Source organism: Centroberyx affinis, unplaced genomic scaffold, assembly GCF_046629955.1.
Source record: "Centroberyx affinis isolate AG114_WGS23_722 - 3 ecotype Tasmania unplaced genomic scaffold, CSIRO-AGI_Caff_v1 ptg000112l_1, whole genome shotgun sequence".
Lineage (NCBI taxonomy): Eukaryota > Metazoa > Chordata > Actinopteri > Beryciformes > Berycidae > Centroberyx > Centroberyx affinis.
Window position 1 is genome coordinate 583,671 of NW_027278814.1, and position 131,120 is coordinate 714,790.

The 131,120-nt window shown below is 42.8% G+C and overlaps 10 protein-coding genes across 15 annotated transcripts; 6 read left to right on the forward strand and 4 right to left on the reverse strand.

Annotated features, from left to right (window-relative positions):
* The first annotated feature begins 556 nt into the window (after positions 1-556).
* Positions 557-15,086, forward strand: stk11 (serine/threonine kinase 11). 2 transcript variants are annotated; one of them, XR_011695639.1, is made up of 11 exons: positions 557-816; positions 1,665-2,672; positions 5,799-5,882; positions 6,246-6,335; positions 6,704-6,836; positions 8,214-8,350; positions 8,533-8,660; positions 10,252-10,309; positions 10,700-10,893; positions 11,025-12,632; positions 12,888-12,999. XR_011695639.1 is itself a non-coding variant. In XM_071527028.1 (11 exons), the coding sequence occupies exons 2-10, from the start codon at positions 2,389-2,391 to the stop codon at positions 13,088-13,090; spliced, it is 1,311 nt and encodes a 436-aa protein (XP_071383129.1). In that variant the 5' UTR covers positions 557-816; positions 1,665-2,388; the 3' UTR covers positions 13,091-13,123; positions 14,217-15,086. The 2 variants fall into 2 exon arrangements, 1 of the variants encoding a protein (XP_071383129.1); XM_071527028.1 differs by lacking the exon at positions 11,025-12,632 and adding an exon at positions 14,217-15,086 and having other exon boundaries at positions 12,888-13,123.
* A 2,342-nt stretch (positions 15,087-17,428) lies between these two features.
* On the reverse strand, positions 17,429-22,884 carry LOC139650449 (voltage-dependent calcium channel beta subunit-associated regulatory protein). The gene is made up of 10 exons (XM_071527119.1): positions 22,861-22,884; positions 22,345-22,490; positions 22,049-22,110; positions 21,743-21,905; positions 21,449-21,629; positions 21,134-21,289; positions 20,202-20,406; positions 19,535-19,739; positions 18,491-19,436; positions 17,429-18,403 (listed from the first exon to the last, which is right to left on the reverse strand). The coding sequence occupies exons 1-10, from the start codon at positions 22,882-22,884 to the stop codon at positions 17,429-17,431; spliced, it is 3,063 nt and encodes a 1,020-aa protein (XP_071383220.1).
* Positions 22,885-32,857: 9,973 nt separating this feature from the next.
* LOC139650590 (midnolin-like) lies at positions 32,858-37,222 on the forward strand. Its single transcript, XM_071527302.1, has 7 exons — positions 32,858-33,357; positions 33,626-33,713; positions 33,848-33,910; positions 34,255-34,761; positions 34,943-35,042; positions 35,313-35,546; positions 36,414-37,222. Exons 1-7 carry the CDS (start codon positions 33,128-33,130, stop codon positions 36,731-36,733), a joined length of 1,542 nt encoding a protein of 513 aa, XP_071383403.1. The 5' UTR covers positions 32,858-33,127; the 3' UTR covers positions 36,734-37,222.
* Positions 37,223-38,326: 1,104 nt separating this feature from the next.
* LOC139650454 (zona pellucida sperm-binding protein 3-like) lies at positions 38,327-40,708 on the forward strand. The gene is made up of 8 exons (XM_071527132.1): positions 38,327-38,809; positions 38,895-39,013; positions 39,593-39,696; positions 39,836-40,013; positions 40,106-40,223; positions 40,311-40,399; positions 40,481-40,569; positions 40,656-40,708. Exons 1-8 carry the CDS (start codon positions 38,327-38,329, stop codon positions 40,706-40,708), a joined length of 1,233 nt encoding a protein of 410 aa, XP_071383233.1.
* Positions 40,709-46,246: 5,538 nt separating this feature from the next.
* LOC139650716 (cold-inducible RNA-binding protein B-like) lies at positions 46,247-51,736 on the forward strand. Of its 3 annotated transcripts, XR_011695655.1 has the most exons (8): positions 46,247-46,326; positions 47,141-47,240; positions 47,336-47,442; positions 47,905-48,055; positions 48,188-48,395; positions 48,483-48,538; positions 51,249-51,339; positions 51,468-51,736. XR_011695655.1 is itself a non-coding variant. In XM_071527458.1 (7 exons), exons 2-7 carry the CDS (start codon positions 47,141-47,143, stop codon positions 49,146-49,148), a joined length of 636 nt encoding a protein of 211 aa, XP_071383559.1. In that variant the 5' UTR covers positions 46,247-46,326; the 3' UTR covers positions 49,149-50,089. The 3 variants fall into 3 exon arrangements, 2 of the variants coding, with proteins under 2 accessions (XP_071383559.1, XP_071383570.1); XM_071527458.1 differs by lacking the exons at positions 51,249-51,339; positions 51,468-51,736 and adding an exon at positions 49,135-50,089; XM_071527469.1 differs by lacking the exons at positions 51,249-51,339; positions 51,468-51,736 and adding an exon at positions 49,135-50,089 and having other exon boundaries at positions 47,905-48,034.
* A 2,353-nt stretch (positions 51,737-54,089) lies between these two features.
* On the reverse strand, positions 54,090-56,925 carry ndufa13 (NADH:ubiquinone oxidoreductase subunit A13). Its single transcript, XM_071527201.1, has 5 exons — positions 56,803-56,925; positions 55,721-55,799; positions 55,525-55,596; positions 55,355-55,424; positions 54,090-54,333 (listed from the first exon to the last, which is right to left on the reverse strand). The coding sequence occupies exons 1-5, from the start codon at positions 56,894-56,896 to the stop codon at positions 54,214-54,216; spliced, it is 435 nt and encodes a 144-aa protein (XP_071383302.1). The 5' UTR covers positions 56,897-56,925; the 3' UTR covers positions 54,090-54,213.
* Positions 56,926-57,278: 353 nt separating this feature from the next.
* Positions 57,279-74,293, reverse strand: LOC139650341 (transcriptional repressor p66 alpha-like). Of its 2 annotated transcripts, none has more exons than XM_071526994.1 (11): positions 74,154-74,293; positions 66,554-67,080; positions 64,992-65,127; positions 64,410-64,538; positions 64,197-64,274; positions 63,995-64,114; positions 63,401-63,604; positions 61,392-61,665; positions 60,674-61,113; positions 59,095-59,356; positions 57,279-58,544 (listed from the first exon to the last, which is right to left on the reverse strand). In XM_071526994.1, the coding sequence occupies exons 2-11, from the start codon at positions 67,075-67,077 to the stop codon at positions 58,408-58,410; spliced, it is 2,304 nt and encodes a 767-aa protein (XP_071383095.1). In that variant the 5' UTR covers positions 67,078-67,080; positions 74,154-74,293; the 3' UTR covers positions 57,279-58,407. The 2 variants fall into 2 exon arrangements, with proteins under 2 accessions (XP_071383095.1, XP_071383087.1); XM_071526986.1 differs by having other exon boundaries at positions 63,401-63,607.
* Positions 74,294-78,491: 4,198 nt separating this feature from the next.
* Positions 78,492-86,133, reverse strand: LOC139650398 (MAU2 chromatid cohesion factor homolog). 2 transcript variants are annotated; one of them, XM_071527066.1, is made up of 19 exons: positions 85,797-86,133; positions 85,555-85,572; positions 85,306-85,371; positions 84,965-85,060; positions 84,773-84,867; positions 84,623-84,650; positions 84,376-84,531; positions 83,679-83,825; positions 83,421-83,511; positions 83,230-83,333; positions 82,998-83,075; positions 82,757-82,822; positions 82,329-82,412; positions 82,190-82,239; positions 82,005-82,082; positions 81,775-81,886; positions 81,575-81,665; positions 80,683-80,810; positions 78,492-80,594 (listed from the first exon to the last, which is right to left on the reverse strand). In XM_071527066.1, exons 1-19 carry the CDS (start codon positions 86,028-86,030, stop codon positions 80,520-80,522), a joined length of 1,797 nt encoding a protein of 598 aa, XP_071383167.1. In that variant the 5' UTR covers positions 86,031-86,133; the 3' UTR covers positions 78,492-80,519. The 2 variants fall into 2 exon arrangements, with proteins under 2 accessions (XP_071383167.1, XP_071383157.1); XM_071527056.1 differs by having other exon boundaries at positions 80,683-80,813.
* A 653-nt stretch (positions 86,134-86,786) lies between these two features.
* armc6 (armadillo repeat containing 6) lies at positions 86,787-90,829 on the forward strand. Its single transcript, XM_071527346.1, has 8 exons — positions 86,787-86,833; positions 87,119-87,260; positions 88,224-88,309; positions 88,421-88,997; positions 89,149-89,294; positions 89,396-89,527; positions 89,726-89,863; positions 89,971-90,829. Exons 2-8 carry the CDS (start codon positions 87,140-87,142, stop codon positions 90,181-90,183), a joined length of 1,413 nt encoding a protein of 470 aa, XP_071383447.1. The 5' UTR covers positions 86,787-86,833; positions 87,119-87,139; the 3' UTR covers positions 90,184-90,829.
* A 370-nt stretch (positions 90,830-91,199) lies between these two features.
* On the forward strand, positions 91,200-100,631 carry slc25a42 (solute carrier family 25 member 42). Its single transcript, XM_071527006.1, has 8 exons — positions 91,200-91,473; positions 93,447-93,608; positions 94,439-94,550; positions 94,852-94,877; positions 95,247-95,413; positions 95,692-95,808; positions 96,197-96,348; positions 96,470-100,631. Exons 2-8 carry the CDS (start codon positions 93,528-93,530, stop codon positions 96,793-96,795), a joined length of 981 nt encoding a protein of 326 aa, XP_071383107.1. The 5' UTR covers positions 91,200-91,473; positions 93,447-93,527; the 3' UTR covers positions 96,796-100,631.
* The last annotated feature ends 30,489 nt before the right edge of the window (positions 100,632-131,120 follow it).

Consider the following 131,120-nt stretch of genomic DNA (forward strand, 5'->3'; position numbering starts at 1 on the left):
CATCTTATTCAGTGAGTTATAGAGTTGGCCAGGCTCAGGCAGTCAGTGGTGAGGAGGGTAACAGATCTGTGAAATCAGACCTTCAGTTTGCCATTCCCCGGGGGTTTACACTGGTTAAATATAACCCCGAAATCCCAGCTAAGCAAGAGTCCCTCTGGTGTCGGCTATAGCATCAATCAATGGCCACTTCGGCCATGGTAAACCAAGGAGTTGGTTGATGGCATGGTGAAGTTGGTAGTGGGATGCTTCAAGAGAGTGGCACTTTGAGAAGTCACAGTGGGAAGGGAAGAGTTGGCAATGTAGTAACCAACCAGCTCAGTTCACACTGCCTTTCCCTGGTCCGACGGGGCTCTCACTGTTGATTTGGGTTACATCAGTGTCCATAAAAAAAAAATAGTGTTAACATAAACACCTTGAGGAAGGACTACTGCACAGTTGTCAGTTTAGCTGTGTCACCTGGGCTTCCCATTGTAAATTCGCAGTAATACTGATACGATTACACTAAAGGAATTTACTGGAACGACCGCATATTTTTTTTTATTTTCAATGTTGCCAACATTCTCGTTTTTTCAACCATCGTGAAAAAAAATACTTTGATTTGACGCATTAATGTATGACAGACTCACTGGAGGGCTGTCAGTGCGAGTTGGGGGGGAGGTAAACAAGATGGCGACAACCTGAGTGGCAAGAGTAATACGAAGAGTCTGAAAATTTAAGTAATATTTTAGACTCTAACGAAACACTTGCTACATCAAAGACAAATAAACGAAGAGCAAAATAAAAGGTGCTACGGGAACAAGATTCATAGGAATTCAGGTGAGTCCCCATTTCATTAGTTAGCTTGTTAACTAGCTAGCGTTAGCTAGCCTGCAATCTACACTGGAATCCGAGGGCTTGTAAGCTATCGTTACTCCGGTTAGCTTGCGTTAGCTGACTGTATTTGGGTAACAGTCTCAGGTGCCGGTGGCTGGTTTGAATTTTAGAGCAGAGATTGCTTTTGCTACCCCATGGACCTAATGCAACAATGTCTTAAAGAAGTGTATTTCGCTGCCCGTCCACTAAATTACAGCTGCACCCCCGGCAACTGAGGTGAAGTTGGCTAGCTAACCTTAACGTCAGCCAAAGTTGGCTAGCTAACGCAACATGACTACCGTTAGCTACACTTGTATGACGACGTTTCAGCGATCCACCCCAGTCGTCTAGTCCTTATCTACAAATAGCTGGATGTCAATTTATAGGTAGACTTGAATTAAATGCAGCATTGGTTGCTGAAGCTGTGCAAACCGAGGAGGCAGAAAGTGAGAGTTCAGGACAGTAACGTTGGTGTTAGTTCATTCAAGCAGACTTAGCTTACTAGCTAACAGTTAGCAGCCAGTTTTTGAAAAATACCATGTTTTTTAAACTGTGCGACTTGCATGCACTAATTAAGCAAACGTAACTCAAATGCCGCATTAGTTAAATAAAGCAGTGCTACCAAATCTGTACTATTACAATTTTAACCCATTCTATTTCTTAAATTAACCTCACAGTAGAAAGGAAACCCAATAACTAGTCGAGGGTTGCTGTCAGGAGAGATTGTTTATCATAGAGCGACAGCCTACTTTACTAGCCACTTAAAATGATTTTATAATTTGCATTAATGTTGTTATGACTCTTGTTTTTAGGCACCAAGGTGTAGGATCGTGGTGGCATGGAGGACACCTGAGGACGGCCAGACACATTAGATGGCTCAGTCGACCTCTAGGAGCCAAGCTGATACCAAAGATTGGAATGTTACTGCTGCATACATTTGGCTGTAAATCTGTGTTTGGAAGTCCAGCTGATGACACATATGTATCCTGGGGCAAACTATGCATTGCAGTACAGACCTTTGACAGAAATGCTGTGCTGCATGGCTCTGAAGCAGGACTGGTTGCCTCTGCCTAAGGTTGTATGGTATTAGATTCAAATGGAGATGACTTGGAGTTAAGCAGAGGAAAGTAACATTTGAGAATCGTACCTATTCAGTCTGCTCAACTGCACCTGTCACAGACATAGTACAAAATGCTCAGAGCAGCCTAAACTCTCCCAGAAGCACTAACTTGGCACTGGACCTAACAGGTCTTCAGCTGCCTACACCTCTGTAGAACTACTACAGCTCCCCTTGAGTAAAATACCCCTAATGTTTACAAATTGGGATTGACCCCCACCTCCTCCCTCAACTCTCAGGCCTGGTTACACCCCCCCTCCCACGCCCAGTATTTAAATTTTTGTAATTCACCTGTATTCCAGATTGTAGAATTAAAATACCCATCTGAAAAAGGTTACCAGTGGATTACTCTCTCCAGCAACAATCATAGCTATTTGTGAATACAGTAGGCTTAAACTGTGACTGTCGGACCATCAATCATGAGTACTGGGGAGCTGCATCATCTTGACTATCTGACTGAAAACGAACTGATGGGGATGGATACTTTCATTCACCGCATTGACTCAACAGAGGTGATCTACCAGCCAAGGAGGAAGAGGGCAAAGCTGATAGGGAAGTACCTGATGGGGGACCTGCTGGGGGAAGGATCTTATGGCAAAGTCAAAGAGATGCTGGACTCAGAGACACTTTGTCGCAGGGCTGTCAAGATACTGAAGAAGAAGAAGCTGAGGAGGATTCCCAATGGAGAAGCCAATGTGAAAAAGTGGGTGTTTTTTGGTTTGTCATCCTGCCCTATGTTTGACCTTTCCCTCTCCCTGTTCTCTCCTTGCTATTTTTCTCTAACCTCCCATGTCAGCTTACATCTCATTCCACCACAGTTTAACGCCAGTGCAACTGACTTCTCATCTGTATGCCGTGAATTATGCGTGTTCAAATGCAAGGTCTTTTCAATGAGGGACAGTCCCAGTTATCCTGAGATACAGTATCATTGGGTTGACTCACTGTAATGCTTGATCCTAATAGTTGTTAATTACTTTGAATCCCCACACTGAAAATTCAACAACACTGTCTTTTACAACAGTTAACTAGGTCCAGCATAGCTGTACCACAGTGATGACTCATGTCATCATGGTTGTCCTGTTCACTTAACCAACCATCGCTACCTTGCCTGAAGTGCACAACTTTTACACTTATTTGCATTTCGAACCCCCGTTCAAATATTTCACTTGGAATCTCCACCACCTTTCGATAATAATTGATAGGGCATTTGTCATCTTCTCTTACTTCTGAAAGAGATGTAGTTTCCTGTATTTGCCTAGGGAAAAGCAATCATACTATTACTGGATTGTTTTTCATACTAATTAATATGAATTCTAGTTTAGTTACTGCTCATTTTTGTTTTTGTAGTGTTTTTCTGTTCATACATGTTTTGTGTATTTGTGTAAAAGAAACAAAAAAAATAAAAAATAAGATTTAGAATACAATGACATGAATTGAGAACAAAACTAGTAATACCCCCCACCCCCTCATTTGTCTCAATAATATCTAGAGTACATTGACTATTCTACATAGTTATAATTCACTGTCCATGAAAAAAATATTTACAAAATATAATTAATTTTTGATACACATTTGTAAAACTTTTATGACATTATTTGATAGAATTTCTGTCAACAGTACAGGACCTAAATCAGTTATTTCAGTCATGCTTTTGAGTCTGTCATATCTCTCTCTCTCTCTCTCTCTCTCTCTCTCTCTCTCTCTCTCTCTGCATGTCATTGCCACCCTGATTTAGCTGTCATGTATGTCTATTCAACGTTTCTTCTGCTGCATCCCCCCTTGCTGATGAGTAGCAGAAGTTTTAATCACACAATAGTTTATTAAATATTACTCCAGCCTTTCGCTGCGGGCCTGTGCTAAATATAGAGGAAGCTTTAGCAAATCGTCAAATGAGTTCACACTGAGGGAATGGAGATCTGTAAAAAAGGCGTGTTGTTAGGCCGCTGTCGAGGCCGCGGTGGCAGAACAAAAAACAGCCTGTGATGATGCCTTAGTGAGAATCGTTGTTGATTTGTTCTGTTCATTTAGATCACATTAGTCTGTATTCACTCCTTTTGAAAAAGTTATTTTCTTTTAAAAGGTTGTGGTTTAGAAACAATCCTGGCTATATTTTTTTCATGGCGAGTTAGACTATGTGGTAACAAAACATTGGCAATGTTTCCTGATGTGCAAAATTGTTGTGTCCATGTTTGCTGTGCTTTTCTGCCTTTTTCTACATCTGGCAGTTGGTTGAGGCCTTATGTTTTTCAGCTTGTGGAAGTGGGATCCTCCAGCCTCAAAAGGCCAGGCTGTGTGTGGATGCCATAGTAGCCCCAGTCTCTCCATTCAGCCTCTGCTTAGCATTCCTGTCTGCCAAACACTTCCTGCTTTCAGAGGGTTGCCATGGGGACGGGCATGCTCATACTGGCACTGATTGAGCAATGCCACTCCTGTTACTAAGGCAACACCTCGAGAATGCCGTGCCCTTGTTTGGAATGACAGGAGCACACATGGACACACACTCTCACACCCCCTCCTAGGCCTGAACTCTGGACCAGCAGTGTGTAGACAAGGATTTGTCTGTAGGTGCATTTTGATCAGGGAACTGTTGTTTATGTTGCTGCTGCTGTGTGTGCAAGAGTTGCTGCCATACTGCTGAGTGTGGAAATCCTCTCAACCCTGCTACCTGCAGGCCTTGGACACACAGGATCCTCAGCTAGATATTTGAACTTGGAGATTGCAGATGGACTGCAGTAGATATTGTGATTTAGGTGGCAAGTGCTGACTCTTGTTTTCTGATTTATTTAATGGAAACAAGCAGTGATGCAGCATGGTTTGCTACATTTCAAACAAGTCAGACTTGTCCTCTGTGCTTGCTGCTTAGCTTATTTGGAGAGATGATGATATGGCTTGAAATGAGGCTATTCCTTATCTATGCTTCACCATATGCCAATCACCATAGTTCCCATTTTTATGTACTGTATGTGTGAGATGGTGTTGCCCTTTTATCAGTGCAGTGATGCAGCAATAACTGCTTGTATGTCTCTGTGTGTGCGCAAAGGAAGAGAGTGTACACTGGGAACACAATGTGCGTTTGTCAGTAGTAATATTGTGTATAAAGCAGAGGACTGAGATGGCTTGTAACTGAAGGCCAAAATAGAAGAGAAAAGCTCCACAGTGTGTCTTTTGTGTGATTGCGTGAGAGAAAGAAAGAAGGGAGGTGATGCCTCAAGACACTGTGGGCAAAATGAAGACACCGGGTTCTTCACTGAACCTCTTGTTATGACGAATACTGAGGGATGAAAGTGTGAGCAGAGAAAAAGCAAGAGAAAATCTACCCTCATATTTTCCATACAGGCCCACTCCCTTTTATAGCTTTGACCTATTATTGCATGATAAATTAAAACGCACATATTGCCAGACAGTGCCTTAATGTTGGCTGTGTGTGTGTATGGTACGTATATGGAAGTCCTTGGCCTGTACTTTGAGCTCTTCCGAGCCAGAGCCGAATTCATTAGTGTCCTCAGTCACAGCTCTCCGATGAATGTTGAGTCTCCTTGGGGATTTGCCATGGTGGTGATTTAAAACTCTTCCTCTTGGCAAAGCAAAACTGCCATCTTATATATCTTTATAATGAGATTGGTGAAACTGTACTATCGTAGATGGGGTTTTTCCTGATTGATTTTCCTGATGATGGGCTGCTGATATAGTAATCTAGACTGTCATTTAGACTGTTATTAGTGGTTATGGACCTGTCATATTTTCAAAGAATTCTAGCTAGGACTGTTGCTAATTATGTGATATTATTAATCTTTTCCTTGTTCTGTGTTTTTATGTTTCTGTCTTTCAGGGAGATTCAGCTGCTAAGAAGACTCCAACACAAAAATGTGATTCAGTTGGTGGATGTGCTCTACAATGATGAGAAGCAGAAAATATATCCTTATGTGTGTGTGTGTGTGTGTGTGTGTGTGTGTGTCTGTGAGTATTGAAATCCTGATGCGGATACGACTGAGCCACTTGCATTATCCCCTGGCCTTTACTCATTTTCTCTTCTCTGATTCCAGCTTGTTCTCTGTATAGCATATTTGTCTACTCTATACACAATTTAATTTTGCTCCAAGTGGATTTGTTAGTTGGTTAGGGTTTCTAAAAATGTATCTTAAAAGCCAAGATCAAATTTTACTGTGGGAGATATTTTATGAATGTTTGGTAGTTGTTGTTTGCTGTATAGATGGCTCACTTCATTAAAGGCTCCTACTTGTTTGATCTGGAGTATTCCCTTGACTCCCTGACTTACGTATATGGTGATGGAGTATTGCGTATGTGGAATGCAAGAAATGCTGGACAGCGTCCCAGAGAAAAGGTTTCCAGTATTTCAAGCTCACGGGTAAGTCTCTCTCCCTCACTCTCTCGCTCTCTCTCTTTCACTCTCTCTCTCTCTCGCTTTCTCGCTCCCTCTGCTATTATTAGTCTGAGGCTCTGTGCAACCACTACTCCAGGCCTAAGTTTAGATCCAAGACTGCAGGGCCTCTGCTGTTAAAATAACTGGCCATAGATTGTGGGAATGTCTGGTCACTGCTGCAAATCCACAGTTGCTATACTAGTAAGTGATGAAGAATCTTCTCACCACAGTGCTTGAATTGTTGAATAGGCTGATAATTTTTTTTACAAGCATACAGTGCTGCACACTTTCACTCCTTCCTTAATCCCATCATTAACCTCTCTCTATTTCTTTTTCCTTTGCCTTTTTCTCAGGTACTTTTGCCAACTCTTAGATGGCCTTGAATATTTGCACAGCCAGGGAATAGTTCACAAAGACATTAAACCAGGGAATCTGCTGCTGACCACAGACGGGGCGCTCAAGATCTCCGATCTGGGAGTAGCAGAGGTGAGTTCAAAGCATCATAAGGTTTACCGTCCAGAGATCTGTACCCAAGACAACCAGGGCATTTGTATCTTCTGCACAGGCTACCAGAATTCAGCATATCAGAACTCTAGCAGTACTTCTATATTGTTTCCTTTCATTTGCACACAATTTTGCTTATTCTAGTGTTGTTGTTTTTTTAAGTAATTAGCTAAGCATTTTGTATGACGCAAGCTTACTATACTCTAAATTCTGAACCTGAGAACCACTTTGCAAACACAGCCTTTGCAGCCTTCTAGAAAACTTTCTGCATAGAAATTAGCATTTTGTTAACAGGGCCAGCCCAGACACACACACATCACAAAAGTCCTAAGTAAGCTAGTGCTGTCAGGTTTGCTATTAAGATGCAAATATGCTCAAAATTCTGTCTGTTCATGTAGGCACAGTTGCTCAATTCGTGTAGCTTACTTTGAATTAATTGCCATTGATTTAATTGCATAAACCTAAATGGAGTTTCAGTGTTTCCTTTGTAGTTTTATACACTCACCGAGCACTTTATTAAGAACACCTTACTACTGCTGGGTAGGTATCAGCTTTCAGCTCAGTGTCAACCGGCTACCAAAGTGCCATCCGCCTCAAGGTTCGACATGTTGCATTCTGAGATGCTTTTCTGCTCGCCACAGTTTTAAAGAGTTGTTATCTGAGGTACTGTAGCCTTTCTGTCCGCTCCAACCAGTCTGGCCATTCACCTCTGACCTCTCTCATCAACAAGGCATTTCCGTCAGCAGAACTGCCGCTCACTGGATGTTTTTTGTTTTTCGCACCATTCTGTGTAAACTCTAGAGACTGTTGTGCGTGAAAATCAAAGGAGATCAGCAGTTTCAGAAGTACTCAAACCAGCCTGTCTGGCACCAACAATCATGCCACGGTCAAAGTCACTGAGATCACATTTTTTCATTTTTTCATACATTCCGATGCTTGATGTGAACAGTAACTGAAGCTGCTGACCTGTATCTGCATGATCTTATGCATTGCACTGCTGCCACATGATTGGCTGAATGGATAATTGCATGAATAAGCAGGTATACAGGTGTTCCTAATAAAGTGCTTGGTGAATGTATAGCAGCGGTGCTTCGAGGTCATTTTAATTTTGCTTCCATATCTGTCTTTTATCTGTTTTGGTCCCAATTGTGGTTCTAGTGCAGATTATATTTCTTAAAAATGCTTAATGCTTTGGGAAATTTGGCCAGATTATACTGTTATTGCATTTTTCAGATTTTCTTTGGCAGTGGTAGTAATTTTCTTTGTGCTAAATGAATACAGAGAAATATTGATTTTTGTACACCTATTTCCCTTGTCCATACAAACACATACAAATTTCACTCGCTCTGTCTCTCCCAGGCCCTTCACCCATTTGCAGAGGATGACACATGTCGCACCAGCCAGGGCTCTCCGGCCTTCCAGCCTCCAGAGATTGCCAACGGCCTGGACACCTTTTCAGGGTTCAAAGTGGACATCTGGTCTGCTGGAGTAACACTGTGAGTGGCTAACAGCAAAGTCTGTCTAGGTTCATATATAAACCATTTGTTTATATAAACTGATATATACTATTTGTATATATAAACCGTACATGCAAGCTGTTGTGTGGACTGTAACAGAGCTTCAGTTTATTTACTTCTACATTGATGGTATTTGACAGCTCATATTCCCTCCCATGCAGATACAACATTACAACGAGTCTGTATCCGTTTGAGGGGGACAACATCTATAAGCTATTTGAGAACATTGGAAAAGGAGACTACACTATTCCCGAGGAATGCGGACCCCTCCTGTCAGACCTGCTGCGAGGTGAGTTTGGTTCAGATCACAAAACCGTTTCAACTGCCAGCTAATGGGCAAAGTCTTGGTTTCAGACCAAGTGCTTTCTCCCCCCCCCAAGGGCTCTGGAGTGCGAAGTGCGCTTTTGTTTACTAGCAATGGACAAAAGAGTATCACTGCTACACAATGTGATTCAATACTATAAGAGGAAGCGGACTAAATTTAGATAATCATAGTGATAATCATAGTGTTGTCTAATTAATAATGCTATGTAGAATTCTGATCCAGATTTGCTGAGCAGTATTGTTTAGCAGGAAAACAGTCTCCCACACTGAAGGACAGAGCAGCACTTGGTAGAAGTATCTCTGAAATGGAGCTGGCCAGCTGTGTTGTCGGAGCAATAATAAATCACCAGAAAGTCCTTGCTAGTTGCTCTGTGGTGTTTTCTGTCTGTGTCCAGTAGGTGGTGCCGTGACATTGAGAGTCATCCTGACTCCTCAGCATCCGAGGCTTCCTCCACAATGTAGAAATCCCTCCAACTGCTGACGTAGTTTCCATTGATCTGAAGCCAGCAGCAGAATACTAAACACTTCATAGTCAAGCAGTGCTTTTCTCAGGTGGAATGCTGCAGTGCCTTTGCCCCTTTAGAAAAAAACACGCCAGACTCTGTAACAGTGAAAGGTACAACCAGCAGTATGACGTAGTAAACTTCCCCCTGTAAAACCCCAAAAGAATGCTGGGGAGATTATGTTTATACCAACTAATGAAGCCATTTAACACACGGCTGAATGGCTAACTAGTATGTTAGATTATTATCCAGCTCTGCCTTGTCCTTTGTGGAAGTCGGGCCACTATTCATTGATACGCTATCTCAGGATTTCGCTTTTGCATTTGAAATCACTTGAGGTATCAAACAAAGGCATTTTGAACAGTGAGTGGTAGTAGACAGTAGTGTTGAATCGAAAGTTTAATTCTGCATAGAGAAAAATGAGCCACGTTCTATTGCTTCTCCTCTGGCCCCCATCCCCCATTTTCTGTGAGTGTGTGTGTGTGTGTGACGTCTGTGTGTGATGACGCAGCACCTGAGAGATAGTCAGTCCATAATTACATGGTCTAAAATAAGCTCAGTGCCACAAAAGGTGTCCTTCAGCACGCACAGCACTACTATCAGCACTCTGCACGCTGCCCCTCTCTGCCTACTGGGGAAACAATTACATTATTAGGTCTGGATAGGTACTGCATCACTGTGCCTTATCATCGTGACACTCTGGTTTCTCACACATATTTAGTTTATGGAAAGCACACACTATGTTAATTAGGTAACAATATCTTTATTACATTGTTACAGCTATTAACGTTACTCATATTGATGTTTCTTACTTGTACCTCCTTGACTCCTTAAGCTTTGCAGGATGCCTTGACAAGATGAATGACATTATTACATGCGTTAATTAACATTCCTTGAATGTGTTCATCGTCTGACTCCTGTTAGCCCCTCCCTCACGTCGCTCTGGCATCCAGCCAGGTTGTAGTAAACACTCCATGTAAAGAGAATTGAGATGAGACATTGTTTCGGATTGTCGTGATTAGATTGACCTTTCCACTGTCTTATGTTTTTCAGGAATGCTTGAGTACGACCCTGTGAAGAGGTTCTCCATACAGCACATAAGGCAACACAAGTAAGTGATTTAGTTTACTTGCATATATTCACACATCTGTCCCAGGGTTGGTGTCTGTTTATGTCAATATCATTATGTCATTGTCTTGAAAAGTTGTAAAATTGCACAAATAGTTTTGAAAACTAATAGAAAATATTGTTATGCATGACAATATATTGATGTAATTGTACACCCACAGTACTGTAATTTCATATATTGTGATATTTGTTGATGGTCATATTACCCCGCTATTATCAACATATATCATATTGAACACCAACCATGATTATCAAATGCAGTGATGAACTTGCAGATGTGAAGTGCAAAATGTGCAAGAACCCGGACCTAACTGTTTAGAAATTTCTGTTAAAGACTGATGTATCCCCTTTTCTCCCCACCTGCCAATGCCAGCTGGGTGCGTAAGAAACACCCTCCCTCTGAGCCCCCGGTGCCCATCCCCGCCAGCGCGGAGAGCAGGGACCCTTGGCGTAGCATGACGGTGGTACCTTACCTGGAGGACCTGCACGGCTACACCGAGGAAGATGAGGACGAGCTCTATGACGGAGAGGACGAGATCATATACACTCAGGACTTCACAGTGCCAGGTAAGTGTGAGCACGTTGATGATCCCCCCCCTAAGACACTGGCAGCTACTCACACACACACACACACACGATGTAGTTTGTGCTTGTCCTGCGATCCTGGTGTGTTACAACGGTTGTGTTCTATGTTGTAGAACATGTGTCCAGTTTGGAGAGTAGGCCGACAGGTGAAGAGCGTGGCAGGACGGACAGGGAGAGCGATCAGTAAAGTTCACTCAGACTAAACGGAGGAGGACAAGGACTGGCAGGGAGCATGATAGTTCGCAGATCAAGTGCCTTATGTTGAATTTAAACATTTATTCTCATCTCTTTAACTGTGTTAGTTTCCAGTCTACAGTTCCTGACATTTTTGTAATGTTTGCTAACTTTTGCACTGTTTTAGGAGTTGTTTTATTTAGTTTAAACTGTGAACCCAAACTGTTCCTGTAGAGAGCAAACTGAATGAATAAAGGTTAATCGGCATTCTGCTTTTTGAAATGAGAACAAAACAATTTCAAGGGAAGAGTTGCCCCCAAAATAAAAATTGGCAATATCTACTCACCTCCATGTCAGTCAAAAATCCATTGAAGTTTGTACAACCACCAAACACACAGTCAGTTCGCCCACACCTTCCCATCTCAGTGTTCTCCCAAACAACTGAAGTAACTGGGTTCTTCAGGTTTGGTTGCAGTTTCAAAATTGGGCATAAAATCACCATCAAATTTCTCTAAACAACCTGTGCAGCATAATTTGAGTACGCTGTAGCCAAACTATTGCGCTGTGAGTCGAATTGTAAATAGCATCAGCCTATTGCCTTATTTTGGTTTCCACATTACACAAGATGTAACAATTAGCATTTCTTCTACCTAGAACACCACTACAAAATGAGGTAAATGGAGGCCTTGGGCTCACAGTTAAACCACTACAAAACACTTGGATAATGTTGCACAAGTTGTTTAGAGTAATTTAATGGTTTAATTATGCCCTTTTTGGACCTCTAACCAAACAATCCTTTTCGCTTTAGTTGTTTGGGAGAATGTGGAGATGCAACTGTGATTGCTAATTTGCTGTATATTACATATATTCAAACTTCAATCACGTTTCAACTGACATGGTGAGTAGTGAGTAGAAAATTACAGAATTTTCATTTTGGTGTGAACTGTTCCTTTAACCTTATGGTTTTTTTTTGCAGAATTCAGATGCTGTAAGATTTATCTGTTGCTTGGCAACAAGGGGCAGTATAATAAATGCAGTAGTCACTGTTGGTTATCTAGAAGTATGCCCCACATAGAACCTCATTGGATTTTCAATGGAGCTGCAGAATCTGAATGGGAGGGGAGTGAATGGATCTAAAAATAGTCCAATTGAAATGGTTTATGGTGTGGGAGTATAAATGGTTATTCTAGGTTTCACTCCCACACATGTTCACCACCATAGCTCATAGGATGTTTTATATGATAATAGTGTTCATATGGTAAATTGAACAACGTTTTGACTGGATGTTTTCTCTAGCAGTTTTGAGGTAGATAAGAGTTTCTCTCTCTCAACTACATCTAGCTTCAAATTGTCCTAATCCTGTCCCTTAACTGTAATGTTTTACCCTTCTAAGCCTCCTCTGTTAATATTCCCCTCAGCCTCATAGCTTTTGAAGTGAGGTAACTCAGACACTGCTATGTCTTCCTTTGAGAGTTTCTCACGGACCCAACCACACAAATGCAGACACACACACACCTACACTCGAAATGAGTGAGCCAAGAAGTGAGGTGAGCCTCCATTCTTCACCCGGTGGATTTCCTGTTTTTATAGGTTACTGTTTCTCACACATTTCTCGTGGTTATCTGACCTGACAGTTTTTAGAACAGCAGGTCTGAGGTAATTTCCAGAATTGTTTTTCATTCATACTGTTTGCACTGTGCACTCTTATTAATTACTGGCTCATGCTTGATCAATGAAGCAGTGATCGGGGCTTAAGTCAGCACTTGTGTGATGGAAATTTCTTGCAATGTGTGTGTCTTCAGGACAAGTAGCCGAGGAGGATCAGGGCGATGTGGACCACAGCCCAGCTGTAGCCAAGCCAGTTTGTGTGAACGGGACGGAGGGAGGGTCTCTGAACAGCAAGCCCAAAGCCGAGCGCCGTTCCTCCTCCTCCTCCAACCCCTCACGCAAAGGAGTTTCCACAGCCAGCAAGATCCGCAAGCTCTCCACCTGCAAACAGCAATGACGCCCCCCCACTCCCTCAGTAGCAACCCACCCGGTGAGTGTGTGACTGAATGTGTAGACTGTTACAACCACAACCGGTTGTAGGCTGAATTCTGATCAGAAATCGACCTACTTAGAGGACACCTTTCATACAGGAGAGAGAGAGAGAGAGAGAAAACACAAGAAATACCCTGAAAGATGTAGAGAATGAAGAGAGTAAAGGCAGATCCATATAAAGAGTTAGGAGAGATGGGATTTGTCGGTGAAATGGGGCAGAAAAAAAGGGGTTTGCATTAGAGGATGAAAGATGGTGTGAGACTATGTTATAATAGACAGAGATGCAGAGAAGAGTATCAGGCAGAAGGAGGAGGAGGAGTGGAATAGGAAATTGGGGAGGGGAGAGAGAAAATGTGTTGATATTCAGTCAGCAGTGCTCTGACTCACCGCTGCTCCCCAGGCAAACACATGGGCGGTTTCCTCCCAAAAACTAGATCTCGACTGGTCACTTTCAACGATGGAGCACTGCTCTTCTGCTCCCTATCAGGGTTAATCTAGATTATAGATATCCAGGGGGGTTTTCACAGGCCCTCATTCAGACTAAGAAGTGGGGCAGATTTATGCTGCATTATACACCACAACCGTACACACCAATTTAACAGATTGTCTTCCTCTCACTCCAGTTACCACCCACAATTTGCTCTTTCAGTCTCTCGCACATACAAACACTCACAGTGTGAGGCTGTTTTTCAAGGGTGCAGCGCAGAGGAGATGCTCTGTATTAATTTGTTCTAGCGATGACTCACCCTGGATGAGATAAAGTGGGCTGTAGGATGTTGTCGCTCTGTCTCCCTCCCTCTGTCTCTGTCTCTCTCTCTCTCTCTCTCTCGCCTGCCCTGCAGATGAGTGTCACTGTATTATCACCACCAATTAGTTCCTTGTTGTAATTCAGTGACACCATTCATCTTATCTTAAGCGACCTGTGCGTGCAGTTGCTTCTCGTTCATGGTGTGTGATGAGATTAAAACTTAAACTCGGAAATCCACCAGCTGCTCATCGTTCACCTCTCTCTCTCTCTCTCTCTCTCTCTCTCGCTCTCTCTCTCTCTCCTGTCCATCTTTATCTGCCCTCCATCTCCGCCCCCCTCTCAGGTTGATCTGTTCCCGTCCTTCTGTGTCTGGAGTCCTCGCAGTTGTGAGAGAAACCTGCTGACGTTTTGCCCCCCATACCTCCTGGACCATCGGCCTGCAGAGTCTTTTAAGGATGGCATACGAGCGACGGGGAGGAGGAGATCCTGAAATGTTCTTTTTGCTCTGAGACTTGAGGCACTGGCTGTGAAGAGGGTGTGTTTTCTTTTCTTTCTTTTTTTTTTGGTTTTGTTTTGGGTTTATTTTTCTGCTCCTTCAGCTCTGAAAGGAAGGTCATCCCTCCCTCCATCCCATCATGCTCTCAGGAGGGCGAGCATTGCACCAGACGTTAGAAGCACCGTCACCCCTTGACCCCCCTGACCCCGCCCCCTTTTGTTTCTTAGACTACCTTTTTGTTTTTACAGTACCCTAACTGCAGTTTTTAAGACGCACATTGTGATGTGTAAAAAAATAAAAACAAAAAAAAGAATGATGTTGATAACAAAGATATGAATAATTCTATATTTAAAACTATGATGAGGATAATGATGATAGTACTCTACTACCACCAACATAAAAAACTGCATGCTGTATGGAGCTGGAAGAAAGGGAAACGACTCGGTTTATGGACGGACTGACGGACTGAAGCCTTGAGATCCACCGCTGACCTGTTGGGGATTATCGTTTTTTTGATTTCCATTTAGGTTTTTGTTTTTTTTCTTTCTTTTCTTTTTTTTTTCCAATAAATATTTTTTAATTATTATTTATATAAAACATGTCCCAACCAGGCTGTTTTGTTGGGTGATCCTTTCCTTTTAATCTTGGGTTGAGCATATTGTTATTATGCAATACAAACTCGATGGTTTCTTACCTGACCTGTTTTTTTGTTTTTTGTTTAAAATTTCTCTCCTACATCAAGGTTAGACTCTGGCAGGTATACTATATTATACTATACTATACTATACTATACTATACTATGGCATTGCTCCCAGTATGTGTGGTGACAGTGAAAACCATCAATATCAATCTGATGCCTCTCCACTAAAGGCTGCCTGTGACTAGAATTACCCAATCGCCTGTTTTCCAGTGATGCTCTTTGTTGTGCCGATCACATCACCACCCGGAGCTCCGCCCCCCTCTTACACAACCAGGCCCAGCATCAGTCCCTCGCTGGGAATAGATCAGAGAGCAGGTGAGTCACAGCTCTGAGGGAGGGAGAGAGCAGCGCTTCCCACGTCAGCAAGGTCGCAGAGAGAGATCCTCCATTCAGCAAGACGTACGAGTGGCAATGCGGTGAGGAATCTGGGATGTCTGGCGTTTAAAGAGGGTGAAGCAGCTCTCAGTGGTATGACTAGGATTTGAGGAGATAAATCCGGAATATTTAAAGGACACAGATGATGCAGTCACAAGATGTGCAACTGTTCTGATGACAGTTTCATACAGCAGTTTACATCCGGCAGATTACAACAGAATACAACAATAATGTGTAGGGAGTCGGTCCTTTTTTTCCCCTTTTTTTTTTTTATTTGGAAAAATGTTCAGTCCAAAATGAATATGTGCCTTAGTTGGTCCCACAAGATCTAGCCTTATCAAGGCATTACAAAACATTTGAATTTTCTGCACTACTCGTTTTACTATAAAGCAGATGGTTCACCATAAATGTGGACAAAGACACTGGTTCCATAGGATATACACATACTGTAGCTCAAACCCAAGTCTCTGTATAAATGGATTCACAGTTTGTAAAAGAAGGGGGGGGGGCAATGCTGTTTAACAGTAAGTAGGCATACTTACTGTTACACACAGTTCTCCATGTTGCCATTCTTTTTCACACATTACAACATGCAGGGATGCACTGCAGCACATTATGTTGAAGCAATGCCATTTTACATGAATGCAGAGATGTCAGAAAGAAAAGAATAAGCCTACTTTACATCCATACTGGAAGAGTTATAGGGGGGAAGAAAGCTATTCAACCAGTCAGATCTTACACTTGGAAATCTAGATTTTTCAGTTTTTCTAGACATGTAAACAAGCAATTTGTATTTTGGGGGGGCTAGGATATCTACAGTAGCCGATAGTACTTAATTGCTTCATGTTGCTGATGTACCAGTAATGCAGCAGTATGAGTCAGTATCCCAGTCTGCAGGGATTTGGGAGCAGACAATTCCACCGCTATTCAGTTTCAACCTCCACTTTCATAGTCACAGCTCTCCTCTCTCCCCCAGCCCATCTGTCTAAAAGCTTGGACCTGAGAGGCTTCACTCTCAGTCACTTAAAGTATCATCTGTCAGTCTGCAGCGCAGGAGTGTCCCTCAGTCCGTGACACCTCTGTCGGGACTCAAGTGAAGCTCCTGGATAGCACTTCCTTAATTATGATGCATAAGCATAACAGGGACAGATGAGTAACAAAATCTTATAAAAATAGATAACATGAGTATAAAAATGCTTGATGCACATATTGGCTGTATAGCTCCCATCTGTTTCTGTTTTTACCATATGTCTACTTCAGATCCGCTGATATGGCATTAATGAGACGGCTTTCAGCACAGGAGAATCACAATGTATTTTTTTACATGATCAATGTTATTCCCATTGCCGTATACAGATACCCCAGCCTTTACATACAAATTTACCCTCATGGTGATCAAGATGAGAAGGACACTTGAGGAGGATATGGTTTGGAATGAGGGAAATGGGTGACAGAAACGCCATCATTATCTTTCTTCCCATCAAAGTGCTTTTGTTTTGTTTGTTTGTTTTTTTAAGTTAAAACTGTACAATATTCACATACACATTGTTTACACATAGCATGCTGAAAATTCATACAATTAAGTCTGAAAATATTAAATATTTATCATTTCTAAAGATGAAACCAAAATAATATGGGTCTATATTTTCTAACTCATGTGATGAGAGCATAATGGTAGAATTAGAATTATGTTACTATAAGGGGGCATCACATCACAGCGCATGGCTTCACAGTGGAAATTAAGGTCTGTATGGAAACACTGGAAGAGACGAGAGACTGGCCAACAGTAAGGTATCTGTCCTACAGAATGTATCTGTGTAATGGTGCATCAATAATCGGGCCATTTTTTATCAATTTGGGAATTTGTCCAAGTGTAACGAATGTGGAGATTGACCTGGTAGCTGAAACATGATGTTCTTTAAAGTGCTATAGAGAAATTGACTTGAAATTAAGTGTTGCTTAGGGGGCGAAGGGGGTTGACAGGCTATACAGGACTGTGGCCAGGAGAGGCAGCGTGGGACACGGTAACCACGCGCTCCGTCCCTCCCGGGCCCAGGCGCTGCTCCACGCTCCTCAGCCCGGTGTAGAGCCGCTCCTCCACTGACACGGCCAGCTTGTCCGTCAGGCTGCTCTGGGCCCGCAGGATGGGGTGCGGAGGGAGACTGGGAGGGTCTGTGGACTTTTTAGAAGCGTCCGGAAGAGTCACATGGGTACTGTGTGTGAGGGACGGACGGATGCTGGAGGAGGAAACATCTGATAGAATAGCTTGACTGCTGTTGTTGTTCCTGTTGTCGACTCTTGGGTCCATGCAGCTGGCCTGTGCGGTCGAAGAGGTCGACGACAGGCTAGCGGGTTCCCTTCCTGTGTCCTTATTTGCACTGTCATGGCCCTCACTGGTCGACTCTGCACACTTCGAACCATCTTTTGACCCGTCTGTGTCTTCAGAGGCTGATTTGGCCGCACTTTCTGTGTCCTCTCCTGCAACTCTCTCATTAGATGGATCTTTACTCTCCATGCTGTCATCGGTTGCTTCCTCACAAGCTGCTACCTCACTGGCTTCTTCATCGGCAGCACTGGCTATGCGTGACAGCGTACTGTGGTATCTGGTGTCAAGAGGGTAACCAGCGCTGTCCCCTCTGCGTAGCGGGATGAACCTCTGTCTCTCCAAAGAGGGGGAGTACCTGCCCCCAGCGCCCGACCCCGGGTCGCTGTATTGCTTGTGTCTCTGCCACTGCTTGCGGAGGTGGACTCTGGATCGGTGCCTGGAGCGCACCGGAGAGTCCTGCTGGTCGAACCGCGGATCGTGACGGAGGAACTCGTTGAACAGAGCGTCCGTCTTCTCGTCGATGCTGTAGTCACGGCGGCGGAGACGGGGTCGGTGAGGAGGAGACGGCTGTGGGAGCGGCGACAGCAGCGGTGAAGTCGGCTGGGATTGCAGCTGTCCTGACTCAAGAGGTTTCTGAGGATGAAGGGGTTTCAGGAGTTGAGATGGTTCTTGAAGGGTGAGAGACTGGCTGCCAGCTGGAGACCGCTCCTTCGTTTTCGCCTCTGTCTCGGTGCTGTCTGCTATCTCATCCTCCAGCTCCTCCTGAAACAGCTTGGCCTCAATGCTCTCACACACCGAACCTTTTCTCCCGGAGCTGGTGAAGAACAGCCTCCTCTCAGACGCCGTCTTCCCCCGGGGGCCTCCAGGGGCCCCGAACAGCCTCAGCTCCTCCGGGGCCCTGGACGGGGCTTCAATGGAGGCGTAGCCGCTGTCCATCTGGAGGAGCTTACGGCTACCCGCCTCACTCTCTCCTCCTGTCCCACTTCCCATGTCGCTGTCCCCACCCGAAGCCCCTCTCGCTCCCCCTTCTAGCGCCTCCGACTCCCCTTCTCCCTCAGGTTCATCATCCAGGTCTTGGGACAAGCAGCTGTCCAGGCCGGAGCGAGCTCCTGCGCCCCCAAGGGAGGAGATACTGTCTGCGTCGCTGCGGATGGACTCTCGATCCGTACTGCTCTGGTCTGAGGAGGCATACTGCTCCAGAGAGGCTCGCAAGCTCCAGATGTCTCTGTACAGGGAGGGAGGAGCCTCGCAGCTCTCCTGCCGAACCATGAAGGAAAGAGGCAACGCCGAGTCGGCCCTCGGCCTGGCCTCTGCTCCCAACACCACATCGTCTCCTTCATCTACCCCCATCTCCTCCTCTTTCTTCACGTCTGATGTCAGGCGGTCTGGCTTTGCCTCAGCGACCTCACTTTTCTTGAATATATTTTCAGATGTTTCCTGAATGGCAGCTTCTTCTTGTACCTCAAACAAGTCATCTTCTTCTACTTCATCATCTCCTACTTCTGCCCTCGTGACCGCCCCTAACTTTGGCTCCATCTTTGTTTCAGTTTCCTCTCCTGTCCCCTCGGCTTCCTCTTGCCTCTGGGCATAACGGTCATCTGTTGGTGAACGCTCTCTCCTTGTGCTGCTGCTACCGTCTACCTCCACCATGGCCTCTACCTCTAGCCTGAGCAGATGGAGAACCAGACAATTAATAATAAAAACGTAATCTCATATTGCATTCAAATGACAGGACTTCATGTGGGATTACGGGAAAGGATGTACCTGCTGAGGAAGGCTGAGGGTGAGGGTGGAGTGGTGGGGTGTGACAAAGAGCCTGCAGAGAGGGACTGGAGGCCGCCGGTCTGGACAGGAGAGAGTGGGAACGGCTGAATGACGTCATCTCTGAGAGGGGAAGAGTCGTCCTCCGTGTGGTCGGTAGTTTCACTAGCTGCTCTCTGTCTCTGGAATGGCCTCCTCTTAGGGGATCCTGGTAGAGAAATCAAATACACACACATACAAACACACAGACATGATGTTTATTGGCTATTCTTGACCTTTTCAGTTGTACAATATTTTAAAGCTGCTGTAGGCAAGTTCAGGAGGAAAGAGATCAAATCTACCGAAATTCACAACACAGAAGAACACAAGAAATTTCATTCTCCTCATTGGTCGGATGGGTTTCCACACATTTCACTTTGAATGAGAAAAGCAGAGGAATGGGGCTCTTGCTGTTTCTGAGAATCGGACATATTATCCTGATCGTCTTTGGTCATCAAACGTGGAGATTTATTTTTATTACTTCTCAATAAATGTCAATCCAAAAAAGTTACCTACGGCAGCTTTAATTCAAATCTCTTAATCTCTTTAATTCAAGTCTTTGTGCAAAGCAAGTTAAACATTATCAGCAAAGCAACTCTTACTTCGCCAAATTAAGACAGATATCTCTAACCTTTGGCATCCAGGCTGGCAGCCCGATGGCTGCTGTCAAACTTCCACTTCCTGAAGTAAGGTCCCGCCCCCTCCAGACTGGCATGGCGCCGCAGTTTAGAGAAGAAGTGTAGAACGGAGGCCTGGCCCGGAGCTGGAGACAACTCTCTCTCTCCTCTCATCCCCCTTTCCCTATCTGCCTCTCCCCTGTCCCCAATAGCCTCCATCTGTCAGAAGAGATAACGGAAGATGGAGGGAGAGGAGGATGGAGGGAGGTGATGAGATATTAGAGAGGGGTTGGGGCAGGAGAGGAGTGGAGGAGTGGAGATGAATCGTGACAGGCGGAGGCTAAGCCCTCAGGCGACAGAGGTTTGTCATAAGGTTGTCACTCAGTTGCAGCGTTGACTGATGTCACTGTGCATCAGTAGGTTGGAGCCTGTGGCGGTCTCCGCTCACAGCTCTTCTTATGTGTGGTACAAGTGTAACAATATACCCTCAAATAAAAAAATGATGAGCAAATGTGCATCTGTGTCTGTGCGGACGTATTTGTGACCAAACACCATGAACACAGGCTCATTGAACTTCCTATTTTACATCAGAAAAACAAAATGTGTGTTTTGTCATCCTAACGCTCATCCAAACCCAAAACTTAAGTCAAATATGACCTGGAAATATCAGGGGAAAAAATGTTAACTATTATTTTCAACCTTTCTGAGCGTGAGAGCCTGAGAGTCTGAGCCTTGAGATGTCGCAGTTTCATAGTTAAAGAAAGATAATACACAGGAGCTGCTAGTCTCCATAATGAAGATGTTGGTTTTGTCTGAGAATGAAAACCCCAATAAAAACTTTTAGGCCTGTGTTTTAGAAATTTGTTCTATGTTGAAGACTAAGAATCTGAAGGAGTTTGTTCATGTGTTTTTATGTATAATGCTGTGCATATCAGGTGAAACTCACTGTCTGGGAGCGTGTGTGCTGTGTTTTCATGGCTAATGGGGCCTGTCTGGGGCTCTGGTCCAGGACGATGGAGTGGTGTGGGTCTCCTGGCAGGCCGCCACTGAGGCTCTGGCCCATCCAGTCCAGAGGCTCAGCGGGCAAACCTCTCTCCGGGGGCTGGAAGGGGGAAGGGAGAGGCATAAAACAACTGATAAAAGAGAAATCAATGCCGTTTAGAGATGAATAAACAGCTGTTTGTAAGATGGATCGCTCCCTGTACAGACTTAAGTGTGAAGAGGTTTCTGTCTGACCTCCAGTCTGCTCCCTCTGCTTTACCTGGTAGATGGCAAGGGGCAGTTTGGGTGCTGGCATCTCATTGATGTTGATGGTGCTGCTCTCTGTTGACTCGCACTCCATGATAGTGAGGATCTTCAGGGCAGAGGGGGCTGGAGCCAGGTGAAGGTGGGTCAGCCGGGCCTTTTTCAGGTGGTGGAAGTCTCCTTCGGTCAGTGTGTACCTGAGGAGGAGGGAGGGGATTTAAACACCTGAAGATACACCTGGTTATGGTTCAGTGCACATTTGGGTGCTTAGTGTGCTTAGCACGAGAGATGTAGCTCATTTTTACTGTACCTGCGCCCTTTGTCCTGAGTCTTCCTCTCCTGTTCGTAAAGTGCAGATTCATTGAAGGAGACGCGGCGGCCGGTAGAGCCGGTGGAGACGAACCGTTCTGACTCTCCATCATGGCAGCTTGATGCAGAGAGAGCGTCTGATTCATCCAGACGGATGGTGATCTCTGAATGACAAAGAAGACAAGGAGAGAGAGAGAGAGGAGAGAAATAATGGAATGAGGGATTTCAGTGAAACAGAATATACAAGAATGGATGAACATGAAGCAAAACATACAGGAGTTTATATAAACTAGTACACAGTCCTAACCTTGAGTGGGCTGAGAATCGTCAACATAAGTGGTATTCGTCTTTTCAGGGTCATCACTCGCTCTAAAGGGGAAGAACAGAAAAATTAGTTTAATTCTTCCTGCCTCTGTCATTTACAAAAATAGAAATGCCTCCTCACATCAGAGCTTTCATTTTCATATTCATTACAGTTACGGCTTTAATCCAGTTCTGTCATAATCACTCTGGCACTACCGGGCTCTGTAATCCCCGGGCGTGTGCAGGCGAGCCGGGCCCGCCGGTCCCAGACAGTGCGTCTCTGCAGCGGGCCACACCTACCTGGAGTAGCGCCGTCCACCCATGCAGCAGCGATGGCAGAAGAGCAGCAGCAGGGAGAGCAGGACCAGCGTCCCGCCGGCAAACACACACAGCAGCACCAGCAGCAGCACATAGTTTTCCACCCGGCCCGCTGACACAGGCACGTCCTGTTGGGTCAGGAAGAAACAGTCAGGATCCTGGTCCCATTCTGATGGGTTAGGTCAGTAGTATTGTGTCAGTGCAGTAATTAAGGATAGAGCGATACTGGCCTTTTATTCATGATTGGAAACTATTTTTTCAAACTTTCTGTCATCCACTGCCAATGCGATGGAATTTTATTTTAACATTTTATGTAACCTTTTAATTGTTTGATTATGTGTTTTGTAAATGAACTCTTCCTTTAAAGATAAAGTAATTTCCCAGAGTTTCCCAGAATTTCCTCCTTGGTGAGTTGGGTCTCCCCACCTTAGGGAGCTGCTAACCCTAAAAGAATTTCACTATCCCAGTTTTAGTTTTTAGTGTCACCTGATGACCTACATGCTGTCTCAGAGGCTTTTCCATCCTGCTATGAATAACATTTAAAATTCATTCAAGACAATTCATATCAGTGAAAAATTTAATACAAAAGTATGAGTACCAGCCATCAAAAACCCCTGTCAGTCGAACCCTGGTATACACTGTATTTTGTTGTACTGTTTGAGTTGTACAATATCAAATTAATTTCCATTGCTTGTACTCGGGTGGCAGCAGTGCTTGAGTTCATAACCCACTACCTCAGAAGATATAATACCACAACAAGGCAGAAGGCTACATATCTCTATTGTCATGTTTGCTGTTGTGACAGAGGATGAAATCCCCTGTGCAAGCCAGGGCATCTTGACTGCATTAGTCCTGCTGGGACAGTAATTGATTCTTCTCCCTTTGAAGTTAGGCGCAATGAGAAATCTCTTTGTCGCATTACACTGTCAGCTAAGCGCTGTAATATTTAATAAGGAGTGGAATTAACACAGAACGACACTCTAAGCCCCTGCCTCCTCACGGTGATTCTCATGCACACACACGCATGCGGACACACACATATGCATAGCGCCCGCCCGAGCACTCACACATAACTCACACATACACACACACACAACACAACTGCTCTCCTCTCTCTGATTAATACTCTCAGTCTTGGCTAAGTGAGCTTGGGGATGCTAATCGAAACGTCAATGAGACCCTTAATTCAATTTCCCTGCTCTTCTCAATGAGGGGGAAATGAGGCCTCCGCAGGCTAAAAATGGAAATCGGAGGAGGAGGCGAGAGGAAAAAGATAAGGGGGGTTGGGGGGGGCAGTGACGCAATGAGGATGCAGACGTACATAAGCAATCCCCAAACCAGACTTTTCTGGCTCTTTTCCGACGCCAGTTTAAACTGAGCAAGAATTGTCAAAAAATGTAGTTAGATAGAAAACTCACCAATTACGACACATTTTGCATTACATAACGTATGAAAATGTGAAAGGATAGTTGGCTGAGAGTGCCTTTGGAGGAAAAGCTCCTTGCAGAGAGACAGACAGACCTTTAGAATAACAATGACCTTAACTGAAGCAGCAGCAAGGTCATTACAGTAAACCCATTGCACTGCTAACTGAACACAGAGAGACGCATGGGAGGAGGAGGGAAAACAGAAATATCAGAAAGACAGATGGAAAAGGTAGGGGTATTAGAAAAGAGAGAAAGTGAGTGTGTGTGTGTGAGAGAGAGCGAGAGAGAGAGAAAGAACAGTGCACAAAGCAGAAAACAGCGAAATTTTTAGCCACTGTGCTTTCCCTGTAAATGGTAGAGGTAGGTCCAAAGACCCATAACACACAACATCAATCAAACTCTCAACTCCGATCACAAGCACAATCTAACAACAACGTGTTAGATTGTGCTGCGCTGGGCAGAAAAGAGAGTGCTTGTTGCTATATGACTCTATTCAATACGCCATTCAAAGGATGAACCATTGAAAACTGTCATTATGCTAAGCTTACAAAACCAGGGGAGGACAACAGCTGCAATACAAAAGCCCAGTGGCCTTGGAAAAAGTGAACATATCTGTGAGAGCTGTTTTTCATTCAGCCTCCAACCTGCTTCAGGCCACAGTGACGTTTAAATGAGTAACCTATCACACACATTCATATTCATTAGATGCTGTGGTGACCTACATTCAGCTGCAGCCTTCAGGGACATATATAATGTTCTAGGCTATATGTAGCTAGGCAAGCTCTAAGGAGTCACGATTCTGTGTGTGTGTGTGTGTGTGTGTGTTGTACAGCTCACCAGGTAACAGTACCAGCTCCACAGTGAATCACTACATGCAACACAAACAAAATAGCAACATGCACACCTTCATAGGCACACAGTTACACGTGTATGTACACACACACACACACACATACACACACATTGTTTGCCGCGTGTCAGAGCGTCTGTAGCTTAATGAAATCTGCTGTTTTTACAAGCTCAGCCAAACAGTAAGAACAACACAATCAATCAGCTGGAGCAGCAAAGCCGCTTGCCAGTCTTTAGGCCATGTTACCAACACACAGTGGAGGCAGCCCCAGTCTGTTCTGCCTCCACCAGACAGCTTTAACTGTCCCCTAATCACTGCTGCTGGGTCACATATTTGTCCGTCCCCAGAGGCTCAGCAGCTAGGGGCTACACGGAAGACAAAGCCAGCACTTTCAGTCCTCTGGTGGGTCAGATCCTCTTTGGATACCCATACAGATCAGGCTCTCTTGCAGGATTGTCTTACTTCATTGTTCAGCCTGGAGTGCAGTGTCTGTTACTCAGACACTTTGGTGATAGCTCAGTGTGTTTTTGGCCACCCAGTGATTCCTGCTTTGGGTGAGGTCCAGATTGATCTGTGAAGTGCTGCGGAACAGCATCAGCATGGGCTGCCAAGCAAGGTGAAGTCATCAGGAACCAGCAGCTAAGGACTAATGTAAAGGTGTGGACAGTGTGTGTGTTTATGGTCCTGGAGAGAGCGAGAAAGAGAGGGAGGGTGAGAGAGAGAGAGAGAGAGAGAGAGAGAGAGAGAGGCAGATGCAGTAATACTCACAGTGGAGTTCTCAGTCAGACTTGTCAGAACAGGCAAGTCATTGCTCATGGTCCAGGTCAGCGTGAGTGAACCCTGTGGAGGATGGAGAGAGGGAAAGGAGTCAGACAGAACCTGCTGTTTTCCAAGACCATTTCTGTTTTCATGCAGAAAACTCAAACTGCAGAAGGACAAGGCGACTCCGGGTTAATTGCACCGTGACCCTTTTTTATGTAGCAGCTTTCAGATACAAATTACAAGCATCGAGATCGACACATTCGCGCCCAGAGCCATAACTAATCTGCAACTGTAGAGAAACACATTAACACAACTTAGCACTAACCTGACTGGTGTGCAGACCGAGTGTTATTTTATCTGTTTAGGCCTCTACAGAAGCCATGTGAGCAAAGCTTATTTATGTGTCTTTGGGTCGATGCATTAAACCCTGATTTGTCTGTGGACGCATTCACCTCTCCTGCTGATGAACTGTATTACAGTACAGCGATCGCTTCTCTATAATGAACTCTCATCATAGAGTGTAGACTACTGTATAATCGCTGCAAAAACGCCTTTTTTGTGTGTGTGTGTGTGTGTGTGTGTGTGTGCATGCATGTGTGCAAGACAGCGGGAGGAAGAGGAGAGGTGGTACGAGACAGGGAGAAAGACAGAAAAGCTGACAATTTTTTTTTTTCACAGCACACAGCTTGTATAACATCTATCCATGATTGCATTCCTTACACATGCTCATAATAGTAACTCACATTCCCACACCATGTGAGAGTCCTATTTTATGTAATATCTCATACATACCAACAGCTCAGTGTAACTGTGAGGATAAAGCCATCGTCAACACACACACACACACACACACACTCACACACATAAACTCCATGCATTACACCCTTGTTCTGCTCAACTTTTAATGATTTTCTGTGATGCTTAACACATGCTCAGTGTCAATAGGTCATTTTGTCTTCATGGATGACAGGGGCAGCAGTATGTGTGTGTGTGTGTGTGTGTGTGTGTGTGTGTGTGTGTGTGTCCTGAGGATTTCTCAGACCTTGCAGTTCCAAGAGGGACAGCAGAGTGATGCTTGGTTTTAATCACGCACAATAAAATACTGTGAGAAGAGGTTTAGCATGCTCTCAAAAAGCCGTAGCCCACACGAGACGCTGCATGATGTCCTGCTTTGTTCTGACAGTAATATCACAGTCTCCCTCGGGACAAAGTAATCTAGTGAGTACAGCTGTCTCCTCCACACTGATTGAATAACAAACCCTGAAATGGTCAAAATGATCCTGTGAAAGCATGAAATGACACAGTGTTATCCTGAACTTACATTCTGCTTTTGCTTTATTATTTCAGTCTGACAATGTCACTCTTGGAGAAGAAGTACTTTTAAAAGATGTCAAAACAGTCAGAATCTCAGCCATTTTCCATTTGACAACCTTGTAATTTCTTCTTTTTTTTTCCATCACCAAACCCGGACAGACAATTAAGACCCAATCCAATACCGTTATTTTTTTTATCAAGCCAATTCACTGCTAACCTGCTGCATCCATGTCACAGCAATGATTCCTACCAGTAGTATAAGTCACACTGGTTTGTTCAATACAATATTTGTTACAGGAAGGATGATAAGCAGGGATGTAGTGGAGGGTACACCTTTAATATTAATAGTAGTAGTGTAGTAGTAGTAGTAGTAGTAGTAGTATACCTTTATTTGGTTAACTGAGAGTATTTTATTCTGCTCATCTTTTAAAGCTGACTTAAATCTTTATGAGGTAAATTACAATAAATAGTAACAGAATTATGTAATATAATTATGTAATATAAATATGGCCTTTTCATGAAAAAGCTGATGTTAACGTTATGTCCAGCTGAAGTTAGTTAGCGTTGTGTTTACCAGTGCATCACTGAGGATAACAGCAGAATATCACTGACTGGAAACACAGAGCCTGACTGGCAGAGGAAAACCTTCAAAGTGCGCGTGAATTTCGCGGGTCTGTGGTCTATTTCTAGTACACTCTGACTCAATCACATTTTATCCATGCCGTTCAACTCCTGCTTTGACTAGACCGTCTCAGTCGCGGAGACGCGCATTAACAGCATACTTTGGCTTCTAGTTCATTCCATATGTGGCCTCTGATGCTGATGGTGTTTATAAGAGGAGAGGAGGGGGGGCGCATAGCACAGCCTGATGTGTGGCTGAATTATTATTACCAGATATATCTTACGGTCTATATTCCTGGTCTTATAGAGGCTCCAGCCTTCCTCCGCTGTGCAGACAGGATGCTGACTACAGCGACTTGCTGCAGCTGGCGGCGCTCAGCAGCAGCAGCAGCAGCATCCTTTCCCCGGTAACCCGCCGATCAGGACTGTCCCACATTTCAGCATCATCCGCTATCAGCCTACGGGGAATAAATCACGATTAGTCATACAGGCTCCTTCTGCTGCCGGGCTGTGTTTCCATGTTACGGGTCGCTCCGGTGTGTCCGCGCGCCCTCCTGCGCGCATCCCGCTATCAATTCAATCAACGCTCAGTAAACCAGATGCCGCGATTATCAAGCATACCGCGACTCTGTATGTTAGGCTATATCCCACACCTTAAATAATTAAATGATCACATATAATGAGCAAGCCGGTAGGTCCGCCGGTCCTTGTGAGCGAGACAAACAGCAGACTCACCCGGTAGTCGACTCTGTCTGAAGCAGTCCATACGCAACCGCGCCAGCCTGCCCCGTCTGCATAGTTTGATTTGGGCTTCAAATAAAGACTGTAGTTATGAATGAAACCACACGCGATTAGACACACCCACTGCCCGCTCCCGACACACCACGTGACCAGCAGCGATGATGATGTTAGATGGATGTTGTGTACGCGCATAGCCGGAGAAAACCCCTCCTCATTCGTTTTTTAGCTTATGAATGGCACGCCATGCAGTTGATGCTCATCAGTAGTAGGCTATGCGGTACTCTATTAATATCAATGCAGACACTCTAATCATATGCGTATCTAAATATGTGTCAAATGCTATATTTGAGTCTGCCGAATGATCCTCATTTAGAAATATAATCCTCTGTCAGCAGCATGGGGACAGATGCATGAATGAATGTTGCAGATCTTTATGTAACTCACACTTTTCACCACACGGTGGGAGCGTTGCACCGTTGTTTGCTTTCTATTGCCGCTTAATAGAAAAATATAGTTCTCAGTGTGGATGTTGAGCAGGAGTGCTCAAAGTCAGGTCCCTGCATCCAGGACCCTTGAGGGTCCTTGGGGATCCCCCAAGGGTGTTCCAGGAAGTACCCCAGCTATAAGGAATAGGCCTAGTTTTATTTAACTCTAGAAAAGTATAGAAAGTATCCCAATTATATAATGTAGGCCTGTAGAATGACTTTTAATCACAGGTTTCACTTTCTGTTACCACATAGGTTACTTTACTGTCTTATCAAATGTGGGTTCATGGCCTAATGCGTTTGTATTAACATAAAAATGATTGAGAACAATTGTAATTCAGGAGTTCTTATAAGCTGTAGTAAGTTATCAGGGGAGGATGATCCTCCAAACCAATCCTCCACAGTACAGTACAGTTAATAGCCACACATGTTGACACACTGATTTGAGTCACCACCCTCGGCTGATGAATATATATTCATATTTGCATCAAGTAACTTTTGTTTCAGGCTGACAAACATGATTTGAGGAAACTGTGGGCTGCAAGCTGTCAAGTTTGATACTAGAATGGAGGGTGTTGCACAAATAGAAAACGGATGCCTTATCAACCAAGTGGCAGGAGGCCTAATCTCTGCTTGCATGACACCAGAATGTGGGTGGACAGCGAGTCTGAAGCAGCAAAGTTAGACTTCCGGAGCACCTGATCTGCTCAGAAATTTGCCCCAACAATTTAGCAAATTGGACAGCTGAATAATTAGAATGTAAATAGTGGTGTCCAGTCTGCTCATCAGAGTGATTGACAGAATTAACACACATGACCAGCAGTTGCTTTAATTTCAGAGCAAACCCAATGACCTCTTACTTACCTCTTACTTAGTTATCTGACATTATACAGTATGGTCCATAGGAGGACAGAAGCATCACCGTTTTCGTACTGTCTCGTAGCACTGTCTCGTAGCACCTATGTCCTGTTGGACCAGAACTTAGCTCTATAGCACTTACTCTCGTTGTTCTCTCCTATCTAGAAACTTGCTTGTGTTGTATGCAAATCTCATGTGTAAGTCGCTTTGGATAAAAGCGTCTGCCAAATGTGAAATTGTAAATTGTAAATTGTTTTAAAGGAGTACAGAAATGATGCAACAGACTCAGGAATGAGGTCATTTGTCTCTGTCTATGTTATGGGTTCAGCAGGGCTTTTATGGCCATAAATGACTTTTCTTAAAATAACCTTGCCACAAATCATACATTTCTGGACATTTTGAGACATTTGAAACCTTTTTCGGGAATTTTCACTTGCTTAAGAGCATCATGAAGTCCAGAAAATATGTTGTATTTTTTCTACAAGCAAAAAGCCTGTAAAACCTCTTCAAACATAAATAAACACAAGGTTTTCTAGGGCTGGGGCAAAATGTAATTCACAGTTTCATGCTCTGTGTATTTAATATACACTTCAGAGAATGTATAAGATTGTTAACAAACAAATGCACACAGACACACACACTTCAGACCCCATTGAAAATGTTCTGGGCCTTGTATATGGGGCACAGAAAAGAGCACAGAAAAGAAATCTGTTGCACCCACGATGCTAAACCTGTTACACATAAAGCTGTAGTTTCTTCATGTTTATTAGGTGTAATAAATATATCAGGTGTAATAAATTAGACAGACATCAAAAAGTGGACTTTTCTCTACAGAACCCAAACAAAACATCCTCATTATCCAAATGAGATCAGCAGTTTTTTGAAGCTAGTCATCCCATGATACTGCATACAAAGGGAATGGGGCAAAATAGACACCTCATACTAATTAAAGTGGTCAAATGTTAATCAGAAACTTTCATAATCCAGAGTGTGAGACATTTTTTTTTAAATTAAAGTATTTGATAAGAGCCTCACCCCCAAGATGTGACCTTGAGCACAGTGATCACATTTCATTTCCTGTTGTTGACCAGTGCTGCATGCATTCTTGAAATAAACACACATTCAGTTACAAGAAGTCTTCGGTCAAATCATTCATAGAGAGTGTGTGTGTGTGTGTGTGTGTGTGTGTGAGCTAAAAAAGAATGATTAGAAATTCTTCTGAAGCGAAAAATTTAGATTTTCATCCCAATTTAGAACAGAAATTAATACATTTAAGAGCCATAAATGCCTTTTCATCTGATGGATTAATATGATGTCAGAAGGGTTGACAATAATGTGGGCCATTTGCTAATTTTCTCAGTCTATCAACAAGATTCATGCTGAAAGATTAAGATCACACTCCTGCAGCCCGGCTCCCCACATACAATCAGTTTTATCTCCTTGAAATTCCAGGGACTGAGGTGTAACATACCAGAGGGGTGAAACAGCTGGGAAATTATGCCAGGAGAGGCCGTGAAGGGGTGTGAGGAATGTGCGGGTGCAGAGATTCGTGGAGGAGAGGAGGAACATAGTGTGAGTGTTCCTGGCCTCTTGACGTCAGAGCCGCGTCCCTGCATGCTCTGGAGAGCAGGACATCCTGTGGAACGACTCTCGGCGAGGCCCTGAGAATGTAAAGCGGCAGCCCCTCCCTTCTCCTTTGTCTCGATCAAACTTTTGGAGCGATGTGCTGCGTGGAAATGCCAGGGAGGAGCCAAGGGGGGGGGGGGCAAGCTCATGGTGGACTGGAGCTGCATGAAACTCTCACTGGGGTTCAGTTCATCCCAAAAGGAGAACAGAGGGAGGAAGAATCCCAAAGATTAGCATGGGGTTAGGGTTGTGAGTTCACTAGGCTATATATATATCATTGTAATCCTAACTCCTAGGTCACATCTTGTATTTCTTATGGGTGTTGGCTCATGTTTCAGCCGGCCATCTGTCAGCCATGTTACTACCAAAGCCATAAAAAAGGTGGCAGGCAAGAAACAAACAGAGAAGGAAATGCTCAACCAAACAAAGCCACATAGAGAGACAGAGACAGATACTCAGAGGGAGAGAGGGAGAGAGAAAACGACAGACTGTTGACATGCGTGCCAGCTCATGTTAAGCAATGGGGAAAGGAGAGGAAGATGGACACTGAGCGTTTGTGTTTGCTATTCTTCTCACATGCTGCTCGGGGCTGCTGTTTTCAGAAAAAGAGAAATGGAGTGATGAGACAAAGAGGAGAAGATGGGACGTGAGTGCGTGCACGCGGGGTGTGCTTTGTGTGTGTGTGTCTAGAGAGAGATGGAGGGGTATGGAGAGAGATGGAGTGGGTGGGTGAGGAGAGTAAGGGAGGTGGGTGGGATGGGAATGGAGTGACGCAGTCTGGATGAAGTGGGGGTGTAGTGGGCGTTGCTATTTTTAGCCCCCGTTAGGAGACACAATCTAGCTGCATTTCTCTGCCCCGGCTTCCTACGTCACTTACTCCAGGCTGGTCCTTCTCTGCATCATGTGACAGGTGCAGCCCGTAATCCTGCTGTGGACCAGAGGTGGGACAGGAATACTAAACAGCTGAGGAGGAGAGAGGCTGCGGAGTACAAGAGTAGACTAGAAAAGACTGAGGAAAACAATGACTAATACTAGACTAGAGTAGACTAGAATAGGATCGGAGACTCTAAATCCCCCATGGGCGTGAATGTGAGTGTGAATGATTGTGTCAGGCCTGTGATGGACTGATGATTTGTGTTTCCCAATGTATGCTGGGATAGGCTCATACCCCTGTGACCCTAAAAAAGGAAAAAGCAGGTCCAGAAAATGAATAATTATGAATGTATGGGAAGAATCCCTTACCCTGATGCAGATTTAAAATGGACAAATTGTTACATTTCAAATGGCCATAACAAAAAAGAACTGTAGTGATCATATAATACATTTTAGAAGGCTATTATACAAGTATCATACATCTCTATAATGTTGTAGGACTATTGTAGTGATGCCATGGGAGATAAAATCTACCATAAAGCAGAAACGTGCTATAGGAATATTATAGGAATATTATAGTTATTTGTCACTAGGGAAGCTTCAAATGAAGTGCACACATTACCATGCACTTAAAATCATATGATTATAATATAATCTATCTCATTTCATTGAGACAGCTATGCTCTTTTGACTTTATTCATCGACGATAGCTTGTACAAAATGCAGAACTGCTGTCCAGATTGCATCATTTACTTTATGAATGGTGAGTGAGGCACAGAACGGGGTGGAGCCATGTGTTGAAACATGGCTGCTGATTGGACAGTGCCGGCAGACTGTACTTGCGGCTCTCGCGGATTGGCTGTTATGCGAGATGGGAGGACTTCGCCGTGCTAAAGTAGGGGTGTTTTACACACGGTTGAGTAGTGCGGCGTCTATTACAGCCAGAGGGAAAGAGGAGAAACGAACCGCAGAGGCACTGTGTTGCAGTCTGTTGTGGTTTATCCGCCCTCAACCAGCTACTTAGCTTTATTTTTAACGTTTAAAGAGAATATATGGCTCACACATTCCACTGAGGAATGAAGACCGAGGCTAAAAAGAGCAGTATTATCGCATTACGCATCAAGTGACCCTGGCAGTCAGTACTCTTATTCTTATTTTCCATTGGACCTTTCATCCTCGCTCTTTTACCCTGAAGCCCAGTCGTCTGGATGGAGCAGCAGCAGCAGCAGCGCCCCTGCAGCCTCACGCCGGGCCGGGCTGCAGCCTGCGGGGCGGTGCTCTCCGGTCAGCCCGCCATGCGGCTGTCCGTCACCTCCACCACCGGCAGCGAGGCTGAGCTCTCCGTCCCCCGAGCAGAGACGGTGGAGGGGCTGAAGACACGCCTCTCCCAGAAGCTCAGACTGCCAACAGACAGGATGGTCCTCCTGCATAAGGACAGGTGAGTTGTCAGTGACATTTTGAGTTGTTCAATAAGCCTGACTGTTTCTTACATTGCATGCTATTGGCCAGTTCCGCACCTTGTAGCATAATCTACTACACAACACACGACATACATTTTAGTCTCACCTCCCTAAATGCTTTCAGGACATTTTGATAAAAATGTTAATTTAACACACAATGGAGGCTATTTAGTGTATAGCTGACCAGGTAGCCTATCACATGAATTGATCATCACTCTTTCTATCCTGCCTGGTTCATCATTGCAGGCAGTTGGATGCAGGGAAGCTGCTGGACCTGGGTGTAGCAGATGAGAGCAAGCTGACATTGGTCCCTACCATCGAAGCTGGTTTAACAGTAAGTAAGCTAATGCACAATGCCAATTCCTTTAGTGAAAAGATAGGAAACCTTCAAAAAGAGTATTTGCACACCTGATGGAAAGAACTGCTGCAGTTACATGCTCATGTTTCGTTATATTTTTACTTGCATAGTGCCAGACTACCAGAACAGACAGACCAATGATGCAAGCTTTGGAAAGTTTAACAGAAGCTCAGGTAAGACTTTAATGTGTTGTCACTAACTGCATGCCATAAATAGACAATAGTTGAATGAATGCCTGAATGAGGTTTTTCACGAGTGTAACACCTCATTGGAGAGTAAAAAATAATTGCTGATACACACAGGTGTTCTCAGGACTTCCTCTGACTTTACGCTGTCTGTGTGTTTCAGTGGTTATATGAAAATGCCATGTGTACATGGTTGAGCTGGAAGAACAAACATTTTCAAGAAATGCCCACACATTCTCATTTTGATGGTTTTGGGACAAACCCATATGCACACATGCATGCATGTCCATTTAACTGTGAAGCATTTCTTTCCGTCTCTACCTATCCTGCAGATCAGTGACTTCCTGTCTGGGCGCTCACCTTTGACCGTTACTCTGGGAATTGGCACCCACATGATGTACGTCGAACTCCAGCTGGCTGCCCAGAATGCAGTGGGACAGCAGCAACACAGAGCCGGCCTGTCCGAAACCATCAGTATGACCCATCCTGGTTCTGCCTCGACCCGTTCCCCCACCAACACCTCGCCCCCCTCACAAACCTTGGCCCCGGCCCCCCACTCCCCTATCCAGCTCAGCACCCAAAGGCCCAGGACTTCCTTTAACTTGACTGCTCCCACCTCCCACTTGTCCAACAGGATCCCTGTGATCTGCCATCAACAGCGCTCATCTCCTGCTCACTCTATCCACACATCTTCCCCTGTTCTTTCAACCCATTCTTTGCCTTCTGGCTGTCCGCTTCCCGGTTCTCCACATCACCCCGCTGCCCCCGTCTCTTCACCCCGTCCCACCTGCTCCAGCCCTGGACCCCACAGTCCAGCCCCAGCCTCCACCTTCCCAGAGGTTAGCCATACATATTCTACTGAAAAAGTACATCTAAAATACATCGCTTTGTCATGATTACACTGCAATATAACCTGTTATTAGCAGTTATGTTTTTCTCATCATGCTCATCTCATATGGAATGGTGAAAAAGAACATTTTGAGAGATTAGTGAAAGAGCCTTTTCCTCCTTGTTTTACAGAGTAATGGCCAGTCTTTGCCCACTGACAAACAGCAGCCAGGAGCAGTCATAGAAAGTTTTGTGAACCACTCTCCGGGGGTTTTCTCTGGAACCTTCTCTGGTAAGTCTAACTTGGTATGGGAGCACAGGCTTGAAGGCAACAACATGACAGTGAAAAACAACAGAGTGTGATCAACCTAGCTAACAGCAGTTCAATCAGTTTATGTCGTCTGTCTTTCTCCTTGCTTCCTCCTCTTTTTCATCCACCCTTCCCACTTTCTCATCCATCATATCCACCTCACCCCTCTCTTATCCCAATACACACTCTTCTACTTCCTGATCCTTTACTCTCCCTGTCTCCCTCTCCCCTGTCTGTTCCCCATCCCCTCAGGCACTCTGGCTCCTGTCAGTCAGACTAGCATCAGCCACCCGCGCCGTGGCATCACCATCATTCTCCAGATCCTCAACGACCTTCTCAGAGCCACATGTCACCACCAGGGGGCTCCACCCACCCTTCCCCAACCCTCCTGCTCTGCTCCAGGCCTCCCAGTCAGCCCGCTGCTCACTACAGAGGAGCAACTGGTGACCCAGAGGACAGAGTCCCTGCGCTTCACTAAAGATACAGGTCAGCTATTACAAAAATGATGAGAATATAACATCATCAGGGAGATCTGACTTGTATTGTAAACTGCGGTAATGATTTAGTTACTTTCCATCGGTAACAGCAACACATCTATCATACTTAATATTTTAGAAAAGTAAACATATACATATTTCTTGACATTTTTCATGAGGGACAAGGGAAGAAGGGAGATTATATACCCAGACAGCTTGCAATAAAAACATTTGTACCACATTTGTAGCGGATGATTATAGCTTTCACTCTCCATATTAAGGTTGTAGGAGTATACTCACTTTGACTTGCAGCACAGTTTCTGCCAGTGGATTCCAGTATGCCAGCATCATGTTTGGAAGCCAGCCCAACCTTCCCAGGCCAGAAACAAAATGACTGAGGCTGCCTTGGCTCAAAATAGCATGCTATTAGACTAACTTGAATCACAATGACCAGCAGTGTTTAGCTGCTGTGCAGAAAGGTCATATGTAGTCACACACAGCTGGGTAGAGCGAGAAGGTGTCCACTGGGAAAGAGGAAACTCTGTCTCCATTCATGAACATTGCTGACATTGGCTACGACAAGAGTTGTTTTGGATCACACTGGTATTCATTTCAGAACCAGGATCATTTTATTCACCAAGTACAGTAAATGTATTGGAATTTGGTCTTGGAAGCATTGTTGCATCGATGCACTCAGGCAGCATTCACTTTCCCTGACATTGCCTCTGACATTTCTCCCTTTATTCTTCTACCTAAAAACATAAATATATGACTATATTGCAATTATTCATGACAGAACACATCAGACACACCAAGTCAGTAATTTTCTTTTTATGGAGTGTGAGTAACTGACTCTTTTTGTTTCCTTCTCCTTCAGGGGTGGAGGGTTTCCCCCAGCAGTCATCCACAGAGGAGAATCAGACGTTGCGCTGTAAGCTGGAGCAGCTCCAGGTTCTGATGCACCAGAGGCGTCTCCGCAGGCGGACTCGCAGTGGCACGGACCCCTCACAAACTTCTCACCCATACCAGCATCATCACCATCACCCCTGGTCCCCCGGACGACGGAGGACCGCCCACCGCCACAGTAACGGCAGCTTGCCCATCAGCGAGGGCGGCTCTCCAGACGACCTGAAGCTGCAGGTTGCTGAGGAGCCGCCGTGGAAACCGGAGCTGACCTCTGACCTCGTTGTGGTGTAGGTGAGAGCAGCAGAGAGGAATCTGGGTCATGAAAGACTTCTGAGAGAGGAAGCAGCTTGGAGGAACTGCTGTGTTTGTAGTCTAGTATTTTTTAAATGGATTATGAGTGAGATATAAGCTTAAAAGACCAAAAGAAAAAGTCTGGTTCCTCCAGGAGTTACTGTGCTATTGCATCTGAGTCCATTCTTTAATGACATTGGCTGTCATTGCTAGAATTATGTAGCATATCTCACACAAGGTTCAAATGTACATTTGTATGTTACACGTCTTTGTGCTTTGTACAGCTGCTCTGTCTGAAGACTTATTGTAAATGTTTGTGTTTATGTATTCCAATGCCTTAACCGTGCATGTCTTGAATGTAATCAAATTGTTCATACATGAGTTTTGTTTTTTGTAGAGAACGTTCTACAAAAATGTTTTTCATATGCAATATTAGAATGTGAATGGCGAGAGGAGGAGAAAAGCCTTCTCATGGAATAAAGGGAAATTGCAAACAACTCTCTGCACATATTTGTGGTCGAACAATCTTGGTTCGATAAAGACGACTGACAGAGAAAAATGGAACTAACCACTTGTACCTAGTGGCGCCATTTATTTACCACTGATCAAAGCATCTTGTTGCCTTGGAAAGAAAATAGCACCTGCAAGTGATCCAGAAACCCCTGCTGAATTTTATCATTGGCATATTAACTGGCCTTCAAGATTAACTGAAATTTATCTGAATTCCATAACATGCCAAACCATTCACAAGGTAAAGTTTCCAACCTTATATGTCACCAGCATAACATGTCACTGCTCAGGGTTTTTGCAACAGAGCTGTTAAATGGTTTGCTAGACTCACTATTTCATCTCATGTACCTTTTAGTTGGCCCTGTAGACAAAGGAGCATATTGAGCAGCAGATCTGTAGCTACAATTATTTATTCAGGGAAAGTTGAGTGAGCATGTTTGCACTTTTCCAGTAGTGCCTTGCTTCACACAAAACATTCATACAAAAGCTGCCCAGTACAAAGTAAACACAGCCCTTCACTGTTGGCCAGTGAGCAGCTTCACTGGACCAGTTGGGGTTTAAGTGCCTTGCTCAAGGGAACATCACCAGTAGTTGTTGAGGGATGGGACAGGGAGAGCGTTACTCATTCACTCCCTCCACCAATATTTTGCCAGCCTTCTGTCTGGGGGGTTCAACCTGGGGATTCTCTAACCTTTACTGGTCGGTTTAATTACTTTGGCTTGCCCTACTTACACCATTCAACACTCAACAATAGTTTGTGGCTGCACATTATTCAGTGAAAACTCTACCCGCTCACCCTTTTCCATTACAAGTTAGCAACTAATGAATGAATGACTAAACAAAATGAGTTGTCAGCGGTGCAAAGCCAAACTCTTCCAGAATGTTTTCAGCTGCTTTGTGAGACTGAACAGTAATCACCCAGCTCCCACCATTCCCAGCTCTTGTCATTACCACTGATTTATTTCCAGCCCTGCAATCAGCAACACAAGCCGCAGCACCTGTGACATGGTCACTATCAGTTTCAGAGATTATAAAACAGCCTTTCAGACACTCTGAAAATAGTTGTTCCTGTCTATGGCAATCATGGCATCTGGCGACATCTCTACACGGCTTCTGATCATCATTACAATAGAATGTGTTTACGGTGCTTGGAGTAACTATAATTTGAATAGCCAACATGTGAACACAGGTAACATCCAGGCACCAGCCAGGTTTGGCCCTCAGAAGCCTCTGCCTCTGAGACAGGAGCCCAGAAAGACATCCCACCAACTGGTGAAGTCTCAGTCAAAGCAGACCTTGGAGGCACCGCTGGCCTGGAGGTTTCCTGTCATGTCCGAAGCCAAGCCAGAGGCCAAGTTTGAGCAGTGGGAGCCTGTGCCGGCTGAGAGTGTGACGGCTCAGTGCGGGGAGAGTGGGGTCCATGTGGAGGTGAGACAGGATCTCCTGGGCAACAGCCAGCCCATCCAGTCTGCAGACCTCACTCTGGGAGGCTGTGCGGCCACAGGTGTGGACAGCCAGCTCATCATCTATGAATCTGACCTCCAATCATGTGGCAGCCAGGTTATGGTGAGGAAATCCTCTTGATACTGTGATGCTAAACTTTTGTTTTTCAAAAGCTAAAACTATCACTGATTGGCTGTCTCGTTCTTAGATGACAGAAGACTCCCTCATCTATACCTTCACTCTAAGCTATGAACCTTCAGCCCTTGGTAACACCCCCATATTGAAGACCAATGCAGCTATGGTTGATATTCAGTGCCACTACATGAGGTAAAGATTGTAAGACCACCTATGCCCTTATATTGACCTTATTCCTATGGGAAACACTACCTGGAAGACCAGCACATAAATAAAACTAACATTATTTCAATACATAAGTGAGGACTTCAGACAGAGGGTTAAGCGTCGAGTATGAGCGTTGAGTATTTGGAAAAGCGCTATACAAATTTTTATTATCAAATTGGCAAGCAATTTGAGAAACGACTACAACAGCTGCTTGGATTTAGCAGGGAAGTTGGTTAGCATATTATCTTGTTAGCTTCCTATCTAGGCTGAATTCCAGTAGCATAGTGGGCCAAATACATTACCTTAAAATGTGAACCTATATCCCTCTGAATTATTGATCCATTTGTTTAATGCCTGTTTCAGTGGGTAATTTGTTAGATTCTCGACATTTATGTTGTAAAACATCTTTGTGTGACACACAGTAGGATGTAGCTGGGCTGTATTTGCTCTTCAAATAGATTCCTACCCAATGTAAATTCAAAATGGCTGCCATGTTTGATAAGGTCCATTATCCTCAACCTGAAACCGGAGTGTTTGTTCTCCTGAATGTTTCTGTAACCCCAGGAAGCACAATGTGAGCAGCAGTGACTTGAAGCCCACCTGGACACCTTACACTTCCACCAAGGTGGCAGAGGAACTGTTCTACTTTACCATCAGGCTGATGACTGGTGAGGATTATCGCACTTGGATTTGTCTTTTTAGACTGTTTAGAGGGCATGCTGGACATTGGTCCCAATTTAACACTTAATGTTAAGCAAGTATTACCAGAATTTACATAATTTACTTGGTTCAATGTGTTTTCACCAGATGACTGGCACTCGGAGAGACCATCCAATCAGTACTTCCTGGGAAACATCATAAATATTGAAGTGGCTGTCATGCAGTACAACCACATGCCCCTCCGGGTCTTTGTTGATCACTGTGTCGCAACACTGGAGCCTGATATGAACGCTGAGCCCAGATATTCCTTCATCCAAAACTTGGGGCAAGTTTAAACAAACTTTGTTTGTTTTTTTTAAATGTGTTTTTTGAGTCTTGCACAAACACCACTAAATTTTCACATTGCTTTGCACTCAGATGTCTGGTTGACGCTAAGCTCACAGGCTCCAGCTCGCGATTCCTTCCTCGATCCGAGGATAACAAGCTACAGATTCAGCTGGAGGCTTTCAGGTTCCAACAACAGAGCAGTGACTCAGTGAGTTAAAACAAAGTGTTGTAATTTGCCTCATTCTTGAAGCGAACAGACTGAATTTTTGTCTATTTCCCATTCCAACCTCAACAGACCTACATAACCTGCCATTTGCGAGCAGAACCAGCCTCTTCCTTCGGCGTCTCTTCTGGTAACCACAAGGCCTGCTCTTTCATAAATGGGTATGTTTTATCCATCAAACTATTTAAAAAATAATGGAAAACACAACTCCACTGCAGCTTTAATGTTGGATGCTGTTTTAGGTGGAGATCTGCAGATGGGGATGATCAAGTGTGTCACTGTTGTGAAACCAGCTGCAGCATACGGAAGGCCAGAGGTTTGACCACTGTTGGTAAGTGTCTAAAATACTGAGAATGCCTATATATATATATTTTTTTTTTTTCCAAAATCCTAACATGTCTTCTGTTTGTACTATAGATCCAGTGTGGGAAGGGGACACCATGCTGGGGCCCATCAAGATCAAGACGTGATGTCAACAAGTTCAAAAACTTGAATAAATGTCTTTAATGAATTTCTCTTGTCTCTTCAACCTAATATACAGGAGAAGGAACTACCAGACACTAATATCAACATTTTGTATTTCAATTAATCTGCACACTGTGCTGACTTGGAGGAAGGGGGATTCAGATCGGTGAAGTGTGTAGAGGAATGTTTAAAGGTGGTGTGGGAGAAGATCGTACTCCTACCATAGACCATATTCACCAGTGCTGAGAGGACAGGGCAGACGGTGGACAGACGATGTCATCTGGCTGGGCGCTGGGCCTCCTACACAGATGTACCTTGCCCTCTCCTCACCTCCCACACATGCATTCAAACACACTTCACCGCTTGCAAATGCATCTACAGACGCTTCCACCTCCCACACATCCAAATCGGACATGGGGCCTACTTCAGTCCCCACACACTTCACCAGCTCTTGCCGTACTGACTCACACAAACTGCCACATACAAACAAAGCACTTGAGGCATGCAAAACAAACACCGTTTTTTATTAAATTTCAATTTTTTGACGAGCGGAGGGTCAGTCAGCTAGATAGACCACTGACACGGCTTAAACTGCAGGACATGCATGATACCTTTTTGTTCTGAGATGTTAAACCATGATTGAATTCATCTGACTATACCAAAATGACTTTATCAAGGAAGTGTTTTTCTAAAAGAACATTAAAACACCTGTAAGGAATTGCAATGGAACGAAGCCAGTAAGTGAAAGATCCCTACTAGACTTACTGTGCTGAGGAAAACCATAGTCTGCTCCAACATGACCCAAGGCTGGTCATCTTACATTTTTACAGCCAGTTAATGATGCGTGAAGTCCCACCGTATCACCAGGACTTATTTAGCCAATGACCTTTCATTGAAATCCTGCTATTAGATTGCTTTGGCACATGGACAGCATGAGGCTTTGGCGCCTCTTTCTGCAGCATAAACGATGACAAAGTGGTGAAATTACTTTGAATCACAAGAACTAGTCATGCACAAAGCAAAGCTGTGTTTCATCATCTCTGCTGCTATTTATGGTGGACCAGACCAGTGCTAGTGTCAATCAGACACTGTAACAAGGACAACACTGTGTAATAATTAGTGTGCTACTGACAGTTTGTCTTTAAGGTCTGCAAATCACGGGGCATATTTACCTGTGTGTTCTCTAAAAATAAAACTGGTACTTCTGTTCATTTGAGGGAAACATCAAATGACTCTTCAATGTTATTAAAGACAGAAACAATTAACTGTTTCATACTGAACAGTACAGTAAGTGTATGTTTCAGTATAGTGTCATCCAAAGGACAGTTTGGTATCAAATAAAGACCAAATATGAACAAAAACTAAAGCAAAAATCTACAGTGAAGGTTCTAAAGTGTTTGGCACTCAAATGACAGCAGTTTCTAAATGAAATATGTAATCCTCACTCAGATGACTAAGGACAGAAATCGACATAAAACTGCTAGTGGAAGGTACAGATGGATCCCACACATGAAATTTGTCACTATGGCAACCTGTCACCTGTGAAACATGCTTTCTACGTCATAGTGATATTTAACTTCAAAATATATAACGCTGCTTTATGTTTTTTTTTCCTGATTTAAAGCAGAGAGGAGCAACTGAAACTTGAAATCTGAACATGTCTGAAAAAGAAAATCTCCATGCTGGAAATAATTCCCTCAAAATTTGTTGACATTTTCCACTTAATTTCTCCATTTATTTAGTCCATTTATTTTCAATCATGAAATGGCAGATTGGGGAGTTTATCTGCAGACTTTAGTGGTGGCAGAGAGGAAGGGTCACATTCTCCAAGAACTGGAATCATTTTGGAGGAAAAGGAAAGATATTTTTAAGGTCAGATGAGACATTCGCTTGTTCATGGTTGTTTGTTATAGTCTGTGTTTATAATGGAACACTTTTGGTAGCAAACTTGGGCATCAACATGGCAGTGTCATGGCAGGACATATATTTTCGTGTTAACCACATTGGTATTGTTAGTGTGTGTTGGAGTAGGTGAGAGGACCAAGAGACTGGACACTCAGCAGACTGTCTGACAGTCAGGACGGCGTGCTGAGATGTACAGACGGAGGTGGTTATCAAGCGAGAATGGAAGAGGGTGTCCTCTAGCAGCCTTTGTCTGAAAAATCTGTCCACTTTTTACGCCCTCATTTTGGTGTCCTGTAGCTGTCTTTCTATCTCACAGAGACAAAGATAAAGTGCCCAAGTCCTACCCTCCATGTAAAGTAGCGGTTCCTACTCATTTTCATGCTACTTAGCACCATATGAGGTCATTTTGTCCCAGGAACCACCACTTTTTACTGCCTAAATATCTTTATTGTCATTCTAAAACATTTTCTCTTTGCTCTAAATTCTAGTATTGGAATGAGGGTTACATTCTTTCTGGTTTCTAGAGACCTGTAGAAGACAGAAAACTAGTTATATAGCTAGGAGGTGGAATAACTAGGTTTAGGTTTCTGTGTGAGAATAACTCCTTATTCATGTGAACTGCATTTCTACCAGAGTGCACTATGCCATGGTTGACTGGGCATATGACTACCTGGAATTTCGATGTACTTGAATAAACACATTTACAAAGTATTTAGATCATTAGATGAAGTAGTAGATTAAAAACTGGGCTGCAGGGAGTTCCTTTGGGTATTGGTCCAAAAACATTTGCTTTAATTTTGACGCCAATAATAAGATTGAAGATACAACAATGCTGCCCCCTAGCTGACGGAGTAGATATGAATGTGGCATTATGTCCCTTGAATTGAAACAAATGAGTTGGACCTAACACTAGATTATAGTAGAAGTAAAGTATTTCAAAATACGACTACTACCTACTACTCAGTAAATATATTTTCTTTAAAACTTAAAAAAGTATTTCAATAATCCTACTACTGAGTAAATAAAGTGTTAAAGGAGGTAATCTGGATCTCTACTGTTGGATTACAGTCTTAGAGCTAGTTCACTTTGATTTTAAGTTGTTTTTTTTCCCTCTCATTCACTTAAAAATAACTAGCCAGATGTTTTTATTGTGAGTCTCACTCCAATAAATAAATAAATCATACATAAAATTTACCACATTGCAGCTTGTTGAAGTCCTGCCCAGTCATTCAGTCAAATTAAAGCTGCTGTTGACTTCATGGTCATTTCCATTCCAACAATCAGCATTTTACTGTGAATAGCAGAGTGATCGTCCTCCTGATTTACATTGTATTCAGTGTGGTGGGGGTTGGCCCAAATCTCTGGGAAACACTTTACATTGTCACCTGCATGAAAAACTGCTCCACAGACTTACGTGTTGAAAAAAGTATTTTCACACTTATTCTCACTTCCTTTATCTCTCAACAAAAAAATACATTGAGGAGAAAGAGGAAAATGCTTTTTTTATGAGGTTGATGTATCCAAGTAAACCTACATCTACGTATATTCAAATTGACAGGAGGCTTGTGATCATTTCAAATTTCTTGATGGAACATATAATCAAATGCCAATAACTTCACTAATGTTAGCTTAGCTTAACACTAGCTATTGTCCCACTATAAAAAAAAAAACATGGCTGTCCCCTGATAAAGTGGGACAGTTCAAGAAAGACTGAATTACAACATTCAAACATAGTATTGACAACTGTTTTTTTTCTGATGCACCACTGGGTGCTATGCACTTTCATGACAACATTTGGCACAGTGTAATATACAGGAGTTTCATAGCCTCAACTTAAAAACAAAAATGTTATGTCACAGATCCCTCTTTGTGCTCTGGAGGGCCAGCTTCCTTTCTCAAGTCTGCTCCACCCCCCTCAATAATGTCACATCAAAGATATCATGTGATTGTGCTCACATGGTTTTACTGCTATTGGTTGGAAATATATGCAAAAAAGCTTGAGGTGTCCCACTTTATATGACGTCCCACTTTTGCTTGAGCGTGAACTGCATTACTGACATATGACTTCCTGGTATTTCAAAGTGCTTGAATAAACACATTTACAAAGTATAAGATAGATAGATAGATAGATAGATAGATAGATAGATAGATAGATAGATAGATAGATAGATAGAAAAATCAGTCCAGCCATGGAATTATTTACTATAATTTAATTACAGCAGCCCCGCAGGTCTAAAAATATACTTTCATTTTAACACCAATAATAAGATTGAGGTCACAACAGTGATGCCCCCTACAGGTAGAAATTGATATTAATCCGGCATTATGTGGCTTGAATTGAAACAAGAATTGGGCCTACAAACTGTTAGAAGAAAAGACTTTAAAACCTACAAAAAGTATTTAAAAATCCTACTACTGAGTAAATATATTTTCTTTAAAACCTACAAAAAGTATTTATGGAGTCCTAGTAGTCAGTAAATAAAGTTGGTCTCTATGGATCTATATGGTCTCTACAGTCTTTGAGTTACTTCACTTTGATTTAAAGGTCTTTTTTTTTTTTTTTTTAGATTTCTCATGCATTTTAAATCTGTTTTTGTTGTGAGTCCCCCCTCAAAATAAACAAATAAATCACACTGCAGCTTGATCGAGAGTTGGGATTATAGATCCAGCTTTTCAAAAACACCCTGCAGTCATTCAGTCAAATTAAAGCTGCTGCTGACTTCATGGTCATTTCCATTCCAACAATGAACATTTTACTGTGAATAGCTGAGTGATCCCCCTAAAGATTTACATATTTACATTGTGTACAGTGTGATGGGGGTTGGCCCAAATCTCTGGGAAAAACTTTAGGCTACATTGTCACTTGCATGATAATGAAAAGCTGCTCCACGGACTAGCCAAGTGTTGAAAAACGTATTTTCACACTTGGCATTACTTTTCCTCCCTCTTCCCCTTTCTTTAAACCAAAATACACTGACGAGAAGAAAAAACTTTTGATGAGGATGTTGTATCCAACTAAATCCATATTGTGCGCACTAAAAAATAAAAGGTCACCTTTTCCACATTGCTGACCTAGCCTACATTGTTCACATCGAAAAGAAAAACCATCAGTGTTTACTGCGTATTATTATCTTAAACACTCAGAGAAGAACATCGTTTTGAAGAAAATATAGCCTCAGCTGATACTCACAAAAATGCACGAATTGTAATTGTGCAGGATAAAATAAAATAAACAATACAATTAGGCTTTAGTGCTAGGCTAGGTTTGGCATTTTAACACGTGATAATCTTCATTTTTAATTTTCCTGATGGCATTTACATTAATCTCAGTCTTTCCTAATACAGCCAAGGACAGTTTTTCGGTGACTGACTATACAGTATATATTTTTTTATTCCTGACCAGATAGTAGTCTAATCCAGCACAATGAATCAGATAAATTAGAGTTATTTTGGTATTTTGTTGGGGTCGCAAACGGCAACATCCTTTTAAAATCAGTAATTTGTGTATGGTTTTTACAGGTTACAAGTTTACTAAGTTTCAGTTGAACTGCAGAAGATTTTGGCGTGGAAATTAAACATGAACCACATAAACCCAGCCCCTTTACATGCTCATTTAAATACTCGCGTCCAGTGAAAAGCAGCGCGCGGCCGCTTTCCGCTCCCACTTCGTCCATCTGCTGCTCCGTTCATCATCATTGTCTTCAGTCTCCAACCGAAGGTAGCCGCTATTTCATTCTTTTCTTCTATTTTACACGGATTCTGTTTCCATTATTCGCCTAGACTATTTATAATTACTTAATTTATCTTCAGACCATGGCTAGCGTTCTTGTGGATGTCCTAATTATAACTGTTTTGCAGCTTTTCAGAATATAACGTAAATCTCCGGGTACCGTTAGCATCCATCCATTTGCTAAAATGGTCGATGTTATCTAACTTGTTTAACAGATAACAAGCGTAATGTTGGGTGAAATGATTGTGTTTTGCAATAACTCTGTTTTCGGTTGATCCTGTTAACCCAGTAAAAACATGGTAGCACAGGCTAACTAAGCGAGCTAAACAAAAGTGAAGACCAGGAACGTGGTGTAAAATGGCGCTGAAACGCGTTAGCTAGCTAATCCGCTAACCATACCGCGTTTACGGGCCTGAGAGCCTGAGGGCCTAACTGTATTTAGTAGCGCCAACATTATATAAACTCGATTAACCTTCTAATTTGTTATACTTTCGTATTTACTATCGTTTTATCTTACGGTAGGCTTAACTCATCGTTAACGTTAGAAAACAACCTTTGTTCCAATAAAACCCGTTTGATACGGCCTAGATAACTGCCCCACGCGTGCACCCACGATGACCTACTTTAGGGACAAGCTATTTGCCGATGTGTTTTTTACACGGTCAAATTGTTTGGCAAACTGTGTGTGTGTAACTAATATATACAGAATTAATATGTAACGTGTATTGTGCGTAGGTGATTTAGTATTTTGTGTTATTGCTCCAGGGGATATTAATTCTTGTGATCTGTTTCTACACAAAAGATGTCCGACGAAGGTAAACTTTTCATTGGGGGACTGAGCTTCGACACCACCGAAGACTCGCTGGCCGCAGCTTTTTCCAAGTATGGAAACATCGCAAAAGGTAAGAATATTTGACCCGTTACTTAAGATTTATGTTGATAGTACCCATTGGAAATAATTCTAATCCAACTAATTTTAATATCTTTGTCTTTCAAGTTGATGTGATCAGAGACAAAGAGACAGGAAAATCTCGCGGTTTCGGCTTTGTGAAGTATGATAACGCAGACGATGCAAAAGATGCATTGGACGGAATGAACGGCAAGGTAAGTAGAATGTCACTGTTTTTTTTTTTAATCTTCCAAATCGACTACAAAGTAGGACAATCATGCTAAAAATTTGCATTTAGCCCCCCCAACAAATACAGCCAACTCTTTAATCTCATCCACTGGGGTGGCTTGTGTGTAAGCATGGCTCTATAACCTAGACAAGAACGACTTGGGCTTATAGGATATCAACTATATTACAAGCTTCACTCATCACAGGGCTATATGGTGTAGACCAGCTGCAATCTCACACTTAATTTTAGCGGTTAATTTTCCACTTTTCCCAATGTATTAGCACAATGGACATCCAAAGCATCCACTATTTATTCCTGGGAGTGTATGTTAGATCTTTTTTGGGAAACTGCATCAACGAGAGCCACTGGCTTTCATGACGCGTGAATGAATCCAAAACGTAAGAAGGGATGAATTGGGGTGCTCCAATGACTGGCTCTATTTTTGCAGACTTTGGACGGCAGGTCCATCCGTGTGGATGAAGCAGGAAAGGGTGGCGGACGGCCTTCAGGTGGCGGCTTCAGAGGAGGTTCTCGTGGTGGATACGGAGGAGGAAGCTACAGCGGAGGCAGAGGGAGAGGTGGGCGAGGTTACTCACGAGGTAAGGGCTGGCAATCTGCATAATGGTTTGTTCTGCACTCCGTTTGCTTTTGGTCATGCCCTCCTTGTTTAGTAAATTTCATGGTCAGTGGTTTGTGTTGAGCTCATGGGGTTTTTTTGGTCCTGTTTTTAGGAGGCGGAGGATATGGTGGCGATAGAAGCTATGGAGACAGGAGCTATGGCGGCGGAGAAAGAAGTTATGGTGGTGGTGGTGACAGAAGTTACGGCAGTGGAGAAAGGAGTTATGGAGGCGGTGGATACAGGAGCGGTGGTGGTGGTGGAGGATATTCATCTGGTGGTGGATATTCATCTGGTGGTGGTGGTGGATACAGGGATAGTAGGTAAGGAAGAAGTCTGAAACTTTATTTGTTACAGGCTGAATCTGTTGTTATGCAGTGATCTAATCAAATTGATCTCCTAATTTTTAGGGGTAGCTATGGTGACCGCTCTGGGGGATCCTACAGAGATGGATACGACAGCTATGGTAAGTATAACTAGTGTGCATGTGTATAAGTGAACTGTGTTGGGGCTGTCACTTTTGAGTTTTGATATCACTATCAGATTTAACATGAACAGTACTGACTACCTCAGAGCCACTTGCTGAATTTAATTGCATGATATCATGTGGTGGTAGACATCTTGCACTTTCTAGCAAAGCCAACTGTTTTTCAAAATCATACTTGTTAAGAAACAGTAAGGCTACGAGTTTTAATACCTCTAATTCAGGCATGGTTAAACGGTGACACTGTTAGCAAGAGTTCAAAACCAACAAAAAAAACCTAATGAGTTTCACTTGGAGGGGGCAGCCCCAAGTGTGAAATTTTGTAGCAATTTCCCCTCAGTTTGTTACTCATGTTACCCAGCTTGATGCCACTGTATATATAGCCTCCCGCAATTTGAAACTCATTAATTATGTGGAATGTTACTCTGGATCTTATTTTGATCACTTCAATATCGCTCACATCTCAGCCGATGGAGGGAGGGTTTTTTGGTCTGTCTGGTGGGTTGAGTGGGATTTTGTCAAACTCCAATGTTTGAACTTTCAGTGTCTTTACCTGTGTGCCCACTTCTTATCCTCAGCTGCACACGAGTAAAAATCTCCCTGATTCAAGATCATCACTTGGCTGGCTGTATTTAAAAGATGCGCTCCTCAAGAAAAATGTCCACGTGTTGTTGACCTTATTTTTGTAGTCCTATTCTGTTGTAGTAGCTCAAGCATCTTAAAATGTAGCCATGAGTTTTGGCCCTTTATTGACAAACCATGTTTAAACAGAAGTTACAGAAGATGTTTTCCTTGCTCTTGAGGGACCATCTTAATTGCTCTTAAGGCATTTAGTTTTCTTATCTGCTACCTTGCTATAAGTACAATGTCTGATTTGATTGGTACTGTGAACTGCAAATTGGTGGATTTCAAATAACTCTCCACATGGCTTTTTGTTTGATCAGCCACTATCTCAACACTCTTAGCTCTGTTCCCACTGCACTGTTAAGTGTCTCTTCATTTTGATGCCCTGGTTTTTATTGGGGCATCTGATAGGGCTTGTTTTCCTTTGTTTTTCCTTCAGTTAGTTGATTGACTGACCTACCTCCTGCCAGGTTTTAAACTGAGCGAGAATAAGAGATCCATTTAGAACCTTAAAAAGGCTTTTTTGGGATTTTATACTACATTCCTTTTAGTGTTAAATACTTAGGTTAGCCGAGGGTCCTGTATGTTCCATTTCCCAAAAGAGTGAATTCCTTTCAGACTGGTGAACTACACACCTGAAGTGGCCGGCTGTTCATGAAGTTGCAAATTGCAGCATGCTACAGTCTGTCCAAGGTATTTTTTTTTTTTTGCTCTGCTCAACGTCTGCATTTTTAAATGTGCTGTAAAATGGACTAATCTTGTATAAGTGATCAACGTCAAATGTAACTGGTCTCCCCAAAGTAATATCTCAGCCGGGAACAATTTTGTACTTTATGTTCTTTGTATCAACATTTTTTTTTCTTGTCAATTTGGCTTCATGGAGCCTATTAAACAATTTGTGGAAAATAATCTGATTCTTGTGCCTTTCAAAAATACCTCATGGGGGAGTTATGCTGATTAGAGCTGTAAACTCTAATCTATCTACTATTAGTGCAACGCTGCGTGAGTTGCTTGCTTAAAGTGCTGAAATTAAACCTGGGATTCTTTGTAACATCTAAAATTTACTTCTGTCTTCCAAGACAGTGGAATGGCAAATTTCTTAATGAGGGGGATAAACTGTAATTGGGTGAATTTTTCTAGATTATATATCCACTTCATTGATGCCTTTAGCCTCCTGTCTGGGTTCTTACAACTAAAAACTAGACTTACCAAACTAAATTGATCATGGTGATTTTGGCCCAGTGAATCTTGAACATGTCTCAAAACCTTCCATCAGCCTAGTGCAGTGTTTTGGCAGGCAACAATTTTACCAGCAGGTAGAATCAGGAGTATACTAGGCCAAACCTCTAGTGAGGTACATTAATATGCCCCCAAAGTGGCACATGGAAATGCTGGGAAAACATCAGCTGGTGTCTGGTCATGTTAATGCTTCATTACGTTCAAGAGCTCAGCTACTCCAAAACCTACAAGTCCTTGGAGAGTGAAGTGTTGCGCCTACCAACAAGTGCTCGTCAGAGATGAAAGCTGCTCTTGCCTAGTTCATATGTGGAGAAACAGTAGGCCAGTTCACGTGAGGTAAAAACTCCTTTTGCTTTGCTCACATCCTTCAAACTCAGTTCTCATTTTGTTTCCATGAATACCTTCAAGTTAGCCGCTGTTCTATTCCCCTACTTCAGATGTCGCCATCTAGAAATGTTCCTTGGCCTCTTCCCGATTTTGACTCAAACGTCCAATGAGAAATAAAAGACCCTTCTAGATTGTGGTGCTCCAGCTTCTCTGAATCCACCAAAAAGCATTGGCCCCTCAGTCATGGTATTGTCCTCAGTCCGACTTCTGTCCACTTGCAGTAGTTTTCAAATTTGCTCCACTAACCTTCCACAGCAGTCTCAATTGACCTGTCAGGCATCTAGACTGTATTCAGTTGATTTGTTTGTTCTTATTCACTTACATATGAATAAGCGGTGAGTGTCAGTCATGAATACTGTTGCATGCATTTTATGGTGGCTTGTCATTGTGATGTGGCAAAGGTCAGTGACCTGGCCTGATATTTTAAATTTCTTTTGTTTAGGATGAACTGACTGTTGGAGGTTTCCCTGGATCTCCTTGTACCTGAAATGACTGGCCTTGACGGCAGTGATGGCTGTGGATACGGTCGCCAGGTAAATCCTTGTTTTATTTTGAACCATTGCTGCCCTAATGATGGGACCACTAAGTTTGTGATGACTGTTGTCAGAGATGAACTTGCCAAGCTTACACAATTGCTTGTTTTCTTATTGCCTTGTTTCAGGTTCAGCTTACGGCAGCAGTGGGGCGGCTGTAAGCAGCGGCTACATGAGGAATCAGTGATGATGCCGCCAATCTGAGTTGGCGAAATATTTTGCACATCAACCTGCACTAGAAACAAGTTTTTGAGAAATCCAAAAAGTTCTAGTTGCTCTGAAAAATATTTTCAAACGTAGACACAAGTTTAATGTTGCAGATATTGTAATATTGTCTCTTGAATTGTTTGCAAAAAGAACAAATGGCTGGTGCATGTCCCATCTATTTCTGTTGTAGAGTTCTAATAAAGGATGATAAAAAAAAAACTAACTTGGCATCTTTTCATAATAGTGACTCCAGATATTGGTGAAATTAAAAGTAGTAGTAAATATTCTTTGAAATGTAATATTTTCAATAGACATCACATTAAAACAAGACTGAAAGAGCAAGTTACACTTCAAGAAGTTTGAATATTCACCATTTTCTATGCATACAAGTGTATATATATACACACACACATATATAAATAAATCTAATGCCACAGGGTGGAATATTATTGATTTCACATGGTAGGGTTTCTTATCCTGGCTCCACCAGATGGTCTTTGCCAGGAATCTGGTTGAATTTACACCTTTGGATGTCAGAGTCGGGCGTTACACCAGATTGTAGTTTTTACTGGAGCCATCCACACCTTTAGGTGCCATGAGGGTTACAAGCACTGCAGGGTTCAAAACATCCATCATTCATCATCCTTCCAGCCTGAAAATTATATTCACACTGCTCCTGGTGAGCTGCTACTCAACAGGCTTGTGTAGGCAAACGATGAGTAATGATGATTTAATTGAAATGTGGTTGATGCATCTAGGTAGGTAAGATGTAGGGAAGCACGGGAGCAGCTGGGATGTCAAGACTGGCTATGGGGATGCAGAGCAGAAAGCTGCTGAAACGCTCTTCCACAGCGAGAGATTAGACTGCTGCAGATGGCATCAACCACCAGGTTCTGTGCATCATGTACCAGCTGCACTTGCAAAACAGAATGGTTGTAATAAGCTTGAGGTAACTACAGAAACTTATCATTCATTGACTAACCTCTGTTGGGAGATAGCAGAGGAAAAGTACTCATAAAGAAAGGATGGAGGAGAAGAGGGGGAATACAATGAGGAGATGAAGATTGTGTTCAATGAAAATAATGAACAGATAAGCACAGCACAAGGTGAGAGGGAGAGGATGTGGCAGGTGGCAGCAAGATAAACATGCATTATAGTTTGTTAACTCTTGTAGTCTGCCTGCCAGTCTAGCAGCATGACTGCATGAGATTTAGATGTAAGGAGCTAACCTTTGTAAATACATCCTGCTCTCGAGCCTTTACACAGCATGACACACACAGTATTGTCAGTGGGTGTGGGGGATTTGTGGATTTGTGATAATCTAAAGGTCTCTACTGTCCCTGGAGGTGAAGGTGACCGCACTACCTTGCTTTTAAGGTCGTTGATCAAAAGTCCTGTAAAGTCAGCAAAACAAAATTCAAATCATACCTTTCATTGACTCAAAACAGCAGGTTGCACCCAAAACCAGGTGGAGGTTTAGGCCTCCCCAGGCTAAGGAGACACATACATTACATATATAATGTTGCACTGTGGGCTAGTCAACAGCAAGAAAACACAGTTAAACAAAACACAGGGTTGACTCAGTTCAACATTTTGAAAAACTGCCAGATGACGTCAGAGGAACTTAGTTTAATGTGGATCTCAAATTCAGGTCTGTGATGTCAAACCAACCTCAAAATCCACACTCCCACAAGATTGGTCCAACATAAGCAGTTTACTTCTCTTTCTCCAGCAAATACAGCAGTAAAAGCAATCGTACATTACCAAGGAGCATGTAAGCAAGAGGCTGGTTAACATACAACATACTCAAATGACAATGTGATTTCAGACTTTCTCCTTACTTCTGACACATGCTCACAACTCAACCTTGGTGGTAAGGTATGACTTTAAATAATAACATACTGGCCTCCCTGAGACAGGCCACAGTGTTCAATCAAAATGGATGAAATTACCTTCAAGTTCACCCTCAGTCCATGTGACAAGTGTGACAATACTGGGACAAAACAAAATAGTTGTCCAATCCTTTTGGAGTTCACTGTACGTTATTACAAGTCCTCTATAATCAGATATTCTGATGCAGTAAAATTTGAGATCATGTGATAGGATAGGCAACATACATCCTGATCTAGTGGAAGCCACATGGAGTGAATTGGATACACAATATGGCGACCATTTCCAAAAATCCAGTTTATAATTCTAGATTTACAAGGGAACCTGTCTCCTGGCTATTCTCTACTCAAAGTTCTCATTCTGGATTTGCTGTATGTACACAATGTAGTCCATTTTTCATGTCAGCCTAAGAAGGATGCTGAGAATAGGACTTGGAGAACCAGGATTTAAAATGTTGTGAAATTCTTGGTTGAAAAGATGAAAGAGCGCAGTGGCTCAAAATTGAGGAATAACCATCTTGTCTGCCCCATCCAACTATGTGCTAACTGCTGCAGGTCATAGCTTCCTCTTCATATGCTCTTTAACATTAACAATATAGGCATTCTCCACCGTGAAATGAAACCAAAATATAATAAAAGACAGGTAAACCAGGATGAGGTACAGAAAAAGATACTTTAATATTGAACATTTACAAGCTGTGTTGAGCGTGGGCTCAGGTCCACGCGGTGTGAGCGGTGGAAGGAGGCGGAGGTCGGGACGCGGCCCGTCTTGGCGGCACTACACGTACCACAAGAAGCCGAAGCGCTTGTGCAAAAGCTCTTCACGAGGTCGGAGGTTGAACAGCTCCTCGGAGAGAGGCGTGACCCAGCGCTGAGTGTGGAAGACGCTCTCGCCGACCTGCAGGGCAGCGTTAGGACACAGAGATACAAACGCTTAAGAGGGGGAATATCACAAAAACTTTTTAACCACCACTAAAGGGGAAGATTTTTAGCAAGAAAGTTGCTGTAAAACGTCTTATAAATGCCCGTCTCAAATAATAGCCTGTGTCTTCTCGTGGCCTGAGAGGTATACGTGAATATGTGCAGATATGAATACAATATTTTACCAAATGGTTGTTTAATGTATTTATCTGTGGCATCTCTTAAATACCAGTCTATCCTAAGTAAGAGTACTGTAACTTTTTTGCAGTATGTAGAGTAGGTAGTAAGTAGAAGTAAAATTACTGGTGTAGAAATCTCTGGTGTAAAAGCAGCTCACTTAAAATGTACTCAGAATAAAAGTTAGGGAGTCACTTCAAAAACAGACAGTCACATATGATCTTCCCTATGCAAAGCAAAAAGTTCACAAAAAAACTACTCAGTTACAATAACAACAGGCAAATGATTTTGTTACTTCCACCCTGCATGTGCATCTCAGCATGGCAGTCAACCATGCATCACATTTTAGAATTCGAGTTGCACTCATGAGGACAAAATTAAATCTACGCCTCCCTCATTGACAAAAATAAGTGCCACGACTGGGAAATTATTTCTATTTTAAACTGGAACATCTGCAATGATATACAACTAGCAACAGAAAGCTTGTGAAAAAACCCTCTTTTCATTTTCAAGTATCGCTTTACTTTCTGTTATTTCGCCTCCTTAGAGAATTTAAGGAAGGCAAATGCCTGTGAGAAAATCTGTGAATCTTCAACTTCCAGAATAATTAGGAAGGTATAACTGCTATTTGCTTGTGATACTACTTTAAGTTTTCCGTTTTCAGAATACAATCCATTAGCCTGCTGAATGGATAGTCCTATTGCAATAGCATTAATCAACAGGATATTTTTGTCATTACTTTTATGGGATCATCATCTTCCTATCAGTGTGCAATGCCAAGTATTTCATTGTGACCCTCAACAAGGAAAGCCTTTCTTTACCTTCCAGCCGGGAACGTCCTTCATGAGGACAGCCTCCTCCTCCAGATTCTCCCTCAGCATCTGTAATGTCCTGCCAAGCGGGAAATTTAAATGTTAAAGAATCATTGTAACAGCAAATTTGGAAGTTATGCATGTATGAGTGTGAGAGGGAGAAAGTGTTTTGCTGTCACCTTCGGTCGTGTTCAGCCTGCAGCAGGGGCAGAAGAGCTATCCTGGCCTCCATCTCCTCTATCTGCAGACGCCTGCGATGCACAAACACATCACAACTCCATCATGCTGCTTTCAGAACGACTGTGAACATCACACTGAGTTTGGCTGTAAACAATGTAATTTAAACCAGAAGCACAATTACGTGACTGATCTTACCTCCTTTCTCTGTTCCATTTGAAAAGCCTCCAATAACCGAACACCATAAGACCGATTCCAATGCCGAACATGCTATAACCTGCAGATCAAAGAATTAAGTGGGGTTTTTTTTTTATCACAGATCATTTCAGAGTTAGGCCTAGGGTTTCATCCTGATCACATTCCCAGTTGTTGTTACAGACACAAAATGGCCCTATTTGAACACCTACATTATGATATAACCATCTTGTATTTGTGTTGGAAAACACATAGACACAGAAACAACGTATGAGTAAGTTCCCTAATTTGTGCTTTCTCCAGTTTTCATTCTTCCATGTCACATAGATGGAATTAATGAATTTCTACAATATAGGCCAATGTTGTCCCAGGCAGACTATAGAAAGCCCTAACAGCTGCATAGCCATCTGAAAATCATTTTATTTACAATGCCAGAACCCACTGGACCCATGGACATGAGTGCATCAATTGTATGTGCGTGCCAAATCTAGCCCCAGTTTAGCCTGTGTGCTCAAGATTATAGGGTGTCCCTTAATAAACATGATTTGTCAATCAGTCCAGAAGTACAGTTTAACTCATTTGTTACCTGGTTTGTTGCCTCCACACAGTAACAAAACATAATGAAACAAGCTGTTATACACTTATATTTTATGTTATATACTGTTCTACACTGTGTAGAATACACTTCATACAATAAAACCTGACACATGTTTTCCACCTAGAATAACTCCTGCACACAGCATTGCTTGAAATCTAATGCTTTCCTGCAAAAATGCTAGCGTTAGCTCGTTAGCAAGCTTACAGTGAACATTGACATTGATGATCACAGACAAGTGTTGTTCACCCATTTAGACAACATTAGACACTTGAGATTATGCAGTTAACACATGTTGACGTTGTTTCATGATATGATATGACTGACATCAGTTTAACAATCACCAACTGCTGACTATGTTAGATTAGCTGCTGTGTCTGCTAGCTGGAAAGCGTTAGCCGCTGTTTGCCTCCCAGTGTCAGAGCAGCAGAGAACTCATTCAGGGATTAATGTTCATATATTCAGCTGAATAAGTGTGTGATGTCTGTACCCGAGAGTCCTCGTTTCGGTAGATTTCTCTTATAATCAAAGGGACCATAGCCTCCCGGAGGAGGCATGTCCTGCTTCACCTTGGACGCCGCCATCTTCCAGCACCCTTCCCCACAACAGGGCGATGACGTCAGTGAAGTGACACTTCTTCTTCTGCAGACAGAAAAGCATTAAAGGGGCTCTACCGCCCCTATCTGTCTGGCTGAGTGCATACCGTAGCCTATGGTCCATACTGAGATGACGACACCCTCTCAGAAATACCACTCAAATATACGTATAATATAAAATAAAACCTCCTTGCTGACCGGTCATGACGCAATGCTGAATGCCCCGTTTGCATGAGAAAATGAATCCATTTAAGATGTGATCAAGCCGATTTAAGCCGTCTCTAAATGGAGGCTTTATGATATTTTCACAATATCTTTGCAAAACAGATGACACAAAGTGGTTTAAAATTATTTATATTTTATTATTTCTTTAGGAGCTAGGAAAAAAGTAAACCAAATAAACTGTAACATAAGTTTGTACACGCAATAAAGATTGGGAAGCAGAGAAATTATGCAATACAGTGAGGGGTACAAGATACAAGATGGTCTTGTGTAGTCCAGGGACTTGGAAGCTGGGAGGAGTTGCCCCTAAAAACGGATTCAGGGCAAGGCGTATGCCGCATATACTGCAGGGATTATGGTTGAACAAATCGGATGCAAGATCTCTGGTTCCAGTGTGTCAGATTCAGCTCCTGCAGGGTTCGCATTTTTCTCAGCGGTGGCTTGACACTCAAAATCATCTTACAATGTTGACATTAATAGAAAATAAGCAAGATACAGATGGTAATTACAGATGAAGAAAGAAATAAGACCATGCTCCTTCAGCTAAGGTGCACAATGAACAGACAGATTAAGGGTAGGCATGCTCTGTTAAACAGACAGGAGAAAACAATGAAGCTATAATAAACTGTTCATTTGTGGAAACCACAATATAGTGACAGTGATTTTTAACATCAGTCAAAGAAACCAAATAACTTACAGTAAATACAAAGAAATTCCAAACCTTTAACTACAGGGGTTATGTACTGAACATTTTACATCTCAGTTTTGTTTTTAACTTATAATGAATGTGGATTTTGTTGAATATGAACTCTTTAACATGAAGTCAACAATTCAAGTGTCATAAGCTAAGTTGAGTCATTTTGACCCACATCATGGGAGGGAGGGCCTATACACTTTAGACTGAGCTCTTCCTTCATCAAGGTGAAGAGATTACTCAACATAGACATAACCTCTTAGTACAGCAACACTTTCAAGCCATCATTTACTCATTTGTGGAGGACAAAAGTAACCAGGGGGAAGCCCTTGATGTATCTGTTTTCTCTTTGCCCCAATCAAATCAAATGGTTTATGCACAATGATCAAAGAACAGTGATCCTCAAAATGAACAACAGACTTGAAAATAAGAAAACTAAAACAAAAATCTTAAAAAGGTCAAGAGGGAACGTTTCTTCTCTTTGAGAGATTGTATTTGCCTAACGGTCCTCCGGGGGGTGCAGCTTGACCATATCATCGGAGCTGAGGAAATCTGACAAAAACTTAGTATGATACTGTTTCAATCATTTCCATGTGTTTGCCGTCTGGGAGATAGAGCGAGAGGGGATCATGTCCAGGAGGTACTCCCTCTGACGGGCGTCGACGGTGGACGAGGTCTTGTGACCGGACAGACTGGGGTTCACATAGGCCATGGTCACTCCTGCACACACAGGGGACAGAAACACAAGTCAGGCTGCGGACACAACTACACTAGTGTGGTATGAGTTTGATGCTTTTTGAGTTGAGATTGGTAAAAACAGTAAGATTAATCATAATAATACCTGCACACAAATCCACACGTGTACACACACACACACACACACACACACACACAGGAAAAGTGACAGAATAGAAACTACCAGTAGTTCTACTCTAAGGTAGAGTTGTGAAGCCCAGGAAGAGAATACACCACCAAACAGAGGGACTAAAGTAGGAAGATAAAGATCAGTGGCAGCGGGGGGATTGAGGAGTGGGATTGCCTTGTCCGAAAACAACTTTTAACATTTCCTCCTGCATGTGTCATAACAGTATTTCCTATGCACTCCAATGTGGGGGCTTACACTATATTGCACCTATTGCATATATTTCTTAACACTCCTAAAATTTGGTCTCGGGAAGGTAAAGGATTGCTTTTGGACCAGACAAGAGTTTGACAGGTAAGAGAGTAGATGTCAGGGGCCAGTGTTGGGCTGGTATTAGTGTGAGTCTACCTGTGTTGCTGTTGCTCTGCTTCTTCCATGCAGTGGCTGAGGCACTACCCCCGCTGATATTCCTGCTGCCGCCGATTCCACTGCTGCTCACCTTTGAACTCTGGGCAGAGGGGCGGGAAACATGGGCATGCTTACCTGGCCGGTTGACCAAGGCTGCGGCCGCCACTGCGCTCTGCAGCTGAGAGGAAGAGGAGAAGGAGTGGGGGACACCCCTCACCCCCATGGATGAGACACTTCCACGGGACAGATGGCCCTGGGAGCTCTGAGGGCACAAGGGGGGGTGGGGGTTGGGATGGATTCAAAAAGAAGAGAGGGAGAGTTGAGGAGACAGAATAAGAGAAGGAGACAATATGAGCCTGTGCTTTACATTACAGACATAATAAGGGATTAGCGATGTTAATGATTAATCGACGATCGATTAATCACCGTTAATAATTTGATCGATCAAGCATGTATTAATCGATAATGTACGTTATGTGCTACTTCTCATTTTTTTCAGAAATGATTTACCAGCACAAGGGAGCAATTTAACTTTCACCGTCTATACAGAGGAAGGAGAAAGCCAAGCAAGCGGGTGGAAGCATTACACCCGAAAAGACAACAGTGTTCATTGTAAACATTGTAATACAAAGTTGAAATACAGCACCTCTACAAGCACAATGAAAGAGAATGCATTCCCCCGGCTGGCGAAGTTGGCGCGACACTATTTGTGCCTCCCAACCCGGGACAGCTGTTCCCCCGGAGCGTGTGTTTCAGCGGATGGACTGACTGTCTCCAGGCTGCACTGGACTCATCCCTGACCACGTAGATAAGCTCTTATTCTTAAATAAACCAGTAGATTGTTGTGCCATTGTTTCCAGTACACAAACTGTGGCAGCGCCACAATATCGGCACGGCCGGCACAATATAGTTAATCAATGTATAGAAATGGATCTAAATCGCTCTGTAATGAGTCTAATGTGCGCATCACGTCATGTCTGTCATTTGGCGATGCAGTAGCTCTGTACTCAACCTGACAGTCCGTCTCCCGTTCTGAAAATTCCACAATTTCTCCGAACTCGCACGTGTTGTAACAGTAAAGAGTAACTTGATAATTTTCAATCGGACAATTGTAACACTGCTCAACACTCAGAAAGTTAACATGAGTGCAGTGCAGAGACTTCATTGCATATTCCGCCAGTTGGGTTCTGTTGGACACAAAGTAAAGACAATTTAAAGTAATGAACCCTAAAGAAAGTACATTTTCAGCCTGTGGGAAACACTGACGTCCGTTGTCGGGGGTCCCGACTCTTTTGAATTATGCTTGGTTGAGTAACTTGTTGAGTAAGCCTAAAGACAGGTGTAAAAACACGCATTTTGTATTTTCTATGTCAAAAGCTGTTTTTTACATAATGATTAATTGATTAATTGGTCATTAACGTGACCGACAATCAATTAAGGAAATTTCAGAAAATTTGCATCCCTATAAGGGATTACATCCAAATAACTGACGGTGATGGAGGGTATGGCAGCTGAATAGAGAGGGTTTCTAGTTACAGTGGAATAAAAGTGTTTCCCTTAAAGAAAAGGTGATGCCTACCTGCTTGATGCTTGAGTGATGGTGAACCAGGTTCTGTCCTCTGCTGTGCTGGTGCTGGTGATGGTGCTGGAGCGAGGACGCTCTGGCTTGAGCCTGCTTCAGCTGCTGAGACACCAGCTGTTCTACCTTCATCGATGAAGAGGTGGATGAGGAGGACGAAGAGCAGGAGGTGGCGTGGGACACTGGCGAGGCAGCCTGCTGGAGAATGCGCTGCTCTATTTCCTGCTCCTGCTGCAGCGCTTTGACGAACGCAGCTTTCAGCCTACTGGTGTGCTCGGCTTTCAAAGCCTTTTTCTGATTGGATGACATACAGTCCTCACAGAGGATTGTACCGCCTTTAGCCTTGTCCTGCCTCCAGCGGCAGGTGAAGTCAGTGCTGCACTGGGTGCAGGTGAAGGGGTCTTTGGCAGTAGACTTGGACACTGCCACACCTGTCTTTCCTGGAGTGGACAGAAAGGGGAAACCCAGAGGCAATGAGTTAAAACGAACAGAGGGACTTCTGTAGCCTCAAAGATTAGATTAATTACAAAGAACAAGAGACAGAAAAGCAGACAGGTTATCAATTCCTGGGTGAAACTGGGGATTACATGTATCACTCCCTGACTGCACGCTCAAAATTTGATAGCCTCAATAAAAGTGGGCAGGCCAACAGCTAACATTTGTCTGAAATAGGCCACACATCTACACAACTGCCAAAACTACAGACGATTCAACATACCTCTGTGGATAGTATCTAGTAGATTCTGTACCACTTCCTCCAGTCCCACTAGGTAGATGAACTCATTATTGGCTGCTGAGGGCAGGAAGTTGAACTCTGGGGCGGGGGGCTTTGGTGGGGGGATCTCCAGGAGGGTCTTCTCCAGTTGTTTACGCAGGGCCAGCTTGGCCGCAGCCTGGCGGCTGGCCGGGGAGTCGTTCACATTGACTACAGATACACTGCTGCCTCCTGACTGGGAGGTCATGGAGGAGCCCTTCAGGCTGGCTGGGGAGGCCTTTTAAAAAGAAGGAAAGAGGGGAAGAAAGAAGACAAACAGTTGTAAACATACACTCAAAATCTAAATATCTTTCACTTGTTTTGACGATTTAAAAGTTACATTACAGGTAAAGAAACAAGGAAGTATGTAAGTTGCAGCATCTAATTCAATAGTCTTCAGCTCAGACTGCTGTAAAATACCAGATAAACATGAATCCGACATGAAACAGTTAATTTTAAATTAATATGCTTATGCAACAGAAAAACATATCTTATACTGGGACCAGAACTATACTGCATGGCAGAAATACAAGATTTAATGAGTATTATTGAATTATTATCGATTAAATAGCTAAATTTAATGAACAGTTATGGCCCTTTTTTCATACAATGGTTTGTTACCTCGGCGTCGATTTTAAAAGCAGCCTCCGCTTCGCGCTGTGCCTAACGCCTATGATCTAAAATCACTGTAAACCACGGTCTCCCATTGTTTAAGACTATTGCTTAAAATTAATACTATGTTAGTAAACTAGTATCAATTAAAATCTGAATGACATCAGCAAATACGCTGGAGATGGCGAGGAACAGTGCGATGTGTCAAGCAACCTAGCATCACTGCCTAGTCACCTGAACACGGACGATGGTCAACTTTAGCTAAAGAACCTGCAAGTCACCGCGTTAGCAAACTGACGTTAGCCAAGTCAAATCTGACTTTACCATTTCATTTCACATAGCTTACCTTCACTTTTTGGCCATCAGTTCTCCGAAAAAAGTTGGTTATGGGTAATTGTGCCATTTTCACCAAAGGTCAAGTGTAGACAAATGTTAACATCATACACAAACAGTCGCTAACCTCTAACTTTTCAAGGCGAGTTGAAATGTGAACAAAAAATCAAGTGCTCCGCCTCCAGTATGTTGTATGCAGTGTATGCAGTATGCATCCACAGTTAGTAACAATAAAGATTTAAAAATCCAGCTAATCCATGGTCTCCTGTTTCATTCCCTTTCTTTTAAATTTGAAATAAGTTGAAACTGAGTATGGAATATAAGAAAAAATGCTGGCAAGATAATGCTGTTTGCCAAATCTGCTGGCTCTCTTTACACAGTTGTTGACTGTCAAACAGAAATTACACCCCAAACACAAGATTTTTCAAAGGATAAATTACATACATTTGTGCAAAATGGTAAATAAGGGTGGAAGTAACTAATTACTCTTGTTATTTTAATTACTCCTATAATTAAGTAGCTTTTTGTGTAATTCTATTTTGAGTATTTTTTTTTTTACATCAGTAATTTTACTTTTACTTTAGTATAATTTGACTGTATTGCCCTTAACATTTTAAATCACATTCATTACAGAGTACAAATTTTGTAAGCTCTCCATGAGCATTGCATGAGAAACTGGCCAGCCGTAAATTGGCCAAATGTGGATCCATTCGCACTGAACAGTAAATCAGTCAAGAAGTAATCTGGCTTTACTTTAAGTTAAGTTTTCTTTTTTTTCCTATTAAAATAATCTAGTTTCTCTCACTCCTCTGTCCTCTCTGTCATTTAGAATTGCATGGAAAAGATCACATATTACACTGTTCTTTCACTGCTACAAGTTATCTGTTTGAAGGCCAAGTACGTAGCTAGGTTCTTGTTTGTTTCACAGTATAAATTAAACTGTACTTCTCTATGAGGCGTGCAGCCTACTTGTTAGACATGCTCTGACTTTGTATGCTCATGTTCCTTCTTTTTAAACTTGGATGTACCTGGGAGATATTGACCAGCAGGCTAGCATTGCCGACGCTGCCGACTCTGATGAGGCCCGACTGGACCATGCCTCTCTGGCCCTGGATCCCAGGTGCCGAGGCTCTGGGGGCCAGCAGCAGAGGAGGGGGGCCCGAACCCGAGCCCCCGGAAGCAGCCAACTGCTGCTGCTGCTGCTGCTGCTGCTGCTGGCGGAGAGCCTGGATCTGCTGTGGAGACACAGAGATGGGCTAACCGGGACCATGAGAGGGGACACAGGGAGCGTCAAGGAGGGACACCACAAACGAGGGGAATGGAGGGTCAAGGGAGGAACATTACCAGCACCAAAAGGGGCAGACACAAAGAGAGAGAGGTGCAGAGAAAGACAATTAGTCCTGAGCTTCAGCTAATTTATTGCCAAGTAGTTTGTCTTAGAGTGTGAAAAGCAGCAGTAAGACTGAGTACACCGAGCTATCAGTGCCTTGGCCAAGCCTCTCAAAATGAGAATATCCAACAAATTCAAATGCTCAGACAAAGGTTTAAATGAATCAAAGATAGCTTAATGTCTTGGGCTGGTAATAACATTGATAACAGCATGTATCCCAGTTGTGGCTCACCTGTGCCCCTCTGACCAGAGGTGGCATGATGATCTGGGCGCCCTGTTTGGATGAGACCTGCTGCCCTCCTCGCACCAGCGGAGGAGGGATGACCGTGCCTGAGCTCCTGCCCGTCACAATCTGACCAGAAAAACACCATCAGGAGCTGTATGAAGGTGCCATTACGTTTATGGTTGTGCCTGTGTGACATTTCACCACTAACCTGCTGAGAGCCTTTGTTGCCTACAATGGTTCCCCGAATTAGAGGAGGAGGAGCTGCAGAGCCAGACAGACTTGAAGGCTGAGAGAGAAACAGAGAAAGATGTAAAACAATGTAAAACAACAAACAGAATGTTCAAAGTGCCAGATTGCACTGCGTGGATGTGCAATTCTTTGTGTGACCCTGTGCTGACGTAGGTAGTAAGTGTTTGTTTACCTTCTGGAGAGTGTCCTTCTGTATCTGGCTCTGTCTGAGCTTCTTCAGCAGCACCAGCTTGGCCTCCTCCAGTCTCAGCTCCTCCTTCAGCTGCTTAATGATGCGCTCCCTCTCCACCGGGCTGCTCTTCTACACCCAGGAGATCATCACAGCACTTTCAGTCACATTTCAACAGACAAAAAGCCCGCCCCATAACTGACAGGTTACACATTCGAGCCTCACAACAGTCAGCGTGTGTCCATCAACCGTCATGCATTCTGTCAAAATGTTCTTCAGTGGGAAACTTGTAAGTTGCTCTGAATAAGAGCATCAGCTAAAGAAAACAAAATAATAAGACCAGGCTGTTTGTGTGTTTCTGTATGTTTGCCTTCCAAAGAAATAAGGACAAAAATCCTACTCACACCACGTCCCATCTGCACCAATTTATTGTGTCAACGCTTTAAAAAACTAAATCTGACTGTGAGTGCAGAACATTAATCTAAATCTATTTTATGATTTGAACTTGGGGTTCAGACTGCATCCAGCACCATTCTTAGGAGTAAAGCATAGCGACATGCGTGATTTTGTGTGTGTTGTTCTCACCATAAGCAGGTCTGTGTCCAGCTCCTTAAAGTGGCTCAAGCCATTCATCGGGGGGCTGGGGGAGTCGTTATCCGACAAGATGATGACATCATCGTCATCATCGTCAGCGGACGGCGGGCGCTTCTCTCTCTTTATTCTGTTGGACACAGGGGGGACATTGGCATCCAAATTTATATTCTAATGAATTTAATTACTTTTCCAATTGTGCACTGACCAGAGGCAGAATCGAATGAAATAAAATGTTAGAAGGTACGATTTTTTTTTTTAAATGCTTCCACTAGGCGATAAGGTTGTTGAACACATTTTAAATACTTGAAAAATGATGAGGACTATTTGGGTAACCGCCAGTTGGCACTGTGTGCTCACTATCACCAGACCCAGATGTAGAAAACAGCTACAGCCACAGTGAGACTACCGTAATCCTTTATAGGACCAATTATGAAATGCATACCATATGAAGCACACCAGTCATACTGATTAAAGCGAGGGGGAAGTCTTAGGGACATTTTGGATCAACCCTCACTTCTGTCTTCAACATCACACGTCACCACATATCACTACATTCCTATCTCTGCTGACACAAGGCAGTTGGAGAATGTGACAGTACACGTGACATACATATGGAAATACGTGCGTGGTTCTCATGGAAAGCGACCAGTTCACCTGCAGGCTACATGCTAGTTTTGGTACAGCGGATCACCAAAATCTTCACCACTCATCAATCTTTAAGGATCGATGAGTGGTGACTGAAGTTCCTCTGAAAATAAGGGCAAGCCCCTCATGATTACTCAGATGATCAATTTATATCAGCATAAGAAGCAGCCGTTAAAATGAACGCATGACAAAGCGAGGCCTCTCTCTCCCAGCCGTCCTCCTTGTGTCTGTATGCGTGTGTGTGTGTGTGTATTAGTCTCTCCTCAGGGCTTAGCGCCATCATCACTTCCTGTGGATTAATCACTACTCTTCCAAAGAGGTCACATGACCTCAAAGTCATCGTCACGTGACACACTCAGTTTACCACCCCCCCCACACACACACACTCCCCCCCCCCCCTCCCCCCCCCTCCCCTCACTGTTCCTTCCACTGTGGAAACCATGGCAACAACCGGCTGGAACCGGTTTGTGACACACGGGCTTCATTTTGTGTGAGGGGAGTTTTTAGGGTTCAGGTGGTGAGCGGGGGGAAAATGGAGGTGGATAAAGTTTTAGGTCCCCACCCGCCCACAGAGTAGACACTCTAGTAGGAAGTTCTACTGATGTTTAAAGAAACGTCTTGATTATTAAAAGAAACTTTGCATATATTTAGCCTATTTAGATTCAAGTAAAGTGTCATTCATCTGGAGGTATATTTCCCCCAAGTAAGTTTTTAAACAAACAACAAAAATCTAGATTCCTGCATTCTTTCAGAGGAATCGCAGAACTTCGCTGCAGATGAGGTTTCCTGCTGGATCACAGGAGTTCACATTCACAGCATTATGTTTTGACAGTTACTTCAAGTGGTTGTCACATACTCGAGTTTGGCATCTACTGCTGAAGACAAATGATTCAAATAGTGTTTCTCACCCTCTAGAGGTGCTCATGTCCACCGGCTGCTCTCCTGTCTGAACTTCCACTTTAATGGTGGCCTTCACCTCTCCTGCAGCCAGCATGCCACTGGACACCTTGGGCTCTGACGATCGGACCCGGCTCCTCGTGTCCACAACTGGCTCCGTCCTCGCCTTACTGGCCCTGTCATTACGGTCAGTCTTATTGTCTGAGCTGGGTTCGGCCGTCTCCTGTGTCTGGGTCTTCTCCCGGTCATCCTTCACCGGCTGGGAGGCCAAAGGTAACGCTAAAGGTAACGGCAGCCGGCTCTGCTCTTGCTCCTGCTCACTCTCGTCCTCGGATCCATTCCTAGTCCGGCTCTGGCCGTCCTGTGCCAGTGTGGGGTCAGGTGTAGGTTGCGTCTCGGTTGTGGTTTCGGACTGGTCCATTTTAGGCTTCTTGCTTTCACTGTCAGCAGCGGAGGGTTCTGTGGAAGAGGGAGGAGCCTCCCTCTCCAGCGCCCTCTTCTGGCTGCGTGTCTGGCGGACAGCCTCCTCAGACATCCCCTAAGGAGGAAGGAAGAAATAATAGTGTCATCATCTCAATATTCACACTGGATTTAAGTTACAGGTGGAATTTCACAAGTCACAGAGATTCATTATCTAAGCCTTGTCCCATATCAAGGTAATGTGGTCTAGGTGACTGAGCAGTCATGACCAGTGACATCTAGTCATGGCAACCAGGCATCTAACCCAAAGTACAGTTGGCAAAAAAAAAGGGGGGAAAATGAGCAATTTCTATTTTAATACAGTTCCGCTGTAGAAAACATAGATTGCAGAAATAATTGACATTCAATCAAGTGACTTTTGTTCCCACTGCTAGCAGGTTGTACAATGTTATAGCCAAATCAGACCGCTCCAGAAAGATAAAATGGATTCTTAGATAGCATGCGTGTTCTTTATGATAAATGTTTCATTTACTTTTGTGTGTGCAGAGGCCTAAGCATCAAATCATGGGATTGTAGTGTTCTGAATTTGATGCACAAAACTGGTACACCTGAACAGAAAACCTATAGTTCGTGGCACATGATGGGTCACACAATTTCTGGTGGGTCCACTGGGTGTCAAGAGCTGGCAAAGTTTGGACAATTTCAGACACAGGCCAAAAAGGTTTAATAACCTCTAATCTATAACATACAGTATCAGAAAGACACTCTAACTGGGACCAACCATGCTTCCATATTGCAAGCAACATGATCAACAAATCACCGGAAGTCCATTCATTTCCTACAGAGCTGAGCGACCAAGGAAAGTCAGCCGATGTGTAGATGTTCAGTTTGTTTGTTGGCCGAGAAGTTTGGCCAAGGCCGAACTTTCTGCGGTCAGCGGCGGTCAACAGTCAATCAGACTTCCGTACTTTCTTGTTTCCCTCAATTTAATTTTGTTTCATGAACAATAGTTCAGCCTGGCAAGTGAAAAATGGACGAGAAGTTGACTACAGCCATTCAAAACCTCCCGGTTTGTTATGTTTATTTGAAACACTACAGCAATAACATCTCAAAAATGATGCCTGGACAATGGTTGCATCTATCATTGGGCTCGATGGTAAGCTCTGATTGGAAGTGAAATATTATAATTTATTTACATAATGTTAACACGGCCTGTCAAACTTGGCTAGAGACCTATTACCCAATAAGGGAATCAAGTTAACTGTTCTACAAAAACAAAAACACGAAATCAATGAGACTATTAAAATGTATAAATACATAGCTTATTTTTGTTGGTCATAACTTTGGAACTGAGATCACAATAAAGCTGTGATTGAAGACTTGTGCCAAGACATCCACGGATTCACATTCAGTCTAAACCAAAACCACAATGGGGTTTTGGCGATGGAGTGAAGACAGTACAGACAGACATCATTAACTGCAATACAAAAATCAAACCAAACACTTTGTTTCACATAAATGACTGTTCCCACCACTGAACTGCTGTTTGACATTTTTGTGCAAGTGTAACACTTTTTTACTAAAGTTGGAAACTAAAGTTGGCAAAAAATAATATTATTGTGATGGAAAAGCCGGCTCTGAAAGACTAACTTGCATATAACCTTTTTCCCCAAATTCAGGCACAGACTAGAAGCATGACCGTCTGCTATCCTGTGTACGACAAATTCAATCCCACCAGATGTTGACATGCTAACAATAGTGGAGATGGAGACATACAGCGGCTCACTCAGTCAGATGGCTGTGGGACTGACATGAGATAAGGGGTTACAGCGTGTGCACACACGCACTCACACACACACATGCACTCGTACATGCACACACACATTCACCTTGTTGTCAGCTATCCCTATACCGGCTGGTCTTAATCCCTGTGTCTTCCATCCACACACATACACACACACACACACAAACACAGGTCAAAGACAGAGAGAGGGAAAACAGGGAGATGAAAAACGTTGTAACAAGGTTTTATAGGAAGAGACAGCACAAGTGGAGAGTGACAGTCAATGAGACTGACGCTCAGTCCCATCCCTATTAAAACTGGATGACCACAAAGAGGAGACAGTCTGTACACATTGCGATTGTGTCTTGCATCATATTCAGACACGCTTCAGACCGGGGACCCAATCCTGCCCTCCATAAGGAAAGACAGCAACCACTAGTTTGCTGAGGCCCTCAGTCTGCCCAGCGACGCACTACAGGAAGCTATGGTTTTGGAAAAAAAAAAAAGGACCACGATTAACCCTTTCAACCTGGGCTACTTCTCAGTGACACACACCGTACACACACACTCTTGCCCCCTCCCCTTCTTTTTCTCAGAATGGTTACGTTGGCAGCCATACAGCACACTCATTGTATCCATATTGTACCTATACAACACACACACACACCAAGTCAGAACGCAGCACACCGACCAATCATCTGATAACAGAGAGCTGACTAAGTTTTTTTTTTCTCAAATGCTCTGACATCACTGAGACACACATGACATGACCCTTCCCAGGATTCAGTGGGACACACAAAGCACTTTTCCCGAGAACCGGTTTAAACCGGTTGGCTAGTGTGTGCGTGTGTGTGCATCTGTGAGTGTGTGTGTGTGTGTGTGTGTGAGTGAGAGAGAAGCTGAAGCAGGTTTTAACCCTTTAGGTTCAGGAGCAGATGCAGGGCTTCTACAGTGACGGCCATTACACAGTCCAAACAAATTCAACAGTATGGAGGGGGGGTAATGGGGGGGGGGGGCATTGGGGATGGAAGTAACGGAGCCTGAGAGACAATCTTAAGCCTGTGATGGGTAGTTGGTGGAGGGGGGGGGGTCACTACAGTACACATATAGATAATTCTGATGCTGATACTCCTAAATTCACAAAGTCATCCATGTGCTTTTGGCAGACGTTTCCCTTTGGGCTCTTAGATGATACTCAACTGTCTATACACTACTGCACATTTAACTGTCTATACACTACACATACAGTATACTGTATAAGCCTTCAAGGCCTGTGCTGTCCATAGGCCGTTATTCTATTTTTTTTTTTAAGTCTATTTAAATGTTATTATTATTAAAGGTTATTACTATTCTGTGAAAAAAAGACAGGAAAGATGGGACAGTGAAAGAGAGGAGATGACATGCAGCATGGGCATTAGGGCTGCACAATTAATTGTAGATAATCGTATATCAGAGTTTTATGTTTCCACAATTATCCTAATAATAGTGTAATTCTGCAATATTGAAGTGTTTGTTATATTTTCAATTCCCCTAACAGTCCCGGTGTGGTATATAAAGCACTTCCTTTACACATGACCAATCACAATCTCTCACTGTGCAATGTGTACAAAATGACATCAAAACGAAAGTGAAGATGGAGAAGTAGGCAGGAGCAGTGGGAAAGTAAGAGACAAAACCAAACAGAAACCATCTTTTGAAAAAACGTAGCAATGAGCAAAGTGGAAAAAGCATGGAGTGACCCAACGTTAGAGAGGAAAATCCTCTCCGAGTCCGAACGTGAAAACATAGTTTTAGTTCCTAAAAGTGGATCATCGTCTGTCATTTGGAAATATTTTGGTTTTAATCCAGATGATGATAAACAGTACAGTAGAGATTCTGTGCAAAGTTTGCCTTAGGGTTATAGCTGCGGGCCACAAGAATAAAGTAGTAATTATTTATTATTTGAATTTTGTAAATAAGGACCACAATAAGAGTAAGCAACAAGACTGTTTAGCTGCTGCTACTAATTTTGTGTCTGTGCACATATTCAGCACCCAGACTACATTAAAACAAAATGACTGCAAGGTTGGTCCTATATCACTTATTTGCTGAGGAAAGTTTGAGCATGAGCATAAATACTTGGACAATACTGTACGAGTACTAATATGAAATAGTTATCTTGACATTGATTGTAGCAAACTCATTTCATAGGGAATTATGAGGAAGGGGGATTATCATTGTAGAGTCTGTTTTAAGACTTTTTTTTAAGTGTTTATCTAATCAAACTCTGTCCTCCCATTCACATTTCTCATGTAATTAAATAGCCAATGAACACATCAGCATCATCAAATAACACGGTGCAAGTATTTGGCTCTTAGTGTCTGTGGCTTCCACCAATACCAAGAATGAGTACTTTAATCTGGTGTCAGGTTGCTACCATCACCAGGGTGCCACTCGTCAGAACATACAGCCTACCTGCACCTGTCTTGTTGTCTGCTGCGTGTCTTTCCTTCCTGTCCTGAGGTGGTTATTTATCTAATCACTCATGGATCGTGTCAGGCATCATTCACTCAACCATCATTCATTCAGACTGGCAGACTCCTCACCATCACCGATGTCTGGGTTAGGGTTATGTGTTCAGCATTTTATTTGCTCACTGACAACCTTTACCCTGTGAAAACATATTTCTACACTGCGCAGGGTTCTCCCCAAACTGCGCAGCACACAGCCGCACTACCTTGTGAATCTGCTGCACCAGCAGAACTTTTCCTATCAATTGATCTGGTTGCTTCTATCAGCATAACATTTGATATCATTGACGGTACCCGAGCACTAGCTTGTCACAAAACCTTCGGAAAACCTCTGCTGCAGGATCACAATGAGCGAAATTAATCTGAGTCAACATCATTGATGGCTTGGGTGCTGGTGCTAGTCCTAACCTTTGTCTAAGCCTCCTTTTGTGGGTCAGCGAGTTGCTCGGTTACATCGCTTCAGCTTTGAACATGTCAGTGCTGTATCCAGTAACTATCACCATGTCTACACAAAATAGGCAAAAAAGGCAATCCGACCCTAAACTGTAGCCTATGTATTTGATGAAGTCATGTACGGTCGACCAAGCTGCTGCCCTGTGACCCCTGCAGTCATGTGCAGCAGATTACAATGTGGCCGACCGATGACCCTTTCCAGAACAGTGGCTTATTACACAACTACTCTAGATTGGTCTTGTATATAAGTGTTGGAACAATCTTTCCTGGAAAACAACAGGGTTGAAACTTTTGAGCATTTTGTGACTCACTCAGTTGTATAACTAGGAATATAGTCACTCTGGGCTGGGAGGAACTACCAGTACATCAGATTCAACGTGCTGTGGACTTCAGTGCTGTCGATAGATAACTCAGTGCTTCCAGTGTCAAAGCATGGCATTCTCCTCTGTGCTTTATTTTGACCAATTTTAATCCAAGGCATTGATGACAACCTCTTAACTAAAGACAACCTGTGCTGTATTATGTTCACAGTGATAGTTAATCAACAATGCAACCATGCGCCCCATTGTTATCATGCAAATAATGCTTTCTAAGGCCATTGTTCAGATGAACAACTGACTGTTCATTCCAGATCTCCACAAAAAAGCAATAATTGTAAAGTCTCCTTACAGCAGATCATCTTACCACAACACATCCCCAGACTTGATTTCAGGTCGCTGTGTTGCAGGCCTGGCTGCAGCCTACTGACTAATTAACTAATCCTTCCCTGAAAGAAGGTTGAAAATGTTTGCCAAAGGAATAATCTCTCAAATCATGTATTGAATATAATGAATCATTACATACTACAATAAATATGTCCTCCACACTCATATAATAGCCATCCATTTACACTTAAACCATTCATTTACACTGCATTGACACTTACAAGTCCAAGCCAAGCTTGTAAACTATGAATCATCTGCACAGCCAGCTCCATCATCATTATCATCATCATCATTATTATAGTAAGAGAACAAGCAATGGCTATAAGTTTAACCATGACAAACGGCACAGACATGACACTACATAAATAAAAGACCTTTGTGAATTTCAATCAAAAGCAACATTTCATTAAGAGTGCAATAAAGCATAGCTTTCAGATTTAAAGTGTTAAACTATAATGGATTAAATTGGTAGCAGTAGCCAGTCTACATGAAAAGTAGCCTATTTTGTTTTCCCAGCAACATCAAAACAATAGCTTCCGTCAAATTTGATCATTAAATAACATATGATTTGATCATTAAAAAATCAATCAGATTAAGTGTGTGTCAAGATAAATATGGTTAAAATAAAATAGAAAAATTCGGGTCAATTCGCGTAATGCAAAGAGCCTCAGCCACAGCTTTGTCCCGAAGCGCTGGAAACTCGTATCGCTGTAGTGGGGAAATGTGTGTGTGCGTCTGGGTGAGAGGAAGAGAGAGAGAGAAGTGTGTGTGTGTGTGTGTGCGTCTGTGTGTGTGTGTGTGTGTGTGTGTTCAGCTTTAAGAGGAGGAAGACTACGGTTGTCACAGAGAAGTAGGAAGATTAGCTACCAGATAGCAGAACCAACAGTGGTGCCACGGGGCTTAAACCAGGCAGCAGCGTCCACCATTACACCATCTATCTGTCCGTCTAAACTCACCCCTTTAAAAACTAAACCCAGCCCACAGTACATGTGCAACCAGCCGGCTTTTTTTTATTATTGACACCGCCTCATAGGAGGTGAGCGTGTTATTAGTTAGCGAGCTAACATTAGCTAGGTCGCACAAACAAAAACACGAACCCAGTTTAGCTAAGAAACAAGCAGGTTTATCATCTGACTGTTACTGGTTGCCACTGACTTAAGTCAAACTAACAAAGTCTTCCAGCACAGCAGCCCTCCAAGTGTCTGACCCGCACAACCAGAACCGAGCCCGAATCGCTGACCTGCATCCCAATGCGGGAGAATCGACAGCAAAAGAGGACAAACTTTCATCATACTGTCCCAAAGTCTAAGGTCTTCGGTTAACTGAGGATGTTTACCTGGGTGTCCCCTCCCAAGGAAAAACCTTCGAGTCGGAACTCATAAATTTCAACTACCGGCCCACGGACTGAGCCTACCGACGATGAACCGTTGGCGATCTAACGTTATAATCCTCACCCCGTTAAACGACTTGTACGATAGAAAATCAAGTCCAAAGATCACAGTTACAAAGTGGCACACATAAGCAAACATAAAATAAAATGAATTTGGCTGAGCAAGCTCCCCCCCCCTCCCCAGTGCTCAACCTTTGGCTCTGCGGAGAAGTGTTACTTTTCAACAGCCCATCAGCTTCTTTATCGTCACAGATAGGTGGAGGAAAACCTGGCTCCTCTCGACGAGTCCGAATAAAAGGCTCTCCTCAATCCACTTACTAAAAAACTTCGGCTACACCTTGGTCAACTTACTCGGTCGCTTTGTCACCCGTTCTTCACCGATGGTCGACCAAGGAATGTTTAATCTGCAATTAACCTCGATAAATCGTTGCTTTTTTTGAAATCCAGGGGATATCCTCTTTTTTTCGGCCCTCCCCGCTGCCGCGTCTGTTGCCAAATAATGCGCCTCAACACACATGGAGCCGCTGCGTCCTCTTAGTGGGCATGCGCACCTCAGCATACCAGGACGACCAGAGCACATCATGTAACCACTGACCACCAAGGGCCAAGGGAGGACGACTATGCCAGGGGCCCTTGGCTCCTCGGGCTGCCTCATGTCTGTACCAGCAGTAACATCACCCACCCCCCACCCATCTCACAATAAAGACCTATAAAGGCATTTCCAGCATCACATTTCTCCTCACCAACTCACAATAAGGACCTACACCAGCAACTCCAGAATCACATTTCTCCACCAACACACAAAAAGGAACTATACCAGCAACTCCAACATCACATTCCCCCCTTAATTCACAGTAAGGACCCATACCAACAATTCCAACATCATATTCCCCCCCCCATCTCACAATGACTAAGAGGGGGGGTCACAGTAAGGACTGAACCCTGTCCATTTGCATGCCAGTCAGCCAGTGTTGCACTTACTGTCAGATCCATGCATGCAAGTCCAAAACACACACAGCAGGTTTATTCAGAAGTTGCAGAATCATGTCCAACAGCTCCAACTGGCTGCCTTTTTCATAGCAAGACCCGTATCTCTTCAAAGCATCCATGTGAACTGAACTAAAAGCCTTCTCATCCACAAACAACCACGCACATACACACACATGCACACACACACACACACACACACACACACAAACACACACACCTGTTTGAAATATATCCAAGTAAGAGAAAGTGGTAGAATGAAGTGGGCTGGGGCTGCTATTCTCTAACAGGTGGGGTGGGGGGGAGGGATGAACGTGAAAGTTTGAATGCTTTGTCAGCTTCATCCTGCCGTTCTTTAAATGGCACAAAGGGTCTCTGGATGATGCTGTGTCATCGGGTCTGATTGTTCCCTCCTCTCGTCCCACCACTGCATCTCCTGAGGCTACCTGCCACACATTGTGTCATCTAAATCCAGTCAAAATAGGACCAAGAGGGCGTCTTCTCATCCTCTGCTTCACAGGGCAAGAATGAAATTAAGAGGGGAGGGGGGGGGGGGCACTGAAGTTGTATTTGTATAATGTAGGCTACAGTATTATGATGAATCTCTATTCAATCTCTATTTCTCTATATCTGTACATATTGTTAATGTTTCTTGACAATTAAAGCTTGTCTTTTAAGTGTATTTCAGAACGATTTTGTTTACTCTTTTATTGTTTGTAAACATTACAAATAAACCTCTAGACCCACATTGCAATATGATGAAAAAGGACAGAGGTGAGTCTTTTTTTTTTCTATGCAAGTCTTATTACAGGCAAATAAGTCCTATATTGCTATGTTCAATGAGAAGGTAGTGAGAAAATTAAGGTTACACCCTGAACCTGAAAGGTGACGATCTGAATCTGATCTGTAGCCTACGTATTAAATTGATCTGGTGGACAGGGTCAATCAGCTGGTATTGAGCAGGTGAAGGTTGGGTTTCTCCCTTCCCGTTCACAGCCAAGCAGGCTGGGGTCTGCTCACACCCAGGCTTCCCTTTTCTTTCTCTCTCTGCATGGAGTAATGGCCGCCCGTAACAACATGACAGCTTCAACTTAATCCTCATTAAGTACTGTAACAATGCAGGAAGTAGCTGCTGCAGTCACGATTAGACGGGCTCACTATTTGGCAGGAAATGACTCCCTTCAGCTGCGTCCAAGACACCTAGTGCGTCCCAAAACTTTTTACTTCTCACTCATCTCCCCTGTTTTTTTCTCAGTTCGCCTCCTGGCTGGAGGTGGCATTGAGGGAAGGAGGGAAGAAGGAAGAAACAGGAGAAATGGAAGAGACTTGACTGTCTGTCTCAGAACAGATGAGACGGCAATTGAAGGGTCTCCTTTCCATATCGACATTATAGGCTATATAAATATGTTCTTTATATTAATTGCTCAATACCTGTAAAAACACAGACGATTACATCTTCTAATGCTGGTACTATTTGCAATGTAAGGTGTGATTGCTAATAACTTCACTAATATTCAGTTGTGAGTTTTACCTTCATGTCAGCAATAATTTCGTCAGATTCGATGTCACATTTTCAAATGGTGGATATTTCATTTTGGAATTCAACTTTTCAATTGATGCTGATCTAAAGTCGATAAAAACTGATCCTAGAAGAGCATTTTATTCAATTTTCAACACCAAACAATTTTCATCGGCTTTCAAGTCACTGAATCTTACCAGGCTATGTTTGATCTTCTGCATGAGGCATCCTCTGATTGACCGCTGAAAACCAAAAGAAACACAGCAATTCTCAGTTATCCAACATGTATCTAATCCATTTTATATCACTTGGTGCCCGTTTTAAGAAATATAATCCTTTGGAATACTCAGATTCAGCAAAGCAATTTGACCACTTTCACGTTTGAATTGCTTTACCTCCAAAATCGTATATGCAATTAAGACGATTTATTTTAATATGAAGATAGTTTTAATAGTGCTATTATAAAGACTTAATGTAAATGTTTCTGCGCAAACCAAGAAATGCTCAACCTTCGTCTTAAAATATCTGCAAAGTGATTACTACATAGTAAATGTAACGGATTACAGTTGAGTTGTGTAATCAGATTACTGCAATCCCATTATATGTAATCCGTTACCTTCCAACCTTGCAAAAATGGTACAGTCCATGAAGCCTCTGCCTTCAGGGGCCACCGCTGCTCTGTCTCCCTCTGTGGCAGCAGTTTGTATGATGATCTGCCACAGAACAACAGCTACTGTACTTCTATAAGCATCACGCACATCCACTTCACTGGTAGACATCAGATTCTCAAAACAATTGCTCTACAAAACTGTATCACAGACAGGCCAATGTTTCACCCTGAATGAACTGTAACACTGTTTGTTGGCAGCAACGTTTGTGGAGCAGAAATACTATGTGCAGGCCTACAATGACTGTCCAAAAAAATATGAAGTGTATTACTGCCTGGGGATGAAAATTGTCCTGTCTGAGACCTGGTGAGCCAAAATATACAGTATGCCGTAGTCTGACGTTTTTTCCTTTGTTCAAACAGTAAATGTCTGTTTTTCCATGTGGGATACTGAGGTTTGAGTGTGTTCTGCTCCCTTCCAGAGACATTTTCCATCCAACATTTGCTGCCCTCTGAATTTTTCTCTGCATTTCATAGACTCAAATAATAGCAGACTGGGCCTGAGTTTTACAACATGGGAAAGTCCTCTCAGACAAAATGTGATCAGATCCATTAATACTCTGGGAGGAGAGGCTGACTCTGAGTCAGCACATATGATCTTAAAATGCTTCAGGCCTATCAGTGACCTTTTTCTAAATAAATGACCTGCTCCTCCTCTGCCTCACATGTCCTAATGGCCTTTGCCTTACACAGATTCTTTGCCACGGTCTCTACAGTTTACTGTGTTGTTCCTCACAGATCAGTCCCCATGTGCCTTAGTGGAAACCACATCTCCGTTCCTACTTTTAGACCTGTAAAGGTCTAAAGGTAGATGTGGAGGCTCTTATATTAAGCTGAAAAGTCACAATCAATTTCCTCTCATAAGAATAAGACTGAAGTTGTCCTGGTTAAATAATCAACTGCTGTCACTCACTGTCAGTGTTACATCAGTTGACAGGGATAAGGTGGTTAAAGTGCAAACACATCACAGAGCGGGGGCTGTGGGTTAAATACTATAAATATCATAGCACTGATAAATACTCAATGTAGGGTTGGGGTTAGGGTGATCACAGCATAGCAGCAGTGTCAATAGAGGACCCCTGAAGTATACAAGTTTGTTGAAAAGATCTGTTCAATTAAATGTTTTCCTTCAACAGTTCAGTGTCAGACTGCCTGGACCTCACATAATGCTTAGAATAGTGTTAAAAACACAAGATACAAAACCATTCATCTAATTCACCTCCTTTGATTCTCTTTCCCAACACTCTCTCTCATTTGAGGTGTGCTGTCAGTTATATGTGTGATGAGCCCTGTATTATTTTACATGCATAGTGTCTACTGGTAGTACCAGCATGTATAAAGACACACACTATATACTGTATATATTCTGTATGATAAACTAGTTTCCATTGCCTATAGCCTCACTCTCCTTACATTAGGTATAACGCACCTTGTGTAAACCAAATTGTGTAGGCTTATTCAATAAACACAATAAATCACTTTGCTTTTAAAGTTTTATTTCTGAAAAAAAGTCAGATGTGTTGAAGCTAAACAGTTAAAATAACAAGAGGGAAAAAACATTGAACAAATTAAGTTTCATAGTAGACCATACTGTAAACTGCCAAAAAAATAAATGGTAAATGGCAGCCATAGCTCTTTAGTTCTGTATTTACTTTGCAAATGGCCAAACTCAGTAGTTTATTTGAAAATGATTAACAATATCTGTACAAAGCAAACAAAAAAAAAGAAATCCTGTCATGGTATCCAAATAGTTAAACTTTACAAAATATAATAAAACTCTTGGCTAGGTTAAATTAAAAACAGAACTATCCCTTAACACAAAAGCATCACTACTTTGTTTTATGGCTCCCAGAATGAGTCTTGACAGAAAATACCATTTCAATACATTAAAAATGAATGAATATCATGGGAAAAAACAGATCCATCCAATATAATGTAAAAGCAATACAAAAAAGCCCCAAAATAAAACATGAAAAATAGTATGGCAAGCAGTTTTTTCAACTACATCAATGGGCTGTTTAAAAACAGATTTACACCGCCATCATCTGGAAGAAATTAGCAAAACACCCCAGAATACTTTGCTTTGATGCCCAAAATACTGATTTGTTCAAAGCCTGTTTTAAGAAGGAGCATTTATAGAAAGAAAAATAATTATTCCAAACTGGTTATATGGAACAAGGTTTAAAAAAGTGAGTTTCATCATATGAAACAGAATATGTGCAAACATTCAACCATCCCTATTTAGTAGAAATATTGATTACTGGTTCCCTTGAATCCAGGTGAAATGTGCACAGCATTGAGAGTTAAAATGGGTCGGGGAAGTAAAATCAGACGATAAAATGAATGGTTGAACTTAAGTCTCAACAAAAATGCAAAGACCTTCTTGATGCATCACAGTGTCAAATTTTTTTTTTTTTTCAAAGTATACTTTTCATATACTTTCAAAACATTAAATACTATTGGATATCAAGCAAGCCAATGACTGCATATAGAGGAAAAGATGGACAGTCGTGAGGTCCAATTAATCCATTACACTGTTTGGGAATCGTCTCAACACAGCTGCCTGTGCTTGAAATGAACTGACATGGATGCCTTCCTCCTCCATTATCTCTCTGTCTCAGTGACAGGAGTCTCACTTGTTCCTCTTCAGTGAATAAACAAAATGCTTTTCAGCACTTCCAAGCAGCCTGCCACTCACCCACCAAGTACATCTCAAAACAATATGTTAATATCATTAAAATTGCAGTCTTAATGTGTATTCTCACTAATACTGTGTATAAGGATTGGCCAGCCAGTGCTAAAAAAGAGACAGGTACAGACTCCATGAAGATCAGCAGGCTGCGCCCCATTTAACTGTTCAGCCAATGCCATGGATGCTTTGGACTCAATGCTAATTTAATCTTGAAACTTAAGACTTCTTTTAGCATTTCCATTTTACTTTCTGTAAAATTAAATAATTTTACTTTTTCATTTTACTTTGTTTTTTTTTGTTTTTTTTAAAAGCTCAGTATTTCAGCTCAGTGCCAAGAGGAAAGTCTAGCAAGTCATTTCTTCATGAGAAATATAACAGGCTGAGGCTGATCCTGGAGGCTTAAAGAAAGAAATATGGGACACAGAGGACCAACGGTGGAGGGAGAGATGGTGAAGGGAGGGGAGAAACCAACTGAATGTAACTGTTCACTAGTGCTTGAACTAGTAGGAGAAACTGTTGCACGCACTTCAAAGTTAGAGTAGCAAAAATGTGGCATTGACAATGTGCTGTCCAGAAAAATCTGCTCCACTCACTTTAATCTAGTCATGATGCTCCGGTGCCCCGAATGGGTTTAGGAATGCACCCATTATATCTGTTGAATAAACTTGGATGAATGGAAGTCTGCCCAATGACACAGTGCCGTCCACTCTCAGTCTCTAATTCCACTACCCTGCCTCCTCTTCTTCTTACCCCGTTATCAGTTGCTTCTCCTTTTATTCCCTTCATCCTTTTTATAATATCTTTCCTCGGTGTTGCTCTTCTGCCTCTCCTGTCTCTGTCAGGGTTTTGTTCTCAGAGCAGGCTGGCCAGGCTGGTCGTGGGTCCGTTCTGAGGCTGAAACTGCACAGGGGGAAGGCCGTCTGTCCACTGAAACACAACACAGTAATAAAAATAACCATATTGTTTGATGGACTGACGGGTTACAGGTTGACTGACTGAGATTAGTTGTGCTTACACTGATGAGGTTGTGTTCAGGGAGGCTGCAGGCGGCGATGTGGTCCTGCAGGAGCTGCTGGGAGAAGTTCTGGTGCATCTGGGCTGCTTCGTGCGCATCCATGGTGTTCCCACATGCCTTGTTCAGATCTGCTGGGAACAGAACATTATGAGTACTGAGGAACACACTTGTTAAAATCCACCCTACTCTATACTTCTATGTATGATCAGTCTGTGATGTTCAAAGCGTTCCAGGAGTTATTTTGTGATAAAGTGTTGTAATTTACTTTTTTGTTGAACCCACGTTCCCTCAACCTGCCTTGTCTACTTCTATTTCAGTTAGTGATTTCCAACATTTCCCACATTACAATGCCTTTCGACAACTCACACATATTGGGTGTGAACTTGTATTCAGCTGTGGGAGTTTTTCCAGTTAAGAAAAAGCAAGAGTTGCACCCCTTACTCAAAATGCAAAGTATTATGCAGTATTAAGTATTATGGTCTATTGCTGCTGGTTAGGGTTAGCTGCTGTCAGTGGTGGAGACACCAGTATCTCTTCTTCCTTTAAGATGGATTTTTCCCTGTATGACTGTTGAACGTCGGTGCAAAACGGTGAATCTAGCAAGAAGCCCTTGTTCTTTGATTCTGAGGGACTGAGGCCAAAACCAGACGTTTACCATTGATGTTTTAGATAGCTGAAAATCAAACTCTGCTGTGCTGGAAAATATCTGGACTTCACATCATGTTGTCTACATTTCGCCAGTTATCCAGGGGAATAACCAAAATGCACCACCAAACAAGAGGAAGGACCCAGAAAACAATAGCAGTGTTAACAGTGTTTTAGGTTGGATTTTTCCTTTAAGATAACATGGCTCTCAGTGTCAGGCAAGGCAGAGTGGCAGCTGTAGCCTCACCTTTGAGAAGTGCAGAGGACCAGAGCTGGACAGACATATCTGGGATCTTGCTGGCCAGCTGCATGGCAGGAACCACCATGTTGTTACTTTCCTGGAGGAAATGTGGAACCAGAACACAGGTGAAGATCACATCTACACACAGAGTCCTGAGATACTAATGTGGTCTGATGGATGTGACAGCTGGTGTTTTGTGTACTTACCCTGTGGTTGCCCAGGACAAAGAAGATATGGCCCAGTAGGACTAGAGAGCAGGCGGTCAGCCTATTTAGATCCTCAGCATTAGACATCTTCAGCGTCTCCCTAAGAAATCTTCTGTTGATGCAGATTTGCACATGTTTAGTGTTCACATTCTGAACACAAAGACAGGACATCAATACTTGGTGAAGGTTTTGCTGTAACAATGTTTAAAATAAATGGTAGCTGTTCTTACTTGGCCTCATTGTAACGTCCCTGGAAGAAAGAAAGGAGCCCTCTGATGTAAAACGCTGCGGCTCGCAGGCAATGAGAGCTGAGGAAGTCCAAATTATATTCTTAAGAAAAAACTTGTACAAAACATGGAATAAACTGATGATGGAAATGTGGTTTGTGATTTTGTCTATAGGGATAAACACTTACCTGACAGGAAAGTTGTGATCAGGGTTAATCCTCTCTAGAAGGCTATACAGCTGTTGGTAGAAAAGGTCAGTTAGAACCAAAGTAAAGAAACCACATAAACACTGATCCATATCCTTCAGGTATGAAGTGGCTCTCTGACCTCTTGCTGTCTGGTGCCTTCCCGGATGTAAACACTGGCCAGGTTGGTCACAATGAATGTCCACAGCTCCTGGTGTGTTGTCATCTAAGAGAGAGAGAGAGAGAAACCACTGAGTCACCCAACCATCACATGACCAGTACTTTTATACCCATTAACTATTCACTTTTGAATAGTCCTAAATGTTAGATTTGTTGCCAACAGGTGAATCTCCAAAATGTCAACTTTTCAGGAACTAAGCTAACAGCTTTGTTTTTAGATTGTTGACAATGCATCTTTGATGTTATTCTATGGGGTTTGATGAGGCCAAGAGGTCAGAATTTTCCCAACCCACAGAGGACCATGTAATCCACCAATTGAAATGAAAACATGAAAATCACCAAAACTGGAGATACAAAGTTTTCACCCGACAATGATGATATGTGACTCACTTGTAGAGCAGCAGTGAACTGAGCCTCAGCATTATCCATGCAGTTCACTGAGATGCAGTAGAGACCCTGACACAGAAAGAGTAAACAGATGTAAATGTTTCATATTATAATCTGGGACAGATGTGTCTTGTCCCATTGCTTCTTATTCCATGCATGCCTATGCTTGCATTACTGTATGTGTGTGTGTTTGTGGTATACATGTATGCGTTGTAGGGGGTGGTGGTGGCTTTTCCAGACTTACGAGTAGTGTGTGAAGCTGGGCAGCATGATTCGTAAACAACCTGGGAGACTGTTGGCAAAGCTGACACACCTGGGAGATCTGAACACAGACAGGAATCATCACCATCATGAGCTCTATATCAAAGAGCTCAGACAACCGCTAGAGCAGACTGCCGTTCCGCAATCTATTCCTTTCTTTATAATCAGCAACTGGCCAGCGACACACAGATGATTCTCTGCAGCTGGTTACCCACCTCTTGTAAGGCGGTGGCCTTGTGTCCGGTGACCAGCCGGCACATGATGATATGCTCCAGCAGAATGACTTGGAATGTGGACAGAATGGGACTGCTGTCGAGCACTTTAAGACACACATACAGATCAGAGTCAGCTCAAATCACTGTCACCATGGGGGAAATGAGCAGCAAGAGTATTCAAACAAACTTACTCTTCAGCTTCTCCAGCTGCATGAGAGCTTTGTCTGTGTACTTCTGTGCCTTCTCCAAGTAGCCCGCCTGCATGGAGTGCATCACAGTCACCTAATGGATAAAAAAAACAAACAAAACAAGATGCATTATATCATATTCCAGCTGCATATCTCAGATGTTGTGTTCATTCAGCTTTTATAACCATTTCCATCTTTTTTTAGTCACACAAACAATTTGACCACTGTGTGTGTGTGTGTGTGTGTGTGGCAAAACCTCACCAGGTACACCAGCACACACATGTGCTCCTTGGGCAGCCAGTGGAAGAGATCGGCTGGATTGGTGGGTAGGATCTCGTCATCGTGGAGAGTGGAGATGGTCTGGATGCACTGCTGCAGCTGCTTCAGACACGGCTTCACGCTCTTTACCTGACCAACACATTTTCAGTGTGGCATTAGTAAACCTCACATGTATGAAAAAGGAGAATCGGACTTTGCCACTTTGAGCAATGCATCTCATCGAGAAGGTTAGTCAATTCATGAAATAAACACAAAACTGACTATTAGATCAGCATTTTAACTGTTGGTTATCATTACTATGGACAGCCATTCTTGTCCACAGAGTATGGATAAACAGACACTAGTATTTCAAGTACTAAACTTAAGGGATCGGCAGACACCAATTTATGATCCAATCAATTAATTTACTGTACAATATAGGCCTTGACCATTAGTTTGGGATTACAGGGCAGAAATCATCGATATAATCCATTTTTCTTTATCAAAGTTATCAAACCTTCATTGTGTGAAAAATGCAGAGCTTCAAGTTTTGCTTTACTTTGATTCTGACATTTTACATGCAGCTCTTAACATTTTAACACTGGGAAGATTCCTCAATTCCAAAACCCCATTTGAGCCTGGCATTGGCCTGATACTGGATACCAGTAGTGGGACGTCCCCAGTATGGATTCAGCTGTACCTGTCCAGCATCCAGGTAGTGTGTAACCTGCAGCACCAGGAAGAAAACCCTGAGCGACTCTTTCTGGATGGGGTTCCCCTGCCAGTTCTCCACGATGGTCCCACACAGCGTCAACAGAGGGTGAACCTCGCTCAGCTTCCGCTCCATCAGCAGCAGCTGCAGAAATAACAGATACAATTAATAAAGTGACAAAACAACACAGTAATATGCAGCGTGACTCGAATAGCAGTGAGTGATTTAAGCTTACCATTCCTTTACTTAATAGGAACAGAGCTCTGCAGGAAAGGAAAAAAACACAACAACAAACTTTATTTGTGAGAGGATGAGCACTAAAAAGTATGTAATCCTTCAGGGAGTTCTAACATAAAACATAAAAAATAACATAAAAATCTGTTACCTTGTGTATTCTGAGCCCACGACTCTTGCATACTCCGCTCCTACGCCCAGCAGGTCACATGCCGACACCAAATCCTTCTCTAGTGTGTGTAGTTGCTGAGGGAGAACACATTCCACGCATGAAACATGTTTTAAATCAAGTTGCCACAAGAATTGGAGACACAGATCAGTTTGTGACACCATTTCCTCTTACCGCCAGTTGAAACAGTAGTCTGCAGTGCCAGTAGGGAGTTTGCTGAGAGATCTGGATGGCTTTCCGCAACAGTGGCTTTGCTGAGTCCACCAAGTTCTTCAAACAAGGGCAAAAGATCAGTTAACTAAACTACGGCAGAGCAAAACAACCAGGCAGCATTTACTAAGGAAAGTACAGGGTGTAATTCCACTCTCCTGCTGAGGGAATAGTAAATATTATGTTATTATAACCTGAAGCGAAAGAAGAAAAAAAAAGTTTCCCATTGAAATGTGAATCTTTCACTTTAACCACTACTTTTCACATGACTAAAATAGGCTGCCTGGACCCAAGAGATCACCTACCTGTTGACAATAGAACTCTGATAGAAGACTGGCTGCTTCAAATTTGACATCTTCAAATTGAGGGATCTGATATAATTCATTAAGAAATTTGATTGCTCCATTTTAGCAAGGTTATTGACAAGAAAAATACTGAACTCCTCTCCAAATCATTGATAAGACATATTGATTTTAAAGACATGCATTGATGGGCACAGATGCACACACACATCAGTTTGCCTGTAATCTGGCATGTCATACAGAAAAGGATACTTGTTGAGAGATGAACCACTGTGAGGAAAAATCAAATCAAATATTAGTTTCTGCATCACACTGAACATGAATATTGACAGAACATACACGATGCTAGCAGCTAGCTTCACAGAGTGAAACCAATCAGAGTTGGCGCAGTGAAAGAAAAGTAGAAATAACATGTTTCTTATATTCGTCATTATCAGTGATTCATCCACAGCCCCGGCCTTCCTCTCCTCTCCTCTCCTCCAGTGTTTGCTCACCGCTTTCTCCAGGTGAGTCCGGGCTAGCTCGCTGTTCTTGGTGTGGTGGTAGAGCACCGAGCCCAGCTGCAGGTGGGTCCGAGCCTCGACCCTCTGAGGCGGCTTGAACTGAAACACAGCCTTCAGACAATGGACGCACAGACGGATCTTCGGCGGACTTGACGTGCGGAAATGTTCTGCAAAGCCGAGCAGGGCCAGGTACCAGGACTCCGGGGCTTCTGTGCTCGCTGCCATCTTAGCCGCCCGACCACGAAAACAACGAAAACAGTCGGGAACCAGCTAGGATGTCCGCCGACTTCGTCCTCAGCTGATTTGGTCGTGAATGTTTTCTAGCCCAGTCATTTGTATGAGTCTGGGCACAAGTGTCAAGCACGCAAGAATAAACAAGTCGCACTTCCGGTCAGACTTTTCATAATAAAACTAAAATTGACGTACATATGTTGTTCGGTACAATGTATCAGAGTGAAAATGCGGCAAATATTTAATATAAAATATGTATTAAATTAAAATATAAAACATTTTTCCAAAATGGTCTTTCACATCATATATTCATTGCCAAACGTGATAAAATGCCGCCTTTATTTCGAAGGAAAAATCGCCTATTTTCCGGTCCGGCATGTCCGTTCAAAATAAAAGCACATGTTTACGTCACAGAGAGAATAAGAATAAAAAAATTTTGGGAATTGTAGTTCTTGTTGAATTTGATTTATATTCCGTGTTCTTGTTGATATGAAGCACGTTGCCCAATGCGTAGCCTTATATACTTATTTCACAACATAACCCAATGATAAAAAAAAAAAAAAGATATCATTTTTTGCAGCTGGCACATTTATTCTGCGGAACTAGGCTACTGTTTCGTATCCGACCGAGCACATTTATGAGTAGGACTCTTTTACGGAATTTGCTATTCAGTAAAATTGATCGGCAAAGTGCAGGCTCTCACAACAAACGAGGTACGAAAAGTGCGTAAATCGACAGTTGCTGGTCTGTTCATTCACAACAGCAGAGCAGGCTCCTGTCACTGGGCGGTGGTAACAGTTAAGTGATATGACTTGACTAATTTATTTTGTGATGTTGCTTCTTCTTAAGTGATAACAGTTTGACTTGACGGTATAACTTTAACCAACGCTAGCTAGCAACAGGAGCAGAAAACATTCAATTTACCATCAGCTTTAGCTAAAGTTAGCGGTTTGGCTAAGATTAGCTAACGTTGATGTTGCTCAGTCAGGCTAAGGTAACGTTAAAATAGAGAGATGCAGGATTAATGAACGTTAATACATTTTGTTAGCTTCTGACATCACGACCATCAAATTGCATTTCAGAGTGGAGATAAACGTGACGAAATGGCGAGACGTAGGATCACACAGGAAACCTTTGATGCTGCTGTCAAGGAAAACATCGAGGAATTTGAGATGGATGCTGATGAGGCTTTGAGGGAAGCTGTGGAGCAGTTTGAGTCTCAAGGTAACGGAGCGAACAAGGACATAATACAATGTTATTGTTCCCAAGCATACCTGTAAGGCCATCCAATCCGTTAGCCTGTTCTTGTTGAGCTCGGATATTATTGGGGTGAAGCCAAGCCAGCCACGAGCTATCTATAAGCCTATGGGAGTAGACAAAATAAATGTGAAGTAACTAAACCACAAATACAATGTTACAAATTACAAGGGTGACAGTTACAACAGAGTTCCAAAGAGGCCAAATAGTTGGTGCCCGAATTGCAGGTTCATCAATCACCAAAACTGAAAAATTATTTAAGGCAAGGGGAAGAGTCTCAAAAATCAAGACAGCAAAAATTTGCTAAAAATGGACAAACTGGGCAGTCAAAGCTCATTGACAGGAATAGATGGACATTTAACAGGATAGATGCAAAACACTTCAAAACTTGGGCCTCAGAAATTTCCACAGAATTACAGAAAAAAGAGCACATATTTATGAAACAATTCAGAAATTATTAATATTCAAGGCCCATGCACAAACATGCATAACTGTTAAATATGTTGGTGGATGTGTAATCTATGAACAGTGATCTCATTGGAGTCAGTAGATCTGATGATTGATATGCATGCTTACATAACTGTCAGGAAATGTGAGGCTATTTTACATGATCAGGCACCCTATGGGTCAAACAATGTTCTCTCATGATGTTCCCATATTCCAAGACACTGCTAATCACATTCAAGAGTGGTTTCATGAACACCAGGATTAATTCAACCCCTCCAAAAAAGAGAAATAAAGCTATGTTTCAACATAGGCACTCACCCTAAATCGTACGAGGGTTAGTTACATCACATTACCATGAGTTGGCAAATAGGACTAAGTTATTCACCTATGAAAATTATGTGTATCTTGAACCTTTCAATGAATACATAATAATCTGCTGTGTGTTAGACTGTTAATCCTAATGTTATGTCTATGTGGATGCAGGTGTGGACCTCAGTTGTATAGTAAAAGCTGTGCCCACTATATCATCTGATGAAAAGCAAGATGAGCAAACACATGAGGTTTTGCAGGTGGGTCTTGAATTTTCGTGAAGATGGATTGCTTAGTGCGATAGTGCCAGTTGTCAAAATCTATTTATCTCATATTGTTTAATGTCTTTTTTAATGTCTGTCCACCTGCAGGCCTTGGATTCCCTTCAAATCGGAAAAGACTCCGCCAGCCCTACAGAGATGAATATGACGGCAGACCTGAAACGCTTCACTCAGCAGTGCTCCCTTGGATTTGCCCAGAGGTACCTGGCCGCCCAAAAAGACGCCTATCCCATCATCCTCTCCTACTGCAAAAAGAGCGTGGAGGAGCGGGAAGACCTGCTGGCCTCTCTGTCTGCCCTGGCTGCACTGACCAATGGACAGCCGGACTTGTTGGACCCGGAGGGACGGCACCTCCTTTTGGTCGTCCTCAGGAAGTACCAGGCCGATCCCGCTGTGATGTGCGTCGGCATGTGCACAGTGCGCCACTGCTGTTTGAAGCATGAACAGAACAGGCAGGATCTGGTGAAAGCTGGAGTCCTGCCACTGCTGACTGCTGCCATTACACAGCACACTGGATGTGCTGAGCTGGTGAAGGAGGCCTGTATAGCTCTCAGGGTCATGACCTTTGATGATGATGTCCGAGTTACGTTTGGGCATGCTCACGAACATGCCAAGATGATTGTTCTCGAACACAGTGGACTGAAGGTCTTAGTTGAGGCTGCCAAAGGTAAGATTAACTGAAATTTGGTGTATTTGAGGGTTTATTGTAATAGCCTCAGCTGCTGTGTTTTGGACTGACTCAAATTCTGATTACCCACCATGCATTTTGCATTTCACTAATATATTTTCTTTATTTTGTGTTTGTTCCTCTCTTGCAGCTCACCATGATAACACTTCTGTTCTTAGCGAGCTGTGTGCGACTTTGTCTCGTCTGGCTGTAAGGAACGAGTTCTGTCAGGACATCTGTGACCTGGGAGGATTAAAATTCATGATGACGCTCCTCGCAGACAGCTATGAGACAGCGGTAGCTAACACACACGAGGGATTGTGATGGAAAAAGATGCAAGTTTGAATCTACGTGTTGTTCAATCAGTTTGTTTAATGAATCGTCCTTTTCCCTTGCAGGATTTGGTTCGGCAGGTACTGAGCGCCATACGGGCCGTAGCAGGAAACGATGATGTCAAAGATGCGGTTGTTAATGCGGGTGGAGTCCAGCTCATTGTCATCGCCATGAACAGACACATGAGCAACACTTTAGTGAGTTGAGCTTCATGCCTACATGCTTGATGACCTTTAATGACTTTGCTCTTGTATTTACCAGTGATTCAGTATAGAAATGTTATTTTAGACAAGCTGTTGTTGGGAAAAAAGAAATTATATATAATTATATAAATTATATATACAGTATATATTCTGCAAATGTCTTAAGATATTTGTGTCCACATCCTCCTGTAGGTGTGTGAGCAGGGCTGTGCTTGTCTCTGTGTCCTTGCTTTGCGCAAACCCAACAACTGCAAAGTCATCATGGAGAACGGAGGCGCTCTGGCTGCTGTGCAGGCTATGAAGGCACATACTAATTCGGTCAATGTGCAGGTAATATAAGGTCATGCATAATTAATCATTCCCCTTTAGGAAACTGAGGCCCTTTGACGGTCTGCCAACTCTACAGGAATGATTTTGTTTTCTCGCTTTATAAACAGAAACAGGCGTGTATGCTGTTGAGAAACCTGGTGGCGCGGATGCAGAACTTCAGCCAGCCAATCCTGGAGATGGGAGCGGAGGCCCTGATAGCCCAGGCGCTGCAAACCCATCAAGACTGTGGTGATGTGGGCAGAGCGGCCCTCAGAGACCTGGGCTGCCAAGTGGAACTACGAGAGCTGTGGACTGGCAAGCATGGCAGCCTCACCAACTGAAAGTGGAGGATAGTAGTGCTGAAGAATATACACACCATTACCTTTAGTCTAGCAACAGGCAGGACGAAACATCTTAAATATTCTATTAGTAATTTATGATGTTGGTATGCATTTAGTTGAAGCAGAAGTACACATGTTGATCTAGACATACTCGTATTTGTAAAGAAGTGATGCAGACAGGGCTTGTGATCACTGACCTCCACCCATGCAAATGATTAAGCCACCAATCTCACTCAACACCTTTGACAGTTTTGATACATTTTCTGGTCAATTGTCTGGTCTTATTTTGACAAGTTCAAAAGAGGTAATTTTAGCCCTGTTTGACACAAGATGTTTTATTTGCTGTTAATATTTTGTATTCAATTTTTGTGACAGAATTATTTGATATTTGTAACACCTTTCTGTTACTGAGATCCTAAATGCCAACATGTGGGTTTTAATTCCTCCTCCTGTCTTGGCAGAGACAATTTCATATGTTTGTTTTATGTTATGCCTTACTTTGAATGTACTAGAGCTTATCATTCCCTATTGTGCTTTTTTATATTCTGTTTACCATATTGCACGTCGTTAAACTGGAACCTCTGATACTTACCCCTCACTACATTATGGTCGGCATGATGAAGATGGTGATAAATGAGTTTTGGTGCCTCTCCGTAATCTTTGTGCGTGTGTTTGGTTTGTAGCCTACTATATGACACAGTTGTATCTGGTGAGAGTGAGAAGCTGAAAGAAGGAATGTGCACAAAGTGCTTGGAAAAACCCAGAACCTCAAGAGAAACGTCAGTGCTCATCGTCAAGTTTGTCTCGTGCTCACGCCCCTCTCACCGACCTATCCAAGCATGCTCCACCTCACAGACACTACATTTCCCACAATCCCGCTGTGCTCGCCCTTGTCAAGCCTGCGATCAGGCTAACCGCTCTGCTGTCGGTCGGTGACAGGAGGGGTAACAGCAGATATATAACAGCATGGACGATGCTAGTCACTCAAAGTCACTGTGGGGTTAATGAATCAGAAGTATGTGAGAGACAGTGCCTTGAGAGGATCAGGAGGAATCTTTAACAAGACTCAAGTTTACTCTTAACATTTTCGGAATCACAGCGCTATCGACGAGACTAACATTAATGTTAGCTAATATATTAGCTAGCTAACGTTAGCTAACCTACTACTTAGCCAAGTGTGCAGAACCTGCTAGGCAGCTTGCTAACGATTAGAAATAACACACCCAAGGAGGGTGACTGGCTCCACCAAAGCAAGAAAAGTCTCCGTGGTGGGTGTCAGAAATTTGTAAGGTAAGAGATCAAGTGTTTGCGTAACCATTGACAACTAGCCAGCTAGCTGGGTACCAAGGGTGGTAGTTCTGTGTTGTTACACAAGTTGTGGCTAAACAAGGCTAGTAAGTGTACTAGCTAGTGAGGCAAGAGAGGGAGCATGGTGATTTCATGAAAATGTCAGCGGACAGTTGCCCTGAAAATGATTAGCTTACCCCAGCTTTTCTCTTGTTGTAAACACCATGACCCAAACCCTCTCTCTGGGTTATGCAATTCCCCTGCTCGCGTGCTGTGTGAATAATAAGAAAATGTCACATGCCAATGAAAATATTAGCCTATGTTATGCATTGGCTAGCCACTTTTTTAAAGAATTGGTACACAAATTTCAAAACTGGGTTTGCCTAGAAAACAATTGGAAAAATATCTTCACACAGTAAGCACTTGAAGCAAGTCATGCTTTCACTCAGTTATAGCTTAGTGGATTTTCCCACTAGTTTTATGACCATGCAGATAACCCTTAAAGGCAAGGCCATCCTCTCTAGTTAGTTACTGTTCTTTATTAATCACAATTAATTCAAATTCACATGTCCATCTTTCAAGTGCTGTGTGAAAAGCATGGGAATGGGATATTGTGGAATAGATGGCAAGTGCAAAAATCTTCACTGCAGCCAAGCTTGAGGGACACCAAACAGGCGTACCGGTCAGGAACAAGAGCTGTAAAACGATATGCATGGGGAAAGAGGTCGGGAGGGGTGAGGGAGAGCTGAGAGTGAGGAGACAGGCTGAGGTGAGAAGGGAGGGGTTGAGGGTTGGGGTGTAAAGTGCTTGTCCCAGGATCTGGCTCGAGGCCCGGTTGTAGAGATGCCAGTATGTTGCCCCTGGCTACCCAGCTTTTCAACAGCCCCTCTATTTGCTCTCTTGTCTCATGGCTTTCTCGAGCCGTCTTGTTTTCCCTGATTCTCCTCACTCTTGCTAAAAGGTACTTTGACCTAGCTTTCAAGAATGGGTGATTGAGGAGTATAATGATTAGCTCATTGAAAAACATGCAGACATCCTTGTTTATAATGGTGTGATTGTGCCTTATAAAGTCACACTCATCTCATATTACTCTTTATTGGTTAGGTAGGAAGAATGTCTGTACAAAGAAGTGGTAAAGAGTGGTGTGATGAGGTGTGTGTGTGTGAAAGAGAGAGGGTGCTCTTGTTCTTTCAGCTTTACTTGGACAGAAACCTTTCACCCACAAGTCACCAACTTTGTCCTTCTAGGGATATTTTTGCGTGTAACATAGCCCTACTTTGCTCAGTGTCTTTTTATAGCCTTGAAGGGTGCGCCAGTTGGTCAAGGCTGACTGGTTTATCCTCCTTATAGCTATTTGCTAGAGGTGTGTATTGTATTGTACAGTATCTAATAACCACCCATTGTCAGTCACATGCTAACATGGGACTGCTTTAGTCACCAAGGAGGATGCAATGAAAATGCCAAACTACAACAAGCTTTTCTGGTTAATGGTGAACACAGGGCTGGACTCTAGCAGTTTTGTACTGAATACCAAGTGATGGGGCATAGTTATTTCTGAATGCAAAGCCTAGTGATCTTAATTAGTAGACAGTGCTTACATGACAATTAGCCATCGAGTTGTAGCTCTGAATTCATGTCACTTGATCCTGACCCTGTTCTGCTCTGACAAATAGCTGATCAGGCAGACTGAGATAAGGAATACAGTTTTACAATTTTACAAGATGACATCCGCAGTAAGATTTTCAGCCCCTTCCTTAATATTCTTTTTTTTTTCCAAAAAAGATTAAAGTCTACAACTATGCAAGATTCATCTGGTGATTCTCAGAGTAACAGAGTAGAGGTGTGGCCACCTAAACTTGCTTTTAAAACTTGCTTGTTTTATATTTAGGCTGCAAATTTAACTGAAGCTAACTCAATCTAAAAACTGACCTCTCCTATTCTCTCTCTCTGTTTCCCTCTCTCTCCTCTCAATTTAGTTCACAGCAGCTGGCGTTGGCGCCCCCTGGTGGCTGGAGTACATGAGAGCGGACAGTGACAGCTGTGTGTAGCACTCTGGGATGGGGAGTGGAGTCCAGGAACAACGGCCAGCACTCACACAGGGAGAAGTGCTGCCGCTGGCCTCCTCCACCCAAGCAGAAGTGAGCTATTTGGTCAAATCTTACTGACATGATCATCCCTCCCTCACTTAATAGATCTGATAATCGTAGCATAGTTGTCCTGTGTTTATGTGATGATTGCCTAGCCCAGGAATTCACATAGCTCAATTAATAAACTAGGGAGTATATACCAAGGGAAGTTGTTTTCCCTCTGAAAAATTACCCAAGACTTTGCGCAGTGAGTATATTTTTGTCTTTCCTCCAGTAGAATGCGATGACTTGTCTCTCACTATCTGGTAATCCCAAAAGTCTGACATCAGCGTCTCTGCTGTGTCATGATAATGCCCCGTTCCTATGGCTTGTCCTTGCAATGTCTCCATGCAAAGGCTTTTCAATTTAGCCAGCAAAGTATTTGTGCTTCCCTCTGTTAGTTGCTGTGCTGTGTGTGTGTGTGTGTGTGTGTGTGTGTGTGTGTGTGTGTGAGAGAGAGAGATGAACCGAGCTGAATTAGCCAGCTGTATGTAAGGAAGTCTGGGCGCATTTGTAAGATGTTCTGCCTGAGCTGGTTAGGCAGATGTCATCTATTATCCTTATGTAAGCCTAGTTTAATGATCTACAGCAACTCAAACACAACTTGGTTCAGCTTAAGGGACCAGTGAGAAATTCCAGTCTACAAGGGCAGTGTTTCATCTTGATTTCTTTTTTTTAATAGTGGATAGGGGTTTATTATGATTTTGGGTTCACCCTGGTCAGTCCAGTACCTCTGAAGGTTTTCTGCTGGCTCTTATTTAGATCCAGGTAATACATTCATTGCAACATTTACTCTTATTGGTGATGTTAACACTAAGTGGGGTTCCTCCGTCTCTGTGCAGGGCCTGAAGCAGACGCAGTCTGTGCTCAACTCACTCCTCTCAGGGGCTTTAGCAGGAGCTGTGGCCAAGACAGCTGTCGCCCCATTGGACAGAACCAAAATCATCTTCCAAGGCAAGTTGGGTGTCCCATATACTTATTGACCTAGAAGAGGAACCTAGTCTTAGGTTATAAAGTAATAAGCCATATATGACCCACAAGGACGACATGGGATCATATCTAGACTTCAAGTTCAGTTTAAACTGCAGACATTCTCAGTGTAGCCAGTGCAACCTGAATATTGATTGTAATACTGAAAAGGGACTTAATTTTTGGACTTAATAATTGGATTCGTGAGCAGCACATTGCACAAACTCACGTTTTAGCCCATTGTTGTCATTAATCTTTTATATACTGTATGTATTTTTTGTTGCAGTGTCCTCAGCAAGATTCTCTGCCAAGGTAAGTTTGGTCTGAAAAGCATCACTCATTTCACAAAAATCATTTCATGATACAATGTACTGCTTTTCATTGAGAAGTAAAAGGGTAATTCACATCCACTGCAGTTACATAAGCCAACTGTTTAAAAGGAGTTTTCATTTTTATAAGTTAAATCCACCGTGAAAAAGACACACTTAGATCTATGCAGTTTACATCTACTAAGCTAAGCTTTCAGTCTACAAGATTGTCATCAGAGCATACATCACATGAGCAGGTGTAAACAGGTCTAGGTATTTCTACATGACAAATTCTATTCAGCAGAGTCTTGAGGCAGATGGCTTATCATCAATCCAAACGTGTGTGTGTGTGTGTGTGCACAACTCATTACAGGAGGCCTACAGGTTGATCTACCATACCTACCTGAAGGATGGCTTCTTCAGCTTGTGGAGGGGGAACTCTGCCACCATGGTGCGAGTCATCCCATATGCTGCCATCCAGTTCTGCGCCCACGAGCAGTACAAGGGGCTGCTGGGAGGCTACTACGGCTTCCAGGGGAAGTGAGTGACAATTTCTTCTCTGAACTTACTGGTGGTAAGAATTACCACTCTAGACCTAACACTCAGGTCCTTGGGTTCATTCACAAACATTTGGAAGGCAGACGTTCCTTCAAGAGCTGCACACCAGGTGGCTTTTCAGTTTTTCCTTTCCTTGATGATTGTGTTGATTTTGAGGTTTAGTCCAATACAGCTCACTTAAAATCCTGTAGATGTCTCATTAATGAACTGATTCAAAAACTTGTAAGGCTGATCTGTTTGTTTTTGCCTCTGCGTCCCAGAGCCCTGCCTCCATTTCCAAGGTTACTGGCTGGCTCTATGGCTGGTACTACTGCAGCCATGCTGACTTATCCTCTGGACATGGTACGAGCCAGGATGGCTGTCACCCCAAAGGAGATGTAAGTTGATTTTCTGTTGTTAATACACAGTCATCAATGGGTATTAGTCCCAAATTAGGACATAGTCATGACTAAGAAAATACATTTTCAGGAAGACCAGCTCCTGAAATATTTATTGGAGCATTTTGGGTGAATTGAAATGGGTTTTTTTTTATCTTTTAAACACACAATCTAACCTCAGAGGAAGGATTATTTCCGTTCTTTGGAAATCAAAGTTGCATACCTTCATTATTCTAAATTAAGGGCAAGCAAATTTCTTGAGTTACTCAGTGGTTAGCCTCCATGGCTGGAGGGGTTCAAGAAATGATCAGGTTGCAGATTTATCTGCAATGATGCTGTTGTTGGCGCTGTTACAGGAAATCTTTTTTCTTGTCCCTCCTGTGTTTAGGTACAGTAACATCCTGCATGTGTTTGTGCGGATCTCTCGAGAAGAGGGCATGAAGACGCTCTATCGAGGTTTTACCCCCACCATCCTGGGTGTTGTGCCCTATGCTGGGCTCAGCTTTTTTACCTACGAGACACTGAAAAAGTTACATGGAGGTACTGCACTAGCGTGCACACACACACACACACACCTACCCTCAGCCTTCATATTGCATGTGTAAGTACAGCATACTTGTGACTGAATTACACTTCCATACATTCTTCTTCTCCCATTTAGAGCGAAGTGGGCGCTCTCAGCCGTACTCGTATGAGCGTCTGGCCTTTGGAGCCTGCGCTGGCCTCATTGGCCAGTCGGCGTCTTACCCTCTGGATGTGGTGCGGCGGCGCATGCAGACCGCCGGGGTCACGGGTCACACGTACGGCAGCGTCATCGGCACCATGCGGGAGATCATGGCCGAGGAGGGCGTGATCCGCGGACTTTACAAAGGTCTGAGCATGAACTGGGTCAAAGGGCCCATCGCAGTGGGGATCAGCTTCACCACCTTTGACCTCACTCAGATCCTACTGAGGAAGCTGCACCAGATGGGCTACACGGAACGATAATGGAGACAGAGGGCGGAAAACGGGGAGAGCAGGAAGAGGAGACCGCCGTACGCCCTCTGAGAAGGCAAGGAGAGAGGTGAAAAGAGCCCGCGGGAGTGTGTACCACTGGGTGGACGCAAACATACACACACTGGCTCAGGATGAGTGGGCAGTGTTGATATATTTTCCAGCTTTACGTGCGCGGGGGTGATCAGTCCCTGTGAGCGTGAGGTGTGGCGGACGGTACCGATTACCCTGTACACGCTGTCGTCATGTACATCTAAGTGCAATATGCTCAGTGATTTTATGTGTGTGTATGTGTGTACACATAAGTGGTAATGATCCTGCCCCTGTGGACCCCCAGGCCCGGGAGTGTGTTCGGAGAGTTTGGAGGTTCACACACCCTGAGGTCTCCCCCTTGCCTTGTGCGTCTGCCTAAAACTAAAACTGACACCTTCCAATGCAATGTAGACTGACACTCTCCTTTCTCGTTGACTTCTGAGATGCTTTTGATTTGATTCTTCAGACTAAAATATGCCCCCTTGAGATTTTAGTTTAGCTGTGTTTGAGTTTGTTTTAAGGAATTATACCAAAGGATATATAGGGATGTGTAATTGTAAAGATGGCTTTAGAATAGATTATGTTACTCGTATTAGTATTGTTTTGTTTTTTCCGTTCTCAGAGTAATGACATCAAAGCAAAAATCCACCCCAACACAGAATTCATGTTACTTCTACTATCTTAGAAAGGTCAATTTTTGCTTGAGTTCAACATAATTGAAATCAATATTTGAGCATAATATCTTGACCTCTTTCCCAAAGCTGGAAATCAAAGAACCAAGGTTCTTATTTGTAGTGTAATCAAGAGAAACCTATAGCTACTGCAGTGAGAGTTGGACTCTCTTTGTAGACATGTACAGATCAGCTACATTTCATGCCAGTGCCAACAGTTATGAAGTATAAAGAGTGCCCATATACCTATAAAATCACCTTTGTTACCGGCAATTTGTCCACACGTCGTCTTCCATTTGCTGCCACTATAGCAGCTGCGGCGTCTGTCTTTTGATGACTTCATTGTCATTCATACCTGTTTTATTAATAGCTTTGCAAGAGACTTATTCTTGTTCAGACTGACAGTTCAAGATCATAAATATAACTTATTTTGACATCTGGTTAGGGTGGCTTTTCTCTTTATAATACACATATTAAAGAGCTGTAGCAGGTATTAGGTTTTTGCTAATGGACTAACCTGAATGAAACTGTGCACTCATGTAGTGTAGTAACCATGTGGGTACTCGTCATGCTGTTATAGGCATAATTTATCGTACTTTACCTCTGCACATAAAACGCTCATAAAATTCTCACATTGATATCAATGTGCGGTATGGAGCAGTGTCAAAACATGGCGACAAGATCCTCAGTTCGCCTTTGGCAGTATGTCAGACAGTGTCACATGTCCGCAGTGTTGATGCAGGCTACAGGCGTTGGAGCGCGTCCATAGTGTCTATATTTAGACTATATATGCACAGGCGGGATGGTGGATGCCTGCACTTTATCAGCACTCACTCCACAGGTTGAACAGAGTGAGCAGCTGGGGTGCAGAGCCAAAGTGGAATAGGGGGCAGGAAAGGGTTAAAACTACCATCTTTAATCTTTGGCCTTCTATAGAATGAGTCTCCTTTTTAAAACTGGGGTGTGAGAATCCCAAATAGGGCTGGGCGATAATTCAATATTATCGTGTATTGTCTTTCAGTGGAATCATATGGTGATGATATGACACTCAATTCTGCTGTCTAAATTAATGATCACGTAATGTACAGCAAATGTAAGGTAAACGTAATTATAAGTATGAAACATTTTAAGGAATAGTATTTGAAAATTTCAGTTTTGTTGACATCACACCTAACATTACCATTTGGTTTAATCGGCTGAACATTGATTTGATTATTTAACATGTGATTTTGCTTACGTGAGCCATATTGTGATATATATATCGATGTTGAAAAAAATTCCTTATGATTATTGTGATATTGATTTCAACCATATTTCCCATCCCTAATCCCAAATGTAACATAGAAAAACAAGTATGCCATGTGGTATTTTGTCATTTTTTTAAACACTCTACCCCTATTCAATAAGCTAATAACTTTCCCCCCTAACCTGCCTCTGTAAATCCATCTGCTCTCATCCACCTCGTCTTTTTGTTCAGAGATGTTGTGACTGTACTCCTGCATCGTCCAGTGAACCAGGATAAATGTAGTGTTCTGATAAGCACACCTGATCGTGTTCAGGCCGTTATTCGTATCCGCACAAGGAGAAGAACTGTGATGCTCTTGGCTCCACAGCACCCCGGGGAGGCGAGGACTGGGACAGCCTAGTGACACAGTGTGGGATGAACCATTTTCAGTCTCACGGGGAGAGCCATCTGCCTCCCCCTTGTTGCTTTGCAGAGTGTTTCGTCTTGTGATGCTCTTCTCCTCCTACCAGTCCACAGTCTCCTTTGTATGCATGCTTGTATCTTCTTCAGGTAGACACAGGTTTCCCTGCTCTAGTATCAGTTTGTCAGCTTTACCTCTTGCCTTTATTAGCAGGAGGGAAGTGTGTATAACTGATATTGGATCAGTGATAACTTGGCCCTAAACCTGGATAGGTTGTTGTGTTGAGCGTTGTCGGAGTGCTGCTCGGTGTTTAATATAACTGGAGCCTGATTGAAGGTTTCGCTACTGACTTAAGTGCCTAGTGAGGAATAGTAATGCTTTTACTATGACTTGATCTACTTTCACTAACCTTTTTGAAGGTTGCTTCCATTTTGTAGCCTTGCTTCTGTCGTTTGATGTTTCAGATACAGTATACTCGAGGGCAACAAATGGGTGGTTTGAAGTTTGCGGATGGTTAGACTCCTGTGATTGAATGTATTACTTCAGGTCCTGTTTTTGTATCTGAATTTTGTAACCTTTCCTTATAAACTGCCTTTGCAGGTTGTCGCTGTCTAGGGAGAGATACACGACTCGACCGATCCATTCCAACCCCCTCTAGGATTACTTTGAGGAAGCTAGGAAGGATGCACAGTTGTAGGCATTTATTAAAGCACAGCGTGTGATGATGCCCTGAAGTCAACAGGAGGAACGTGAAGAACATCGCCCAGTTCAAAATGGTCTCTTAAAAAATACCTTGTTCTTTACCTGTTGACTTCCCCTCATAGATCAGAGATGGATAGGTACAAGATAAACTCTAACATGATATCTGTTTTAGTTTAGTGGAGGGAGAGTCTATAATATCTCAGATTAGGCGAAGGACATTGATATTGATATTAAACTGGGGCCACAAAGTGCACTAAGGTTTCTTTTCAGGAAGGCACCTCTAATACAGCTGTTTAGAACAAATCCCCTAAGAACCAGAAAAGCCCCAGACAATCATGAAATGCCAAAGCGCAATTGTATGTTTGTTTTTTTAAAGATTTTTTTTTTTTTAGAAGAAAAGTAAAATTTTTCTTTAGAACCTGAAAGTGGCCTAATAAGAAAGAATACTAAATAATACTAAATACTGATTTTATTTGCCCACATAGCCTAAAATGTAGTCAATGCAAATTTAAAAGCAAACATAATCGTTTTTTAACCCTATTTCTGGGTAATCCCACATATACCTGCAGACATTAAGTGTTAATGTATTGGCATGTTACAACCGAATAACCCATATTTTGCTGTTGTTTCAATGCATCAATGATATAAAGACTGTTTTGTAAATTCTAGTGATTTGTGCCAACCGAATGTATTCACACTAATACCATGTTCTGTGTACAGTCTTTAGTGATGATGGTGTATCTTTAGGAAAGTTTTGAAATCTCAGATTCTCTAATAAAGCTGGATATTGAGATTAGTTGCATCACTTGTTTGTTATTTCACTTTTCTGGGTGTCGCTGAATGATATCTATGTACCTGCTTGTGTTGCTACTTCTGCTGTTGGGATACAACTTTAGAGACCAGGTAGGGATGGTGTCTCTTTAACATTAAATCATTTAGAAATCTAAAGAATGGATCATTATCCTTGGGCAGTTTGTTGTCCTTTTGTTAGTGTAGGTTATATATTTTTGTGTGTTTGTGTCCAAGTGTATATGTGGATCTGTTTATGTATGACATGAATGTGAATCTAAATAATGAATGTATGTTGGGTGGTTTTACTATAAGCCCTTAGGGTTGTTTTTTTTATACCACCTGTGTATTTAATATTGTATATATTTGTTCATATTTTTTCTTTTCCAAATTGCCCAAATAAACCTTTGAAGAGTAAATCAACACTAAAGGCTAAGGCTTAGAATTGCTGTTGCAGTGCAAAATACCTTCTTTGACATCACTGATTGGGGCGTAGCCACAAATGCAACATGCCTGAAATTGTCAACCCATAGAGAGCTGTGCAACAACAAGTTTCTTCCTTATGTGATTTAGTGTTGATTTGCTCTTTAAAAGATGCCTTTGGACTGGAATCACAACTGCCAAAAGAAGGGAACGTACATCAAACAGCCACAAGAGGGCGCTCCACCACCAAGAATGAGTCAAGTCCCCCTTCCTCAGCCTGCAGTGTCACAGCCGGCCGGCAGGTGGCGGTGCAGCACGGCGCTGGGAGCAGGCTGCAGCTGAGCTGTGTCCAGTTGGCTCTCTGGCTGATGGCCATGCAGTGAGTTTGAACTTGACCTTGACATCACAGCAACATCCACTGAACATAATGAGGTGCAGCAGCCGTTGAGCACAGCAGAGTAAAGTGCGTCTCGGGACTATTATACATATAATATAGGCTAATATTTATCAGGAATTACAGCCGTCTGGGCTTTTTGTCAACAGCTAAACGCCCTGAGCCTCTCCATCACTGCCATTAGATTTACATGCATCAAGACTTTCTCGTTTCTGATGAAATCTCGGTCAATAAATCCCTCCATCTTTGCTATAGGGATGCAACTGAGTGGCATTGTTCACTGAGCGGCTGTTTAAAACTAGGTGAAATATCCCTTTTTCATAGGGAAACGGTGTGGGCTTGCGCTTGAACTTGATGGAGAGGAGCGGGCCACATTGTGCTCCGACCAAACTCTTTGTCCACCGGTGTCTTGGAAACTGGAAGAAGAGGGAAAGGGCAGATGAAGAGAGGAGGGAGGGAAGATAGAGAACTAATTAGAGACTGACCGAGGGACGGATGGTGCAAGACAAAGCGTCAGAAAATGTGGTTGCTATAGATACTTGGCACCGTGCCAGGTGGAGGGAGAGCCCATTTGCATTTATTCAGATAGCTGCTCACTCTCTCTCTCTCTCTCTCTCTCTCTCTCTCTCTCTCTCTCTCTCTCTCTCACACACACACACACACACACACATACACACACAGCTTGATGCTGCCATAAACTATAACGCACAGTATCAACTCTTCACAGAGCCAGTTGGTTTAAGAGCTGATACTTCATATAAGCTCTACAGCGTCAGATGAAACGAAGAGGCGAGAACAATTATCCGTGATTTCTTTTATTTTAATTCAATTCTTAATAATTCCCTTTCCTTTCTACCACGCAGAACAAGTTTTTATTTTATATGACGCGCTTTTAAAAAGATAATATTGCTGTATAGCCTACTTACGCTTGATGAAAAATACATACGCTATTCAGGTGAATATCGTCAATGTAGGGCTACTTACACCTGATAGTGTCAGAGAGCTAAATGAAGCTACATTGTTTTATAAAATGAAGAGGCTTTGGGGCGTCTTGGTGATCATTCATTTGGTTTTGGTAGAGCCTAAGGCTTTGAACGGCTTTGGGAAAGATAGAAAGAGTTGGAAGCTGTTAAAACGGACAGTGATTTTCTGGTGTATACCAACATTACCACAACCTTAGTTTCTAAAATTACATCTACTGACCAGCTGGCTTTTCTTTTCTCATCGAAAATGCAAAGAAACATATCAGTAGGCTAAAAGTCTATAGGATCAGTTTGACCTAAATTTGTTCTTCAGTCCTGGCATCGACAAGAAAATGCAACATTTGGTGTAGATGAACCTTTCACGTCAAAAACGTGAAAAGAGTAAAGCAAACTACAATAAAAAAAAGAGTTTAGCCTTTTACAGCCGTTTTGCCCTAACATCCAGCATAGGCTATAGTCCAATAAAAGACGACTGTAATTGCATTATTTTTTACATTAATTACCCTCCTTTGAAGAGCCGGTTTGTGTGTGAATACACTTTAGCACGCAGGCTGTTTGGCTGGCGTCAGGCCTACGGGCTATTACAGTAAGACAACTATTCTGCTGGTTTTTATTATATTTTCGATTTTTGTATGTTGTTTCCTTCAGTTATAAAATCATTATTATTCTTTGGGAATATATATATAAAAAAAAAACTTAATCACCAAATTGGCCATAACATCTCCAGGGCCTGAAGCCTGAAACACATTTTAACATTTTAAAGATGATGGTTCCTAGAAGTCTATTTATTCTTGCTGGCCGGTAAATAAATGCGTAGAAATATTTATTTTTTTTGGTGATAAATAAATTACACACAATAAAATGATTCATTTGTCTGTCTTTCATGGTTTTCTGTTATGGCAGCTAAATCATTTTAATGGAAATAATTGATGTGGAAATGTTCAGAAGGATTAATAAACCATGGATGTAGGTCATATTTTAGAAATGCCAGCACACACAGCATCAGGTCAAAGTTTAGATTTTGCTGAAAACTTTATAGTAAAATGTGATGTGAGTACAGGTGAATAAACTCACTGAGGAATAAGGTCAAAGTCAATGTCGTCTTTATTCATATAAAAAAACAAAAACAAGTTGTACATCCCAGTTTCTATTTTGCTGTAAACTCAAATAAGACACACACACACACACACACACACACACACACACACACACACACACACACACACACACACACACACACACACACACACACACACACACACACACACACACACAGATTTGGTGTAAAAAGACTTCAGGCTAAGATCAGTTGACTCAACTTTGACAATTTAGAGTCTGACTGTTAATTAACAAATGAAAACTCTAACATTGATTCTGAAAGCAAACTGCTTGTCTGTCTCTGTCATTATGGAGTTCAGTACTAACACACAACAGGATTACTAATACAGCAATAATACATACTGTACATAATAATACAGCAGTAAAACCTGTATGGCTGCACAGAGGATGTATACTGCAATCAGTGTCAAAATATTACTTTACATCAATGAACAACAATAGTTGTTACATTTAGATCAATAAAATATAACATTCCTTTCATTTATTGTATATTTTAATGCATTCATTTTTAACCTATCATTATTATGTGTGTTTACTGACAGTAAAAACACTGGTTAAGGCAAGAATGGTGAAAAAAATAATGAGTAAACAAAATAAAAACACAGATTTAAATCCATATATGATTCTCTCTCTCTCTCTCTCTCTGTGTTTCTTTCTCTTGGTCTTGGTCCAGATTTAGATTTCCTCTACAGTCCATGTGTCACTTCCACCTGAACATGTGTTTGTGTGTCAGTTCACAGGTACAGTAGTTTCTGTTAATAGCATGTTGATGTCAAGAGGCTTCAACTGTCCAGTGGAAACCAACAGAAACGCTGCAGTCACATGGTGCTGCTGGGCTGCTCCTGTACAGTCCAGTCCAGTCCAGTCCAGTCCAGCAGAGTCCAGGCAGAAATCATTTTCATAATAGTTGTGCTGCCAATCAGAGGTCTCCATGCCATTGATCTGCAAAGAGAAACGGGAAATCAGTGAGAGGGTCGGGACACAGACGCAGAATGCGCAGATAGAGCAGAAACGGCATTATTTTGATATTATTATTATTTTTATAGTCAGAATCATCAAGGCTAGTGAGATTGGCTTCAAATATACCTGAGCTTTCATCATGGACAAGTGTGTGTATGTGTGTGTGTATGTGTGTGTGTGTGTGTGTGTGTGTGTGTCACATCACAGGACTGACACAGCAGTTTTGTGCTGAAATAGCAGAGAGAGGGGGGGTTGAGATAGAGAAGGGGCTTCCTCGTCATGACTACCAATGTCTGTCTGTGTTTGAGTCTACACTCCTCCACCTCTGACCCCTAAGTCTGGAGTGGGAACCCCAAAATTATACCAGAGGGAGAACACACACACACACACACACACACACACATGCACACACACAATCCCAGACACACTTCTGCTGTCTGGTTTTGCACCGTCACGGCTGATCAAGATAAGGATCTGACTAGAAGAGATAAGGAAGGTAATCCTAATTTGTCTGGCCTTTAATCATAAATGGCTGCTGATTCAAAAGATTCAAAATGCAATTCTTTACTTCCATGTCAATAAAGCTGATAGGAAATTGTGTCAAAATAACACAGAGGCAGAAAAATACTATGTTACTGTTATTGACCTTAGGAATGTGTTTTGGCAATACTGTACTGTATGGTCATGACAATAAAGCCTCATTGAATTGAATTGAATTGAATTGAAAAATATAGTCACATGTCAAATGCAAGTTTGATGACAAGGGACTGCACCCTTGTATTAGTTATGTTTTGTTCGTTTTTCATTGTAATCATTGAATGAAAACATTTTTTTTAACCAAAAATAAAATTTCTCATTTATTTTAAACTTAATACAACAATACAGACTGATGGACAGTGAAAGTCAAGGTGTGTGTGTGTGTGTGTGTGTGTGTGTGTGTTGATGGAGGGGATCAGAGTTAGACTAGAGTCCCTGGACAGACGCAGTGTTTCAGACATTGGGCAATTATGAGGGGCCTTCCCGAGCCTCTAGGGCTCTCTGGGGCTCTGCTGCTGCCCACGCTGGCTACAGCGTTGGCTAATGTATTCAGAGGGGGCCTACAATCCTGTCTCCACTCCACACACACACACACACACACACACACACACACACACACACACACACACACACACACACACACACACACACACACCTTTAGTAGATAGTCCAGAGCAACTTGCAATGAATGCAACCGTAGAATAAGTTTCAATTCCTATATCACCAAAATTACATTCAACCGGGAGTAAGGAGTGTAAAGGAGTGTAAGGTTAGAGCCATATGGCCTGACAATATTACTGTTACCCTAGAATGATGTCACAGCTAAATACTAGGGGTAAAAAAAACGAAGAAAAAAAGAGCTATTGACACACAACATGAGCAGGTTGGTAGGGATGGATCACTTCACTTCTACCCAAGACTTTTGTAGCATTCCCTCTCTCTTTTCTCTCTTTCCTGCCTCTCTCCACTGTACACTAGCAAATAATCTTTAAAAAATATAAATAAATAATGGACATCTTTGCGGATCAAGTCTCTTCCACCCAAAACATATGCCGACGCTGTCTTTCTAACTTTTTCAACGCATTGGAACACAATGCACACAAAATCGTTCCTCTCCTCCGCTGGACGAGGCCGGCCTCAGATGATATTCTCATGGTAACGAGGAAAATCTTTTTCCTACGGCTCAAGAAGGCAAGACGGAGAGAGAGTGCATGAGAGAGAGAGAGAGAGAGTGAGAGAGAGAGAGGGGGGAAAGTAAGAGAGGCGCAAATACACACAGAAAAGACTTCGACTGCATTCACACCCGTTAGGGGGGTCTAGCCTGCTCTCTCCTCTCACTCCACTTCCCTTCCTCTAATACCCCCCCCCCACCCGTCTCTGTACCCCCCCTCCTCCCAACACACACACTCACACACCCTGACATTGTGTCCGTCCAACAAAGACGTCCCCGCAGCCCCCTCATTATAAATACATGTCATTGGATCACAGCTCGTCTGAATCCCTGAGTCTGCTGTGCTCTAAGTGGCCGTGACTGAGCCCTGAATGGGTGGCCGAGTGACAGCTATACCAATAGAGCGAGCAGTGCGTGTGTGTGTGTGTATGTGTGTGTGTGTGTGTGTGTGTGTGCGTGCGTAGAGAGACGACCACAGCCCCCGGCCTATGGGAATGAAAGCTTCACAGCAGGACAAGGTCAGAGGTCGGGCTGTCTGTTAGCTACAAACACACACACACGTGTATATGCACACACACACACAAACACACACTCTTTACTGGATAATTGCTGTATTGAAGTGATGCAACAAAACAATAAAATGAAAATATGATTCAAATAGAGTTGTTGAATTCAGGCATGTTAACAGTTAACAGCTGCATGTGCGAGGTGGTTCTGCTTTAAATCTGGGGCACTAAGTTTTCTGCTGCCTCAACAACAAAGACCTATGAATCTAGTCCTGACTCACTTAGAAGGAGGTGTGTGTGTGTGTGTGTGTGTGTGTGCATGTGTGTGTGCATGTGTTAAAAGAGCTCATCCTATCTCATTTTGCAGGGGAAATGCGAAAGTGTCTCTATCCCCCTGGAACCTCAAACCAGGCCACAGTATTGTACTCTCATTCCTCCTTCTCTGTCAGCCTCTCTTTCGCTCTCTCTCTCTCTCTCTCTCTCTCAATATCAAGGGTGCTATTTCTGAGTCAAGGCTTCCCATTTCTCCCTGGGTATAACAAAGTTTTCTTCACTCTACTCTACTTTCACTCAAAGTTTTTAACCCCAGAGATGTGACCCGGACTAGACTACAAATCTATATGCTGCTCTGTGAGAACGGAGTAATTCATTAATAATGAATCATCAGCGGAGTACACTAAATATCCACACTAAGCTCTAAATTTCTACTGAACAGTTATTTCTCACTTTGTCTTGTCTTGCCAAAATAACTGTATAATGCCCATGAAAAAGTGTTTTTTTCCCCATTCTATCACACAAGCAAATGACAAGCACTAAACTGGTGAGCAATCTGAATAAAAGGGTGAACTTGACCTTTATCTTGAGACAGAAAGAGGAGAATAATGGCTGGAGGCACAAGATGGAAGTGATCCATACTGTAGATTGCATGGCTATGTACATCAATGTGTTGTGTGCTAGTACTGTGTGTGTCTGGATGACTAGTATGCTTATTCTACGCATGAAGTGTTTATGTGTGTGTGTGTGTGTGTGTGTGTGTGTGTGTGTGTGTGTGTGTGCATATGTGTGTATGACGTCTCACAAGCTGTGTGTGTGTTCTTCAGACTGTCTGATGCATACTGGGCTCATTAATGCAGCATTGCAACAATGAGCAGAGGCAGAGATGGCGGCCGGCCATGCTAATCATCTCTGCTAGCCCCGCCACCTTTGACTATACGTGTCTCCTCCCCCTCACCACACCAGGACCCCATATAGCTGTCCGCAGACAGCGCCTGATGGGAAATCGAGGTGCCATGGCATGGTTTTCGAGGGGTGTTGGTCGGGGGACTCCCTTCTTCTCCTCTGCTGCTCTGTGTTTCTGTATTCTCAGTCAAATCTTGTCAAGTTTATTTACAGAGGGCTTTTAACCAACAGCTTTGTCACAAAGTGTTTTACAGAAGAAAAATTTTATTCTTGATTATCTATCGCATCAAAATGGTATTGTACTTATAGGAGAATCACTTTTGGTGTAATTTAGACCCATCCCACTGAGCAAAAGACGTGATTTCAATGGCCCGTCTATGCTTTAGCTCTCATATAGCCCAGGATCATTACGGCTATGTATAGACCTATTTTAGACCAAGCAGTAAATACATTATTACAATAAATAAACATCTGTAAATACCAAAAATATGCACCAGAGAAGTCCTGTAGACTAGCCTACAAGATAATTATCTGAGCACAAGAAGTAATTTCAACATTGCGTCTATGCGTAGCTCTCATATAGCCTAGGATAATTTTGTCTATGTATAGACATCTAATAAACTTTCACTTTTCAACCCCATTTAAACTTAATTTAGCCTAGACGGCTATGGGCCATTTAGACGTGTTTTAAACGTCTAATCAACGTAAAATTGCTCAGTGGGATTCCTCACATGTATCACAGTATCATCACAGAACCCCTCATTTTAAAATATTGATTCATGTCAAAACCATCAAATATTATTTAGATAATATGGCTGAAGCTCAACTGTAAATTACAGCACAGTTTGAATCTAGGAAATCAATGGCTAATTGACTGACAAGGTAGATGCTTGGGCCACTTCTCCAGTGTATGTTGTGAACTCAGTTGGTCTATTAAACAATGAAAGACCCACTGAGTAATCACAGCAAATACAATAAAAATCAGTGGCTCTCATGTAACCAATGATATTTTCAAAATAGTGGCGAAACTCAATATTTAGGCTAAAGTGATTCTTCAAATACATATGATTCTATAAGGGAATTTGATGATCCATGTTTTTTAGAGTCTAGGCTTTACACAGATTAATAATCTTTCATTTGGAGCATTGTCAGAAAATTGAATACAAAGGAATTAAAGCACAGGAACACCAGGCAAATACATCGAAAAAACAAAATCTGTTGCAAAGTACAAAAAGTCCTTCATAGCATATGGTCCTGTACTGAATGTCCAGTTCTGTAAAAGATCTGAGACAGAGAGAAAGAAAGAGACTGAAAGAGAAATACAATGAGAGAAATGGCGAAATGGAGAATAATGGAAAGTATGTGAGGGAAAAGGAGAGAATGAGGGACAAAGAGAGTGCGAGAGAGATGTGAGTCTCAAAAAAGTGTCAATGCTAGGCTTCCTTTAGGCATGAGTGAGAAACTATGAGGCCTGGTGGCGTGTGAATGGTTTGGGAACACACATACAAACACGCGCACAAACACACACACTCTCACGCACGCACACACAAAGACATACACACACACACACCCTCCCCACCGAGCCAGAGCCTGTGCCAGTGAGACAGGTCTATGGGTCTATTGAGGGGACGGTGAGGGAGCTGTCCCTTTCTGCAGAGCTAATGAAGCCTACACCCACAAGCATAAAGGAGTGGAGAGAGTTAGAGCTGCACTCCTTCACCCATTCACTCACTTCCTTCCTTTACACAGCTCCTGATGAGGTAATGCTTTCTCTCTTAAAGGGACACCATGAGTGATCGTGCACCTTTACGCATACGCCGCTTTACAACCGACGGACACGTCTAAAATAAATCCATCGCACGTATTATCTATCTAAACTGGATACGATCCTATGAGAGGACGCAAGCACAGCTGGCTCCAACGGTGTGAAAATGTCGAAATTGGAATTACACATAATGTTGTTTAATACGGTGAAGATGACATAGAGATTTCAAAGTTTTGACGGAAACTGTTAATGAGATTTTTTTCAAAAATCACAGCGGCTTTAAAGCTGTAAATCTAGCTTCTGAGCATATGCTGTAAATCCAGCTTTACCAGTATAACTCTAACGATTTTCTCCATCGTGGTAATGTAGAGTCGTGGTACAAAGCTGCCATCAATCTGGAGAGAAACAAAGACAGGCACCACACTGGAGAGCCTGAGACCAATGTGTCATTCAGAGAAGAAATGTCACAGAAAGCAGAGATGTGGGGAGAAAAGGCTTCCAGGCAACACAATCACACTTTCAGCAGGGGAGGTCTGACTTTAGGCGGCCTGTCTATCTGCCTGTCTGCGACTCTGCTGTGACTGCAGATGATGAAGGAGCTCTTGTCCAAGTCTACACCCAGTCTAGTCCTCTCTGAACAACCGGTCTCAACTCCCAGAGCAAACAATAGACAGCGCTGCTTATCAAACGGCCTGGCAACTTCATTAGCATCCCGCAAGACCCAGACAGCCCAAGTGGCCCTACACACACACACACACACACACACACACACACACACAGACAGGCCAGCCAACCCCCTCGCTGGCCTTGACCCATGAACTCTAGGGTCCTCTTTCACCTGCTGCAGCAGCATTCATGCCGGCTGGGCTGTCTAGCCAGCGGCCGACTGTTCTGCATATGTTCTCCCAACATTCCCACGCTCCGAGCCCAGACCTCTAGCACAGGAGACGATCACACTCTCCACACAGCAGTATTCATATATAAGACATTATGGAGATCTGCATTGTGTCTATATGTCTGGCTGTCTGACTTTTTCTGCCCTTGTGACGACGGCCAACCCCCTCCCCAACTTTATTCCCTTTCAGTAGAGGGGGGACTGTCTTTCCTCTATTTCCCATCAAAACCATTTGCATGATATACTTAACGATCTGTGAATATTGTGTGATTTGTCTTACCCTATCAATCTAAATTTGTGAAGAAAGTATATATGGCAACATCGTAACAACTGCCCTATTTCTTACTAGGAGACAAAGAAAATGTAATGTAGTCTTCGTTTTTGAGGACTAAGCCGTTCGGCTCTTATAGAAATGAATAAAACTGGTGGTTTATTGTCCTATTTTCTCAATAGCAAAAACATGCGCCTCCATGTTAGAGTCAGAAAGCCATGCCCGCTTCAATATGGAATAACGCTCTCTCCTGTCACCAGCACCCGTCCCTCCCCTCTCCCTCTCCTCTGCTTTCCTCTCTTCCACCGCTCGCTCGCTGTCGAAGCTTGTGGTGTTGTTGATTCTCTTCTCCCCGGCACATCAAGGGTAAACTCACGACTCCCCTCATCTTTCCTTCCTCTTCCTGATTCTTTACCTATTCTCATTGGCTGACGGCGGCTTCATATCTCCCCATTGGACGGTGTAATGCAGAGAAACAATGATGTGTTCAACATGAGGCTTCGGAATCGTAGGAGCGCTGAACTGTTGTTGTGAGAAATGGGGCAGAGCGTGTTCTTGTTCTCTGATAGATATGGTGACTGTCCCTCTTCAAATGTGGACCGGTGATTTTTCAATTTGTTCAGTTGATGCGAGACCTGGAGAGGCGTGCGAAAAAGCCTGGGACAGAATTTGCCCCGTCGCACAGCATATGGGCACCCTCATCGCACTAACTATGCAAATGGCCAAGACGCACACACATGTTCACAAATGCGAACACAGACAAACTGCACCCCCCCCCCCCCCCCCCCCCCCCCCAACCCAGACCCTCATTAATGGTTTCTGTTCAAACCAGACGCCCCCCTACCCCAAATAATAACCCCTCCACTAACACCCCCATCCCATCTTTCCCTCCCCACAACGACCCCCACCCCACAGTCTAGACCCCACAACCCTCTCTCTCAAACCAGACACCCCAAAATCCCACCCACCCCTCCTCCCCGCTCCCCTCTCCTCACTCCCACGACCGGCAGACAGACCCTATGATTCGCGTGACCGCCATTTTGCTGCCCACAGTAGACCTAACTGTACAGCACTGCAGCTGCCTTGATGGGCGAATGCAAATACGCACGCTGCATTGTTACTCAGCTGCTCAGACGATTCACATCGCATGAATTACCGCCCCGAAACGAGACCTGCTCCATCAAATCCGACCACGAAACGATGCACTGCCAAAATTTGGAAACAGAATGTGAGATATGCATTTCTACAGCCCCTTAATCCTCCGACTACAAAACAGCCCCCGACACTATTATGCCAAGTTATGAGATCAGACATAGTGAACCTTTTTCAGGCTATGCAAGTTGTTACTCAAAGGCTCAAATATTGGAGAAGTAATTCAGTTTCCATTTTCCCCTAACTGGTGTGCGCTTAGAAAATAGTGTTGATATGACACTTCAAAGCTACAACCCCGTGTGTTCTTCTAACAGCAATTTTTATGATACTGCCTATTTATATGTTTCATGTGCAACCCCTTGGTAGCAAAATCAGTCACCCCACAATTTGTTCAGTGCCATGGTAACCAGACAACCCATGTGCATGAAAATGAGACTATTATGGTCTGTCTGTCTGGAGTTCGTTGGGCCTATGAATCCCTACTTAATTAGAGTCTGCGTGCGTGTCTGTGCTCCTCTGTTTGCTTAATGTTTTCATTGGTGCATTATGTATGTCCGTGCCTATGTAAAAAAGTATGTGTGTGTGCATGCATGACAGAGGGGCGTTTGATTAAAAAGCCCCGGCTTAATCTTTTGTACAGTGTCAAATTTGCATGCGAGGGAATAAACCCCACACGCGAACACACACCCCATATGGCACAGTAGGACCAGACTCTTGATCTCACACACACTACACACCTATCAGACACATTTCAGGGGGCGAATACCCACACCTCTTGAGAAAAACAAACGGCACCGAACACGCATAAAACCATTAACACACTCATGTTTGCTCACCTCTGTGCCACGTTTATAGGAGCAATTAGCTGTATCAGCACATGCCAACAACATGAAGTGGTTATGCAAATGCAATTAGCCTAGATTTGCATTCGACAACAGCTAGCGGACGCACAGATGGCAGACAACAGAGATGCGCCCGCCATCTTTGGCAGAGGGGAAGACTGGCGGCCATTTTGTCTGAAGCTGTGCCCATCTGGATGTAAACAACCACACTGCATTACTGTGACGACGGCAGCAGTTTGGCACTGGAGCTCTAGTGCAGGCTGCTGCTACTAGCTGGCAAGCACTTTCAAAACCAAGCATATATGCCATTCACACACACAAACACACACACACGCAAGGATATCTGCTGTGGGTAATGTATAGAGAGGGTGCCCACCCCACATGATGCACAGTGTTCAGATTTTAGTGTAATGTTCTAATTGAATAGGTATTACAATAATGCTTTAATTCAGTAAACTTATCACAGAGAGAGAGAATTCAGTAAAATCAGACCTTCCCTTCTGTGCCAAACAGGGTGCCGAGGTGCACGTCATACTTGATGCTACATTAGATAATGAGACCGTAATCAGTGTTGGTCATACAGTGAACAAGGCGGAGTGCAAAAAGAGAGATACTTGCCATGTTACCATCTCCATTAGAGGCAGCGTTCTGCTCCAACATTATTTCAGCGGATCTGCTTCTGCCCTCTCTGTTGCTCAGTCAGGTTTAAACAATTTGGAGTTGAATAACAGAAATCATGGAAAAAAAGATGTTCATACTGCATGTGCCAGTGTTTCTGGTTTGAACAGACACATGTCTGTGGCTCACCATGATAAGAGCAAACCAGTGCGGTAGAGAAAATAAAGATCATACTGTCTCTTTGTCAAATGTAAAAACTGGTTGGGGAATAAACAACGGACGAGTTTGAGGATGGAGAATGAGTCAAAAGCAGAACTCCCAAACTGGTTTTTAAACAGCCAGAGGCAGAAGGTGGGGGGTATGTCAATCTTATGAAGGAAAAAAAATCAAGAGAAAGGGATATCCCTCTTGGCGGTGTTTCAACATTCTGGGCATTGGGTATTGTTTGGGGAGCGATCCCCTTCAGCAGAACCACACACAGCCAGTGGAGGTAGGGACCAGGGTCCAGTCTGAGGAGCCGGGGCTGCAGCTGAGAGGGGCAAGCGGGGCCTGTCCTTTGGAGGTCTGCAGACCCCTAGGCCACAGACTAACATGGGAAACCCCACTCATATTGATTTCTCCTGCATGCCGGTAGCTCCAGAGGTGCTTCTAGCCATCAGGGAGCTTCTTCATCCTTCCCAGCCCACTCACTCGTTCCCAGCTCGGGCTTCACTGGCTCTGCAGGACCCCCGGATGGAGGTACAGTAGGGGCCACAGGAGGAGAGGAGGAAGACAAGAGCCCATGGCAATGATGATGAGCTGCACCAGGTCTCTGAGTTCAGTCATCTACCAGCCTTTATCCATCCTTCCAACCACCCACCCTTGTTTCCATCTGAAAAAGGGAAAATAGAGTGTTTTTCAAAATCTCACCTTTGGCATTCAACATCCCTCTGCTCAATGCAAATGCAAATGTAAACACTAACACTTTGATTAAAAATATGTGGGAAGAAAACGCCAACTTGCTCTTTTGTAACCTGCCCCAAGGCACTCACTGCTATTCAGAAACAAATAAAAATGCTCAGCATACTGTATGAAACACAGACACCTCCATCTCTGCTCACATTTCAAATTATGTACTGTTTGCTAAATGATAAAAACCATTCAGGGCAACACCATTACATATAACCTACACAATTAGCAAATATTATGGACATGCTTTGGCTTTCGTTCTTGACCATGCTTTGCTACTGTATGAAGCAACATTTAAATAAAATCATCAGCATCATAACTGTTCTTCTGATACTACACAAATAATTTGCGTACATAATATGTGACTCTTCCTGCTTCAGTCAGTTGAAGTATTCTGAAGGTATTCTGAGTCCTGTTATCATGTTAATAGAAGATAGTCCTTTATGTGTCCCTTTGTTCTTTTCTAAACTATGAAGGAAAGGGATCGCAGGGGCCTCCTTCAGTAACCATACACCCACTGGCCCCCATTTCTGTCAAAACCAGGGGCCAAGACAAGATTCAGCTCGGCGCTGTCTGGTTGAGGATTGGTAAGATACAGCTTCAGAAGGGAAATGACAGGTTTAAAATGTTTGAGGTGAGGTCTGTTGTGGCTGAGAGTTCCCCCTGTTTGTGGATTTGAGTTTGTGGTTATGTGCATGTTTTCACCATATAATAGGAGAGCAAGCGGGCGGGGTGTGTGAGCACCGGCAGCAGCCCCATAGCTTGGCCTATGCAGGGGAGTGACGTGGGGTGAGATGGGGTGAGCTGGAGGAAGATTCAGACACAATGCCCCCATTGAGAGGGTTCAGACATGGGTGTTAACTCCCCATTCCTCCACACACAATAGGGCCCCCCACTAGAGCCGGCGTAGGGGACAATGTTGGTTCAGGGCAGCCCTCCACCCAGCAAGAAAGAAAAGAGCTGCATTATAAAGATGGGGGGACGAGGGAAGGATGGAGGGGAGGCCAGGAGGAGAGAGGGAGATAGAGGGATATGTTTGTGTATGAGGAGGGAAGGAGGGAGGGGTGCAGAGACCAAGGGGAGAGCAGCCCAGTGACCCTTGGCTTTGGACTTGGAGGAGGAAAACAGAGAGATGTAGACAAACAGACACACAGGACTCCTAAGGCCTTACTGAGTGTGAGGAGAATATATGTAGAGGGTTCATAAGGCCGTTCAATACTGATAATGTATGCCTGTATCATTATTCTTACTTCTAATTAGACATTCATTATCAGTAGCCATGGAGATGGCTAATGGCACATCCAGATTTACCCTAACCAATTAAAATACCTGTCATACATTGTGCCGTTGGTTATAATAATCGTGTCGAGATGGAAGGGGGGGGGGGGAAATTTCATCATTTGCCCACTGATAAAGAGAGACATGGCATAGTAGCGACAATTTATAAATGTAACATTATCTTACTTGTAATGAGGAATAACTTTTTCTCTCGAAGATGAAGTACTTTTGGATAGTTAAGTTCACCCACCCTGAAGTGAAATACCGAAATGCATCGGTGCTTTTTATGCCTTAAGGGTTTCAATGGAATACAGAGGCGGGTTGTAAATATGATATATGTATATATAATATCAGGTTGGGGAGTTTATCTGCAGACTTAACTGGTGTCAGTGATGTTGGTGGCACAGAGGAAGGGTCAAATCCTCCAAGGACTTTAGTATTTTTTTAAAAATATCTTTCCTGTTTGCTTGTTCATGGTTGCTTGTTGTATAGTCTGTGGTTATAATGGAAAACAGTTTTGGGAGTCAATATGGCAGCATCACTGCAAGTCATCGGTAGTGTTGTATAAGCTTTTAAACCTTACACCTTACTTTACAGATAGGTAAAATGTCTGGGAAGTGAAGGGGTTTCTGCTCAAACATTATAAAGGAAACAGTCAGTTTGGCTGTTAGAGGTCTGGCCCTGAGACAGGATCGGTGGTGATGGGGGGAACGGGGGTAGCTAGCTGGTAAATGTTTATGGAGACCCTCTGTCTCACTGGGAGCCTAATAGAATCCTGTGGCTGGAGTGAAAGCACATTGTCCCGGTGTAAGGGATTACACTGGTAAACTGGTAAAACAGGGGAACGAGCCCAAACACTCCGTACCTCCTATGGAGAGGCAACGAACCATCGAACAATGAGAGGGGAGAGTGTACTGCAAGCTGACTCGCTTCATCAACGGAAAACCCAGAGACAGAAGGAAAGTAGTGGAGAAGCCACAAGAGCAGGAAGATAGGGAAATAGATTGGGGAATATATATATATATATATATACATATATATACATATATATATATATATACATGCATGTGCACAGGCATGTGCACAGGCACAAAAACACCAGGAAATAGAGTGAAAGATAGAAAGAGAGAGGAGAGGGAGAGGAGAGAGAGAGAGGGGGCTGCATGCTAGACAATTTCAGTAGTAGTAGGTAATATGGGCAAATGATGTCTGTCTTGCTTGTCTGTCTGCATCCTGAGTGACAGTTTACAATCTCTGAGGCAGCAGGCAGGCCCAGCAGGTTGGCTCTTTGGCTCCATACAATCCCCCATTTCCCAACATATTTTTTTTCCCTCTCCTCTCTTCTCTTCACCTCCAGCTCTCATCTGTTTCCAGCCATCTCTAATCTCCCTCATTTCTCCTCTAACCCTCTCCTCTCCATTTTGTCTACCCTTTACCATCTTTTTTCCCCTCACTGTTCACGGTTGATCACCAATCATTTAACCATCGTCCTGACTATCATGAATGTAGGCCATAAGAAGATTGTTTGCCTCTGTCCACATTTCTTCATGTAAAACTGGAAGAAAAGACATTTTTGTGTAGCATATTAGCATATTCTGGAAAACAGACTTTGTTTCTAATTTCATTTTTACTTACATATACCAAAAAGTTTAGCAGTTTTTAAGGGGAAAAGGAAATTCTGTTACAAGTATTGGATTTCCCAGTTGCGTCTGAGCAATCACCGACATTTACTTCGCAGAGTGATGATTTCTGACAGGCCCTCTCTCTTTTAACTTCACTTGACAGCGAGTTTGTTTCCACTCTTTTTTGCCTCCTTACTCATAACCATAAGTAATAAATGAAACCTTGGCTCTCTCTGCAACAGCCCTGAAAAAACAGAGTTAGCTGGGTTTCCCAAAAGCATCTTAGCACTAGGATCACCTTTCCTCCATTGTAAGCCAGTGGAACAAGCAGACGAATTTAGAGCTAAGATGCCTTTGAAACCAGCATTTCTCTCCCATTTCTCTCCCTGCTTTACCAGCTGTAGAGCCTGAATCCACAGAAGGGAGGATTAGCGTAGTCACCGTACATTTTTCGAGGCAGTGAAAATCCCTAACTTGTGATGAGCACGATGACCCCAGTATATTTCCCACACTTGTCACGGAAAACACGCCGTAAAGCATTATTCTCCTCTCATCTACTGTTCAAATAGAAACCACACTGGGCATAATGCATCATCTGCATTCTGTAACCTGCCATGCTGAAAGACGCCTCTCTCCTACTCACTCTCTTCATCTCTGTTCCTTCAAAGGCGGCCGAGGGTGTATTCAAACAGCAGGATATACACTCAGCTAACAAACCTCATTAAGGGCCCATACATACTTTTGTCAATGCTAACACTAGCTGTCACACATCCCCTCTCAATGTGCACACTGGTGGCCACACTGGCCGCCACAAAGCATCTTTACAGAGCTAATTAGAAGGGTCCCCCTCTCTATTCGAAACTCATCTGAATAGGAGGGAAGATGAGAACGAGGAGGGGAGAAAAAGATAGAGAGGGAAGGAGAAGGGAGGGAATAGGAAGAAAGAAGGGATGGCAAAAAAAGGAGTCAAAAAGAGAGAGGGAGAAACGGATGGGGAGGGAGAAGGATTGGGAGTGGGCGAGGGACAGGATAGGACGCTTGCTAATGTACTAGAGCGAGCAGGCAAGCCTTTCATATTGTGGAATTAAAGCGAGGAGCTAAAGCAGGCAGGGGGAACTGAATTAGTGTGACACAGCTCGGTGCAGCTCGGACGCAGCTACGGAGGGGGAGCGGGGAGGGAATTGAGTGCAACACATCTTTCGACTGGTGTACCGGTATCCAGAAAGGAGAAGGGGGGAAAGAATGGGTGTGACATCAGCTTGGGTGAGGCGGTGAAAGAGCGGGTGCTGACACAGACAGCATTTCTGATAGCCTCATGAGAAGCTCCGCTCCGAAACATGAATAAGCGATAAAATAAATTGAGACTGCCCATGGAGCAAAATACACATGCAATCTAAATGAATTGTGGATTCCAGTTGAACACCAGACTTTTAGTGAATAAACTCAATAAAGGCCCGACACTCGTCTTTCTTTCTTTTTGTTTTTACTGTGGTTATTGTTGCAGAGCTCAGCGAAGCAATCAGATTCTCTTATGAATCAGATTGTGATTTGTATTCTTTCTCTAAAACGTCACCTTTCTCTTTCAGCTCCCTGCACCCTATATTTGGAGAGGGAGTGAAGGTCATACTGAGAGTTCAACTGCAAAACATTCCTCTATAGTTGCCATATCTTCCTCCACCCCCAACTCACCCACCCCCTTTCTTGTTTAAATTTGTTTTCTTTTGTGTCTCCCTGAAGCAGACTGTGTGCGTGTGTGTGTGTGTGTGTGGGTGGGTGGGTGGGTGGGTGGACACAGGCAAGTTGACAGTTAGAGTCTCAGATCAAGCAAGGCCAAGTTTGTCTCCAGAGAATGAAAGAACGGACAGCAGTTGCAAAAGTGAAAAATGGCAAAGCAACATTATCCTACTACCACCTTGTATTTCTACAAAATGCCATTCTCATGTCATAGTTGAAAAAACAAACAAAAAACAATATCTATCTATCTATCTATCTATCTATCTATCTATCTATATACATATATGTATATGTACACTTTAAATATTACTGCATATAACTTGGAAAATTATTTTTTAAACAACAGCATGGAGCATGTATGTAAACTATTTAAAGATGTAAAAGCTGCATCCAGGGTCTTTTTAATTCACAGCAGAATTTTAAGTTCAAGTTGAAGTTATGACCTAATTGTTGTCCCATTAAACCCAGTGGCCCCTGATGAGAGCGCAAAGCATTCTGGGAGAATAGCAGGTGTCCCCATGTCACAGAGCTTCCCAGACAGCTCGTTAATTTGCACAACTTTTACACACACATTTCTCTCTCTATGCGTGTGTGTGTGTGTGTGTGTGTGTGCGTGTGTGCGTATGTATGTGTGTATATATTAGCGATGGGACTTGACCCTAGTGGGCTGTGGCAGTGTTTTGCGTCTTGCCGGGCGTGGGAAAAAGACGAGACCCTTTTTCACAGCTGCTTTGGCCGATGGCTGGACTGCTGGGGGCCCCTGTACCCCCCTGTACCCCCCCGAACCCCCCAGTCCCCCTTGTCCGACTCCCCCCTCCTCCCTCTATCCTATTCAGGCTCCGGCCTACTGGCTTTCAAAAGCGGGACCCCCTTCCCACCCCTTCATAAATACATCTCATTATTCAAGCCCTAGTTTGCATAGGGATTCCAAAGAGATCTCTGCTCGCTCGTGGGGCCTGCAGCCCCTCAGCCTTTTGGACCGCACAAGTGCAAATTTCGACTTAGTAATCTCCCTGTGTTAATATTTGTTTTAAAATGATAGCGTACACGCATGCAAAACTATTTTACTAATTTTATAATTTTTTTCAAATTCCTTAAAATGCCTTTCTTTCTTAAAATGTCAATTTTTTAAAAATCTAAACATTTAGCAGAAGACTTTGGAGAAAATAAAACCAATGAAAAGAGGCTTTATCACGGCCATTAGCAAGTCTGTATTCCATCTGCCACCGGCTATGGTACAGTACCTCATAGCTACTCACACACACACACACACACACACACACACACACACACACACACACACACTTCAGCCCCCCCTCCCACCCCCCACTCCACCCCCATTCGCTGCAATGCATTACTGCAGAGATTTATCTCCTATCAGGCTGTATAATACTGAGGTTATAATTTACATCCACTTTAGAAAACAGCAGCACAGGCCAGTCCTTGCATATGCTAATATAAAGCTTGGGAAAATCTGTGCGACTCAAAGAACTTCTTACCAAATTTGAATAACTGAGCTTCCTATTGAGCTTCAAGGTTGCAGAACGATGAAGATTTGACCTTGCTAACAATCTGTACTTATTGTTTAATTCCTAATGTTGAACTCTTTAAGGTGAAGTGGGGCTGAATATACTGACAACCTTGAAACTAGAAATATTACCTTCCAAATCTTGCTGAAATAATGCCTATGGACTATGGATTTCTTATAAGCCGTAAAATTCACAATTTTAATTTCAGGGTGACACCCACAAGCTCTCAGATCTTTATGTGTGAAGCTGTACGTGGGTTTACAAGTGCGTGGATGGAGTGTGTGTTGATCGTCTCACAAAAGGCCTCACTTGCGATTTACGGTATATTCAAATGTTTTAACTTAATGCTGCCACCGCTGAATTATGCATGCGCTACACCTTCATGCAAATCAATACTACCCTTACAATAATCGGGACGAGGGGAGGGTGGCGAGGAATCGAGGAATTAGAGGCAAAAAGGACAGAGCCACCCAAACATTCTTTCCACATGAGCAGGTCCAAACCCCGGGTGAGCCCCGTCCCTCCGCTCGCCTAACGGGATAAAGAACCACAGCAAAGATTACACAGCCACCTCCCCTGCACCTACCACACACTCTACCTGACAAATAGGATCACAGTGTTTAAAGGGATAAAAAGCTGCATGTATGAGAGATTCGGAGTGAAAGAGAGAAGGGGAGGGGAGGGGGGAGCAGGTTACAGAATGTAAAAAATGCTAATACTTCAAAGGAGAAAGGAATGATGGAATTCAACATGGAGGTCTTATTTCACTCGCTCAAATCTTACCGTTTACATTGCTGTGGGCTACAGTCTATTGCTGCTCTATACTGTATGTATATTCTGAGATATACATGAATAATATGAAATTGACATTTCCGCTGTGCATAAATAAAAATGGGACTAAATGTCCCTCTTGATGCCCCTTTTCATTTGAATAAGAAGGCGAGAGCGACTACAATGCCACAGATGCAAAATACAAAAATCCTCAGCATCTCAAAAATCACTCTCACTCTCTCACTCCCTCCCTCTCTCTCTTTCACACACACACACACACACACACACACACACACAAACACACAACTAACTCCCTCCTCACAGCTCTACAAAACGTGTTGTACAACAATTAACAACCACCAATGCTTCGTCGTCTACTCAGCTCATGACACTTTATAAGCAAAACTATGTGCAAGCCTCCAGCATCTGAAGGTTTGAATGTAGCTTTCATCTGTTACTTTGCACCAAGAACTTACTGTAATACCAAGAATGTAAGACAGAAGATGAACTTGGCAGCATCACGGGTTGCTGTCTGGTTTTCTTTGGTGTTCATATGAAAAATAACAGGTGAAATACGTCTGCATATGCACACACTTGTGTTCTTGACTTTTTACCTGCAGACTGCTGTTCCTCATCCTGTCTGCCAGCAGCTTGGCTTCATGGTGAGCTGGTGCAAACTTTAGGTCTGATGATGGAGGCATTTTCCTTTAAAGACAAAAGAAGAAAGGATCAGCGTGTGCAAACCACAGCCATAGATTCCCATTTCAACTCTATTAAAACAATGTAGTTCAGGAATAAATAAGTGGCTTAGCGGGACAGTGGAGGGAAATATAAAACAAAGGCAGGTGTACATCATATATTACAGGTAACAGGAATGCACTTCACTTATTCTACTGTCTTTGTGATTCTGTTTTCTCCCTTGCTCTTATTATTTGGATTCTTGCAAGGTGTGAAACATGAAGTGAGGCTTATTCTACTGTTGCACTTACTGTAAGTCACACTTGATAACAGCATTTGTAAAATTTTTAAAATGTAAAATGTCATGTACGAGCCACATTAAACGGTGTTAGTGATGAACTATACCACACTAAAAGCACTGGTATAGAGCAGACTTCATCTGGGAAGTATCCCAGTTGCTAAGCTACTAAAATGATTGAACAGGAAAAAATCTTCTATATGTCCAATACAAAATAAAAACAGAGTTGAATTTCAAAAGGAAGAACACTGTGATCTGCGGAATCAAACAGAAGGACTGAGATGACATAATGATGTTTTAATCCCTGATTTTTTTTCTGGCTTGCATCACTCCAAGATGGAGGATGTGTAGGTCAAATCGTATATCTGCTCTCATATGCAGATGCCAGTAACACACACACACACATGCACAGACACATGCGCGCACACACACACACACACACACACACACACACACACACACACACACCATTCAAGTTCTGGTTAAACAGTGCACATCATATATTGCCAGTCACGGTCCAAATAGTTCATGCTGTGACTTAAGGGATAGGGAACAATATTCAGTCATTGCCAAGGCTTGCTGATTCTGTTCTAAGAATAGATCAAGCTCTGAGTCGTCTATTTTGTTCTTATCTAGCAAGGCTGAAGAAAAAAATAATCCATCCGGCAAAATCCAAATTCAACAGTATTTTCCACATCTATCTCAGATACAGCTTGAATGATTTGGGTGATGAAAGCATCTTCAGAATAGACTTGGGATGTCATGTAGGCCAACTTCTCTGTAGCTACAGCAGATAACTAATGCAATATGTTCATGCTGTATCAGACGTATAGATTATTAATGGGCAGCCAAGAACCTAAATCAAACAACCCACACTGTCTCATAACTACTTCTCCAGCTACAATCAAGGGGTGAAATAACATTGCTTCTGTGCATCTTCTCCATGCCTGCATGTAGCAGACAGGAGGCCAATCTTAGTCTGTGGTGTGACTACTAAAGCTATGTATTGCACCAAATGATATAGATGTGCATCCAACCATACATCCTACTACTTCGTTACAAGCAGGGCTAAGACTCAGTTTATACCAAACATATTGGAAATACACAATCTGGGAGGCAGGCTACAGTCTGTGACAACACACCCACTGCACTTGCAGTGGACGCAGCTCTATATATAATTGCTATTGTATAATTATTGGCTCACATTATGGATACTCCAACTTCTTCAACACACTATAGCCTAAATATATCGCCATAACCACCATCTGAGATCTTAAGAAGCGATATGATGCTGCTGCTCCCAGCATCGTCACGTGAGTCCTCGACTGACCAATCGCGCCGGAATTTGGTCCTTTAACTATTTCTGTCTTTCCCCCCAATCCAGATCTGACTGTTATAACACCCACACAGTTATAACTACCTACACAACAACATGCGTGTGTGTTTTTTCTTTCTACGGGCATCACTTGCGTCCCGATGCCCCATAAAGTTGAACGAAACGTCCAATTTATTGATCCTCCACAGGCCCCAGCAGCATCACCGCGATGCTCAAACCGCTGAATCCTAAAGAGCAGCAACATTTGCAGCCTCAAGACGCAGGTGGCTCCTTCACATGCCATATCGCAACACCTATCCGGGAGATGTGAATGTGAAAGATGAAATAATGTTGGTGTTGTGTTCTGGTTCAGCGGAATCCCCTCGTCGGCGTGCGCACAGCGTCTCTCAGCATCCAGTCCCTCCGTCCCTCCTGCTCCCCGCCCCGGCTTCTCCTCCATACCGAAGCCCCTGGCTCCGAAGTCCTCGGCATTAGTTCGTACTTTCGGTTCTCTAGCTTTATGAAATTAAAACTCATACAGCTAGATAACCAAAGACACAAACTAACCCGTCGTCTCTTAAAGGGGCCGCTTCCGTGAGAGAGTGTGTGTGTGAGAGAGAGAAAGAGAGAGAGAGAGCGCGCACACACTGCTTGTGGTCACATTGAGAGCCCTCACAGAGAGAGAGAGGGAGAGAGAGAGAGAGAGAGAGAGAGAGAGAGAGAGAGAGAGAGAGAGAGAGACTCTGAAGAACAGCAATAATGCTGCTCAACATGCACACCATTTTATTTAAGATGTGTATATGTTTATGTACTAGGTGGGATGAAGTTTAGGCAGTGGCTCTTTCTGTGATGAGTTTATGGTACACACACACACACACACACACACACACACACACACACACACACACACAAACACACACACACACACACGTTCAATGACTTACTATAGGCACAGTCAAGTAGGCTATTACCAAAACTAGTTTTCTGTTAAAGCAACACTTCTTCCTTTATTTTTTGTAACACAGCATTACCCCTGAACTAGCCTATAGCCTACCATGTATGTAGACAACCATACAGGCCCGACCCACTGACTCTTCAATTTGACAATACTGCAGGCTTATACCACTGGTTTTGAACTACTATTCTACATTATTAGACTTGACACACCAGCAAAGTTCCTATTAAACAGCATTCAGTTTGGTTTGGCTATAATGTGACTGCCATAGCCTAAATTGCTGGACCCACGACACAAAAAAGCTGACGCCAAGTCCACAGCGACTGCAATATGTGATGAAAATGTAACAGTATAAACCGGCCAATACTTCTATTAATATATTACCAAACAAGTTTTTACCAGCCATAACAAGCTTGCATTCCACTTACTTGTATATTAGGCTAACTCCTTTGACTAGTCAATATCCTCCTGAAATTGCAGTTCTGCTTGATTTGTCCCATGCAATATTAGTTGTGTCTGCTCGTTGGTCCAGTGAGAAAATAAATAACAGAATTCTTATTATTATAATTAAGGTATCTTATCTCTCCACTGACTTGCAGGCACAAAACACGGTGTCCTCTCCTTCCCATATGCAAGCTGCGACTGACAAGTGTAGAGAGAGTCCACAATAAGCTCAGTGGTTAACTCCGCCTCGACCGAGAGAGAGAGAGAGAGAGAGAGAGAGAGAGAGAGAGAGAGAGAGAGAGAGAGAGAGAGAGAGAGAGAGAGAGAGAGAGAGAGAGAGAGAGAGAGAGAGAGAGAGAGAGAGAGAGAGAGAGAGAGAGAGAGAGAGAGAGAGAGAGAGAGAGGCGGGAATATGAAATTAAAACACTAAATGAGCCGGTCCACATTCCGCCATATAATACCAGGCTTGTGTTCCTCGCGAGTTTTTTTTTTAATTTCATTGTCACTTTCCAATATTATCATCACACTTATTCCTGCAGAACATGGACCCACATAGACTTCAAAATACCTCAAAAAGAAAATTAAATATTTCATTGGGACTGGTGGGAAAGGAGCTGGGTCAAACCTGCTATTTTGAGAGCCTGGCTCCTTTGGAAGATTTAATTAGGCATTTAACTTCTCTTAATTTATTTTGGGGATTTGAAAAAAAAGAAAGCTTATTTCAGTTCTGTGAGGCTCCTTTTCTGTCGAAATTAGAGAAGCTTTTTATAGGCTTTATAATCCTGTACAGGCAGTGTAAGAGGAGTACAAACTTCATAAGGTCAAACCCTCATAATCCTGAAAATATCCTGCGACATTGTGAGGGACATTTGGAGGAAAAATCTTCTGTGAATATAAACTTTAGAGCTGAAACGTTATTAAAATTTAAAACCATATAAACTACAATTTATGTTCGTTTATATCAGAATGAAAATCGTCAGTATATCCCACCAAAAATACACAAACGGGTTTTTTTTTAGCATTAAAAAGACGAAATGAAGCTCATAAGTTATAATGCAGAACTATATCTCAAATATTCCAGTCTGTCCTGCCTCATCTCTTCTGTTGCGTTGTTCACATGCTATAAAAGGCTAAACATCTAATCACATGCATTTCATACAAGCTGCAGCGAAATTAGGTCAACTAGCTGGCCTACATTCTCCTTTAGTTCATATCATCTGTTTATGGCTGCCTGCATGGTGCTAATTTTTTCCGTCATTATTATCAGAATTATCACTGTTTGTCCATGCTTGGCTACAGTATAACCTTGTCGGACGATTTAGCTAGATATGTATCTTCAGATCAATATTTAGTCCAGTATCCAGGGAGTAGAAGAAGGAGGGAAAATACTGCAATAGCCTTTTTTTTTAATATTATACCATAAAAAAAACTCACTATAGCTCTGAGCAGAGGAATCCACACAAGGTTGCTGTCCGTGGTGCAGAAAAGGCCCACGCCTATATGGCCAAATCCTGATAGCATATTCAGGCTGTATGCATCGTTATCGGGTATGATATTATGATCTGACTGATATCTTGGCCGAGAAGATGAGATAGTGCGCGCGATAACAATCACCTCCTTTGATAAAGAAGCCAGTGGCGGAGACAAGACCCGAATAGCAACTTCCAATATCTCTCAAAGTTTGAAAGGATATTTAAAAGATGCTGAAACGTGTCTTTTGTGTGTGTGGTGTGTGTGTGTGTGTGTGTGTGTGTGTGTGTGTGTGTGTGTGTGTGTGTGTGTATGTGTGTGTGTGTGTGTGTGTGTGTGTGTGTGTGTGTGTGTGTGTGTGTGCGCGCAGGTAAACCAATATAGGAGAGGGGAGAGGTAGCCTAGGTTTCCAAACGAAGCTTGCATCAGATAGCAGTACATATCTGATTATTGCGCATGGGCAATCTGTTAGTATCCTGGAGGTGCAGCTTGCCTGTCAGGCTGCAGCACAGGTCCGGGCCTACTGTATGTTTCCCATTCAACACAATATCATTTATAAGCAGATCTAATCAGCCTGGCCTCTGCTGCTGTCATCCTGTAATTGAACTTACAGTCCTTGTGCTGTAGACTCGGTTAAAAGAAAAAGAAGGTAGGCCTACACAGTCAAAATTTCATTATATGCTACATTAGCATGAGAGCGAGATTCATTTTTGATTGGATGAACAAGCCTCGAAGCCGCTGAGCATGCGCGGTCAGGACGTTAGTACACATGGCATCTTTATTGCGTTTGCTTGTAAACTATATTCATTGTATTCATTGCCTTAATAAGGGGACAGTAAATGATCTTGGCCTGCAGAGCATCACACCCATATTTAACAATGTTATAAAAAACAGTTTTAATAAAATATAAAACATTGTCTAAGCCAATTGCATTGGGCCATGCTTTAACCTTGCATGTCAGGGGGATACACTGACAGTCTGGCTCCGAGTTTAGTCTGCAAGTCACTGACTAGTTGTCTCCTAAAAAAATATGTATTAATTTATTTATTTATTTATTTTTACCAATAAAAGAATATATCACAGCTTTACACATCAAAAGTTACAGCCTACAACAAGAAATGGGACATACAATTAAACTATAACTTGGAATAGGCCTATAGCCACTTTTTATAGTCACTGTTTTGCTCTTTTACATTATTTAGGCTACATAGTAGATAATTAAATGTTTAATCCACTGCAAATTTTGCATTGAACCCCTGACCTAAATAACATTCAACTCACTGCAATAAAGCCTAGAAGATTTGCTGTGTTGAGAGTTTTAAATTTATTATTTTTCCCTAGACATATTCCACACACACGCAAACACACACACACACACACACACACACACACACACACACACACACACACACACACACACACGCCTCCCATCCCTCGCCCTGCAGACCTCCAGTATATTTTCCCACAAACAAGTGACCGGGAAAAAAAAAATTACCCCCACCCCTCCTCCCCAGCACACACACACACACACACACACACACACACACACACACACACACACACACACACACTCACACACACACACACACACACACACACACACACACACACACACACACACACACACACACACACACACACACACACCCCAAAAAAGAAAGAAGTCAACATCAAGTTCAACAACGTGCAGCAGAGCATTTGCATGACAATACGGTCTGGGATCCCCGAGGTCCCGTGAACAACAGAGTCTGGCGTCAGCCCCGCTACACTTTCCCAGGCTCACAACAATATCCTGCTGAACTCTGCACTGCAGACCGGGCCTCTTCAACAATATGAATACTTCTCACATGAGCACATGGCAGCACAGGCCTCATAAAATATTCTGCATTTTTGTCCACTACATGCACCTAAATGTAGACTTATTCCTCCCTTACAGGCTACGAAAACCACTTCAGTGTTGTTATATAGTATTTCTATAGGGACTTAAAGTGTGTCTGTGGTGCTCAATGATAAGTTTATATTGTACCTTATGGTATTTTTCCTCCTGTGGCATTACTATGTTATTCTTATAATATTCCTATGGGGTCTTACAGTTTTGCTCTGATATTTTCGTTATTATAGCTAGTAATATAGAGCTATTAAGCCCCATATTTCAGACAAGGCTTTGTCAAAAAATATGGCAATCCATTTCGTTCTCTTATTTAAAAGATCAAATAACAAGGAAAATGTAAAATAAGAAAAGCAACAACAACTCAAGCCTTAAGTAAAGCACAAACACCATGCTGCATCATCAGTGTCAAAAAGCATACTTACAAATCACTTCAGATAAATCCAAAATAGTTCCAGATAGATCCTCTGGCTTTGAAATTTTTTTTTTTTTACTGAATTATCATTTTTGTCCCAGAAATGCCTCCCTCTTCTCTCTGAACTCCATCCAAATAAATTGGGCTTGATGTGTAGTTAGAGAGAGAGAGAGTGAGAGAGAGAGAGAGAGAGAGAGAGAGAGAGAGAGAGAGAGAGAGAGAGATGCCGCGTGGCAAAGGTGAACTGCAACTCCTGTCGTTAAAAGGCTTTTGTTCCTATTTTATTAGCCGTATTTACAGATAGCTGCCTATCATATGATGTAAAAAAACAAAAAGAAAAAGAAAAATCCCCTCTTACCAGATAAAGCGAGTCAGACAGACGGGACTGAGAGAGAGAGCTGCGGCTGCAGACAGGCAGAGAGGCGAGATGAGGATGGAGAGGGGAGGGGAGGGTGGATGATGATGAGGAGGAGGGAATAGCCGACGCAGGGCCTATCAAATTTGTCAAACAGGCCTGGGATATTTGGGGGGGAATAAACGAGAAGATAAAATAGCCTGAAAGTAGGTTGCCGCTGGTTCTGTTTTGAAATAGAAATCAGAACAAGCTTACAACAAGGCAGACAGCCACATCGGCGAAATCGTCCTGCTACATATAGTGACCACTGGTTAGAGCCGAATCTCCTATATGCAGTGATGTGGTGCTGAATAAGGTAAACTATAACCTCCAAACAACCACCAATATAAACAAATGTAGGCTATAATTCTATTTTCAGTAAAGCATTAATTTGTGTTATTTTCTTGAAAACACCCTCATGCAAATATCCTCATAAAACTCAAATTAGTCTGCTTACTTAGTCAGATTACTTACCATAATATACACTATGAATTTACCTGATAAAGATTTATGTAGGAGCCTGTAAATGTGGGGGAAACTCTCTTCCATAAATTACACTGAGTTTACGTGGTTTTACCCTGCTCTACACCCCTGGTCCTATATGCTTAGCTATTTTATGTAGCTTAACCGCCCCATAGCTCATTCCACAAGTCGATGCAATCTTAGTATGGATGCAACCTTTCTGGTCAAACTGAACATAACAGACTATAGCTGCCTTGTTGCAGCGTTCAGATATGTGGTGCAGATGCTGTACATATCCCCCAAAAATTCAAGGTATTATGCTTTACCTTGCATGCATGCTAAGCCTACATTATTTACAGGCTGTGTATAGTTGACCTGTGTGTGACAGAGAGACTTGTAACTCTGCATAAAACCAAACGACAGGCTATAAACTGAGGCCTGGTTCACATTTTGAACACATCAGTCCAGTGTGTAAATTGAAGAAATATTACAATGCAGCCTAAACCTGCAGCCACTACAGGCTGAAACAGCGACACTCTTTGGTGAGAAGGGACAGGATCGACTCGTCAAAACTGTACAACATGCAGCCTGCAGGAAACACTGCCCGAAGTGTGTTAAAAATGTATTTATTCATAATCGCAGAAAGCTTGCATGGTTTTGTGAGGGGAAAAAGGGAATTAGACAAAAAGAAAAAAAAGGGAGTGACAAACCTGAAAGTTATTTTCTTGTGAAGGCAGATTCTCTAAGATTAAATGAAAACCGTAGAATAATATATTTAAGTCTCTATATCCTCTCCCTTCATGGAATTGGAATTAATCTATATCAATTTAACACACAAAAGAGAGTAGGTCTAATAGTAGGTTAAGGCCATGCTGGAAACAGTGACGTTCAAAGACATTCAGATTATCCTCACAAACCAATTTCGATGTATTTATTCTGAAATATGACAGAATGGCATTAGAGAAGTTGAATACTAAAAACCTACTGTTAATATTAGTTCATATATTAGAAACATTGAAGTTCACCTGCTGGACTGAAACTACTGCAAACTACTGCACAGCTACAAGAGCTACAGGTGAAGAATATGATCAGGTTGAAATAATTTGCACTTTAAATTTCCAGCTGAAATGTGTATTATTATTATTATCATTATTATTATTATTATTATTATTATTATTATTAAGCAATTTAAACTAGTAAAGCAGTTTAAATTTAAAAGTAATTTAAACTAGTTTCCTACAGACACTTTTTAACATACTGCACACAGCAATACAATTATCATTTTTCCTTATTGTACTATACACTATTCATAAAAATGTAGATGATCCAATAAAAACCTGTAATAGATCATATGAACTAATTTCAAACTGATACAGTATTACATTTCACTTGCTCTCTCAACACCTGTGAGGCTGATATAGTGCTTAAATAATATTATTTTAGATTCAATACATTGTTCTTT

Excerpts from the sequence above, each read along its gene's own strand:
- LOC139650590 (XM_071527302.1), top strand. The coding sequence starts at position 33,128 with ATGGAGCAGCAGCAGCAGCAGCGCCCCTGCAGCCTCACGCCGGGCCGG. Across the intron at positions 33,358-33,625 it reads GTCCTCCTGCATAAGGACAG|GCAGTTGGATGCAGGGAAGC; the intron begins GTGAGTTGTCAG and ends TCATCATTGCAG. Across the intron at positions 33,714-33,847 it reads CCATCGAAGCTGGTTTAACA|TGCCAGACTACCAGAACAGA; the intron begins GTAAGTAAGCTA and ends TTACTTGCATAG.
- LOC139650398 (XM_071527056.1), bottom strand. The coding sequence starts at position 86,030 with ATGGCAGCGAGCACAGAAGCCCCGGAGTCCTGGTACCTGGCCCTGCTC. Across the intron at positions 85,061-85,305 it reads CAGAGTTCTATTGTCAACAG|AACTTGGTGGACTCAGCAAA; the intron begins GTAGGTGATCTC and ends CCTTGTTTGAAG. Across the intron at positions 80,595-80,682 it reads CTGAACACAACCTCATCAGT|TGGACAGACGGCCTTCCCCC; the intron begins GTAAGCACAACT and ends GTTGTGTTTCAG.
- LOC139650449 (XM_071527119.1), bottom strand. The coding sequence starts at position 22,884 with ATGGAAAAGCCTCTGAGACAGCAT. Across the intron at positions 21,290-21,448 it reads TGCCCCTTGCCATCTACCAG|CCCCCGGAGAGAGGTTTGCC; the intron begins GTAAAGCAGAGG and ends TCCCCCTTCCAG. Across the intron at positions 19,437-19,534 it reads CCCTCAGCCTTCCTCAGCAG|GCTAGAGGTAGAGGCCATGG; the intron begins GTACATCCTTTC and ends CCATCTGCTCAG.
- armc6 (XM_071527346.1), top strand. The coding sequence starts at position 87,140 with ATGGCGAGACGTAGGATCACACAGGAAACCTTTGATGCTGCTGTCAAG. Across the intron at positions 88,310-88,420 it reads AAACACATGAGGTTTTGCAG|GCCTTGGATTCCCTTCAAAT; the intron begins GTGGGTCTTGAA and ends GTCCACCTGCAG. Across the intron at positions 88,998-89,148 it reads CTTAGTTGAGGCTGCCAAAG|CTCACCATGATAACACTTCT; the intron begins GTAAGATTAACT and ends CCTCTCTTGCAG.
- LOC139650454 (XM_071527132.1), top strand. The coding sequence starts at position 38,327 with ATGGCATCTGGCGACATCTCTACACGGCTTCTGATCATCATTACAATA. Across the intron at positions 39,697-39,835 it reads TACCATCAGGCTGATGACTG|ATGACTGGCACTCGGAGAGA; the intron begins GTGAGGATTATC and ends TGTTTTCACCAG. Across the intron at positions 40,014-40,105 it reads TCCTTCATCCAAAACTTGGG|ATGTCTGGTTGACGCTAAGC; the intron begins GCAAGTTTAAAC and ends CTTTGCACTCAG.
- slc25a42 (XM_071527006.1), top strand. The coding sequence starts at position 93,528 with ATGGGGAGTGGAGTCCAGGAACAACGGCCAGCACTCACACAGGGAGAA. Across the intron at positions 95,414-95,691 it reads TACTACGGCTTCCAGGGGAA|AGCCCTGCCTCCATTTCCAA; the intron begins GTGAGTGACAAT and ends TCTGCGTCCCAG. Across the intron at positions 96,349-96,469 it reads ACTGAAAAAGTTACATGGAG|AGCGAAGTGGGCGCTCTCAG; the intron begins GTACTGCACTAG and ends TCTCCCATTTAG.
- LOC139650341 (XM_071526986.1), bottom strand. The coding sequence starts at position 67,077 with ATGTCTGAGGAGGCTGTCCGCCAGACACGCAGCCAGAAGAGGGCGCTG. Across the intron at positions 65,128-66,553 it reads GACATGAGCACCTCTAGAGG|AATAAAGAGAGAGAAGCGCC; the intron begins GTGAGAAACACT and ends TGTGTCCAACAG. Across the intron at positions 61,666-63,400 it reads TGCTGGTCAATATCTCCCAG|GCCTCCCCAGCCAGCCTGAA; the intron begins GTACATCCAAGT and ends TCTTTTTAAAAG.
- ndufa13 (XM_071527201.1), bottom strand. The coding sequence starts at position 56,896 with ATGGCGGCGTCCAAGGTGAAGCAGGACATGCCTCCTCCGGGAGGCTAT. Across the intron at positions 55,800-56,802 it reads ACCGAAACGAGGACTCTCGG|GTTATAGCATGTTCGGCATT; the intron begins GTACAGACATCA and ends TTTGATCTGCAG. Across the intron at positions 55,425-55,524 it reads CAGGCTGAACACGACCGAAG|GACATTACAGATGCTGAGGG; the intron begins GTGACAGCAAAA and ends CCCGCTTGGCAG.
- stk11 (XM_071527028.1), top strand. The coding sequence starts at position 2,389 with ATGAGTACTGGGGAGCTGCATCATCTTGACTATCTGACTGAAAACGAA. Across the intron at positions 2,673-5,798 it reads GGAGAAGCCAATGTGAAAAA|GGAGATTCAGCTGCTAAGAA; the intron begins GTGGGTGTTTTT and ends TCTGTCTTTCAG. Across the intron at positions 10,894-12,887 it reads TCAGGACTTCACAGTGCCAG|GACAAGTAGCCGAGGAGGAT; the intron begins GTAAGTGTGAGC and ends GTGTGTCTTCAG.
- LOC139650716 (XM_071527458.1), top strand. The coding sequence starts at position 47,141 with ATGTCCGACGAAGGTAAACTTTTCATTGGGGGACTGAGCTTCGACACC. Across the intron at positions 47,241-47,335 it reads GTATGGAAACATCGCAAAAG|TTGATGTGATCAGAGACAAA; the intron begins GTAAGAATATTT and ends TTGTCTTTCAAG. Across the intron at positions 47,443-47,904 it reads TGGACGGAATGAACGGCAAG|ACTTTGGACGGCAGGTCCAT; the intron begins GTAAGTAGAATG and ends CTATTTTTGCAG.